The 144,179-nt window shown below is 40.2% G+C and overlaps 1 protein-coding gene and 1 non-coding gene across 6 annotated transcripts; both read left to right on the top strand.

Moving 5' to 3' along the window:
- Positions 1–49,119: 49,119 nt before the first annotated feature.
- LOC137751640 (U6 spliceosomal RNA) lies at positions 49,120–49,226 on the top strand. The gene has a single exon (XR_011070891.1). It is a non-coding gene; the product is annotated as a U6 spliceosomal RNA (small nuclear RNA).
- Positions 49,227–62,606: 13,380 nt separating this feature from the next.
- Positions 62,607–135,100, top strand: SYBU (syntabulin). 5 transcript variants are annotated; one of them, XM_068525464.1, is made up of 8 exons: positions 62,607–62,732; positions 64,468–64,672; positions 85,368–85,565; positions 88,045–88,104; positions 122,743–122,845; positions 129,647–129,850; positions 131,303–131,452; positions 133,350–135,100. In XM_068525464.1, exons 1-8 carry the CDS (start codon positions 62,709–62,711, stop codon positions 134,443–134,445), a joined length of 2,040 nt encoding a protein of 679 aa, XP_068381565.1. In that variant the 5' UTR covers positions 62,607–62,708; the 3' UTR covers positions 134,446–135,100. The 5 variants fall into 5 exon arrangements, with proteins under 5 accessions (XP_068381565.1, XP_068381566.1, XP_068381562.1 ...); XM_068525461.1 differs by having other exon boundaries at positions 62,646–62,732; positions 64,471–64,672; XM_068525465.1 differs by lacking the exon at positions 88,045–88,104.
- The last annotated feature ends 9,079 nt before the right edge of the window (positions 135,101–144,179 follow it).

Genomic DNA, 144,179 nt, shown 5'->3' with positions numbered 1-144,179 from the left:
AGTACATATCTTCAGCGTAAGACATATGGAAGAATATTATTTTACTATTCCTAATAGCCGGAAACTGGAAACAACTCAAAGTCCCTCAGCAGTAGAAAGGATAAATAAACTGAAGTGTATTCATACATAGGGATACTATGTAGCAATAAGAATGAACAAACTATTACTACTTCCAAAAACATGAGTGAATCTCACAAACTTAATGGTGAGCCGACGTAAGACACAAAAGGAGTATATTCTGTTATGATTCAATTTTATGAAATGCAGAAACAAGTAAAACACATCTATAGTGTCAGAAGTCAGATAGTGGTTATCCCTGGGGGAGAGAGTGACTGGGAGGGGGCATAAGAGGGGCTTCTGCAATGTTGGGAATATTTTGTTGTTTTTTTTTTTTTTATTTGGGGGCTGGTTATATGGGTTGGCTCACTTTTTGGAAATTCACACTTATGATCTTATATTTTTCTGCAGGTAGTCATACTTCAAAAACATTTTTTAAATTACTCCAAATAGTAAAAACAATAGTAATCCCTTATTATTAGACAGCATTTTATAATTTACAGGCTGTTTGCACACATGTTGTCTCATTCAATTCTCTCTTTAATTCACAGATTCACTCATTTTTTCACCAAAACTTAGTATAACTCCTATGTGTGAGGGACTGTGCTAGGTGACGCAGTAACATGAAGGTTACTAAGGCACAGTCAGTGGCCTCTAGGAGCTTACAGAACTGAAAATTTGAAGACAAATCTGTAGTGAAGCAGCACTAGCAGCGATAATTGATTGTCTCCTACCTGCCGGGCACTGAACATTACCAGCTTCCTCTCACAGTTAATACCTTCAGGAAAAGAAAGGTTCTCATATCATGTTTATTTTCTTCCTTAAACATTTAGTATTATATGAAGGAAAATATAATGAAATTTTCTAGGGAAAAATAAAAAAGGAAATTTGCTTCCAGAGTTGGTGTCTAGAAGGGCGAATGTAAAGTTGTAAAGAACAAGCATGCAGATCTGCTATGGCCAGTGATTTCACCAACTAGGTCAGAGGACCAGAGGATGAATTAAATTCATTTACAGGCACAGGAATATAATATCACTACAAATTCCATTTCCGTATTTGTTTGATTTGATTATTTCACACGGCAAGAACTAAGAGGGCCTGTGTACTGGTTTAAATGTACCTACTGAAAAATCGATAGCTAGTGGGAAGCAGCCACATAGCACAGGGAGATCAGCTCGGTGCTTTGTGACCACCTAGAGGGGTGGGATGGGGGAGGTGGGATAGGGAGGGTGGGAGGGAGACGCAAGAGAGAGGAGATATGGGGATATATGTATATGTATGGCTGATTCACTTTGTTATAAAGCAGAAGCTAACACACCATTGTAGAGCAATTATACTCCAATGAAGATGCTAAAAAATATAAATAAATAAATAAGTAAATGTATCTACTGAAACCCAAGAATTTCAACTTTTTAAATAAAATACCAGTCTGAAACAAATATGAGGAAAGCTTTAAAGCTTGACTGTAAGGATGATAAGATGGCATAAGTATTTCCAAGAAAAGTTTAATGCCTCCATTTAATAGAATGTGAGTTTTACAAAGAATCAATCTCCCATGAGCTAAGGTCCAAGAATATATGTGACCATTCACATCAGTTATACAGCATAATAAATAGCGTTTTCAAAAGCATATGAATGTGTTTTACAAGATTAATCCTGTATATCCCATGGAATTTTATAGATTCCTAATTCAGTAGCTTTAGCATGACATTAGAATGTTTCTATTTGTTCCATGGTAATATTTGATTGATTTTTAACCATGTTTAGTCCATTCTCAAAATATATATCTTTTACTGTTGGTTTAGTCCAACACCCTGAAACAGAATGGCAGCCAATAAACTTCACATGGAATTGTCTGCTGTAACTAAATCATTCACTCAACCTTTACAGTGTGATGATCCAGTGCTGTGTTCCAGGTACTGTGCTAGTCACAGATAGAGCAGCTAAATAACTATAGGCCACCTCTTCAGGGGCAGGGCAGCTTCAAGCTATCATACATTGAAGGAGCACTCCTAGGTCCTGTGAAGAGTGAACACAATTTTCCAGGCACTGTGTTTAGCACTGGGGTGTTACAAGATTGAATGAGACAAGGTCCCTGTCTCAGAGACGCTCACAGTCCTCGGAAGCAAGAGGTGTAAAAATGCATAAGCTGTAGCATAACTATATCGTAAAAGAGGTATGAACTGAATGCTATGAGCAGCGCGGGAGCCACAAGCTCTGTGTTATTAAAATCAGAAAGATTTCAAAGAAGCAATGCTTGAGCTGATGATGAATGCATAGAAGGCTATTCAAGGCTGGGGAAACCGCACATGACAAGTGTTGGTGAGGATGTGGAGAAAAGGGAACCCTCGGGCACGGTTAGTGGGTATATAAATTGGGGCAGTCATTATGGAAAACAGTATGAAGGTTCCTCATAAAATTAAAAATATAACTACCATATAATCCAGCAATTCCACTGCTGGATATGTATTCAAAGAAAATGAAAACACTAGTTCAAAAAGATACATGCAGGGCTTCCCTGGTGGTGCAGTGGTTAAGAATCCGCCTGCCAGTGCAGGGGACATGGGTTCGATCCCTGCTCCGGGAAGATTCCACATGCCATGGAGCAGCTAAGCCCATGCGCCACAACTACTGAGCCTGCACTCTAGAGCCCGCAAGCCACAACTACTGAAGCCCGCACGCCTGGAGCCCGTGCTCCTCAACAAGAGAAGCCATCGCAATGAAAAGCCCACGCACCGCAATGAAGAGTAACCCCCGCTCACCACAACTAGAGAAAGCCCATGCACAGCAACGAAGACCCAACACAGCCAAAAATAAATAAATAAAATAAATAAATTTAAAAAAACAAAAAACAAAAAACAAAAAGATATATGCACTCCTATGTTCATTGCAGCATTATTTACAATAGCCAAGATATGGAAGCAACCTAAGTGTCCATCAAAACATAAGTGGATAAAGAAGATGTGGTATGGAATACTTCTCAGTGGTAAAAAAAAAAGAATGAAATCTTGCTGTTTACCATGGATAGACCTAGAGGGTGTTATGTTACGTGAAATAAGTCAGATAGAGAAAGACAAATACCCAAATACCATATGACTTTACTTATATGTGAAATCTAAAAAAAAAAAAAAAAAAAATGTGCAAACATAACAAAGCAGAAACAGTTATAAATACAGAGAACAAACAGCTGGTTACCAGAAGGGAGGGGGATGAGGGGATGAAAAGAAAAAAGTAAAAGTTAACCATGTGAGGTAATGAATGTTAATTAGCTTGACTGTGGTGATCATTTCACAATGTATATTTATATGAAACCAGCATGTTGTACACCTTAAATATATACAATTTTTGTCAATTATACCTCAACAAAGCTGAGAGTCATCCACTCTCTCTTTCCAAGTTCCTATTTCAGACCATAAACAAGGGCTTCAATCCTCTCAGAGCTCTTGGGTCAATTCCTCTGGCTTCTCACTCATTATACCCTATTGCAACCATGGTTGATGGGATTGATGGGATTGGGGAGCATCTCATTAACATGTGAAGCCTCAGTTCATGTGCTCACTTCCTATAGTCAGCAAGAGTGCTCCTCCAAGATATGACGGCCCCAAGCTTCCCCTGCCCAAGTGGGAGGTCTGTAGTTATCTAGCTTCATCTGACCAGGTGGGTAAGGTCAGTTCAGGAGGACATTGGATCTAAGGTGCCTCTTCCAATTCCACTTTACTCATAATAAAGTTGATCCTATTGATCCTTACTTCTTATAACTCTTCCTCAATTGCTTCAGAATCTGGAAAGGAGAACTGATGTGCTCTTCATATGACCCTTGAATTCCAATACAAAGGCATTTTATTGTTTCAGAGTCTGTGTGTTACCAAAAAGGTGGGAAATTCAGCATGACTAATGTATAGAGGAAATGATGGGGAAGGTAGAATTGGAGAAGGAGTTAGAAAATGAATTGTGAGGGATATTTTATATCATAACAAGGAAAATTTACTCTTTCTTGATGGCAGTGAGGAGACTGTAGGAACCCTCCCGCAGGGTAATGAGATAATTGGATTTCTTTTGAACATATTAACTCTACTAGTAAAGTGATGGATTAAATAATAATTATAATATACTGTTTATAAGGACATATGATCAACGGGCTATAGTATGTCATATAGCACAATGTTTAAGCATAAAGAAGACTTGGATTTAAATTCTTACTCTGCAATTAGCTATGTAACCTTGGTCCAGTAACTTAACCTCTCTCAATTTAAGTTTAGTCATCCTCTACATGGATAGTACCTGGCTCATAGTGTTGACTTGAAGGTTAATTAAATGAGAAACTAGATGCAAACAGTTAGCAATGAATAATGTTGGCATTTGTTAGTCCTCTAACATTGGAGATACTCATTTTCATGTCTAATATATAACATTTAGGGTAATCATTAGTGCAGCAGTGCTGTTCAACTTCCACCCATGCTGTCCAACAAAATGAATCATGAAATTTCTGGAAATACATATGTCAAGGCTCCACCTCAAGATTCTGATTCAGAGGCTCTGTGGGGGGGGGCCCTAAGCATCTGCATTTACTTTAGGTTCCACAGATAATTCTGATGCACAATTAAGATACTTAATTAGCATGTGGGAGATTAAACACTACTTCTGATTCATTAGAGATATGTTTTGTTTATATACCATAAATAACATAGTAGTTGACTTAGACTTTATAAATCTCTTTGCCTCAGCTTCCATAGTCACAATGTGAGGAAATAGGAATAGTATTTTTGTTCAAAAGAAATAATATGTCAGAGGCAGACCTGTAGCTAAAGATAATAATGCATGCTTCTAAAACCGGGAAAGCTAAGGCATATTTGGAGGAAGGAATCTAGGTGAGGTGATGAAACAGCAGCTATACTGGTTAGTCCATAATTCAAAAGCACAAATGAGTCAGAGGTCAAGATGTTGCAGTCAGTCAGAAACCAAGAAGAAAAGGGGAAATCAATGCTGCATGGAAGGTCAGAGCAAACAGCAGGTGAGTGAGAGATAAGAAGGCATAAATGAACTGAAGATTCCCAAAGATGGAAGGCAAGGCAGGTGGTCAAAATCCCAGGCAGGTCAGCAGGAACCAGGTGGCCTACAAGTAAGATGAGCTGAACAGAGACCAGGTACCAGCAAAAAGGAGAGCTTGATTTCAGGGCAATCTTCAGTCTCTGGCAGGAAGCTTCTTATATACTTCCTGCTGCAGAAGGAACCAACGTAGGCCTGAATGTGGACGCAAGTAAATGCATGAACATGGAGGAGGTAAAGCTTATGGAAGCAGGAACAGCACAAAATCTCTGATGAATAATACCAGACAACTAGAAAGATGCAAAAATACTGAGAAATGATATTAATATTAAATACTACTAAAACAAATTTATATTCAAGAAACTATGACACATGACAAAAATATGTCAGAGGAAGGTTATTTAAAAAGAAAAATGGAGCACAGAGAGTAATTTCATTCATCCATCCATTCATTCAACCAAATAATACTTATTGAAAGCCTTCAATTGTCAAGCCCTGTGCTAAGCACTAGGTATATCAGGACAAAAACAGAGTCTCCAAGGATCTTATTGTCTAGCAGGAGCAACAAAGATGGAATTATCACCATGTGATATATTCAGTCCTATGATACAGTTAATATTAGGGTGCCAGAGAAGATTTCCCAATGTGAAGCTTTGAAGAACTCACAGGCATTAGTTAGGAAAGAATATAATCCACTGTGAATGAACAGCACATTCAAGAACAAGATGGCGAGGTGGGTGTGGCATGTTTGAGGATTTGGAAGTAATCCAGTATGGCTGCAGCATATGCTGTGAGGTTAGGAGGAATGGAAGGTTGAGGCTGGAGAGATGGACAGGGGACCTCTAATGAAAGTCCATGTTAAAATGTTTGGATTTTCTCCAAAATATAATTTTCTCTGACTTTGCCATTTTAAGTACTATATCCAAGGATCTGCAGCAGACAAGATGAAATGGAAAACCAAATAACACATAAGAATTCAGCCATGCAATTATTCATGCATGGTCAATTAATAATTCTGGTTAAAAATAAACTAGTTTAGACCCAGTCCTAAAAATACAGAGGAGCCCCTTTTGGGGGGCCAGATACAGCTCCAAATGCTTACATCAAATTAATTTTGTCCATTCCAGAATTTAGTGTTAAAAAACCATCTCAAGAAAGTCTACAAAGATCACACCCAGGGTTCTAGACAAATCTAACTTTATTCTGTATTAATTTTTTAAAATAAATATAAACTTTTACAATATCTTTGAAAATGAAGGAAGGAGAGAATAAACAGTTATTACACCAAACAAGAAGAATGTGTTGATTTAACTACAAAATGGTTAGAGGTCAGTGTTTTTTTGACAACCATACTCTCTCAACTACTTGAGGATGTGTCAGTTTAAGGAACAGTCTTAGTTAAGACTATAAGGAAATTATTTAGGAATTTTATCCCCTTTTCTAGCCGTATGTCCACCTAATCAATTGTTTTTCTTATTCTTAGGATGCTGGAAAAAAATCTACAACTGCATGGTTTCAAGACACTGCAAATTTAAGATCTGCATATTCAGCTGGGCTCCATGTCCTGACCAGCTTTTCTTAGTCAGCTCTTTTTCTCATTCCTCTCAGCAGCTTCGCCAAAAGCTCACCTCTTTCCCAAGTCTTGTGGCAAATTGCCTTGCTCTTACTCACTGGATGTAGGAACTGAGTATGAGAGATTACATACACAGTTGATTGTAAAGATTGTGGATATCCCTGGATATCCAAGGAAAACTCCCACATTTAAGGGGTAACTGGATGATGGGGAGCCGTTAGAGAAGACTGAAAAGAGGAAAATTAGGAGGCAATCAGAAATTACAGTATTACAAAACCCAAATAGAATCAAACGCCACTGAGAGATCAAATATGTAAGGGCCAAAGGGTCCACTGAATGTGGCAATATAATGATCATGGTAAGTAGTGACTTTATTTCTAATAATTTCAATGGAGTGATGAGAATAGAAACCAAGTTCTAGGTGACTGAACAGCAAATGAGAGAGAAAGGAAAAAGCAAATGCATGCTCCTCTTTCAAGAAGGTTGTCTTTGAAACAGAAAGATATCACAACTGATTTAAAGGCACAGAGGACTAAAGGAAGGTTTCACTGTGGATAAAGCAACGGTGGTGATGGTAAGTAGAGGTGATCAGGAGGTAGCAGAGGTGGTGGTGAAGATGGTAGGGTGAAGGGGCAGGGGATATAGTAGTAGTGGTCTTGGAGGTGATGAAAGGGGTGGTGATGAATATGGTGGAGGTGGCAGAGGTAGCAAAAGCGGTGGTGAAGATAGATGCTGTGGCAGTGGAGGTGGTGGTGTAAGTGATGATGGAGGTGGGGATGGTGGTTTTAGCTAAGATGGTGATGGTGGTGGTAGCAGTGATAGTAGAAATGGAAACAGTAGTTTAAAATGTAGAAAACACTTGAGCATGTTTATCTACTAAGGTGAAACAACCAGGAAGAGAGAGAATAAAGAAAAAAAGGATGGAGTCGGTCCCAAAGAAAAATAGACAAGGAGGTTAGAGCACAGGTAGAGGAACTAAATTGCAATACCATCTTCCAGAGTTAAAATTCCCATAATGAATTACCTGCAGGTCTCTGAATGTGTCATAAACCTCCATGCCTCTCAGCCTTTGCACTGGTGCTATTCCCGTAGCATAGAACACGCTTTCCCTCCCTCATCTTCTTCATATTACTTCTATTTTTTTCTTCAAAATAGAATTCTGAATCTATCTTTCAGGAAGCCTTTTCTAATCCCCTCCCCCCAGTTTCATAGGATGCCTATTTTCTGGGCTTCCATAATGTGTAGGAATTTTCATACTCTATTGTAATTGTTTTAATCTCCACTAGAATGTAAGATCCATGAAAGCAAATATAATATTTCATTAGATTTTCATTTTTAATTCAATAAAATTAATATACCACTACTATTACTCATAAAAATCTGTTGAGCACTTACCATATGCCAAGCAATAGCAGGCAAATTTCAACACATCCCCTGTTTTTGTAAATAAAGTTCTATTGGAACACAGTCACACCCATTCATTTTCACACTGTCTCTGGCTGCTTTCACACTCCACTGGCAAGTTGAGTAGTTGAAACAGAAGCTGTATGGTCCACAGATTCTAAAATGTTTTACTATCTGATCCTATATAGAAAAAGTTTGACAGCCCCTGCCTGGTTAAGCAACAGAGATGCAGTACTGAATCAGCCCTGTCTTACAGGAATCTATACTTCAGTTAGAGATACAGGCAATTACAGCACAATGTGATAATAAGTATTTTAATAGTGGGAATTAAGGACACTATGGGAGTACAAAAGAGAAACATTTAATCCAAAGCTTGGGAGATCAGGGATTCTGCATATCTAACATCTAACACTGGTTAGCATATTAGTAGTGGACCAATTTTTTTGAAGGGGAGAATTCACTTAGGACATGAAATACTCAAGTAAGATACTAAGGGATATGGTTGAGACACCATTCCAAAAGACTACTGTTATTTCCACCACAAGGGAACTAAATTAAGATCTCATTTAATTATTACATCCAGCTCATTGTAAAGTTCAATTATCCAAATCTCTCAGACTCATATCCTGTTCCAAAGAGGTAAGACTCCAGCTGGGGTCTCCCCAGCAATAAAATAGAAACTCTGGTTCAGGTTCCCTGGACTGAAAGGCTAACTATATAACACTTGCTGTCAGCTGGAAGACCTACGTAATCTTCATATTGTTCTTTCAATTCCTTTCAGAAAATTTTATTGTGATTTTTCAAAGCCTAGCCTACCCACACACACACATAAACACACACATTCCTATGTTATACTCAATATTATCTCACATATGATATATACTATATATATATATACACAATATACAATTGTATATATGTCTACATCCTTCTCTTATACAATATAATCTCATATCTTTAAGAAATATGTCCATAACTCAAATTTAATAATACAAACTTTTATATAGATTTATCCTACCTCAGAGATGGCGAACAGGTTCTACTGAAGGGCTGCCGTGGCACTGTGTTAAGAAAACTTGTGAGGTGCCTTTGAGCACATAAGAACTAGAGAACAATAATCCTTTAGTGATGTTGGCCTTGGATACCAGAGGTGAAATGGTGACCGTGGGTCAACTTATTTGCCATCCCTGTCCCTTAAGAATTTCATACTTTCATAAATTTCTTAAATGCAATCTTGCCCAAAGCTTACCACAGGTAAATGGGCAGTGATTGGCTCTCCTAAGAACTGAGGCAGGTAGAAAAGTTCTTAATGGGGACAACCTTGATGGAGAAGATAAGAACAATAACTTACACTTGCAAAGCACTTTATTGATTCTAAAGTATCTCCATGGATATTATCTCACTGAATCTCACAACTTCTTTTACTTTATAGATTTCAAAGTCGAGCTCAGCAGTGGTTCAACCATGGCCCATTTTGGCAGATATTAAATGCAGAGGGTTTGACTCCCAGTTTTGATACTTCCACAGACAAAAGCAGCGTCCTAGGTTATTGGGGGTAGCCCACTGTTCTGAGGTTAAGAGTGATTATGTGTAACCACACATCATTTTACCCATTCATGTAATCAACATTCATCAAGTTCCTACTGTATGCAAGGCACAATCACAGAGATTATGAGAAGTTGTTTGAAAAGTTGTTACAAGATGTTTTGAAGAAACATGTTACAGTATAAGGCAAGAACTTATTACAAGTATTTTTTAAAATGGTCAATGTAGTAAATATATAAATATCACCTCCCATGGGCCAGGCACTATGCTAGGTGCCAGAGATACATATAAGAAAAAAAGAAATCCCTAATGCTAAGGGAACTCACAGGCATTTTTTTCTCAATTCCTTAAATTAATTCCCTTAATTCCCAATCATTCTAATACTGATTTGATTTCCTGGGAAGTGTGTTAAACCTGAGAATTTGATTTATTTGGTTTAGAATGGGCTCCAGAAATCAAAATTTTTAAAGCCCCAAAATATCTCTGTTGCAGCTGGTACTGGTCTATGAACTTCACTATGAAAAACGTATTATTAACCCTGTCAAAGAGCCACACTGGTTGTATAAGATGTAGGAACCTGGTTTACTGGTTCCCAGTCTGCTAGTCTCCAAAAAAGTGAATACCTAGGGTGTTCTTCCATCCAGGCCTCCCTGATCAGTGCCAGTTTGAAATAGTCTGTAAACTGAAAACATTAATCCCATAAACCTCAACAATTTGGTGATGATGGTCTATATCTATACCTATATCTGTTCCTGTATCTATATCTACGTGTGTATATGTGTATAACCATACTGTGCAAAATACACGGGTGCTTCAATATTGTTCAATACCTTTTGAATAATCTTTATAACTATAACTGACCTACAATATAATGCCTTGGTCACACCCTTATGCTCACACATGCATAACCAACAATCTTGGGGCCTGCCCTAATCCTTTCATACCTATATCTTAGAAACTTGTTATTTTCCTACTTATTTTCCCCTTAACAATGACCTTGGTAGCCTTATTTTCTTGATTTATTTTGCATAAAATTGTTAAAGACACTCATTTTAATTTGATGTGAACCTCCCCCTTTGCATGAAAACATGGCACTGTACATGAGTATCTACATTTTAGCAGACAACTGCATAGTGCAGCCATATGATGTAATGTATGAAGTTCTGTGGAAAATCAAGTTGTAAAGTTTTAACAAAAAATACATATATTATACATATGTATATGCATAATACATACATTCAGGGGGCTTCCCTGGTGGCGCAGTGGTTGAGAATCTGCCTGCTAATGCAGGGAACACGGGTTCGAGCTCTGGTCTGGGAAGATCCCACATGCCACGGAGCAACTAGGCCCGTGAGCCACAACTACTGAGCCTGCACATCTGGAGCCTGTGCTCCACAACGAGAGAGGCCGCGATAGTGAGAGGCCCGTGTACCGCGATGAAGAGTGGCCCCCGCTTGCCACAACTAGAGAAAGCCCTTGCACAGAAACGAAGACCCAACACAGCCAAAAATAAATAAATTAATTAATTAATTAAAAAAAAAATATCTAGGCTTCCCAGTGAGGGAGAGAAGTTTAAAAAAAAAAACAAAAACATACATTCATTAAAAATGCAGGAAAATTTGGGACTTCCCTAGTGGTGGTTAAGAACGCATTATTCCCTGCCAATGCAGGAACATGGGTTCGAGCCCTGGTCCGGGAAGATCCCACATGCCGCAGAGCAGCTAAGCCCGTGCGCCACAACTACTGAGCCTATGCTCTAGAGCCCGCCAGCCACAACTACGGACCCCGCGCCACAACTACTGAAGCCCGTGCGCCTAGAGCCTGTGCTCGGCAACAAGAGAAGCCACCGCAATGAGAAGCCCGCGCACCGCAACAAAGAGTAGCCCCCGCTCGCTGCAACTAGAGAAAGCCTGTGCGCAGCAACGAAGACCCAACACAGCCAAAAAATAAATAAATTAATTTTTTTTAAAAAGAATAACTTTAAAAAAATGCAGGAAATTTTATAATAATGATTACCTCAGAGAATGTGATAGAAGTAATTTTATTTTTCTGGGTTTTTTTGCACTTACGTATTTTCTAAATTTTCTATAATGTATTTGTGATCAGAAAAAGGTATTATTTTAAAAGATAGTATATTCAGTATTTTTCATTTTATTTTAAAAGTTATATAAGAAGAATATACACATAAATGTTATTAGTATTTATCTTTGAGAGATTATGAATGATTTTTTTTTCTTCTGGGTGCTTTTCTATATTTTTAAATTTTCTATAATATGCTTGTGCATTTTTACTGTAAAAAATAAAACAGAACTACAAGGAAAATCCAATGTTGAACTAATAGAAATTATTCTCCAAAGGTAGAACAGTAAGTCATTGTGAAACCTGGGTATTTGGGGGCATTAGGGAGCCTTTTAGGTCACAGACTTCACTCTGAATACCTTAAGTCATTCAGGCCTAATCTCTGGCCTCATTATTTCTTCCTCTAAATTAAAAGAATTTTTATCTAAGAACAAATTCCTTTGGGCAAGATATAGCAACTGCTCCCAGAGTACTAAATAAAGATTATTGTGAAAACAGTGAAAAATAAATCTTTTAAAACACACAAAAATTAAAAGATACACAAAAACAGGCTCTCAAGATAATTTTGATAAGAAAATCTAAATTGAATGATGGCTTTACACAACTTTCTTAAATACAGAATTATGTCACCTAAGTTCAACTCAGAAGTTGGGGGTATAATGCATTAATGAAAACCCGTTTCTGCAAAGAGGTCAATAGTCCCTTCTCATCACAACAGTTATTGAATGGATTTGAGGTACACATTTGAGCCTTAATAAAAGGAATAACAGTGTGGTCATGAACACCTTCATTTTAAAATGGCGGACATGACTGAACCTCAAAATGAGAAAAGATTCCCCATCCCCTTCGAGAAGACACTGTTGCTATGGTGATGGTCTGCTAGCCTATAGCTGAACATCTTCAGGTGGCTTTGGTTTGTGGGGACAAGTTAAGACATGTTCGAACTACCCCACTTACACAGCAACCTGACCAAAGAAAACCCTTTACAGTTAAGAACAAATTACCCACTTTTTAAAAAACTCCGTGGCTTGGAAGCTGTCTATGTGATGAAAACTCTCAAATGTTTATCTCCAGCCTTTGAGCTTCAGACTTCCACAGCTTCCATAGCTCCATTTGGATGCCTGATTATTATTTGACATTTCACATGACCAAAACAGAACTAATCATTTCTCCCATTCTCATCCCAACCATCACAATCACATCTTGCCCCATCAAAGTAAAGTGCACCCTCATTCACTCAGTTGACCAAAAACCTTGGCATCATAACCACATTGTCTATTTTAACTTCTTTAAAACACTTATCAATGCCTGAAACGATTTGTTTGTTCATATATCTTTTATCTGACTCTATTAGAATATCAGACTTTGCACAGCAGAAATGAAAACTGTTTTGTTCACCACTACATTTGCAGCATCTAAAACAGTGCCTGATATATAGTAGGTACTCAAAAAATAGTTATTGACTGATTCTGCCTCGTCCGATGGTATCACTTTCTTATTTTAGAATTTTCAACAATATTCTTAAGAATGTGATGTGACTGTAGACTATTTATTTCCACTGAGCATTTGTTTCTTCATTTATAAGATGGAAGATATTAAATAACCTACACATTTTCCATTTATGCTAAAACTTCATTACTGTGATCAAAGCTTACATGAATTATAAAATATTCCTTTTCCACTCAGCTCACTATGTGATTTCCATTTAGCTCCTTTCTTGTTGTCATATACAAGAATGTATATGTAGTCATAGTTCTCAAAGCATTTTTGTTTCCATTATTTTGTTTGGCACCTCAGACTCCTGAAGCATTATACTTACTACTTCCATTTAACAGATGAAGAACTAGAGGCACAGAGAGGGTGTACAGTTTGTTTAAACTCACCATGCATCTCCTTTCACTAACACAGTCTGTTATGAATAAAAGTTGTTGGCTTGGCTAATACTTTAAATATTTTATAGTCACAGTGTAGATCTAGGAATTATAATACATAATTTTTCTTCCAAATATTTTAATAAATATTCATCATATGTGTGGTTTAAGGGAGTCTAACACAGTTTTCCAATCTTCCCAAGGATTTTGATTAGACTTTCTACAAGAAAAGACAAAGCTACTTGTCTTTCGTTTGAGTTGAGTGACATAAGTTGACCAAATCCACTCCCTGTCCATCCTTCAGTAGCATCTAATATTTCTCCCATTTGACTATTCCTTTGAATAAAGGCATTGCCTCCAGAAAGCCCCAGCAGTGAACAGGAATACAGAATAATCAGAAAGATTTGGGTTCAAATCCTCACTCCAACATTTACTAGCTTTATTATTGTAAACAAGTCATCGACCTCCTTTTCTTCATCAGTAAAGTGTGACAACTTCTTAAGGAAAATGTAATAATTAAATTAGATGATATGAATTGGTGCCTGGTACATAGTACATACTCAGCAAATATGAGTTTTTCCCCATTCTGGTAACTTAGAGGAGTAACATATCAATATAATAAAACTTAAATAAGCTTTATGGAAATGTAAAAAGGATGAGGAAAAACAAAATAGGTCTGGAATACGGTACTGAGTAAATGTTGCTGAATGAAATAAATTATAGACAGGTACTAGCTCTATATATTTTGATAAAAGCTGTGAAGAACAAAACTTCAAATATTCTTAGCACAAGACAATTACAGTTTAGCCCCAGAAAAGAAAAGCTGGTATTTCTTTGCAGTCACTTTAACTGAATGTGTTTTCCTTTAACTCTGGGTTTCTGAAAGGACCATGTGGCTTCTGTGCATCATTTGAACCTTCCCAACTTGTGAGCTGGTTATTTAACATTATTCTCAAGTCTAGAGAAACCAAACAAGAATTTTCTCTAGTCTAATTCAAATCTAGTATCTAGGAAGAAACAAGCAGGTAAGAGAGAAAGACTTTTTTAACCCAAGAACTGAGGAAGCATGATTGACACAACATCTCAAAGGCTGGACTAGTTAATCTTTTAAAGTCCCTTCTATTGCCAAGATTCTATAAACCCCCTGGTTTAACCCTTTCTTCTAAAATGAATTCTACAACAGTTTCTATAATTACACTGTATTTTTGTAATATGTCCAGGTAAGTTTGAATTCAGTGGCTTGTGCTTTGATATTCATCTAGAGATATTTAGTGTAACCTTAATTGCAGAAGGTCATCTTACAGAAGATGCATTGTGGAGGATTTATATTGACCATGAGTAAGAAAGTAAGCTCATGGGGACAAGTCCACCACCCCATTTGTTCCACAGCAGTCAGCACTGCACCCACTCTGATGAAAACCATTCCTATCAGGACTTTCCCCTCTCCTCTTCCCATCTTCTGGCCCACGTGACACTTCCCACTCAGAAAATCAGCATCAGTGCCATACCACCCTTCCCTCTCCCCCACTTTACCACCCCATACCCAACTGATCCCACCCCACTTCGAATGCACACACGCTCCCAGTGCTCTGAAGGCTTCAGAATAAAACTATGATGACATTTCCTTCCAAAAAGGTGGGAATCCCTCCTTTAAAGGAAGCTGTAAACTTGCAAGGGCATGAGACTCGTTATCATTATCTTACATTTCCATGGCACTCTAATATTAACTTTCTTTTTTTAGCTTCACAACAATCTTCTAAGAAACTAGGAGGGATTCAAAGGAAATAACCCAAGAATATGTGATGCAGAAGGCCTGGAATCCTGGATTATGCAGAGAAGGAAGAGAGAAAACCAAATTCCCAGGACACAGTCCCAAGAGACCACGAACTGGTGAAGAAAATGCTGATGCAGACAGCAGTTCTGACGAGGAGCCAAAGGGATGGACTGATCTCTGCTACAAAAAAGTCAAGAAAGGCTTCAACTCACTGGTGACCTTGAATGCAGGTGAAGAGAGAGGCGCAGTACAAGGTACATACTAAGATCTAGTAATGTCAAGATTTGTCAAAAGAAGAATTTTTGTTGTGAGGGAGTTCCATTATGTTATGAATCTGCATTTTTCATGGAGGAAGGGGTTTCCAAGACTTAGAAAACACCAGAGAGAAGAAATCTTAGAGTCTAAGCCTTTACGATCAGAGAGAAGTAGAAGGGATCACCAGAGGAAAAGGAGCTGAAACGACAGAATAAAATGTTTCATACATTTAACATGTGCCAAATTAAGTAATGTGAGACTGATGGGTTTCAATTGTATAAACTCTGCACTGCCAAGTTCTCACACACAGAAATAGAAGTCTGTTGTAAGTTGACTGTGTGGGCTAAGCTCTCCTGAACATGGTGAGGAGGGGAGCCAGGGAAAGGGGGGGGGGTGGGAGTCAGGGTAAGGACGGGAATGCTATTTTCCAGAAGCAGTCTTCTGTACAGAAAGCTCCCCTTAGGGGTAAAAACGAAGATTAATCTAAGAGTAAACAACTTACATAACAAGAAACTTACCTGGAAGAGCCTTTAGCCTGAAGGTGGTGACTGCCCTTTGACCCTTAGTTATGGCTGGCCAGAAGGACGAAACCAGTTCCATCGTGAAGCTCTTTAGTAAAGCTTAATGTTCTTGATGGGGTGACCGGGGGCTCTTGGCAAGTCTGAGAGAAGAGAGTACCTTCCCACCAATCTCTTCAAAAACCTACCTTCCCAGGAAAGCAGGCAGTGGGGCTAGTTTTGCATTTGGACTCACAAATTCGAACCCTTTTCTTCCCAGTGCCGAGGTTCCCCTCAGCCTTGCCTAAAATCAATGCAAATTATATCTATATTAAAGAAGTCTACGGTATTTTACCTTGTTTTTTAAGCGCAATTGCTATTTATGTCCTGAGAGTTAGAAAGTGAATGGCCACGTTTATCCCCAGGACCAGGAAATTCGGACAGAGACACTTTGTGTAGACGAGGCGCCCAAGGTCATTGGAGAAGTCGGAAAGAGCTCGTGGCTAAGTCTTCGCCCTGAGTTTTGGGCAGTGTTTCCTTCGCTGCCTCACACAGGCTGCGGTCGCCAGAGGAATTTTCCCGGGGAGAAAAGACACCTCAGGTCCACGCTGCGGTTTTCAGTGGTTTGCACGTCCTGCGCGGGGACAGGGCATTGGTTAACTGGGGTGAGTGAAGACCGCGAGACGCACTCCAGCCTCAGCGACCCGGGGGATCCGGGCGGGCGTGAGAGGGAGGTCACGCAACGCACACCTTCCCGCCCTTAGCCCGGGATCCCTCCGCTGGCTGGAGCCCGGAGCCTCTGCAGTGCGCCGCCCGCACCCGAGAGGCTTCGGGAAACCGAGCCTGCAGCGCAGGCGGCTGGGGCCCTGGCGACTGGGACTGCGCCTGCGGGTCGGGAATCCCCCGGAGCAGGAGCGCGTCGCCGCGCCGCCCTTACCGGTGCCGGCCCTCTGGTCCCCGCCCGTCTCCCCCGTCGGTTCGCAGCCCCGGCCGCGGCCCAGCGGCTACAGAGGCCGAGGGGCCGCCACCCGGATCCCAGCGCTCGGGCGGCGAAGGCACCACGTGTCCGGCCCGGGCTGGCGCGGGCGGAGCGGGCCGTGCCCGGCTCCCCGAGCCCGAGCGCACACCCGCGGAGGCGCCGGGTCCCATCCATACCCGACGCCGGCCCAGCCGGGCCCCGGCCTCCCTGGCGCGCGTGGACGCCTCTTCCTGGACGGCGCGATGGGGCCCTTCTGGGAGAACAAGGGTAAGAGCAGGCGTCTGTGCGGGCTCTGCGGACAGTGCCCACGGGCGCGGGAGGGCCACTGATCCTCTGTGGTCCAATGAGGGCCGGGATGGATGCTCCGGACCCCGGGACCGCTCCTTCCAGTGGTGGCGGCGGGCCGGGGGCGGTATCCAGGGTGCTGGGGACACACAGAAGAAGGTTGTGGAAAACGGGGACTCTGAGCAGAGGGAGGCTGAGGGGACAGTGTTCCTGTCCGGTTACTGAGCTGGTCGAGCTGGACTCCTGGTTGCAGCGGGCACGGTGGACCGGGCCGTCGGTTGGTGGGGGGATGTCTCCCTTTAGTAATTGTCCTCGGGAGTGAGAGTGGGGCTTGGAAATGGTGCCTTTTGATAATGAAGGTTCGGTAAGGAATTGATGGTATCCAGAAAGAAAGCTTTGGTAGATCTCTCCAACGACGTGGATGGTCCAGAGTCCCCAGAGGACACTTTTCAAGTTTCTGCTTCCTTGGGAATTTTTCACCAGATTATTTGTGGTGAGGAGGGAGGACCCATTTTTCATCAATATGTTAGAAGGGCTCAGCTGATGAGCTCAAAACATTCTCATGCTGGGTGAATTTAAAATAGGAGTGAATTGTAGAGAGGAAGAGATCTGTAAGGTTAAATTGGTGCATGGGAAGAGATTCTTAAAGCTTTAAATGGAAGGCGCCACTTGGAGTAAACTGCTTTCCTGTTGTTTTCCTCTTGTTCTCCGGTGTTGAGCAAGTAGTGACATCAAGGAAGGCAGGAAACTCCACTGCTAAGTTCCTGGCAGGTCCTCTGGTCCTGACCCCCGACCCTGGGCAGCAGAAGCAAAGAGCAGCTTCAGCGTCTGAATCTCCCTTCTCAGAAAAGGGCCAAATTCGAACCCCACAGTTCAAAATCTTCAACTTAAAGTTTCCACTGCAGCACTGCCAGCTCAGACGCTTGGCTGGGCACATATTAGAGATGTTTGCTTCTTCTTCCTCCAAAGGTGTCTTGGGGGCAAAGGAAGTCAGGTAATCACAGTGCCAAGTTTTCTCCACCTGTACATTTGGGAGAACAGCAGCACTTGTCCCCTTGAGAGATGGTTGAAATGATGTTTTTTACTTGCTTCAGATTTTTGAGCAGCAGTATAGTATCATAATGCAGCTCTTGGTTTCTTGAGTTATGTGACAATGACACTATTTTAATGCAGAAAACGTTTACAGCACACTGCTCAATCCTGGTTGATCTCCACATATTTAAATCAAATTTTATTAACTTGGTTTGCATGCAGTAGTCTTTAAAGTGGTATCATAATTGAGACCAAATAATCATATGAGTGCTTAAATGCTGGTGCCCTAAAAAAAAAAGTGCAAATCTTCATTTTTATAGACGAGCTACTGAGGCTGGCAGAGAGTAAGTAGCCCAAGAACATGAATTAGCCAGTGGCAAACTTAGAACCAGTCATCTCCTAACACCCAGTCCTGTGGTTTTCTCACATTTTAGTAAAAGTATGTAGGAGATAAGCATAAAAGAGTAATCTTACAATTGCCCTGATTGTCAGGGCTTAGAGATGGGGTTGAAAGGGTCTGTGACTATAAAAATGTAGCATGAGGGAGATCTTTGTCATGATGGAAAGGCTGTGTATCTTGATTATGATGATGGTTATATGAATCTACATATGGGGTAAAGTGTCATACAGCTATACACACACATTACACTAATGTCAGTCTCCTACTTTTGACATTGTACTATAGCTATGTAAGCTATAATCATTGGGGGGACGTATCTGTACTCTCTTTACAACTTCCTGTGAATCTATCATTATTTCAAAATAAAAACTTTTTTCAAAATTCATTTTGTAAGTACATCAAATTCCAAAGCATTTTTCTCCATGCGAGAAGGCACTATTTCCAGAACTTCAGTTACTCTAGTATCCTTGTCAATGTTTATCATCTCTAAATACAAATTATAATACTCTTTACTTAATACTCTCATTTAAATTGGCACACATTTTTTTTTTACTCAGCCTTCATCTAAGGAATAATATCCATGAAATACCAGGTTTTGAGGTTAGTTACATCTCCAAATATGTAAAAATAAAGATGTAACTTTGAAAGAGACTTATTCACCTACAATTATCCCAACACTGGGTGTGCTGTGTAATGGCAAGGCTTTGGGAGGTGATCCAGGAAGTGGTGAGGAAGGCAAGCCCAGCTCTGCAGAACAGCTTGTGACCAGTGGTACAACGGGAGAGAGAACTAGGTCACCGCACATCCCAGTTGCCATCTGAGAAATGACCTATCATTCCTTCTAGAAAAAGACAATTTTCATTAAGCTTTTTAAATTATAAAATATTCCTAAAATTACTTCAAGTCTTTATCAGAGTGGCGCATCTCAGCAGTATATTTAGCTCTGTAGAAGCTAGAAGCTATATTTGGCTTTTTATTCTATAATTTATGATAATGATTATTCAAGTTGTCTCCCAGGCTTAATCACCAAGTCATCCATATGTGGGCTTTTTCTGTCTCTCTTTTCAGAGCACATTAACTCATTTTGCTTAAACTATATGGCCTTTGGTTTGCTGTAGAGACCCCTTTGGGAAAAAAAGGGATGAGAAAACCTTGGCATTCTCAAAGTGAATTTTTAAAAACTGTATGAAAAAAAGATAGGTAGAGAAGTATAGAAGGACCATAACAACATTATTAAAATGCATTCTTTAAAAAATGCTTTTAAGAAACTTTAACTGATTGTGCCTCTGCTAGTTCTAAAATGAACTTTGATGACCAACAAACTTCAGTGAGAATGTTCACTCATCAGAAAGGGAAAAAAAAAAAAGAAAACATTTTCCTATAACAATATATGGCTTACAAAGGCATTCTTCAGGGCCATGAGTTTTTTTCTTTAAATAATCTATTTTCAAGCATAAAAATTATCTATTGCCTTGTTTTTAACTTTGCTTCTCAAGAAACGTAGGCATGTCTCTTGGACAACTGGGAAGTATCTTCCTAAACCTTCCAGCCAGCAAGATCCAGATTTGAGGGAAAAGAATATTGATTCTTTGACTGTGACTGAATCAATACAAGGAGAAATAAACTCCGTCACAACCTAACTCCCCCAGTTATTTCTGACCCTTCGGTATTTTTTTAATTTAAATTATCTACGAAATCAGATGGGATTATTTTGAATACATGGTAATTTTTTTAAATCATCTTTCTTATCCCTTCACCAATATGGATAGAAAAGCCCGAAATTGTACTAGAATAGATTCTTTCGTGGGTCTGTACTAGACTTCAGCATGTTTGCCACCTCGTTTTGGAATTAGTTCGCCACAGCATGATGGGATTTAAAAACAAAGGCAAGGCATTTTTCTTTCTATACTGATGTTGGAACAACCACTGCCAGTGTCAGATGATTTCATCCTCTTTTCTAATTTGTTTAGTTTGTGGAAAGCTGATCAAAGATAAGGTAGGGCATTTGGGCTGCTGAGTTACCAAAGTATTCAAAATGTTGGTGCCTGTGGAGTGTGACCGCTTATCCCAGCCTATACTAGTTGACTCTATATCCCATCTAGTTTAGCATGTTGCCCTAGCAGAATGGCAGGTGCATAATAAACATTTTAGGAAGAAAGTTTAAATGAATAAATAAAAGTACTAGCTAACAACACCCATTTATCACAGTGTCATGTGCTTTTCACCCAGAGTAACTCCATATCTTATGCTGAATACAGAGCAAAACTCCAGAATGAAGTTAGCACACAAAAATACACATTTGTAAAGTGCTCATATAACTTAATGTCCAAACAGGGCAAACATAGTATGTAAACTCCATAAGAGCAAAGATTTTTGTTCCTATGGCACTCTCAGCACCTAGAACAGTGCTTGGCAATAGTAGGATTTTAATAAATGTTTTCAAATAAATGAGTGACTGAAAGAAGACATGTATATACACAATAGTGTATTCACATTTATGAGAAAATATTGACATTAATTTCAAAATTCAGTTCCAGGTTATTTTCCCATATGGTCTTTTGAATTGCCAAATGGTGGTTAAGGTGAGTACTTCTAGCGTTAAGGGCTGCCCATGCCATCACTGGGAAGATCCAGTTTTCCTTATATTGAGATTAAATTTGAACTCATCTAATTGTAACGTCTGTACTGCCCGCTAGCCAGAAATTCTCAAGAATGATATGTGAAACCTTGTCACATGCCTCACCAAGGTCCATATGCTTTGCCACGTGTCCCAAGCTGGCAGCCTATGGGCCAGGTTCATTCTACAGATGTATTTTGTTTTGTTTTAAAATCAGGAGCATATTCATTAATAGAAAGTTGCAGTTAAGTTTTTAAAACTCACAATGATTCACATAAAAATCCCAGATTTCTGGCTTCCCTGGGAAAATAACATCATTTAGGCCATTCAGCTCCTTTGCGTTAATTGTCTCATCTAAGTAAACTTGTGCTTTTGTGACTTCTGTCCTGACCATTTCTCAGATTTACTAGTCTTTACCCTATCTGTAAAAAAAAAAAAAAAAAATGCTATGCTTGCTAAGTTATTCTTTGAAGACCAAGCTGATTTCTGAATATCATTTTTTTCTTTTTCAAGTACTCAGAAGCCATCTTTTTATTAATTTGTTTCAGAATATTGCCTAATATTTTATGTTGGCCTCACCAAACACTGTTTTAGAGACTCTTTCTTCTAATTTGTGAAAATCAAAACTATTTACTTCATTTCTAGATTTCTGTCCCCTTAGCATCTCTCCTCATCTCCAGGTTCTTCAGCGACATTAACAATCTTATAATCCTATTTGTAAAAGGTGAGATTATAAAGCCCAGGACATAAATTGTCAAATGAACTAAATGCCTAAAGAGAAGCTAGTAGCGTTAATTAGCCTGAGCTTTTGTATTCTCTACAAAGTTTTATTTTATGCCTTTTAGTTTGGAGATCATTTTACTTGATAGAGAAGCAAAAGAGTAGCTACAAACTTCTATCTTCTCTTAGCCATCCATCCATCAATATTAAATGAACCACAACAGGTAGTGAGTGTATACTTTTTTTCTCCTCTCCCTTCAAGCATAATTAAAGTGAATAGTTTTCTCACCCTTAATATTTTTGCAAGTCATAGTTCAAAATTGGATTCCAGTTTTCCTGACACTATGAACCAAAGTTTTGCTGTATCAAGTGTTCTTGGGAGCAGAATGTTGGATTTTTCAATTTTTCACATAATAATAATAGTATGTATTATAATATTTAGCTCAGATTTTAAATTGATTAAACACCATTATTTTGTCTGATACCTGGTGATGATGTGAGGGAGAGATTACAAAATAATATCCTGAGTGACCCTCTGAATTGAATCTGTAAGATGAATACAGGAAGGAAAGGAAGTGACAAGTTATCTAATTCTCTGAAACTGTGGAATAAAATATGAACTTACTCTCAGAAGTGCACATATTTTCTTATTCCCTGAAGGAAACTGCAAACCTTTGGTGACCCAACCACAGACAGTTACCTGAATTTAAAACCACAAAAATCAATTTAAGTTCAACTTACTAACACTGAGCATTTCCTTCCCAAGGGCAGAACTGACATCTTTTGTAGGACAAATGAAGAATGGGGTGGAAGGTAATATTAACCTGTCCTCTCCCTTCTTCCTTGGTTTAACCTGTGCCCAGGGAAACTCAATTCATAATTTCATCAATTTCACACCATTAGTACCCATTAAATTAACTTTAAAAGGTACGGTATAATAGTCTGAATGAGTAGGAGCCATTAAACCTAATGACACTTAAATGCATTTATCACAGTGATGCATGTCTTTAAAAGGGCCATTATGTTTTTCCATAAGGTAGAAGGGGTTTGAAAGTGTAAACTTTATATTATCCATCCACTGAACATTCTTTAGTATTTATTTTGTCCTAAAACATATTAAAATGGAAGATGGTTACCATAAAGTTATTTCTTACATTTCAGCCTGAGAGGAATGTTTCCTGTATCTCTCATAAGGCTGAGTGCTCTCAATGCTTTGTCCATGGTGCTGAAACTGGCTCTACCTCAGTGACCCCAGCACAGGAACAGACAGAAAGGAAAAAAAGATTGATGTTTCTTCCAGTTAACGACTTACAAGAATACAAATATTGACTTAGAAATGAATGCATTGTTCAACTTTATAATCAGCATAGCAAGAAAATTTGCACATATTATAAGTTTGTGTATTTGAGTAGTGTGCAAAATGGAGGCTAAATTGGCAAATATTTGTTTTTAACCTATCTGAAGTACAGCTTGGGAATTTTTATCATTTTGCTCCTACACTTCTTTTATTCGTTAAAGTACACCAGTAGCAATGATATTTAACTTTTGTCAATTTCTGTTTGTTTTTCAAAAACTCTTCATTTTGGATTTTCTTAAGCCCATAATAATGCTTTCTCTCTGATTTTTATTAGAATAAACACTTTGGGCATTCTTCATACAATTTCAAACCACAGGAAAAAGCTATATATCTTCAAATAATGGACCAACATTTGAATTACCTGTTATAAGTATAAAGAACATTTATTATCAGTTACAATTTAAGTCAATGAATATTTAATACATATAACTATAAGGATTACAGAGAATTTTGATATATGGCTCTTACCCCTGAAAAGCCTAAAACTGAATAATTATTACATGTACATGTAAAATAACACAAGCAGTATATATCATTAAAATTTAAGCTAATTGAGGGACTGGATCTGCTTGCCATTTTCACTGCTTTGTCTCTAGTATGTAACACAGTTCCTAACACATAGTTGACACTCAATAAATATTTGTTAAATGAATTAGAATATGAATGAATAAGTACAAAAGGAGCTAGAATTGGTGGCACCAATCAGATGTCACTGATTTACAGTTACTTTCTTTAGAGGAGGCATGCATGCTCCAGTTATCAAGCTATAGAAACTGATATACATTCATCTATTTTTCTCAATGCATTAAATTACCAAGAGCAAAAATAATGGCTAACATCATTTTAGTATGCATTAAATGTGAGGCATTTTTAAAGTGCTTATCTATGTCACTCCACTACAACTATTATAATTCCCTTTTTATAAATGAGGAGAGTTAAATGACTTTCTTAAGTAACCTAGTCAATAGTAATGCAGAACCAAAACTCAGAACTAAGTCTGAGCTCTTAGCCATTACTTTACCAAAATCCCAACCTATTTTTGAGCATTCAAGGGCCTTTGTAAATTCCATATCATCATATAAATTCTAGATCTTTGGAAATCTTTCTCTTGACCTGTTTATGAAAGGTTTCTTACCTTCACAACCTTCCTTTTCCAGCTTGTAGTGAAGAAGTCACTTTTCTCCCTCGTTATAGTGGCAAAAAGGAAAGGTTATTCACAGGGTAAAGCACAAAAGCCAAGATGCAGAGGAATCCTTTGGGTTTATATGGAAGTAGAGAAAGAAATGATGCAGTTGAAAAAGAATAGTTAGGCCTCTCTACCCTCTGCTCCCAGTTGAGAATGCTTTTCTTGGGGAGGGGGTGCTACAGAACAGTGATAATTTTCTGGCTGTTGGTCTGTTCTCTTTTACTTCTTTTTGTAGTGAAGTAGCTGTGGCATGGGGTTCAGCCAAAGTCTTGAGGAAAAATGTTCCAGGCAAAGAGACTTATTTATTTTTTTCCAGAAAGACCAATATCAAATTGGGGGTGTAGACCAATTCTTTTTTATACAATTATATTAAACTTATTTACTGGTTTCATTAAGAAATCTATTAGGTCATTTTCTCACACTACTTCCCAATCTGATATTTCTTGTATTTATGTTGCATTTTTGAGATCAAAACTTTTCAATCCAGCATTTATTATTTAGCTGTCACCACTTATCATCACTGAAGTTTGTCCAGAAAATTCATCAACCATCTTGAACTCAACTCAAAAGTCATAGTATTGATCACATGCCATAAAAGAGTACTAGGAAAATAGATGTAGTAGAGTAGTTGTATTAAATACATACAATTCTTACCATTCGTAAACTTGCATTCTGATATACAGCTAAGAAACTTAAAAATGAAAAGTAAATGAAACCCAGTAGTGCTAAAAACATTCCATGTCCTGGCAATACCTAAACATTCATTTTCCTCCTTGGAAAAGGCAAAAACAATCTGATTTTCCTTGCTGAAGTAATGATAAAGTTATGCAACAGATGAAGTGACTGATATATTATTGATGTGCTCATCGGTAAATATCTACAGAGACTTGAAAATTAAATATATGATGGCTTGATCACTTGCTCTAAAGAGTTTGGCCCCAGTTATTGAACTATGTAACCTGTTATCTAATTTTCATATATAAAGGGAGGAAAACAAACGTCATCAACTGTGTAGACAGTGACGAGATAACACAAGACATTTTAAAATTATTTTTAAAAAATTAAGATTAAATAGTAATCATCTGCTTTATATTCCTCCTGTATAATGAAAAACAGCATTAAAAATGATTTGATATTAAACTTCTCCTATACTTTAAAACATATGTTAACACATGAATAAATTACACTGTTAGGTTTTTTTTTCTCTTCATGGCCTTAACTTTTTCATTGCATTTTTCTTCCCATTATGCTATGCCTTGATCTATATTTCACTGCCTTAAGGAATTTCTTTTTCTTTTTACCTCCTGCTTTTATCTGCCAATGAAAATTTTGCACACTAGGGAGAAGAAAGAGGTGGGAAAAAAATTCAAAGGCACATTCTTGACTTCCTTAATGGGCATTCACAAGAAGTGGAAAATTTCTTTTCTCAATGTCTCTAATGTATCTTCCAAAGAAGATGAGATAGCATTAATGTGACCACAAATTTCCAACTGTTCAGATTGACACAGTCACTGTGCGGCTTGTTTTACTAGTACACAAGGGAGGTCCCATCTCTGGAACTTATTTTTTTCCCCATAAGGTATTTAAGCTGGAAGCTTTGTCAGACTGCATCCGTGTTTCCAGAGCTAGCAGGAATGCAAACTGTGCTTTTGGCATTAGCATTCTACTTAGAACAAAGGGAGGCGCCCAGAAGCACTACACACCAGTGCAGACTCCTCTGGTTTCCCCATAGAGGGTAGCCACAGCCATCTGACTCTTGAGTTCATTTAAACGCATCTCCAAACCTTGGCTCAAAAACTGAAGCCTCAGATAGCTCTTTATATTTGCCTGAGCCAGTGCTTTTTGATTACTTCTCCTTCCCAATAGGTAAGTTTGCTTGTGGTGATGAGGGAGGAATACTTGTTTTGCTAGGGAGTTATATTTTGGGTCAAGGATTTGTCATAAAAATATTAAGGAAGGTGTGGTTAGCTAAACCACATTTTATAAAATGTTGCTTATTTTTCCAGAGAAGCCAGTTGTTTTAGAGTTGTAAGAAATCTGTAGAAAATTTGTTTCCAAGTGAGAATTTAAACAATGAAGAATTTACACTGCCTGATTAATGATTCTTGCAAAGAAATTGCAAATCATGTCTTATGAAAATTAACCCTTATTTGTCACTTCGGTGACAGGCAGCTTTCTTTTTATCAAGTCATATAAAATTACTTCCTGTGTTCTTCACCGCGAGAATCTCTGATCTGGTTGACAAGGAGAGAACTGCTAACGAGAGTGGCATATAGCCATTCCTACAAGTGCCAACTAGATAGCAGTTGAGTGAGTCACTGAGTTTCAATGAATTTCTATCCAGAGTTTATTACAGACTTGATAATTTCATACTGCAGGCTTTGCTTTAGAATGTAACTGAGAAATAACGCTCTTGATCTAGAAGCTTTTTTTTTTTTTTTTTGAATTTTTGGCTGTGTTGGGTCTTCGTTGCTGCATGCAGGCTTTCTCTAGTTGTGGTGAGCGGAAGCTACTCTTCAATGCGGTGCGCGGGCTTCTCATTGTGGTGGCTTCTCTTGTTGCGGAGCACAGGCTCTAGGCGTGCGGGCTTCTGTAGTTGTGGCGCATGGGCTCAGTAGTTGTGGCTTGCGGACTCTAGAGTGCAGGCTCAGTAGTTGTGGCGCACAGGCTTAGTTGCTCCGTGGCATGTGGGATCTTCCCAGACCAGGGCTCGAACCCATGTCCCCTGCATTGGCAGGCAGAGTCTTAACCACTGCGCCACCAGGGATGCCCTAGAAGCATTTTAATTAAGTTAATTTGAGTGTGATATGTTAGTTGTTTTGAGATTGTACAAATTGAATGCTTCTGTAGCATATGAGAGTTTATACATGCTGTCCTGGTTGGGAGCTGTCAGATATTAGGGTTAAAGTGTCTTTCTGCTGTTAAGTAGAAGTGCTGTATTATTTGTTGCTAAACTATGTAGTATGCAAATTTTCAAAAATAACTACCATGAATTTAGTAATCTGATTTACAAGTTGATGGAGACTCTTGCAAGCGAAACTGGATTTAAATATAGCTGTTTTCCTACAGGCTCCAATACCAGTTGACATTAAGTGGATGTCAACTGAGCTCCCACCCCTGCAAGGGGGGAAGGGTTATTTCCGGCTGCCCTAAGGCAGCTTTCTCTCCAATAAGGCTTATACTGTTTTTGCAGAAGTTCAGAAATCTATCCCAAAGGGATGGTGATTATTGTTACTATTCGAGTTATCTCATTGCTTGTAACATAAAGAGCTGTCATACTTGTGCTGTCTCTAATTCTTCACACCCACTTGGTACCCCAAACCTCATCTTATTTGAAGTCACGTGGGTGCAATCGCAAAGCAACTGCAAAAGAATAGTGCCCGTGTTGTGGATGGAAACTAAGAGCCATGTTTTCCAACCTTAGCTGCATATTAGAATCACATGGTGTCCCCTGGGCATTAATTTTTTTTAAGTTTCCCAGGTAATTCTAAGATTTAGTCAAGGTTGAGAACCACTGCTTTATTACCTGCATAATTTTTTAAAGTCCTTTGAAAATGGTCTCCCATCTACCCCAGACAGCAATATCGGATACTAAAGTGATTTATCTATTTTTGAGGAGTTGCGGAGGGGGTTATCAAGTTTAACCCAACAATCTTCAGTTACAAGGCATGACAAATAAAATTCATAAGGGTGAAAATGTGTTTAGCTTTGAGAATGCAAAGTAAGATGTTTTATCTAAATGCTGGTGTTTCCAGAGTCAGATATGGAAAAGTAAAATAAAAAAGTGTTCAATTTTACTTTTCCGTGTCTCATATCTATAACTAAATATACAAAGTAGTGTTTTCAGTTATTCAGCAATGCTTATCACACTTCTATCCCCGAGACCCATTTCAGTCTGTAGTTTGGGAAACACCCAAACCACTTTCCTCATGTAGAACTAGTACTTTACTTAGAGGGCTACTGAAAGAATTAAAGAGGTAATAAGTATTAAAATGTCTAGTATGGTGCCTGACACACAGCAGATGATTAATCTAAATTAGTTTTCCCCTTCCTTTTTCAGATTATTTATTTTAACATTAAAATATACCAGATTAACCTTCAGGCAATAGGTATGGAAAAACTATTATGTCCCATATAGTATGTTAATTCCTCTTTTTTTTTTTTTTAAGTGGATTAATTCAGAGCTTTGCCTGGAATATGGTGTGTATTTCTTTTAATTCATTTCAGAATAATTAAAGGAATTCAGAGTAACTAAGAAATCATGCAGAAAATGCAAGGTTTATTAATTTGCCTAAATGTTATTAAAAGCAGGAAAAGGAAATGACTAAAATGCATCCTTCTTTTGGTAATAATGGCAAATATACTGCAGAAAGCATTTACAATTATGTGAGTGCTCTCATATTTTTTTTATTGAAAAGTTTCCAGGGATTAATATGTATATTTTGTTTTTAAAGTGTCTTCAGTTTTCTTAGTTTTGTGAACAACCCTTATTATTTATTGAGACAAGTTCTTTAAAAGGCTTCCAACTCAAATCTTAACTCATAGGTACACCACTTGCCTCTGTCCAACCGAGTACATATTTCTAGCTCCATTTTCCTTTATCTTCCTTAATAAAGAGGGGGAAAGAGAGAGAGGGAGAGAGAGAGAGAGAGACAGAGAGAGAGGGATTTTTCTACAACGCATATTCTGAGATCTTGGCCAGTGTAAATGTTGGTAACAACTGGCTGCTCCCAAAGCAATCCACTAAAGGCCAAACTGACGCGCTCTTAATTATACAGAAAATCTCATTCCCTCTTGGGTACCATGTACACAGCTCAATTTATTAAGAAAATATTTAAGTCATTTTTAATCATACAACTTCTGAACATCAAGCTATAAATCTTAATACAGAAATTACCTTACTTTTTCTATTTCAGTTGAATTCTCGAATTCATGTATCAAAAACCTGACCCTGTATTGTGAAATTGGAGTTAGACCACTGCTACTGATACTGAGACCCCAGAATCTAAGTTGCTCAACTACAGTTTATTAAATGCACAGCAACCTTGAACTGACAGACATGCTCGACATCCTTTCTCATTATGATAACCAACTACATGAGAACTTAATTTATTATGTCAGTAATTGTTATCCTGAGATAACAGCTAACTGAATCTATCTCAGATATAGACAGAAGTGCATACGAGAAGAGGTTACTTCTAAAATTTATTTTTGTTTCTTTGTTTTATTTTTAATATTTCATTCATGACTGATATTAAATAGATGGTTCAGGGGAAAAATACACTCTGATATTAAGGAAAAAAGTTTTCATTCCTATTCTTAAATTACATAGTACATTTTTAGCACTCAATTTATAAGTTTATTTTGACTTCATCAATGAGTTTTTCAAAAAGGTTTACACTAATAGGAGAGGAACACACTATTCTCATTTTAAAAATTAAATATTAATAAAGTACCCACAGCATCTTCAATGCATATTAACTCATAAGCCTAAATCAACTTCCTTATGCAAGAAACATAAATCCAGTTTATATAAGTAAATAAATAAGTGACATGAACCCTCCCTAAATTGAATTAGAGAAGCTTTTATTTTCATATTTCAGAAAATAATATTTCTGAAACACATAAACAAAACTAGTTTGAAACTTTTCAAATGCCGTAATTACTGTTCAGTTGTTTTAGGGTAAAGTGCTATTGGAATAGCGGTAAAGTAAACCACTTTTTACCAAGGTAAAGTGGAACTTGGTACCCTCTGGAGCATTACTATAAGAATATGTCTGAGGAAGGCCATCTGCCATCTTCATCGAGCTTCCCTCCAGCCCCCAGTGAAAGAGATTCTTTGAGGTTTAGGCTGAGTGTACTTCTCAGAGGACACATCTGAGAGAATGCTCTGTGTGTATATATTCCTTCTATCTCTAATGGTATGAATAATAAATAAGAAGCTTATGAAATATGCACTCACATAGCTTTCCTCTCTTTTTACGAAAACACTATGCCACACAAAAGGAATTATTATGAGGAGAAAAACCAGCATTATATTTGAAGTCAGGATTTTCATACTTAATTACTATGCTATAAATTGCAAAGGGCCAGTAGCATCATCTAGGAAATTTATAATTTGGGAGGTGTTATCTCGATCATTTCTTTTAAAAGAACCTGTAGATTCTGTTATCCCTTACAGCACAAATAGGAGAAATTCTATATTAAGATTCCTTTTGATAGCTACATAAAGTAAATTCTCTCTCACTCGCTCTCTCTTTTTAGAGAAAAATAGAAAATAATTGCTTTATACCCAAAATTATATTATATATGGAAGAAAACGAGGGAGGGAGGCAAAGGGAGAAAAGAAAGGAAGGAATCAGGGTTGTTTGCTATAAACTGATATCCTGGCAGAGATAAAGCAAATGTTCTTTAACTTAAAATTTTATTTAAAGATAGTCTATTTAAACACCGATGATAGAAGTGAACCACCATTTATGTCTTCATTCAATAGTAGTCACAAAACCAAAAAATAATTATATAATAGGCTCATTAAAAATAGTATTATAGGAACTTCCCTGGCAGTCCAGTGGTTAAGACTCTGTGCTTCCACTGCAGGGGGCACGGGTTCGATCCCTGGTCAGGGAACTAAGATCCCACAAGCCATATGCGGTGTGGCCAACAAATAAAAATAAATAAATAAATAAAATTAAATTTAAATTAAAATGTACATGTAAAAAATTTTTTTAAAATAGTATTATAGGAAAAACGTTATAGTAAGTGTTGAGGCATTTAGAAATGAGCTAGTATATGTGAAAATGATTTGTAAAACTAAAATATATAAGGTAATATTATTAAAGTTGTATTTTTCTGGAATTTTCGTTTTGTAAATATGAAAAGTCTGATTTTTAAAATTTCTTTAAAGTAGAATTTTACCTTTTTAATGTTCAGTTTTGATATTTTTATTGGTATATTGATGCATACATATAGATGTTGGTAATAGCCAATAACAGAAGTTAATTTCTACATCATGGAAATTTATTTATTTATTAGAGTTCTGTTCATAATTCTGTTACTATTACTAAGTTTTCTTTCATTTGGCCTAAGCTCACTAATCCCCTACATTTATACTGAAAATAAATGTACCTATGATGAGCATTCATCAACTATTAAATGATTAATTAAAGTGCTTTGACTGCATAAGCATGTATGGATTTCCCATGTTTTACATATGTAGCTAGGATCCAGGCTCAGTCAACAGAACTTACACAAAGACAGTTGTAATCAAGGCATAAGCAACTTATTTAAGCTAACAAATAAATGTTCTTCATATAGAAACTGTAAGATCAACGGATGTGTTCTTCTCTCTTATCAGTAATAGCCTCTGGCTGCCTTGCATTTTCTAGGACAGGTTGGGGAAGAGAACTGGGAAAAGGAAAGAATCAACCCAAAGAAGCTTTTCATTGGTAGAATCTCTAACTTGCACTCCAGAAATTAAAATATACGGTGTTTGAATAAAACCTCAAATAGTATTAAATCAGAAATGACAATGTTTTCACTTAGAATTCAACACATTGATGTTTTATATAATAATACTGCATAAATGTAATCTACTCAATCAGATTTTATGCCAGGGCCAATAAATATCTTCCATCTCATAGAACAGTTGCTTCATAGAGTAATGAAACAAGTCAAGGAAATAAGCCTGCATTTCCACTAACTGATAAAAATTTTGCTCCTTTCATAGGCAGTCAAATATTTGTCATGTGGATGAATTTCAGTCCATTTGTACCTAAAATCTAATGTAATTAAATTAAATACACGTATTGACTATTTTTCACAAAATACACATAATAAAAATTAAGGGGAATTTCAAGTTATAAGTTACTGGGCTTGAGTTATCAGCACAGTCTTCTTCACTGTGACTTTTTTGAAGGACTATCCAATTTGAAAATAAAACATTTACCATTCAGTGTTGCCCTAGCTCAGTCCGGGCTGGGCAATGAATTGCGTACATCTTGAGACTCTCTAAAATATATTCATTTTTGCCAGCAATGGTCCTAAAGAGCAGGGTACCCTTGCTATTTTAAATGATTCATGAAGTCTGTGTTTTTTGGCTTCACTTTTCTTGTTGGAAAATTGTGGAGTGACATCCCCCTCAAAACCATGCCTTATCCCCTATTCTCCTAGCACATAAACACAGGTACAAAGGTAGTAGAATCACACTATATGCTGGGTTGAGGTTTTGAAGAAAGCATGCAAAGTAAATAACAACAACAACAATAATAATAATAAAATTCAAATTATCTTGGAAAATTCTTTAAAATGGCCGTAAGTTCACCATTTAGCCAGTCTCCTTCTAACATCAGAACAGGTAATTTTTTGTTAGTTAAATAACAGATGGACTTCTTGGTTTATAATTAGAACCCTTGTATAAAAATATTTGTGTCTTTAAATACTAGAAACACACATGATTCAGTGAGATGTGAGAACTAAAGAAATAGCAAATTCACATCTCCCATTTCGCTTTAACTCCCAGGCCTAAGCTGGAAAATGCCTACCCTATTAAAAATCTCTCTCTCTCTTTCTCTCTCTCTCTCTCAAATTGAATAGTTGACTTTGATTGATTTAAATGAGAATATGAAAAGACTCCAGAGTTTTGCGAAAAAGTCCATTAGCCTCCTCGAATAACAGGGCTCCTGGTGTCAGGCCAGCTCTCTTTTTTTTTTTTTTTTGAATTTTTGAATTTTGTTTATTTTTTTATACAGCAGGTTCTTATTAGTCATCAATTTTATACACACCAGTGTATACATGTCAATCCCAATGGCCCAATTCATCACACCACCCCCCAAGCCGCTTTCCCCCCTTGGTGTCCATACATTTGTCCTCTACATCTGTGTCTCAATTTCTGCCCTGCAAACTGGTTCATCTGTACCATTTTTCTAGGTTCCACATACATGCGTTAATATACGATATTTGTTTTTCTCTTTCTGACTTACTTCACTCTGTATGACAGTCTCTAGATCCATCCACGTCTCAACAAATGACCCAATTTCATTCCTTTTTATGGCTGAGTAATATTCCATTGTATATATGTACCACATCTTCTTTGTCCATCAGTCTATCAATGGGCATTTAGGTTGCTTCCATGACCTGGCTATTGTAAATAGTGCTGCAATAAACATTGGGGTGCATGTGTCTTTTTGAATTATGGTTTTCTCTGGGTATATGCCCAGTAGTGGGATTGCTGGATCATATGGTAATTCTATTTTTAGTTTTTTAAGGAACCTCCATACTGTTCTCCATAGTGCCTGTATCAATTTACATTCCCACCAACAGTGCAAGAGGGTTCCCTTTTCTCCACACCCTCTCCAGCATTTGTTGTTTGTAGATTTTCTGATGATGCCCATTCTAACTGGGGTGAGGTGATACCTCATTGTAGTTTTGATTTGCATTTCTCTAATAATTAGTGATGTTGAGCAACTTTTCATGTGCTTCTTGGCCATCTGTATGTCTTCTTTGGAGAAATGTCTATTTAGCTCTTCTGCCCATTTTTGGATTGGGTTGCGTGTTTTTTTAATATTGAGCTGCATGAGCTGTTTATATATTTTGGAGATTAATCCTTTGTCCGTTGATTCGTTTGCAAATATTTTCTCCCATTCTGAGGGTTGTCTTTTCGTCTTGTTTATGGTTTCCTTTACTGGCCAAAAGCTTTGAAGTTTCATTAAGTCCCATTTGTTTATTTTTGTTTCTATTTCCATTACTGTAGAAGGTGGATCAAAAAAGACCTTGCTGTGATTTATGTCAAAGAGTGTTCTTCCTATGTTTTCCTCTAAGAGTTTCATAGTGTCCGGTCTTACATTTAGGTCTCTAATCCATTTTGAGTTTATTTTTGTGTATGGTGTTAGGGAGTGTTCTAATTTCATTCTTTTACATGTAGCTGTCCAGTTTTCCCAACACCACTTATTGAAGAGACTGTCTTTTCTCCATTGTGTATCCTTGCCTCCTTTGTCATAGATTAGTTGACCACAGGTTCATGGGTTTATCTCTGGGCTTTCTATCTTGTTCCATTGATCTATGTTTCTGTTTTTGTGCCAGTACCATATTGTCTTCATTACTATAGCTTTGTAGTATAGTCTGAAGTCAGGGAGTCTGATTCCTCCAGCTCCATTTTTTTCCATCAAGACTGCTTTGGCTATTCGGTGTCTTTTGTGTCTCCATACAAATTTTAAGATTTTTTGTTCTAGTTCCATAAAAAATGCCATTGGTAATTTGATAGGGATTGCATTGAATCTGTGGATTGCTTTGGGTATTATAGTCATTTTCACAATATTGATTCTTCCAATCCAAGAACATGGTATATCTCTCCATGTGTTGGTATCATCTTTAATTTCTTTCATCAGTGTCTTATAGTTGTCTGCATACAGGTCTTTTGTCTCCCTAGGTAGGTTTATTCCTAGGTATTTTATTCTTTTTGTTGCAATGGTAAATGGGAGTGTTTCCTTAATTTCTCTTTCAGATTTTTCATCATTAGTGTATAGGGATGCAAGAGATTTCTGTGCCTTAATTTGTATCCTGCAACTTTACCAAATTCATTGATTAGTTCTAGCCATTTTCTGGTGGCATCTTTAGGATTCTCTATGTATAGTATCATGTCATCTGGAAAGAGTGACAGTTTTACTTCTTCTTTTCCAATTTGTATTCCTTTTATTTCTTTTTCTTCTCTGATTGCCGTGGCTAGGACTTCCAAAACTAAGTTGAATAATAGTGGTGAGAGTGGACATCCTTGTCTTGTTCCTGATCTTAGAGGAAATGCTTTCAGTTTTTCACCATTGAGAATGATGTTTGCTGTGGGTTTGTCGTATATGGCCTTTATTATGTTGAGGTAGGTTCCTCTATGCCCACTTTCTGAAGAGTTTTTATCATAAATGGGTGTTGAATTTTGTCAAAAGCTTTTTCTGCATCTATTGAGACGATCATATGGTTTTTCTTCTTCAGTTTGTTAATATGGTGTATCACATTGATTGATTTGCGTATATTGAAGAATCCTTGCATTCCTGGGATAAATCCCACTTGATCATGGTGTATGATCCTTTTATTGTGTTGTTGGATTCTGTTTGCTAGTATTTTGTTGAGGATTGTTGCATGTATATTCATCAGTGATATTGATCTGTAATTTTCTTTTTTTGTAGTATCTTTGTGTGGTTTTGGTATCAGGGTGATGGTGGCCTCATAGAATGAGTTTGGGAGTGTTCCTTCCTCCGCAATTTTTTGGAAGACTTTGAGAAGGATGAGTGCTAGCTCTTCTCTAAATGTTTGATAGAATTCACCTGTGAAGCCATCTGGTCCTGGACTTTTGTTTGTTGGAAGATTTTTAATCACAGTTTCAATTTCATTACTTGTGATTGGTCTGTTCATATTTTCTATTTCTTCCTGGTTCAGTCTTGGAAGGTTATACCTTTCTAAGAATTTGTCCATTTCTTCCAGGTTGTCCATTTTATTGGCATAGAGTTGCTTATAGTAGTCTCTTAGGATGCTTTGTATTTCTGCGGTGTCTGTTGTGACTTCTTTTTCATTTCTAATTTTACTGATTTGAGTCCTCTCCCTCTTTTTCTTGATGAGTCTGGCTAATGGTTTATCAATTTTGTTTATCTTCTCAAAGAACCAGCTTTTAGTTTTATTGATCTTTGCTAGTTTCTATTTCATTTATTTCTGCTCTGATCTTTATGATTCCTTTCCTTCTGCTAACTTTGGGTTTTGTTTGTTCTTCTTTCTGTATTTCCTTTAGGTGTAAGGTTAGATTGTTTATTTGAGATTTTTCTTGTTTCTTTTTTTTTTTTCACACACACACACTGTATTTTATTTTTACAAGAGATAAATAGACTGACACCAAGCATTGTAAATGGATGACCACAACAAAAGCAACAATGATTGCAATTACCAAACACGAAACACTCATACTATGTCATAATATTGACATTCAGTCCAGTAATCCTCCACTGTAACAGCTCCTTTACTTTGCAGTGAAAATTGACTTGTATATTCTTTGCCTCTGAGTCCTTGTGGGATTTTTTTTTTTTAATTCAAACAGAAAGTCACAAAAATTATAATCATCCTCATCAGTTCACTCAGTCCCATGTAATTAATTTTTTTTTATCTTGATCTTTTGTTAGCACTTTTATGAGTTCATCAGTTTTTCATTAGAGTTCTGAAAATGCTTATTCATTCAGTTCAGCAGTACAGTTACCAGAAACCTGTACTTGTCAGAATCGTTTCTCTGAATTCCTTGAAGATGAAACCCTTTTATAGGAACATATTTGCAAAAGCATCAGAGTACACCCAGAACTGTCTGTAAATGACAAAAGACTTAAAAATGACCATGGTTAAAGATTTGATGAAAGTTCATAATAGTGCAATTGACAAGGAAATTTAGTTTTTTCTGAGATATACATTTTAAAGTAATAACTAGAATTATGACTTATAACATTATACCAGAACATATAAGATTTTTAGAAATTTCACGTAATGTCTGAAACATTTATATTAACATATTTCCATACAGATAACCCAATGAAAGTTTAGTATTAGTTGTTTTGTTTGTTTGATTTTTTATACTGCAGATTCTTATTAGTCATCAATTTTATACACATCAGTGTATACATGTCAATCCCAATCGCCCAATTCAGCACACCACCATCCCCACCCCACCGCAGTTTTCCCCCCTTGGTGTCCATATGTCTGTTCTTTACATCTGTGTCTCAACTTCTGCCCTGCAGACCGGCTCATCTGTACCATTTTTCTAGGTTCCACATACATGCGTTAATATACGATATTTGTTTTTCTCTTTCTGACTTACTTCAGTCTGTATTTTTCTTGTTTCTTGAGGTAGGCTTGTATAGCTATAAAATTCCCTCTTAGAACTGCTTTTGCTGCATCCCATAGGTTTTGGATCGTCGTGTTTTCATTGTCATTTGTCTCTAGGCATTTTTTGATTTCCTCTTTGATTTCTTCAGTGATCTCTTGGTTATTTAGTAACGTATTGTTTAGCCTCCACGTGTTTGTGTTCTTTACATTTTTTTCCCTGTAATTCATTTCTAATCTCATAGCATTGTGGTCAGAAAACATGCTTGATATGATTTCAATTTTCTTAAATTTACTGAGGCTTGATTTGTGACTCAAGATGTGATCTATCCTGGAGAATGTTCCGTGCGCACTTGAGAAGAAAGTGTAATCTGCTGTTTTTGGATGGAATGTCCTATAAATATCAATTAAATCTATCTGGTGTATTGTGTCATTTAAAGCTTGTGTTTCCTTATTAAATTTCTGTTTGGATGATCTGTTGATTGGTGTACATGCGGTGTTAAAGTCCCCCACTATTATTGTGTTACTGTCGATTTCCTCTTTGATAGCTGTTAGCAGTTGCCTTATGTATTGAGGTGCTCCTATGTTGGGTGCATATATATTTATAATTGTTATATCTTCTTCTTGGATTGATCCCTTGATCATTATGTAGTGTCCTTCCTTGTCTCTTGTAACATTCTTTATTTTAAAGTCTATTTTACCTGAAATGAGTATCGCTACTCCAGCTTTCTTTTGATTTCCATTTGCATGGAATATCTTTTTCCATCCCCTCACTTTCAGTATGTATCTGTCCCTAGGTCTGAAGTGGGTCTCTTGTAGACAGCATATAGATGGGTCTTTTTTTTTGTATCCATTCAGCAAACCTGTGTCTTTTGGTTGGAGCATTTAATCCATTCACGTTTAAGGTAATTATCGATATGTATGTTCCTATGACCATTTTCTTAATTGTTTTGGGTTTGTTTTTGTAGGTCCTTTTCTTTGCTTGTGTTTCCCACTTAGAGAAATTCCTTTAACATTTGTTGTAGAGCTGGTTTGGTGGTGCTGAATTCTCTTAGCTTTTGATTGTCTGTAAAGCTTTTGATTTCTCCATCGAATCTGAATGAGATCCTTGCTGGGTAGAGTAATCTTGGTTGTAGGTTCTTCCCTTTCATCACTTTAAGTATGTCATGCCACTTGCTTCTGGCTTGTAGAGTTTCTTCTGACAAATCAGCTGTTAACCTTATGGGAGTTCCCTTGTAGGTTATTTGTCATTTTTCCCTTGCTGCTTTCAATAATTTTTCTTTGTCTTTAATTTTTGCCAATTTGGTTACTATGTGTCTTGGTGTGTTTCTCCTTGGGTTTATCCTGTATGGGACTCTCTGCGCTTCCTGGACTTGGGTGTCTATGTCCTTTCCCATGTTAGGGAAGTTTTCGCCTATAATCTCTTCAAATATTTTCTCTGGTCCTTTCTCTCTCTCTTCTCCTTCTGAGACCCCTATAATGCGAATGTTGTTGCATTTAATGTTGTCCCAGAGGTCTCTTAGGCTGTCTTCATTTCTTTTCACCCTTTTTTCTTTATTCTGTTCCACAGCAGTGAATTCCACCATTCTGTCTTCCAGGTCACTTATCCATTCTTCTGCCTCAGTTACTCTGCTCTTGATTCCTTCTAGTGTAATTTTCATTTCAGTTATTGTATTGTTCATCTCTGTTTGTTTGTTCTTTAATTCTTCTAGTTCTTTGTTAAACATTTCTTGCATGTTCTCAATCTTTGCCTCCATTCTTTTTCCAAGGTCCTGGATCATCTTCACTATCATTATTCTGAATTCTTTTTCTGGAAGGTTGCCTATCTCCACTTCATTTAGTTGTTTTTCTGGGGTTTTATCTTGTTCCTTCATCTGGTACATAGCCCTTTGCCTTTTCATCTTGTCTATCTTTCTGTGAATGTGGTTTTTGTTCCACAGGCTGCAGGATTGTAGTTCTTCTTGCTTCTGCTGTCTGCCTTTGAGGCCAGCTCTCTTTAAGAGTTGCTCAGGAAGCGGTAACACACGCAATGAACTTGAGCCTTGGCATAAAAGATACGAATTTGAGTGCCATTTCTACCAGATAAATCAATTTGTACAAAATCTGTCAATACTTTGAGCTTCAGTTTTCTTAATTTTCAGGTATGAGTTATAATACCCACCTCAAGCAACTGTTTAGGGTTAAATGAGAGAATTTTCATTAAGTGTACTATAGTGTTTACCAACAAATATTAGGTATTGATATTACCAGTGATAAGAATAATGGTTCTTTAAGGCTTTTTTTCTTTTTTAAACTGTTACTTTTTTTTTTTAAACAAACCACCAGAGGGTAGTAGAGAACAAATAGTTTGTATACATTGTTCCAGGTGCTGCCTCTGTGACATTACCATGTTCTTGTCCTCATAATACATCTATCTACCTCTTCTGTCATTTCAGAATAAACATATAAGCTTAAAAACATAGAATAAGCTTTCACTATTCTTAAATATCCAAATTTTACATATGGCAGGGAATAGGCTCTACTAAGTATAAAATGCTTTATTACTGAACTGTCTTAAAGGAGAAAAAGAAATATAAATCTTGCTTTGAAGCATTTTATTCATACACAGTGTTTTATGTGGTTGAAAATGTTTCAGGTTCTATTTAAAACATGAATTACTGCGTCTTCTTTGTGGTACTACCAAAAGATACCAAGTTGATGGTAGTGAAGTTTTAGTCCCTTTCTTGTTTATTTAGGGAGTGCAGGTCATTACAAAAACAATTTCAATAAATACCCTGAAATATATCTAAGGGGTTTCAAGCTGCTACATCTTTTCACTCTCTATTGCATATAATGGTTGTGTATGAAAGTCTACATTATCATTATGATATATCAGTTCCCGGTAAAAATGATGTGGGATATTTAACTTTACATTAGAGAGCAAGCTAAAACAAGATCATTGAGATTGAAGAGGTGGGACACGAGAGATTATTATGTAAATCTAATCTATTTTGCAAAGGTTACACGCTCTTAGGAAAAGCAGAGACAGATAATAATGTTAATGGATTTGTACTCTGAAACTAGAGCTCATACTAATACTTGTAAATATACAATTTTCAGACTTTGAATAGAGTAGTAGTTCTCAATCAGGGGCAATTTTGTGCCCCAGGGGACATTTGGCAATGTCTGGAGATATTTTTGATTTGTCAAGACCTGTTTGAGGACAGATGGGGGGGTGATGCTACTGGAATCTAGTGAATAGAGGCTGGAGATGCTGCTCAACGTCGTACAATGACGGAACATTCCCCCCGCCCCCGACAACAAAGAATTATCAGGCCAAGTATATTAATAGCACTGCTGCTTAGAAACCCTGGAATAAAGCCGTGAACTTTCAAAGACTATGTTGTGTCGTTGGATATTTTCCTATTTCTATTCCTAGCCCACATTGGTGGTTTAGAGAAGAGCTCTCTACTAAGAAGCACAGCAGTTGCCTTGGCGTTCATCTTCCATTTTTAAAAGAGCAGATTTTCCAGGGCTTCCATTTAAAGAATGTGCCATATTCAGTCAGTTTCTGATGGGTATGAAATGTGCTTTTTTGGAAACTTACAAGCTCTCAGTAAAGACAATTTGTAGAAAACAAAAACAGGAGAGCAGGTGTCTAGCTTTTCCTCCCCACCCCCCACAAATGGCTTTAGTGCAATCAAAAATGGGAAGTGTGAATAAAACTGCTTTGTGTTTTAAGTAGGAACATTTGGAAGTATTGGTATAATGCCTTTGGGACATGAAATCTTCAGTTACACGATCACTTATTTAGAAATGTGATGAAGTGTGAAGAAACTGCACCAGCAGGAGGAATCATTTAAAATTTTTAAAAATCTGAAAAATAGTTTCATAGAGCATGTATGTGGCTACAAATCAACTGGCATATGTAGCAGAGCCTTCGTGTTTAACTTTCACAAATCTACTGACTTCTCTTAAATTATTAGTAGCTAAAAGAGAGCCATAAGAGAGCTAGAAGGTAATTTATTTCCATTAATAAGCTGATTTGGAGGGAAAATGGAAATTTTCATTTTTAATCTATAATTACACCTAATTTGCCTATTTCAAATCCAGCCAAAAAATAAAAACATAAATTTCAAAAACTGGTAAAGCAAATATGTCTTACCGATTTAATCTTCAAGAGTTTAAAACTTTCAATCATAATTAAAGTTACTGAAAAGCTATCCGAATTGACTGCTTTATCCAGCTAATTTATGCTAGTGTATAAACCTGTCCTGTCCAATATGGTAGTACTAGCCATGTGGTTATGATGGAGCCCTTGAAATGTCGCTAGGCTGAATTGAGATCTGTTACAATTGTAAAATACAAACTGGATTTTGAGGACTTGGCCAAAAGAGAAAAATTCCATTAACAATTTTTATATTGATGACATGTTTTTTGGGGTTTTTTGGCTGGGCCACATGGCTTGCTGGATCTTGGTTCCCCCACCAGGGGTTGAACCCAGGCCCCCTCCGCAGTGAAAGCACAGAGTCTTAACCACTGGACCACCAGGGAATTTCGACATGTTGATGTGATAACATTTTGGATATGTTGAGTTGAATAAAATATATTTTAAAATTAAGTTAATCTGTTTCTTTTTATTTTTAAAATGTTGCTGCTAGAAGGTTTAAAAGTACATTTGTAGCTGATTATTTTTATTGGACAGTGCTGGCCTAGACCATTCAAGTTTTAATTAAGTAATCACTTTCATGATCAAATGAGCATGTAAGAAATAATGATAATATGAGGGGGAAATGCATAAGAATACATAGTTTGCTAACCATTCTACTATGTAGTATCATTTTCGTAGTGTTAACACCCATTTCTGCCCTATAGGAACCTTCTGCTTCCCCCAGACAGGTTCTTCCAAACCTTCCTTCCTACGCCTAGTGCTCTTTCCTCTGTATTTTTCTGCTCACAGTGTTCCCTTTGCCTGAGATGCCTCCCCTGCCTCATCTTCACCACAGTCTTCAAGATCTAACTCAAAAACATTCCTTCTTCATAGTGGTTTTCCCCAACTGCAAATGGCCTCTTCCACTTCTGAACTCTCTAGCACCTAATCTGTACCGGCCTTTCTCGAAGTGTGCTTCTTCGACACTGGGACTGCCAGAGTTACATTTTCTAAGAAGAAAAGTTCCATGGTTAAATGAATTAGGGAAATACTGACTTAAAGTCAAATTGGTCTGTTTATTGCAGGACTTCTCAGGGCCCTTAATAGCTTAATCTGTATTGGGAATTTTTAAAGAGCCACTTGGTATATAGCATTTCCCAGTCCTTTTTGACAATGGAGTATATTTTTTTTCACCAAGCATTTTATAGGACTGAGTTACTGAGTAACACACTTTGAAAAATAATGCATGTAACACTAATCAGCACATATTCTACTGGGGCTTTTTTTTTCCTCTTGATTCCAGCCATTATATAAATCATATGCCTTTACTTAAATTTTCAAAATTTAGTTGTTGTTTCCTAACATATACTGTATGTGATTCATCGAAGCCAGAAATAATCTTAGTTAGTGCTTTGTAAAATTACTAAATTACCTGTTGATTTAGTTTAATGTATCAAGTGATCATACCTCATTTGTATTAATTAGTCCTGTTAATGGTAAGAGCGATACTAATTGGACATTCCAGTGGACTAAACCTTATAGTTCTTACTTGGCACAATACTTGCACAATACTTTCAAATTTAAACTATAATTAGTGGTAGAAGTGCAGGACATTCTAACCTGTTCAGTGTGGAAAAGCATTGGCAACACTAAACAAAGCCAAAAAATACCTCTGGTATTTCTTTGAGGTCAAAAGGGGTAAAATCTCTGGAGAATATGAGCTGGGAGTCAAATTGAAGACTAGAAAATGAGAGTAAAAAAGAGAACTGTAAGTAAAAAATGAACTAGGGAGAAGGAAAGCCAAAGATGAATAATAAAGTACCACCAGAAATATTTTAATTGTGATGTAAAAAGCACCTCCATCAGACACCAGTTTGCCATGTGTTAACGATCTCATTTTTTTTTCAAAAATATGCACTCAGTGGCCAAATTCAAAAGCCTAATTGATTCGTTACTATTATACACACATGCATTGACTAATCAAAATTAGAATATTTAAGCTAGTCATAAGGGTTAAACAGGATACCTAAGAAATGTCACGTTAGGTGTGACCCAGAGACTATTCTATCCCATTCTATCTTTTATTGTCCCTATCTCTGCCCTTTATGTCCTTGTTTTATTCATATATATTTATGAACTTGACCTCCCCACCCCCAGGTAGAATATGAATGAAGGAGACTGAGAAAAGACTCTGTTTTCTGCCTGTTTATGTTTCTAGTGCCTGGCATAATTCATTTATATTTGTGGACTCCCAGACAGTGGTGTTAAATATCATATTGAAGAAGAGAGTAGCTGTTTTCTTGATTTCCACCTAAAAAATCAAGAGTGTATCTCAGTATCCAAGTTTTCATTAATAACCCAAGATAAATGTCATCCATGACTTTTCTATACTGCATATGTTGTTTTTTTAAATTTATTTATTTATTTTTGGTTGCATTGCTGCGCATGGGCTTTCTCTATTTGCAGCGAGCGGGGGCTACTCTTTGTTGCAGTGTGCGGGCTCCTCATTGCGGTGGCTTCTCTTGTTGGAGCATGGGCTCTAGGCGCACGGGCTTCAGTAGTTGTGGCATGTGGGCTCAGTAGTTGTGGCATGTGGGCTCAGTAGTTGTGGCTCACGGGCTCTAGAGCGCAGGCTCAGTAGTTGTGGCGCACGGGCTTAAGTGGCTCCATGGCATGTGGGATCTTCCCGGACCAGGGCTCAAACCCGTGTCCCGTGCATTGGCAGGTGGAATCTTAACCACTGCCGCCACCAGGGAAGTCCCGATATTGCATATGTTTTAATCAACTGATCAATAAGTGTGTATTTACAATCTGTTTACTATGTTTGGGACCAGGTACTTTGGGAGGGTAAAAAGAAAGTAAAATACATACTTCTTTTGCCTTCAGGATTGAGAAGGAAAGACAAACAGATAATCAGAAAACAAATGGAGAATTGGTGCTAAATTCTGTGAAACACATACTTCAGAAAATGGGAAATGAAAGCAGGCTGGGATACAAAGGAAGTTTGCAAAGTAAAGCCAACTTTGAAGGCTATTGAAGCCAAGGGCATGGTTTACACAATGTCTGGTAGAGACCAGAGGGCCCAAGAAGATTTTTGAGGAGAGGATCTACAAGATGAATCCTATGCTAATGTGGTAATGAATCCTGTTCTAGAGTCGTATATAGATTAGATTCATATATAAATAGAGTTGGGGAGAGGCTGCGTAAGGAATACCACACCAGAGACTGTTGGCTTTAACCTAAATTGGAAGGGTGAGTGTCTCTCTAGGGCAGTGGCCAAGGAATTAGACCAGGAACAGCTTTTAAGAGGAGGACAGACAGGACTTGGTGACTGATGGGAAACAGGAGATTAAAAAATGTGGGTGGGATGGTCCAAAATGACCCCAGGGTTTTGAGCACAGATTAAAAAATAATAATAGCTAATGTTGTTGAACATTTGCTCTGTGCCAGACAGTGTTTTGTGTGGATTTTCCAGAGTTTCATGATGTGGGTATTGATGTAAGTACTAATGCTTCTCCCATTTTATAAATGAGGAAACAAAACTTCATTGAAAGAATGTAATTTGTCAAAAGTCACAGCTGAGCGGAAATTTTAACCCAGGCAGCCTAGATCCAAATACCATGCTCTTAACTTCTGTGCTCTTTTCTGTCTCACACCCTAAAGAAATGAGGGTGACAATGGTAAACTTGGGATGAGAAGCTAATTTGGATTTGGGACAACAGTATTTCCAAGTAGACATCTCCAGGTGAGATTTGGAGATGAAAGACCTCAGCTTGGGCAAACTGGAGATCTAAATTTTACAATAAGGATTACAGACAAATCAAAAGTTCTCAGGAGAAGAGCATACAGCCGAGGTACCAAAGATTGCAATTATTCCGTAGGTATTACTTCTTGGAGGTAATGACTTTTTAAGCAGGCATATTGGTATTTCATGTTATATGACACTAGATCAGTGGTCTGTCACACACCTCTATTATAACAAAACTTCTGAGCATATACCCTTGGTATGTGTAATTTATTCTCCATTGTTTTCGCTTAGTAAGGTAGCTGATGAAGAGTTCATACTGGAGGAAGAGGCAACTGTATGATTTTCTGGTTTGCTTCTCCTTGCACTACCAGCATGAACTTCAGGCTGCAGTTCTTTGGCAGAGGACTTTTAAAAGCCATTTCTCCATTCTGTTGAGTTAAAACTGTTCTATATTATCTGGGCTCATGTAAAACACACTCTGTTACAATGCACTGTGCATGAAAGAAGGGCACCACTGTCTAAACCCACATTATAGATCTCTCATTCTCACTGCATTTACATCAGTGGTACCAGACATTTGATTTAGGAGCTAAATTATGGCACTGGTTTCATTCCATATATTAAATATATTTTTATTTGCAAATAATAAATATTTGTAAATAATTTTTATTTACAAATAAATATTTGTAAATTTTTTTTAAAGAGGCTTGGCTTTATTTTTTTTAATTTATATTTTTATTTATTTATTTATTTATGGCTGTGTTGGGTCTTCGTTGCTGTGCGAGGGCTTTCTCTAGTTGCGGCAAGCGGGGGCCACTCTTCATCGCGGTGCGCGGGCCTCTCACTATCGCGGCCTCTCTTGTTGCGGAGCACAGGCTCCAGACGCGCAGGCTCAGTAGTTGTGGCTCACGGGCCTAGTTGCTCCGCGGCATGTGGGATCTTCCTAGACCAGGGCTCGAACCCTTGTCCCCTGCATTAGCAGGCAGATTCTCAACCACTGTGCCACCAGGGAAGCCCTTGTAAATATTTTTTAATGTACAAATTGTCACTTAAGCATTTCCTTTCCACACTCAGTAGTTTAACTGTTCTCTACCCCCACCAGGGAACTTCTCTGCCCTTCAAAGGCAGCTGACTTTGTCTTGACTTTCTCAGGAGTCAGGAGGTGCTTCCTCAATACTCATATTCCAGTATGTGCTGAGTGGACAAGTCTGAGATCACTGTGTCTGTACACTAGATGGTGTACACACTTCTGTCCAAAACCCACTCAGCCATTCCCTCTCTGGATTTGAATCCTTGTAGATTTAGTTTCCTCATGCAATGTCCTCACGCCTGTTGTACCATTTTAGGTTTCCTTTTTTTTTTTTTACTTTAGCTTCAACCTTCTCCTGTTTTTCTTATGGTTCTTGGGTTATGATATGGAGAATTTCATAGCATTTACAGAGTAAGCTACTTTCGATTTGTACGTGGACAGGTCTATGTTCTCTGTATGTTTCCAGAATTTCCTTTCTGTATATTTCTTAACAAAGGAGTTCATACCTTTCCAACCTCCACCCACTATGGAATGAGGACCTCCCTTTTATATGTCAAAAGTAAAAGTAGAATCTGAGTCAGAATATATACCCAATAAACATTTGCTTAGTGAGAAATAATTTGGAGATTAGAGTCAAATGGTAATGTCAAAAATATTTATAAATCCTTGTCAAGTGAGTAGAAAATAGTGGTAATTAATGTGTCTTATTTATATTTATTTAGGTTATTAATTAATTAATAACCTATATTAATTCCTATATTTTCCTGTTATTAATTCCTATATTTTCATGTTAAATCACTTTATTGTTTTCTTTAACCTTGAATTAAAGGTTTTCTTCTGTTTGAACAGATAATACTCTTACAAACAAACAAACTGGCCACACTAGACTTGGAAATATATTCTCATTTGAGCCATAGAAAATAAACCTTAACACTGAAAAATGGTGAGCGTGAATATTAAAATATCAGACAACAGCTGGGAACCCCAATTGGATTTTTTGAGATAAGACACGATACTAACAGAGTCAAGTACACAGTCCAGAAAGTTGGTGATACACTCATCTTTCCAACAGATATAAATAATGAGGTAGATGTTAAAATAACTTGTAACTTCTCACTATCATGCTGATGGAACTGATTCATTATAACTGTAAATGGGGGAAAAACATGAAAGAACTTACAGATAACTGTGAGCCAACTTCCTTCCTAGCCTAACAAGAAAAAAGGCTTTTACGTTTGGATTTGGAAACAAAAAATATGGTTCTGGTTTTATTTTAAATTTCAAATCAATGTGGAAAAATGTCTTTCTCTATATTTCTTATTAAATAAGTGAAGCCAAATGGATACTGCCAGAAGATGGTTCAGAATTCGGTATATTTTAGAGTCATTTCATGAGAACTATTTGGCTAATTGACTAATTGGCTGCTTGATTCATAAACATTCAGGCTGATATAGAAGCAAAATTATTTTTTTGTCCTTTTCCATGTAGCACTTATATTTTCACATGAAAAATGTACTTAGATCTTATCAATATAATTTTTAAAAAACTGACTTTGAGAAACAGCTTTGCTAAAACACCCACCTCTGTTTCTAAAGCTAATTAATAGTAAATATATATGTTCCCTTTCTCATACTGACAGGTCACGAGTAGGACCCACAGAAGATCTATAAGATTTAGAAGAGAGGGTAACTACTAAGTGAAAAACAGGAGTAGAAGGGAAGAGCAGAATGGCTCTTAGTGTGGGGAGGTTAAAAAATGGCAGGCAGAGGTGAAGAGCTCTTTGCATCTGGCGATGGGGTTGTGGTTGGTAAAACTTATTGTTCTCTGTGTACAAAGGAACAAATTCAAAATGGGCCACTGTGAGACACACTGCTGCCTTTGTTGACATTGTGGGCTCCTCACTGAAAAAGGACAATGTAAATAAACACGTAGGCAGTGAAATGCATCAAAGAGCTATCAGTTTTTAAAGTCTCTACCCCGTTACACTGGAGAACCTCAAACTGGCAATCACGACTAGAAGTCGTATCGGTGTTGGGACAAACAAAAGGCAGCAGATTGTCAAGTTGTTTGTTATTGCCTACACAACGGCCAAACTGGAAATTCCCTTGGCTAATTTTCTCTCATTGCCCAAATGGAAGTCCATCATTGAGTAGACTTGGGCAAGACTACTTTGCTGAAAGTACACATAAGGCTCACCCACGTCATTGAGAAAGTTGTCAAGCATGATCTAATGTTCACTGTTCGGCAAACCCAGTACTTTTCCATCCTTATTAACAGGTCTGAAAACACAAGTGCTTGGTGACCATGAAATGATGTATACATTCTATGTGGGTAAGACTCCTTTGCCAAATGTTAAGTTATTGAGTTTAAAAGAGACCAAGCAGGTGAATACAAGGTTTGAAGAAAATATAATTCTTAACACAGTCTCAGAGCTTGGAGTGGAGATGTAAATAACAAGCATATTGGTTTAATGGGTATTAACTCTACTCTCCAAATGGAGAAGTCCCTGACCTGCTCAAGCAGGAAATGCCCTTCTGAGTTTCAATACCTTCGTCTTAGTCACCATTTAGAGAGCTAGCAGCTTCGAACACCTGTAAAACACTGTCTTTGCTGACCCTTTTGCCACACTTACCTCTCTTTATAACTTATATCAAACAGCCCCCATTTGTCTTCGTGAATTAAAAACTTTAGCAGAGTGCTCGCTTCGGCAGCACATATACTAAAATCGGAACAATACAGAGAAGATTAGCATGGCCCCTGCACAAGGATGACACGCAAATTCGGGAAGCGTTCCATATTTTTGAGGCGATATGGGGATATATGCATATGTATAGCTGATTCACTTTGTTATAAAGCAGAAACTAACACACCATTGTAAAGCGCTTATACCCCAATAAAGATGTTAAAAAAAAAAAAACTTTAGCAGTTTTTGTGGAAGACTGCTTAACAACACTGAAGAAAGCAGATGGAATGCACTGGTTAGAGCATAAAAACAGGGCAGACACAGCCCTCCTTCATAGATACCCTGTGTGAGAGCCTCTGTTTAAAAGCATGGTCACTGAGAAAATCATAAGTTCAGGCCTACAAGTGAGAATCCAGTGCTACCTGAAGATGTTAACTAGCAAAATTTGTCCTACACCTCTACTCATCATTGAGATGTTAGACCTACTCTCCAAATGGCATTGTCTTCCACTCAGTGATTTAGTGGTGAATGCAGAAAGAAACCCCAAGCTAGTATCCTTCAGTAGGATCAGACAAAATGGGGGATAGTGTTGTGATGAAAAATTTTAGGGAAAGGGTCCTCATTTATAACAATGTTATTTAAAACTGTGTGTGTCACATTTTGGGGATATTCATAAAGAAGATGCATCCCAGTGTTTAAAATTATTGGATATAAATATAGGCCCAACCATGAGCATGCCTTAAAAGCATATGCAGTCAAAGAACTTGAAATGTTTATTAATCCTTTCGAAGGGCTGCTGCAGTAAAATCATGTGGCTGCTTCCCAGTTGGCCAGAGAATGGGACTGCTCACAGGTTTCAGGTTGAAAAGCCTCCCACAGCTCCCTAGGCAAGAAGTTTGGCAGTGGTGCTGAAAAACTACAAAGACATATTCCCCAATATTTATCATATGATTTGTATTCCGCAGTTATTTCCAGTTTCAATGGCAACAGTGGAAGGGAACGGATGAAGTCAGGTTACAGGAATAGAATGCTTGAGACAGGGCTTGAATATCTAATGCACATTTCTATGGAAGGCCCAATGCCAGGAGCATATAACTGCAGACGTGCTGTCTAACTTTTCTTATTAAAACTCACCAGAACAAACAAATTACCCTTTGGCAAAAGACCATCAGAAAACCTCAGTTTTGAAGGAGAACCATCTTCCTTCTGATAAAAAAGAAACAGCATTTTGTGCTCAAACCCCCTCTGTAAATCACCATTATCTCTGCCTATGTTTATAAAGTATGGTCAAGTGACTAGTCAGCAGTAAAGTGTAATAATAGAGCAAAATAAAATGAAGTGAGTACATTTCCTACCATTAAGCGTTGTTGTGTGTCCATTTAGTTTGTAATGTTTATAGAAATAGCAGCACTCTGTAGAAAAGGAATTCAAGGGATTCAACCAAGGGGAAAAAAAAGACTTGCTTGATTTTCACTTGACCATATTTCTTAATTATAAAGAAAAAAATACAGCATATGTCATATATTAATAAGTAGCATTCTTTTGTCATGTTTATTTTTCTGTGTTTTCATTCTTGCTTTCTTAAAATATAGCTTAAAGATAGAAATTGAAGTATTAATATTAAACAGATCATGTCATTATCCTGTAAGTGTTAAAATGATAATATTTTATTTTGTTATTTAAAAGCTGCCCAAAAGGATGCAGCATGGCTTAAATATTTGGGTGGAGTTCTTCATTCTACCTTTATTTTCCATGGCCATATAACAGTCTAAACCCTACTTAGGACCCCGTGCAAGGGCACAGAATGAAATTAAAAATCACACCTATTACTGCTACCAAGGCAAACTATTTAAATTTCTCCTAGTATTTACTGGAGTTCTTGGTACATAGCGAAGAAAGGCTCAGTGAATATTTGTTGAATAAATAAAATCACTTATTTATAAAACGTGTGGAATTCACAGGATAAGATTTACAGCCGTAAAAGTATAACTCTGTAAGGCAATTCTTAGGTGAAATTACAGAAACTGCCTAATTATTATTTGCTTTGGTTCCATTGTATTTAGTGATGAATAATTTTCTTATTTTAGAACAATATTTTTCAGATATCCATTATTGCATAATTAAAGGCCAAAATGAAAACTAGAAGGTTCTTAGGTCTATGTTTATTCTCCATTTGCAATATTTCAATATAGTCCTTTTCTATGGAAATACTTCTGAATTTAGAACTCTGTGGAGAGAAATACTGACATCAGCACAGGCAGGAAAAAATAGTAATTTATTTATTTATTTATTTATTTATTACAGGGACGGGGTTATTTTAATTTATTTATTTATTTTTGGCTGTGTTGGGTCTTCGTTTCTGTGCGAGGGCTTTCTCTAGTTGTGGCAAGCGGGGGCCACTCTTCATCGCGGTGCGAGGGCCTCTCACTATCGGGGCCTCTCTTGTTGCGGAGCGCAGGCTCCAGACGCGCAGGCTCAGTAATTGTGGCTCACGGGCCTAGTTGCTCCGTGGCATGTGGGATCTTCCCAAACCAGGGCTCGAACCCGTGTTCCCTGCATTAGCAGGCAGATTCTCAACCACTACGCCACCAGGGAAGCCCAAAAATAGTAATTTATATACAAAAAAAAAAAACAGTTGTTTACCATGGGAGACGTAAGCACACTGGTTTTAACAAATTCACACTTCTATATTTAATAACTGAAGCATTAGGAAATCAGCTGCTCTCAAGTGTATTTTAAAAGCATTTGTAATGTGGAGTTTTCTAATATTCTCTTCCCAAGTAACTATTATATTAAAAATCTTGCCGAGTTTCAAAATAGATCTGCTAAAATCTTATATTTATTTGAAAAGATTGCATTTTACTGAGTTTATTATTGTTTATTATAACAATAAAAATATAGCAACCATATGAATATTTAAAAATATAAACGCCACTGTCTTTTTAAAAAAATAAATCCTAATCTAGAATTGTTTTCTGTTTTAATAATAAAAGTCAAATAAGTGGTAGGGGAAAACAAGAGGTAAAACTATAAGAAAGAATCATGGGAGTACATTTGCAAAGAGAATTCTTTGAATTCTCACTTAAGAGAAGTGAGTTCATTAAAATAATGAAGCTAAGCCTAATATTTTATAATAAATAAGATGAAATGTATTTTCTATGTCAGAAGCTTTTCAAGTTATACCAGTTTGGAAGTCATTATTTCACTTGATCACTAAAAAATTCTTTTGAATTGCTCTTCAATTCATATAACAAACCCAAAAGCTAACACAGCTTCTATGTTTACCATATCTTTAATATGGCTTTATCTTGCCGTAATACTGTACACCCATATAGTTCCAGCAGAAAGCATTTCAAAACCAGAAATCATTCTCTTCTATTTCACACTCAAGGCTGGAGTAAATTGCATGCCTCTAACAAATCCGATTTTCCAGTGAATACATCTGGAGGGCAATAGAAACAGGATGGTGGTGGTGGGAGGTAGAGGTTTGAGATTGGGAAGTGTTGTAAACAGAAGGAAAACCATTGGTGAAAGTCAAAGTTAGAATGCAACGATTAGATCATGCGAGATCTTGTAAGCCATAAGTTAGCATATGAACTTTCTTGTAAGCCATAGGTTAGCGTATGAACTTTATCTTGAGGGCATGAGGGCAATAGTGAGCATAGAAGGGTTTCAACTGGGGCCGGGGTAGGGGATGATCAGATTTGCACTTTAAAGACATCATTCTGGCTATGGTTTAAAAATGTACCAAAGGGACAAGTCTGTGCACAGGGTTAGAAATCCAGGCAGCAAGAAATTGTAGAAAAATGAACACATTTTAAAGATAATTAAGAGGTAGAACAGATATGAGTTAGGTTCCAATTTGCTGTAAAGGTGACAGAGAGAGAAGAGTTGACAGTGTCACCCAGCTTCCTGAGTCTGCACGAGGATGGCATTTATTATAAGGAACACAAGAAAAAGATCAGCTTTTAGAGGAAGTATGATGAATTCAATTGGAATATAGTGAGTTTTGGACCCTGAGATATCCAGTTGGATTATGAGATAGTTATGGAATAAAGATTTATAGAATTTATGGAAGATCTGCATATAAACAGTAATTGAAACAATTGAAAAGAAAGATATTACCCAGGGAGGGAAGGTAGGATGAAAACATAAGAAGGTCAGGGCTAGGCTGAGGAACACCAACATTTAAGAAATGGCCTAAAAGGATACTGGGTCAGTGGGAAAACACAGGAGGGCTGTGTTACAGAAGGAAATTTGGTTTCAAAAATGTGGGAGTGTTTATCACGCCAAAGACTGATGAGAGATCAAGCTTAAGATAAAAACTATACATTAGATTTAACCACATGGAAGTAATTTTTACTTTGGGCAAGAGCTGTTTGGTAGAATGGTGGGTACAGGTGCATGAGTGGAGTGGGTTGGGTGAAGGAGCAGGGAATGTGAGACCCAGGAATACAGACTCTTTTTTAGAAGTTCGATGAGGAATGGGGAGAAGCAACTGGGTAGTACTAGAAAGACAGAAGAGTTCAGAGAGTAACTTATTTCCTTGGGAAAGGTTTCAGCATGTTTAAATGCTGATGTGAAGTGTCTGATAGAAAAGTAGGTTAAAGTTATCCGAAAAAAGTATAATAGCTAATAATAACAGCTAACGCTCACTGAATGCTCAATACATACTAGGCACTCTTCCAAGTTCTTCATGCTTAGTAACTCCTTTGATGCTCACAGGTAGGTACTGTGATTATTCCATTTTTCAGATAAGGAAATAGAAACCTGGGGAGTTCGAAGGACTAACTGATGGGATAACTTTGCTTAAGAGGTGGAAAAAAGTGGGATCCAAAGCCCAGATAAAGGAATTACCCCTGTACAGAAGAGGGACAGCTTCCATTCTACAGGACCGGACATGGAAAGGGTGGGATGGAGGTAGGTGAATTTATAGGTTTGGAGGCAGGAGACTGAGAGAATTCTCTTAACAGCCTCTATTTTGTCAGTCAGGAGAGAAGGGCTTCTGCACAGCCTGAGATGAGGTGGTAGGCTGGTAGGTTTGAAATACAAAGAAGGTGTTAAATAGACCCTATAAAGAATAAGAGAGAATTTATGTTAACTAGGGAGCATAAAATGATTGCAGGCAGCCCTGAGACCCCACTGCAGTTAGAGGGCCAGTGCTAGCCATGTCATTCATTTTCAGGGTTGTGTGGTTTCCCCATGCTCAGTTTCAGGCCAGAGGAGAGGTAGTGCTGTTAAGACTATCCAAGAAGGATCCAGAAGTCTTGGTGTTTAGTCAACCATGGAGATCTAGAAGACCTCGGAGGTAAACCAAATGGATCAGGGGTATGGGTAGGGCAGGGGAAGAGTAAGGCATATAGATCCGTTTGATAGGCACTTACTTGAACCTTCTTTAGAAGTAGAGTATAATCATACTTAATTAATCAGGTAGACAGGGAATGGATGGTACCCAAAGATAAAAAGTAAAAAAAGTAGGTCTTGGTGAAGGGGTATATGGGAACTCTGTACCTTCTGCTTAGTTTTTCTGTAAAGCTAAAACTGCTCAAAAAAATAATAATAAAGTCTATTAATTTCAAAAAATACACCTTGGAATATATAAGGTAGGGACTATCTGAATATGACTTTATCATATGACTGCATATGACTTATCTTGCTTGTCTACAGTGGCTTGGCAGGTAAAAAGAAGAAAGGAGCTTTGGACTATTGTCTTTCGGACCACAAAGCACATGCACATTATCCTATAGCCACTGAATATTGATGCTATTCATTGGTATTCAGTTCTGTGTAACCTTAAACTATGAAAGTTTTCTGAAAGTGCTGAAAGTTTCAATAAAGGCACTACTAAGGTTTGTTATGAAAACTTTGTTGCAAACCAAAGAAACTACCTGTCAGAAGAGAAATTTACTAATGAGCCAACAGGTGGCAGTATAACATGGTGTTCTTGAATTTTTTAATAATAGAGCTAATTAACAATTAGGGCAGCAGAAGTCTCTCAAAGTGGAAAGAAGGTGGAGGGAGAAGGAGGACAAGGTGAGGCAGGGGAAGGGAGCAGAAAGGAGAAGAGAGGAGAGATCAAGAGAAAGGGATTCTGAAGGAGCCAAAATTATAATAGTATCTATTCATCCCTCAACATTTATCTCAAAACTCATCCCTGGAAATCTCAGACTCCAGTCTGATTCAGATGCTGGCAAGTCATGGTGTTAACACAATGAATAGTGTAACAGCTGATGGCCATACCCATATCTCTATTAGACTGTGAGATTCTTGAGGACAGGAAACAGTATTCATCTTTGAATGCTCTCAAACCAGTATCTAAGCCAGTGTCTGACTCAGAATAGGAACAAAACAAACATCGATGGATGAATGAATGTATGAATGAATGAATGATAGGTATCTGGCCATTTTTCATGCCATCTACTGTAACCTTTTCCATCTACCTTTGGGAAGAAAAGTCCTGTCAACTTCTTTTCTAATGAGAAATCATTTCTCACATTATATCATAAGTCATCTGGGGAAAATTTATTGTTTCCCTTTAATGACAGTTAAAATAAAAATCTTGGGACTTCCCTGGTGGTGCAGTGGTTGAGAATCTGCCTGCCAATGCAAGGGACACGGGTTCGAGCCCTGGTCTGGGAGGATCCCACATGCCGCGGAGCGACTAGGCCCGTGAGCCACAATTGCTGAGCCTGCGCGTCTGGAGCCTGTGCTCCACAACAAAAGAGGCCGCGACAGTGAGAGGCCCGCGCACCGCGATGAAGAGTGGCCCCCGCTCGCCGCAACTGGAGAAAGCCCTCGCACAGAAACGAAGACCCAACACAGCCAAAAATAAATAAATAAATAAATTAATTAAAAATAAATAAATAAATAAAAAATAAAAATCTTTAGCATGAGGAGAATGCAAAACAAGCAAGCAGGTAGCAACCATAGTGGTTGGAATGGTTTGGTCCTGAGGGAGAGAGGATGTCTATTAAGCTCCAACCATGTGGCAGACATAAATGATAGACTTTACATGTATTCTTGTCTGATCTTAACAACAGTAGTATGAACTGATTACTGTTATTGGGCCCATTTTATATGTGAGAAAATGAGGATCAGAGAAGTTAATTTGCCCAGAGACATTAACTGGGGCAACCTGACCTTTCTTCGTTCCTTCCTGCCTCCCTTCCTTCTTTTTTTAACTAACATGTACTTATCACCTGCTGAGTCCTAGAGGGGCTAAACAACTTTTCTTCTAAGGTCACGCAGTCAGAAAGAGGCAAAGAAGGAGACAAATCTGGGCCTTCAGGACTTGAGAATCCATGTCCTTTATTAAACTACATTTTTCCATCACAGATCTCTTTGCAAACTTTGGGAACTTCATCTCACTTTCCTGCTCTCCCTTGAATTAACATCACATTATGGCGAGCCGGAAGCTGGGATTTTGAATAGAAAGAGACACAGTTGTTTTTCTATCAACTTCTGAATTGAGGTCATTTCTCCAGTCTGGAACTTGCTAATTCTCCCCCACCGGCAGCTCTTCCTGAAACTTTTGGCCAGTGCAGTTGACACCAGAGACCTGGGAAGCCATCCTTGTGCTCTGAGCTTCCAGCAGCAGCCCGAGCTGTTTGTCAACGAGCTGAGAGCCTCGTATCTCAGATTAGTGCCCAATCAGAAGACAAACAGAAGGTGAGTAACTTCATGGGAGAACAGTGGCTATGTATGCTAGCCATCCAGAAACAGCCAGATGAGATGGCATCAAAGGCCTAAAATGCCATATGTCACTTAGAATCGTATTCTCATTTTAATAGTGCTATTTTGATGCACAGTAGATAAGCCTGAAAGTAAATACACGAAAATGCTAACAGAAGGAATATGGATATTGATGTTAGGGCAATGAGATGATGAGTAATATTTTTCTTTTAATTGCCAAAATTTTGACGATGTGGTTTTAGTACCTTTAAAAAGAAAATATTAAAGTTATCTTATTTTAAAGCATTTTTTCTCTTTGATGAAACAGCGTTCTAGAAGTAACTAGAAAGGACACATGGGCAGATGAAACAACATAAGCCAGATTCCCAAATTCTGGATTTATCTTCCTACAGATTTTTCTGCTGTGGATTTGAGAGAGCTACAACTACATAGCAAGGGCTAAGTTTAATCAGTAGGTCACAAGATTTCTGGTAATAAAGGAAAATGGTTCATAGGAATGGCCTAGGAGGTGTAAATAAAGCAGAAATCAAAAGTCTCCTCAGCTCCACAACTGCAGAGGTAATACCTCCACCCGCCACCAGCAGTGCAGCTGTCTGGTGCTTCCAGGTTTCTCCTGGGCTTCTGTAGCTGCCATCATAGTAGTTGGCCCCTAGGGGCGCTCTGCCCCATTTTGCAATACTGCTCTTGTCCTTCCAGTAGACAATCTCAAAATCCTCCTTTCCCCCCAATCTTTTAGCAAAAACAAAGGCAGAATTATTGTTAAAAATTTGAAAGCATGTTTACTAGACAATTGAAGGGAAAAGAAATGCAAATTCATGGAAATAAATCATATAATGGAGAACAGATTCTTTTATCTTTATGTAACTCAAATCTTGCCGCAGATCTGCTTCCTGAGAACCCAGATTATAAATTTTGATCTGAGCCTAGACTTGTGGGATGCTAAATGAATCCCTCAGAGCCTCTAACCTGAGGTACCAGTTCTACCCCTGCCAAGTCTGAGGAGAATCTCAGCCTTCACTCCTCATCCCTCTAGGAGGCTAGCTACCCCACTGGGTTCAGGTAGCTTTCAAAGGCCCTGTCCTTCTCATACCTTCTGGTCTCTTGGTCTCCTGGGAAAAGAAGGTGTTTTCTCTCAGGTCCAGAATTCAGCCTCTGGATTTAGGCCTTCCTATGTTGACCTTACAGATAACTAACTTCCTTTGCCTTTTCTGCAAGTCTGTAGATCCACACATCTCCCTGTCTTGTCCCATCATTTGAATCATCTCATTAGATAAATGTCAAGGCTTGGTTTCTCCTATCTGGATGGCAACCTTTACACTCATACTTTCCAGAGCATCTTGATTTTAATCATTCCAATCAACTGTCCCAAGAAGTAAACACCGACTTGTCCATCCATGTTTCCCCAGTTTGCTCAATACAATCACCATACCTGTGTCTTTGGCTAATATCTTCCCCTATTCTCACAAATGGACAAAAGGCCACAAACAGCAGACGGCTTTGGGGAAGATTACCTCATGTCGGCTCCCCATTAGGCAAGCAGAAGACTGTATCCTTCCCATCCTTCAGAGACCCCAACCCCCAACCTCTACCTCCTCACCCGGACTCTCCCTTCATTCCTGTTCTTCGTCTGAGAGATATCTCTGACTGAAAACTCATTGGCAGAGCAGAGATAATTGACACACTCTGAACCCAACAAAGGTTCAAGCCCGCCTTGCCTCAGTTACCCACTCTCCTGTCTGCCTCAGGTACTCTCTGGACCCCCTCCTCAGGGAGTGATCCTGCAGAAGTCTACCCGTTACAGTTTTACAACATCAAAATCCCTTAACCGTAGAGTAACAACAGCACATACAATGAGAGGAGAGTGGATCACTCACACACGCTCTTACGGGAAAACGGGCAGCTCTCTCCCTGGTAAGAAAAATATGGGTCTCCACCCCACCACACACACACACAAAAAAATCCCAGGATGCCCCAGAATGCAGCTTCTTTTCTCCATGACGTGTTGTAAAGCACGTCAGCTGCTTCTTGTTGCTGTGAGGATCACCCAACATCGGGTCACTGAGACAGACGGCAGCCCTGGCTCGCACGGCTGATAGGATTAGGAGCTGGGGCTTTGTCAGCCCTGACTGAGTCTGGGAGAGACCCCAGCACACGCAGGTGAGCTGAGAGGAAGAGCGGATGTGGGGGACGGGGAGGTATCTTGGTTAAATGGTGCAGACCTTTTCTCTTCGGCAGTGCGTTTGTATTGTCTTTTCTGTGAAGTTTGCAGTCTAGGGGGTTCCTATCAAGAAAAACCTGTCCTTTATGACTTATCTGGTTTCAGGGATTGACAGCATATGCCTCCCAGGATTTTTGTGAGGCTCAAATAAGATTATACATGTGAAAGGGCTCTGAAAATATAGTTGTGTGCAAATGAAAGGTATGAATCACTTAATTACAAATTTCACATAGGCAAAGAATCGAATAATTTATCCCAAATTTGGGGCCATAATTACATAAAAACATCCCTTTTCTCCCAGCCTACAATACCTATCTTCCCAGGTCTGGGCAGGGATATTATTTATAATCTTGAAGGGTTCCAGCCTTCTGAATTAGTTATTTTCTTTAAAAAATCAGCATTACATTCATTTCTAGAGGAAAAGCCACAAAATTACAAAACCAGAGAATATTTTAAAGCAGATAAAAGATGACTATAATATACTGTATTAGATTATATCTCTTTGATGGTATAATGCAAACGATGTAAGACACTTAATGACGTGAGAAACACTTGAATGAAATTAAAGGCAAGATAGATATTAGCCTTTGTAAAACTTGCCTTTTAGAACAGCATAAAAACAGCCTTGGGTTCCAAAAGTACAGAGCTAAAGAGCGTTTGAACACTAAATCATCAGCCTTTCCCTCAGCAGGTTGCTATGGTGACAACAGGGCTAGCTACAGCACGGCCTCTCACTGCCTGCACTTCTGCAGTAAAGGCTTTCACTTAACACATGTTGGATTTTTTTAAGGCACACACCCCATCATCAAATACAAAGAAATATTGGAGGCAGCTTTATCTGAGTCATTTTCTAAACAGAAGTTGTGTCTATGTTCTTTATCCTGTACTGATGGGCCCCTTAGGGGGTTAGAAAATTCACTCATTCATGCATTCATTCATTTGACTATTATATATTGAGTGTCTACTGTGTCAGGACCTGTACTAGGCACTGCCTACATCCCTGGTGAAGACAGACAAATAAGTAGGGGATTCTGATACAAGATCATAACAGTTCTTCTGGGGTGAATTAAATACAGGTGTCCTGGAAGTATGTAAGGACTGATCTTCTTGGGGGATCAGGGGACGTTTCCGGGAAGAAGCTGTTTCTAAAATGAAACTTAATGTATCTTTAGGAGTTGAGGAGGATGCGTGGGTGGGGTGCAAGAAACGCTCTAGACAAAGGGACCAGAGTGTGCAACAGTCTAGAGGAAAAAGAGAACACGGTACCTCCTGAGAACTGCAATTGCTAGAGTTCAAGGGGTATCCATTTGTATGTGGAGGGAGAGTGGCAGGGGCGATGGATTGGGGGTGGGTAGGGGTGGTGAGGGAGGGAGGATCAGAGAAGGGCAGTGTCAAGAAATGAGATGGGAGAGATACACAAAGCCCTATCATGAAAGGCATTTGTGCCACATTAAGGAGTTTGAATATTACTTGGAGGACAACCGAGAAATCATTAATGAGTTTTAATGAAGAAGCATGGCTAGATTTGGCCTCGTGGAAAAATTGCAAAACTGGCGAGAAAGGAATAAGAGGCAAGAGTGGAAGCAAGACAACTTTAGTTAGACCGCTCTTGCAATAATCCAGGATGTTTGTGGTTTAGGCTCTAAGTGAAGATAATGCAGTCAAACAGAGGCCAGAAGTAATCCGATTCAAGACATTATTTCTTGGGTAGGGTGGAGATCATTCACGCTTTCTGCTATGCGGGGCCACATGAGGGAGAAGAAGTCAAGAATGACTCTGAGGTTCTGACTTGGACAGCTCCGTGGAGGGTGTTTCTGCTGTTAGGCCCCCAGATTTAATTCTCAGGAGGGACCTCAGAAGCACCTTAACAGTTTGATGTTAACAGTTCGAGCCTATCTCACAGTCTATGTCCTCAGGCTCATAATTTTGGAAATAATAGACTGTAGGAATCATCCTGGAACATCACTTTCCTGAAGTCCATATCGGAGACAGCTGTAGGTATACAAGTATGAATTAATCAGCTCTTCCCACAAAATAAAGGATCCTAAGATTATCAACTTCACTTAACAAATCTAAGTAGATTGAAAAGACATGAAGATGTGTGGAATAAAACTTATTTATGGGTATACAGGAGGCAAATTGCTTTCACTAATCCTCTGATTTCAGGCTCTCTCTAGACTCAAACTGTACATTCCTAGATTTGAATGTTGAGGACTCAGAAAAATGCTTTTCGGAGGGCAGACAAATGAGATGGTGGAGGTTCAGATACCATTTTCAAGGATCATAGTTCTTCCCTGTGGAACACTGGGTGTAACGATCGGGCTGTTCCCCATCCACATGGCTACTTAGAATATTCTCCAATTCTGAAATAAAGGGCATCTAAATTATTATACATGTAGAGTTGCATCATCAGATGAAACTTCAGTAATAAGCGTAATAAATCAAGGCCCATGACCCAAACGATGGATGATCCCTATTCCACGTCCTCAGCTGAACAGGTTTTTGAGCTATTTTGAACAAATCTGTCTGCCTCAAATGCTTTTCTGTCTGTCACGTAAGAGGATTCAGCAAATATTGAACGGAAGAGCTGGACGTGACTTTGCCCTTTGGAAAGTTCTCTTCAATCAGCTGGGTATAGCTGTTTTTTTTTGTTTTCCTCATCTAATCCTCCTAGCTATCCTTGACGTAGGTATTATTATTATTATCTCTCAAATTTAACGAGGATAAACTTGAAGTTCAGAGAGGTCAAGAACTTTAGGCACATAGGCACTTGGCTAGAAGGGAGTGGAGTACTGCCTTGAACCGGTTTTCTGAGTTCAAGTGCGGTGTCCCCAAAGCAGCGTGCCTGGTACTCATTCCCGGGCGTCTGTGGGCCAGAGCTGGAGAAAAAGGCTTTCTCGCCCTAAGCAGCCTGGCTTCCCAAGCCCGCGGGAACTGGCCTCTTCCTTCTGTCCCTGCGGTGCTGCGCTGCCATCGCCAGGCCCTTCGGATGCAAATCCCCCAAGGAGAATCGCAGCCTTTGAGATTCCGGAGCCCAGACGCTGTGTCAGTCGTGCAGCTTTCGCTTGGCTGGGGTCCGGGTGGAGGGGGACCACCCCGTCTCTCTCCTGCGAGGTAATTGTGTGGGGAGCTGTAAGTTGACTTAAAACCGAGAGGGCAGGGAGCAGCCGCGAGGCAAAAACTTTCCCTTTCTACAGTTTGGCTCTCAGCGATGTCACAGTTTTTCTGGGTTCTCCTCTGCGACGTGCACCCCATTCGAACCCGATACCAGGTGCCAAAAAGGGGGTGTTGGGCGTCACCCTGCTGGAGATGCTCGGAGCCTCCGCAAGCCCTCCCCGGGTCGGGCTCGGCAGACAAGGAGGGGCGCGCGGAACTGGTGGGCAGGGCCCGCGGCAAAGTCGGGCGGGCGGGGCGCGCCGAGGCGCCTCCCAGGGGGCAGGCAGGTGAGGGAGGTCGGGGGAGGCGGGGGCGGGAGCCGCGGTGGCACCACGTGTCCGGCCGGGGCGGGGCGGCCGGGCGTGCCCTCGGGGCCCTGCGCGAACTGCCGCAGCGGTGGCGGCGCGTTGGCCCCGCAGCAGCCGCGGGCCGCACAGCGCGCCGGCTCAGCGCAGTCTCCTCGCCCCGGTGCCCGCAGGTGCCTCCTCCTGGACGGCGGCAGCGGCGGCGCGAGGAGCCGGCGGGCGGCAGCGCGATGGGACCCCTTCGGGAGACCAAGGTAAGGAGGGCACGTCTTGCGGGCGCGGATGGCGGTGTCCGCGAGCGCCGGAGGGAGAGGAGTGGTGGGCACTGCGGGGAAGGAAGTCAGGTGAGGGCTGGAGGGGTGACGTTTAGAGTTGTGGTAAACGGTGACAAGGAGGTGGTGGGCACGATGAGAAGGCAGGGGACAGTTGCTCAGGTGATGAGACCTGGGAGATGGGGAGGTGACACTGTGTTTGGAGGGTTGACCCGAGGATTAAAAAGATTGACTCTGAATGGTTAATCCCATCCCCTGAAATTGGAGATTTGGGATCTAGCTCTCAGTCGACGTCCTCTGTGTGTGAAGCGGATAAAAAAGGATTTGATGTATTGGGGACTGAGAAATAAGGACGCCAGCATTGGTTCAGGGTCTGCCTTGTGCCGAGCGGCGTGGCTGACGGGTGATACCTGCTGAGTGACTGATGTGCAGAACGAACCCCGAGGCTGGGTGCGGCTTTCTGCCCTGGATAGGGTGGGTGCCTGAGCGACCGCGGGACTTACCGCGGCGGGGGCTTTCCCTTCCATTCCTGCACTGTGAGGGCCTCCCAGAGGTGTTTGCTTTGGCAGCGACCCTTCCTGGTAAGCCGCGTGGAAATGAGCAGGAGGTCATGTTTCCAAATAGTGTTCGTTACCTAATCCAAAGCCCTTTTTCAATTGCAGAGGTTGGAGTGAGCAGTGGGGTTTTTTTGCAAAGAGCTCCTCCTAGGAGTCCATTTTAATAAGGAAGGGTGGTGGTGACCCCGAAAAGCACTGGACTGACTGCAGGCCCGTTCTGCTTCTAGATGATGTGCAGCAGTTTGGCTAAGCATCCTTGCCTCTTTTAGCCTCAGTTTCCTCATCTGTAAATAGGGACACAAATTAGTGTCCTCCCTATGGCCTCGGTTGTAAATATTAAACAAGATAATGGTTGGGAAAGCACTTTAAAAATTGAAAAATTTTGCTAAAATACTGCTTTTTAGGCATTTTTAAAGCCAAGGAAGGCACAGCCCTCTGCATTTAATTCTGTGTTTTGAAGGAGAGAGAGAGAAAAATCTCTTCATATGGGTGACCTGTAAGGAAAACAAAAGCTAAACATGATGTAAAAGGTGGAGCCATCTTACCGGGTATTGGATTTTTGTTTGCTTTTCTGTTGGCAACAAGCCTTGTGTACCAGGATATTAATGAATAATTAAAATCCTGGCCGGAAGAGAGGGGATTTGAAAGATCAGGCTGCATGATCTATCAGGAAAGAATTGTTGCAGGTATAGGGGTCTACTTTGTGAGGAGACAGGAAAACAGAAGTGAAAGTATCACAGCTAATTCAGGGAAAGCAAAATGGAAGTCTGGAGGAAATCAAGTAATAAGCCAGAGTGTGCTGTGAGTTATAAAGAGCCTTTGAGAGAGCAGAAAGCTTAAATGTGATAGGAAAAGCCAGAATGGGAAGGTGAGTTAGGAACTGCATGAGAGAATGGAATAGCCTTTCTGCTAGCAGCTGGAAGTGTGTGTGTGTGTGTGTGTATGTACATCCCTGCTGGAGTGTGTGCACTTCAGTAAATTAGAAGGCTTAGCTGAGTAGAAGAGTTCTGGAGCTCATTTTAGCTACTGAAACAAGGACTACTCTGTGAAGATTCAATATTCAGAAATGTGGCTTCTTAGAAACTGAGCCCAGAAGCAGACTGGAGTTCAGAGGGGGCAACAAATGTTCTTTTGTTTTATTTCTGATGTCCAATTTGGAGAAGGAGCAGAGAGTGCAGCATCATGAGAAGGAGATTTCCCGAAGCCGGATTCCCCGTTTGATTCTTCGGCCCCATCTGCCTCGGCAACAACACCAAGTGTCCCCAGCCTCTGAGTCTCCCTTCTCGGAGGAAGAGAGCAGAGAGTTCAACCCCAGCGGCTCTGGGCGCTCAGCGAGGACCATTAGCAGCAACAGCTTCTGCTCAGGTACAGTACCCGCGGGAATGAAGGCAGGAGGTGTGTACATTGCCCGGCATTGTAAATGCGTCTGGAGCGGGCCCCTTAGAGTCTAGGACGGGACGTTAGTTATTAGGATGAATGATATGAGGTTGCATCTTTTTGGCTGTTTTGACCTACGAACACAGCAGGTTCAAGTGGTTCAACCTAATGAAATTTCATACCTGTTTTTATCTGTTATTCTAGTTGATAATTTACTATGTGAAATCTAACTCCTTGCTTCTATGACTGTTTGTAAAATGTATTCCTTCGTTAAATCTGGAAAAAGTAGCTTACATTTTATACTAGCAATCTTTGTAAGCCTGTGTACTTCTGCTAATGGAATCCTCAAAGATAAAGCAAGTCCTAATGAATGAGGTCAGGATCAAGGTGGTTTATTTCCCAGGACCAGCCTGACCTTGTATATTAGAGGGAAAGAGCACAGGCTTTGTAAACTTACAGGCCTGGGCTGGAATCCCTGGCCTTTCTACCCCTTACAAGCTGTGTGACCTTGGGCAAGTCGCTTAATCTCCTTAAGCCTCAGTAGTTACAGCCATAAAATGGGATGATAATACCTACCTTGTAGAGTAGCCTAGAGGTTGAGAGAGACCACGTACCTAAGTATATTCCTAGTGCGGGTCCTGGCCTGTAGAGGTGCTTAATAAATGACGTTTCTTAACACAAAGAACATATGTCAGTTTCGATACATGTTTGAGGAAGTTTCCTTAGAGTTGTGAGTATATTTGGTAAAGGCATAAATCTCTTCCTGGAGGTGCCACTGTTACCTCTTGACAGAGCCTACTATACAAATTGAAGCACATGACTTAGAAGGACTTGTATTCTTTGAGAAGTATTAGGAATTTGGGTAAAATTTAAAGGAGTGACTGTCTTATGATTCATGAAGAATGTTTCACAGAGGATAATTTTTAGAATTTATCTAGGGAAAATGTAATTTGAAGGTTAACACATGCATGAAAAGGGACATGAATCAAGGTTCTATGATTAATGCCCTAATTTAGCAGGATACAATATTCCATTGTATTTAGTATTGGTGATTACATTTTCAGGGATTTTAAAAGTGTAGCTTTAGATTTATTATATACTTTCACAAAATAATTCCACCCAATGCATAAGTTGTATATTAGAAATACTGTGCTGCTTATTTTTATATTTTTTTCTCTACAATGCTTCAGATTCTCTACTTGGTTTTGAAAAAATTCTATCAAAGTATTATATTTTAAAATGTGTTGCTGAATCCAGTGTAAAATGGAAACCCACTGATGGTTTGCTTGACACTCGCCCAGGAAGAAAAAAAAAAGGAAAACTGCTGGAGCAGTTAAGATTCCTAGAACCTGGAGTCGTATTTGCAGAATGTAATGCTGTTTACTTTCACTCCATTTTGGAGTTCAGGAATCACTCTGGTTGAATGTGGATGAACCCAGGGGAATATCATTTCACACTGACACGGATTTGTTTACATAACTCAATTCCATATTTATTCCTGAAATTCTCTCCACATAATCATTCTCTCTCTGACTGACTTCACGGTGAGCAGTGTTACCAGCAAAAAAGAAAAAGTTGGTCAAAACAAAATAAAAATCCCCAAATAGATCTTAGAAAATATATTTGGCAAACAAATAAAATTGTTAATTTTGGCCATGAATCATTCTTTCCAAGACCTATTTCCTGGATCAACCCTCCTTCCCAGGAGACCTGTCTCCCACTAAGGCCATAATGCTGTATGTGAAAATTGAAAGTAGATATTGATCCTTCTGCCATTAACTAGTTGAGAATTGAGTGGCAGAAGCATCTAATGATGGGTGTCTATAAACCTACCTTTCGATCTTTAGCCTTGAATCCTGCCTCCAGATAGGACTCCCTCTGTTCCTGGGTCTCATCTTCCTGCTTGGCTATTCCCCAAGGTTTGGGTTGATGCCTTTTCGTTCTTTGCTTTCCTTTCCTAAGAGCCCTGGTAAAGCCCCGTGACGGCTTTTGAGTGCTGTGCTGACTAAAATTGACAGGAGCAAGGTCTTTGGGGGGCATGTTAATGATGCTTTAGGAGGTCAGTTGGTGGATGGGAAATAAATGGGTTTAGTACTATGGGGAGTATTAAAGCTGCAGGCAGTGAGGTAGAGACTGTAAAACATGTCCAACCAGCAGGGGGAAATAGCTCGTTTTAGTCCAGCCACTTCAACACTGAAGCTGCAATACATGTTGGTTATCATGGCAGTTAGGTCAGAGACCAGGGTACATGCAAATCTTAAAACTACCATCCTCTGCTAGAATGAAACTCAGATAATTTAGAGATGTCTGTTGCTGCTGTAACTTCATAACCTTACTGTGATTGTTGTGCATTAGTTTGTTTTCTTTATAAATCATCACATTCACTAATGTGAAGGAGGGCATGAAGAGTTAGAGGGGTTCTTACAATCTGATAGTGAAATTAGAGGCAAAGATGTTACTCAAACACAGTGCAATTTAATTTGAAAATTACAGTTTTAAAACTGCAAACTGGAGTCTTTCCCTAAATCTGTATCAAAGGCTGCATTAATTGTGAAGAGCATCAAATGTCCTAAGATATTCAGTTTTTAAAAGAAGGATAATTCCTTGAGTTTACATAAAGTTAACTTTAATTATCATAAAGGACTATCCTTCATTTTGAGAGACTGGCTTTCCTATCATTTGTATTATAACAAAAAAATCCAAACAGTGGTTGGAGTTGTACTTCAGCAAAATAAATGACAACTCTATGTTGAAATGTCCTCCACCCTCACCCTCATGTTTTTCCTTTAATTTTTACTGGTCTGTGAAATTAAAAGCCCAGATGCTATTTTCAGAGTGACCTGTCTTTTTTTTTACCTCCTTTTCCTTCCCTCCCTCCACTGCCTTCTCCCTTTCCTTCCCACAGGAGCCTTGAGAGGAACATTTAATGATTTGATATTCTGTGTGCTAATTTGTATGTTGTCTCTATCTCATTTCAGAGGGAAGAAGCTGTATGTGACCTTTTGCAATTCGTTGAGGGCGTGTCCCCAGAGCTTTTCTTTTAATAGCTTCTTATTAGCAGAATTTCTCTGAAGAGATGCATGTGTTTTGTGCATTTCATCAGCACATGTCATTTTGCACTTGGACGTCATTCTCCTGTTAAAAGAGTCTATTCCTCACAACTTGTACTGGGTCTTAGTCACTATGACCTCAGGTGGGCACAGTTAAGCTTATATTGTATTAGAGACCAGGTCCTATTTTGTGTGCATGGCAAGGAAAGCATTGTACGTTCTTAATGAATGTTAACTAATGCTTTCTTAGAAAAAGAAAAAGAATACATAAGGAAGTACAGTTAATAGTAAGTTAATAGAAAAAGAACAAACAAACCCTGCTTTCATGTCCTCTCTTTTATTTTTAGTCAGTTTTTTTTTTTTAACCAATATTTTGGCATCAAATCACCCTATCTTTCTTCCCTCTCACTCCCCCTCCCCATGTTTCCTGTTTTAGCATGCCCACGAGAAGTGATAAAACCCCTATTTGTGATTTGTGTTCTGGGTGTGGCCCATTGAATCTAGGCCCCTGTGCATTTTTCTCCCCATTTTTTGTTGGAAGTGCATTGTGTTTGTGTGTTTGTCGTTGTGCCACAACTCCAGCCTCTATTAGAAAAGCTAATGACCTGGGCAAGTCAGTCACATACAGCAGTCGCCTGACGTGGTTAGCAGCATGACATACATTTCTCTTTGCTCAGATGAGGCAATAATTACCCCTTAGAACTAAGAGGCAGATGGATTGCTGGGTTTCAGGCTAGTTCTCCTTGGGGTGCCTTGTAAACATGGCAGGTGGGGGAAATGGTGCGTATAGTGCACTGATGGTTTTATGGGAGACCAGTGATTTCCCTGAGCTATATCCATGTTTCTAATGTGCACGCACATGCACAGTCAAGTTTATGACTTAACCCATTAAGAAACATGTACCAGATCAATCAACTGAACAGACAGAATCCAAGATTCTTCGCAGTCTAATCCTGAGTAGGGTGTTTGCAGAAAGTACTTTGGTGGTTACAGTGGCCGAGGAGGAATCCTTCTTTGAGTGCCAGTGACCTAGAGGTAATCATTGTTGCTGTTTGTGGGAAGAACAATTAACTGCAAATTATAACCTGACTAGTGCCCTGCCGCGGCATGATAATGCCTCCAAAAATTTGCCTGGCCTTGCCAAACAGAAATATTTCTGCTATGCTTTTGTCCAGTTGAGGAAACTTGGCATCTGGATAGAGTAAGCCTTTGAACGTAACGATCAGAATTGAGATGAACTGATTGGAGTGAGCTGCAATACTGAATTACACTATAAGGGAATGACTGCCAACATGCTGTGAAGAAAAAAACAAAAACCCTAAGAATTTAGTATCATTTTAATGAGCGTGGGACCTAGGCACTGTTGCATAATATATATTTCAAGCGCTTAGCTGCCTCAGTGTCAGAAATAAGTACCCAATGAAATAGGTTACAAATGAAGGGCACACGGACAGTGTTTCTTTGAGGATGTGGTAACTGCAATCAGGGGGACAAGAGCAAAATTTTTGACATTTAATAAAAAAATTACTTAGCAATGGGAACAGTAAAAGATAATCATGTTGGAATTGGACCATGCCTGAGAGCAAATCATGGTACTTAACGTGAAAATCTTTTATGTTGTACAATACTCATGTTTATGACATTGTTTCTCAATTTCCGAGAAATTTTGTTTGTCTGCTTTTGAATCCCCAGGAAAACTTGTTTAAAATGCAGATGCCTTGGCACCACCCAAACCTATTATCTCAGGATGGGAGGGCCCAGGAATCCGTATCTTATAGGCTTTCTGGATGACTCTTATGCCTGCTGAAGTCTGAGCCTCATGCTTTGTGTTCTGTATGTGTCTGGGGATTTTTGTATGAGGGATGGGAGGGGTATGCCCCAGTGGCATCCCAGGATGAACAAGGATCAAAGATGGCAGAAGTGGTGGCCAGCCAAGCTGTTTAAACCCATAGCATGAGGCAAGGAAAATGCTTCCACATTCCCTGGAAATTATAGCTTCTCACTCTATATTTACAATTCCCATGTCATTAGTCTTAGCAATAATATTATTTATGTCTACATAATGGGTTTAACTTGTGTTCAAGTGGTAGAAAAGCAAAAGGGAGAAGAAAGCATTTCCTTCCTTTATTTTCCTATGGAATCCTCTCTCTGGATTTACTATCTCTAGCCATACTTCTAATTCTTTTTCATTTAGTTACTTTGGTATGAGGATTATCTGGGGTACACTGAAAGCAGGTGTCCTGGGTACAACATGAATGTACCCTGAACACCCAGTAGGTATACTGAGAGAGATGGAAAAAAGAGAAACTGAGGCCTGGGAGTAGCAGGACATTCAGCTTCTTGCAAATGTCCACAAAAATGTATTACCCAATAAGCATCTATTCAGTGCCTGCTAAGGATCAGGCTAAGGCTACAAAGATGAATAAAACACAGGGATTGGAAAAATCCATTATTTTACTGCCTTAACCCTGACACCAACATAAATGGGATGACACATATTTGGATGTGTTTCCCACACAACTGACTTTATCTCACTGATTTTGTGTCTGGTCCCTTTTACCCACACCCACTCCACACATACTCCTTCCTTGTCACTTGAGTTTGTTGCTCCATTTATTATCTGCATTGGCCTCTCACATTTCATAAGCCCAAGGGTTCAAAGAAGTAGCATTCATTAGTGTGGTGTAGTAGATAAACATGAGCCTTGGCATCAGCAGACCTGAGTTAAAAGCATGAAATAAGATCAGAAAGGTGGGCAGGGCCAGGTCAGGAACGGCTTTGTTTGCTGTGTGAAAAACTTGACCCCTGAGATCCAGGGTCTATACAGGAACTGGACCAGTAACGTAAAGAGTGAGGCCACCTGGATAGATGACAATAGAATTAGAGTCTAGAACCGGACAGTGTGTGCCCCTTCTAACAATATTCAGAATTTTTAGAATTCAGCTTTTTTTTTTCTTACTATCTGGGCCAAATAGCACGCATAAGTAGTTGGATATGGCTCACGGGCTGCCATTCTGCAATTGCTAAACATCTTCCAGAACCAGTGAAGGGTTTTCAGCAGGGAAGGGTTGTCTGGTTTATGACTAGATTTATAATTTAGAAAAATCTTTCTAATTACATGTTGGAGAGCGGATAGGAGGAAACAGGGAATGACGGGGTGGAGCCTGCCTGGTCTGAAGGCCATTGTGGTGACAGTCGAAGTGAAAAATGATAAAATAATATGTGTGAGGGTTGGCCCCAGAACATACGTGTCTGAATCTCCAATTACAAGTGGAATGGTGTCTAAATTTCCACTGGATGAACCCAAATGGAGGAGCAGGACTGGGGAGAAGGATGAGTCTGGTGAATGAGCTCAGATTAGGCTTTGTTGCATTTGAGATAAAGGTCTGGAGCTGTGAAGAGGAGTCAGAGATGTTGGTAGCTGAAGTGAAGGGACTTGATGATACAGGTTGCCCCCCACTATCTTAAAATAGAACATCCTAGGAAACCTTTTGTAAGCAGAAATGGCACAGAGCAAAGAAGCAGTCACCTTAGGACACGTCTTGCTAACGGATGCCCAAAATAAGGTAAAGCACAGACGCAACAGACACAGTTCAAAGCTCTGGGAGCTTGATGCTGAGTTGCAGAGTGTAGTTCCTGGAGGACCAGCTCTGTGGCCATGCTCACTGCTCGGGCTGCACGCTACCTCTACAACAGATCAATACAAAACAGATGCTGAATGCTATTTCCGATATTTGCGTTTTTTCATAAAAGCAAACATTCTCTTCAGATTTCTTTCGGTTATCGAAAACAATGCGAATGTAGGTCTTTCCTGAAAGTGTAAAGCAAACTTTTTTTGTAAAGCAAACTTTCTAAATATGGGGGATGGCTGTTATTACCAAAGGGGAAAACATGGAGGAAGAAGGTTAGAGGACCCTGGCTAGAACTCTGAGATAAAACGAGAGGACGCAGAAAAAGGACACCGAGGCATCTGAGAACAAGCAATAGAGGGGGAGGAGGTGAGCCAGGAGTGACCGTGTCTCCAATCCCAAAGGACAAGTGCGTTCCCAGAAGAAAGCAGCCAACAGGTTCAGATGTCGGTCGCAGCAAGAGTAAGTAAGGTGTGTATGTAAAAGTGCTCAAGGATGAGACCACTAGGTTATCAGGGATCTTAGGCAGAAACAGTCCCAGAAAACTGTGGGGATGGACTCCAGATTGCACCAGGCTGAGATGTGAATGGGAGGTACAAAATAGTGTGTAAACAACCTTTTTTAAAAGCTTAACAGGGATGGGAAAGAGAAAATAGAATAAAAACAAGTGTTGCATTTAAAGATAGGGTGTTTATCGAATCACAGACATTTTGATAAAGTTTTTAGGCTGAGGGAAAATAGACAAGAAGAAAGAGAGAGAGAGATTGAAAATAGTAGAGAAGTGATAACTTTGTAATAAGACCAAGGTAGACCAAGAAAGACACATATGGGAAGAAGAGAAAGGCCTGAGTCACGTGAATATAGGTAAGTTTATTCATAGGTCAGGGTAGGTAGCTGAAGGATACATTTCACAGTCTAGGTTAGGTGCTTCTTCTTTATGCTTCCTCTATCAGACCACGTGACCTGGTTTGAAATTTTCATATTTAGTTACCTGACTCTCCAGTAGACTGTAAGCTCCATGAAGGCAGGAACACTATAGTTCCTTGCACTATACCTGACACACAGCGGTTTTTAATGAGTATTTATTGGAATTTGGTAGAAGGTATAATTAGGAGAACAGGACAAGTGAAATATTTTCATTCAGTTAATGCATCGAGAGCAGGATACTTAGTTGCTGGGGAAGTAAAACAACTAGAACGGTACCCAGTACTCAATGTAATAGGTTTATTCAGTGAAGGAAACATTCCTGTCCAGAGGAGTTCAGCGTCTCTAAATGTCAAAGAGTCATTTGTGTAACAGGACCACGCCTCCAGTGCTCTGTGGTAGCTAGAAGAGAGCTCTCTTGCTAAGAAAATCAGAAAATGCCCCACTCAAGAGTTGGTACTCGGAAGCCAGGAGAAAAACAGAAGCCCGGTTTATTTTTTAACTTTTTTGTGTGTATATGTAAGTGTGAGATGTGTGTGTGTGATTGGTGTGTGTGTGGATATGAAATGAGTGATATACATATGTATGAGTGTATATGAGTGTGTGAGGTGTGCACACGCTTTGTGTGTCTGGTAGTGGGAGAACTGGAAGGTTTGGGTATCAGCAAAGCTTTCTGGAGGAAGTGATGCCCGAGCTCTGTTTATTCAACTGCAATCAGGCTTTCCTCCTCCTATTCCACTGAAGTGCCCTCCACCAAATCTTACGGTGGATTCTTTGTCTTCACCTCTTCATCCCCCCCAAATTCCCATCTCAGTAAATGGCACCCGCTTCATCTAGATAACAGCAGCCCAGTTTAGAGTCAAGAAGGAATTCAGCACAAAGCCACATACCCACGTTTCCCAGGACTCAACTTGACCCTGGCCACCACCCCGCCCCACCGCCCAGGTGGATTTTACTCCGAGAAAGCCCAGGGGAGATGCGTGCACTTGGGGTCCACAAGGCTGCTGGGCGTGCCTGTATTGTAAGGTGGCTTCGCTGGTGCCTGCTCACAGTAACCGCCCTAAACCTCCGCTGCTGTCGGGCTTGGACTGTGGCATCTCCTGCTTTGGAGACCCAGTCCAGCCCCTCGTCTGCCAGAGCCGAGATCCTGCCCAGCTGCTCTGCGCATTGCTGGATGGTCGTGGCGCCCGCCCTCCACTCGCTGCCCGGGTTACCCTGCTCTGGCTCCAGGAAGCCAGTCGTGTTGGGCTGACTGCTCCCTCTTTTGAGGGAACCCAAACCAAACTTCCCAGGACCCATCATGGGGGCTTGCCCAGCACTCACCCCCATCCCCTAGAAACCCATCCTTCAACTTTTCCCTGCTCCGTGTGAATTTTCACAGGACGCCTCCTCTTTCCTGGCTGGCTCCGTCTTATTCTCTCCTCTTTAGTGTGGGGGTCCCTGAAGGTAGGATTCATCTTAGACGCCGACCCAATTCTCAGAATTCTTGAGACCCTGTGGACCTTAACCTGCCCTTCTATTTATTCTGAGGTGTTTGTGAGGATTATCTTTTCCTTAGTGCTAATTATTATATGTTTTCAACTCAAAACTAATAACCATGTGCAAACACATATGTCAGAGTGGATGTAATCACATTTATAGGATTTATCTTGTTTTGCTTTTTGCCGAAGTGAGATCATGCTGTACTGACCCGTGACCCTTTCTGTTTATTGAAGTAAATATTTACTGAACGCCTGTTGTGGGCAAGGTGCTATCCTAGGAGCTGAACTAGACGGATGAAGAGCCCTGACAGGACTCCTGACCTCCAGGAGTGTGCATTCCGGGCAGTCCCTGCACCTGTCACTGCTTGTCAGTACATAGAAGTGCCCCCATTCATTGTAATGACAGCTCGTATTCCACTGTTTGGAGGGCCTTCATTTATTCAGCCATTCTTCTGTGGATGGACCTTTCATCTCTGAGGCTAACTTTCAAAATTCAGAATTTCATTTTGTGAATGTCACTGGAACTAACTTGTTCCTGAGCATATTTCTTTCTCTCTCCCTTTTCTTTCTTTGTACCTTTTCTTTAAAGTGAAGTAAATACCATGCTTCACATATATTCCCTAAAGCAATTTCTTTTTTTCCAAATAGAAAAAAATTGACATGTAGCAATTACACAAACTGTATAATAAGCATTGTTTTTTCCTTAATGTTCTTTAACATTTCTCCATTTTTATGCCTTACTCCATCTTGACAAGCACTATCTTCAAATTCTCAATGTGAGAAAAAATAGAAGGAAGGGGGAAAGGATTTACATTGCTGCAAAAGAGCTCACTGTAATTCAGGTGTCCTAAGAGTGGTTTGCAGTTTCCTTCTTACAAGGTTCTCAAGAGATCAAGAGATAGCTTCTTAGTGTCTGTCTCTGTGTCTCTATTCTTTCCTTCCTACCTTCCAGCTCACCTCCCTCCCTCTCCGCTTCTCCCTCTCTGCTATCTTCTCCCAACGAGGAACCTTAAAAAAAAACAAATCTTTATAAAGGTATGGCTTAGAAACTGCAAATAAACTCATATTACTAAGAAGAGGGAAGATCAGAAGTATTAGTAACATCCCTGTTTTGGAAAGATCATAACCCTGTGAAAGAAAGAACAGGAGAAATAAAAGCTTGTGAGTCAGAAGAATTCCCCACCCCCCTGCTGGGGCTCACCTGTCTCCTGGCAGTGACTGAGCCACCCTGGTTCCCAGTTTCAGCATCGGCTGCTCCCTCACCAAAACTCCTAGATAATGTGTCATTATACTACATTGACTATTTGGACCAAGATATTTACCCCTCCAAATTCCTCCTGTGGTTGCTCATACAAATCAGACAACTTGGCGCTTGGTAGAAAACCAAGTAGAGGCCCTTGTTTGAGAGAAAGCACGAGTCCTGTGAAGAAGTGGACTTGCCTCACCTCACTTCACTTCATGTGCTCCTTTGCTGCCGAGTGCTGCACCAGAATGACTTTTATGGGAGCACTCAAGGCTCCAAAATAGCTCAGAAATCCCGGGAATGTTTATATGGGAAATGATTATTTTGTCTCCAAGAAACCAGGGAAACGTTCATTAAATAATTTCTCAGTTCTCCACTTGGTTTTTATAGACGTAGGTTGTTGCATGTCTTCGTGGAGGTGCTTCATTCCAATTACTTTAACAAGCTCACCTCCATCGGCACACACATACGCTCACGTTTACACATCCTTCAGAGGAATTAAGTTCCCTTTGGCCCCTCATCACCTTGCACCTGCCATCTTATTTCCCCACTCCTCTTCACAAGCAAAACTTCTCCAAAATCCTATCTCCGTAATTTGCCCTTGTCAAGCACGTGAGTGACCACGTTGGCGAATCTGACATCCTCTTGTCTGTCCTCATTTTCCTTGATTTCCCAGCAGCGCTCAACACGGTTGAACAAGCTTCTTTCTTAGGAAAGATTTTCCTCCTTGGCTCCTGAGGTCCCACCCCCTGAGAGTCTTTGTTAGCTCCAGCCCATCCCTTCGCCCCTTACAGGGTCAGGTGCCTCAGTCTTCAGCCCTCCTCTCTTCCTGCCCTCCCTAAGGGCTCAAATCTTTAAATTCCTCACTTGTAGGATGGTGATGATACCCTACCCGACCTCTCCTCTGAGCTTTAGGCTCACATATCCAACTGCCTACTTGATATCTCCAGCGTCCTGGTTAATTTGTGTCTCAGATTTAACATATCAAAACCAGAATTCTTAATTTCACCCCCCACAAACTCATAAACCCATTTTTCTCCAAACTCAGAAGTGACCACCATATTCTCCATTGCTTAAGCAAAGAACCTAGAAGGTATTCTTGACCCCTTCCTACTTTTCATTGTAATATCTTAATGCTTCCAATTATGTTTCCAAAATGTATCCCAAATCCATCTCCTTTTCTCAATTTTTACTACTACCACCCCAAACCACTGTCATCTCTCATTTCTACTATGACAGAGGTCTTCACGTGGGTTTATTGCTTCTAAGCCTTCATTCCTAAAAGGGCCACACAGCATAGGGGTTAAGAAGGAGCCTCTGCAGTTAGCCTCTTTGGATTCATATCCACGGCTTACTGTAGCCTCAGGGAGGTGGCTTAAACTCTAGTGCTGGTTTTGTATGCCTATCTTATTAGTGCCTGTCTCAAAGAGATTAAGTTAATTAAACACATTAAGTGTTTAGTATTCTAAACATACCTGGTACTTAGTAGGCACTCAATAAATATTAGCAAGACATAACATCACTAATTCAGTCTGTTCTCCACAGACCAATCATGGTCATCTCCTGCTTAATGCACACGATGGCTTCCATTGCACTGGAGATTAATGTAGGTTTCCTGCCTATAATCCTGCACATGCTCGGACTTCCACCTGCCTTCAGCCTCATCATCAATTCTTCTCTGCCCTCAGCTTTCCGGGCCTCTTCTCAGTTTCCTCAGTGCACCAAACTCCTTGTTCCCTCTTCCTGGACTTTTCTCTTCCCTGCCTTTTCCAGGAATGGTTCCTTCTCATTTTTTTTTTGGTCTCAATTCAAATTATCTCTTCAGGACCTTCCATGACAACTTGTCTAATGAAGTACCTTCCGACCTCCCACCTAGCTAGTCTCTATAATATCACCCAGTTTGTTTCATTAACAGTACATCACAATCAAAATTTCTTCTCTCTGTGTTTTTTTACTTCTTCATTAACTGTCTCCACCACTAGAATGTGAACTCCTTGAGGACAAGGATCTTAGAGTCTTGGTCATCATTACATTTCTAATATCTTGAAGACTATCTGGCACACAATAGGAAATCAGTAATCATGTGTGGGAAGGAAGGATGGATGGATGGATGAATGAGATTCTTACACTTCAGCATTGGCAATTGTGTAGTGTCACATTGTATAATACTGAAGCAAAATTAGTGTGGAGACTTGTAGGCTTGTGAATTCTCACTCCGAAAAGATGCTAAAATTAGGTGAAGGAATAGAAGTTCAAATTTTGCTACTGAAAGCCTAGAATGCAAAATTATCTGAACGGCATGCATTAAATGGTTACTGTGTTGAAGCAAAAACTGGAAACAACTAGAGTTTTTTGCCTCAAATTTTGTGGTCTGTTTATGATGGGATGGCTTCTTTCTAACAGCTTCCTTTGTCTGTTTTTAATTTGAGCATTCCCAGAATTTCTGCTGTCTCCTCTTGGAGCAAACATAGGTAGGAAAATTTAGAAAACAGTTAGCTTGTGGTGGTGAGAAAAACAAGGACTTTACAGTCAGACAAACCTGAGTTTGAATCTTTGGGTCCATACCTTAGTAGCTGTGTGGCTGGATTTGTTAACCTCTCTGAGCCTCAGTTTTTCCACCTATAAAAATGAGATATTATTAAAATTATATGATAAAAATTAGTATCCTTGCCACATGATAGCTACTTAATAAATGTTACTTTTCTTACCTACCTACATCCTTTCAGAGCATTGAATGGTTTGTAGTAAGAATTTCACAGGGTTCAGATTAACCATGAGTTTAAGCTATGACATTTTATCTGTCTCCATTGGACTATCTTAAAAAATGTCAGTGTCTGGAGCAGTAAGACTAGTAACACCTATAACAGTGTCTGGCACGTAGTAGATACTCAGTAAATATTTGTTGAATGGATGAATAGTCTGTAAACACTTTTGTCATTCATGAGAATCAACTAGATTTCTATATAGTTTAAAGTAATGTTTCCTTAAAATAGAAATGATTCTTCCTCCAAATTATGCAACTGAACATTGAACAGCATCAAACCGTAACTGAATGTTTCAAGACATTATGGCACAAAACCACGTTTTCTTCCGCCTGATGTTATTTTTAAGTATGTCTTTTGAAATTGTTTAGTTCAGCATTTTGGAAAACAAATGAGCTCTGAGATCTAAATTCAGAAGTGAACCAGAAGTTCTAGAGATGTTTCTTGGACTTTGAAGAAATATTTTATATGTAATCTTTAGGTTACAAGGAAGTTGAAGTAGGAACTTGGTCATCATAATTGCCACCAAATGTGTTGGATGGCACTGGTTGTTAGACACTTTAATTAAGTATCAGGAAATTATATGACACACACACACACTTTGGGCAATCCTAATATTTTAAAATGTGGATTAAAAAAATATATATATACAAATGTATATATGTGTGTGTATATATATGTTCACTTTGCAAAAAATATTCATTGCTTTCAAAACTTTATCAGAAAAGCATTTCAAAGTAATATGGAAAGGATAAATTTCCTAAAAATTAAGAAAATAATAATAATAGTACAGTTAACATCTAACCTTACACTGCATTTTAAAATGAATTCCAGATGGATTTGATATAATAAAAAACTGAAATTATAAAAATCTAGAAGAAAGTGTAGGTAATAGTGAATTGATCTTGGAGTGAATAAGAAGGACATTCTAAGCATTAAAGCATTGGAAGACATCACAAAGGAAAATATGGAGAGATTTGACAACTAGAAATTAGAAAAGGTTGGTTGTCAAAAACATTAGAAACTAAAAGCAAACAAACTTGGTGAAATATGCCAAAGGGCTATGCCTTTCATATATAAGGATTTCTTACAGATCAATAAGAATTCCTTAACACCTTAATAGAAAAGTTGTCAGAGGACATGAACAATACATAGGATAAGTGTAAAAATAAAAGGCCAGCAAACATATGAAGGACATTAAGCCTCACTGATAATTAAATACATGCAAGCTAAAACATCAGAAATACACTTTGCATTATTAACTTGGCAAAAATGCAAACAAACTAGTATTCATTATTGGCAGGAATTTAATAAGTGGGATACTCTCATACAATATAATAGGAATATAAATTGCCTCAGATTTCTCGGAAGTCTTAGTAATCCATTTTTAGAGATATGTTCTATGAGATAATAAAAATTTTGACAAGAGATTTATCTGTAAAATGTGGTGTTAAAGCAATTTCAATAATAGTGAGAAAATTGGAAACATCCTAAAATACCCTACAAGAAGGAACTGATTTTTTAGAAACACTGTGTTCCTATTTTAAATAGTTACTTATTTAAAATAATGTTTTTGAGAAATTAAACATTTTGACACTTTTTAAAACATACCCAAAGAAGAGATAATACTACAATGAACACCAATAAGCTGCTTGCCCAATTTATCCAGATTAATAGCAAGATGCTGTCATATTTGCTACATCTCTCCCTTTTTCTCTTTTCTCTTTTACTTTGCTGAAGCATTTTAAAGCATATATCCAGACATATGTTATTTCATGTCTACCTACATACCTCAGCATGCTTTCTTAAAAAAAATGGACATTTTCTTACATAATCACAGTGCCATTTTCATTACTAACATAATTTAACAAGGAATTTAACATAATACCTTGGTACGCTAGAGAACACTGAAACTACTTGCCCTAGTTGTCTCAAAAGTGCCTGTTTGCTTCCTCATGGTGTCATTTAACCCAGGGGTTAGCAAACTTTTTCTGAAAAGGACCAGATAGGAAATATTTTCAGCTTTGCTGGCCAGATGATCTCTGTTGTAATTATTCACCTTTGTGCTTGAAAGCCACAGTTGACACTATGTAAAGTATTGGGCTGTGTTCCAATAACATTTGATTTACAAAAGCAGGCAGCAGACAGGATTTGGCCTGCAGGCTGCAGTTTGCCAACCCCTGATTTAACCCATTACTGTTCTCCATCTAGTTTATAAGGTGGACATTAGCTTTAAAGCTTGGTTAGATTCAGGGACAGTTTTTTTGTGGCAAGAATGTGGAGAATGCCGTGTGCTTCATCTCACATCCCATCAGAAGGTATATAACGTCTGGTACCCCACTGTCAGCGACGCTAAGAATACTCAGTTGGTACAAATGGGTGAGGCTTGATCCCTCTACTGCAGACTCTCCATCAGCCTTTTGTCTGATGGTTTCATCCATTATGTTTGGTGCCTAAATCAAGTATTTCATTATAAATAATTGCAGAATACAGTCGACCCTTGAACAACATGCATTTAAAGTGTGTGGGCCCATTTATACTCAGATTTTTTAAAATAGCGATATACCATAGTCCTACATGATCCACTGTTTGTTGAATCCTTGGGTATGGAACCACCTATGTGGTGGGCCACTGCCAAGTTACACGTGGGTTTTCGACTGCATGGAGGTTGGCACCCCTAACCCGCATGTTCAAGGGTCAACTGTACTAATTTTCTGCTATTCCATCTACTTTCATTAACCAGAACGCTTCTGTAAGGGAGAACTTCCCAATATCAATGAGCGATTTAAGTTATCCTGAAATACAGTTTGTCCAGTAACATTTTCTACAATCAGGATACATGTTAATTCTTTCTTTCCTTTTAATCGCCAAATTTCAATATAAAGAATTGGCCCCTGGGTCACTTCCAAAGATTTTCAGTGGGTTGGGATTTTGGGGGAGTTGAAAGGGCCTTTCTTCTTTAGTTTTATTTTGTATTACTTTGAACTAACTCATAGATCTTTAAAGTATATCCAATGATTATCAGTCATTTGCATTTATTATTCTTTTTGATGCTCAAATTATTCCATCTTTGGCCAGTGAGGACCCTTTGTGTTGGCTACTGTTAGTCTTAATAGCTTCTTTCTTTCTAGCCTGACAAATTCCAGGGAGAAATTTTCGATAACAGAGTGATGAAACTATAATGTATGTTGAAATTTTAACAAAACGAAGAGCAAGCAAGCAAGTAAATCATATGTATAAAAAATCAGTAAGTATGCCGAATAGTTACATATTTTTTCTGGGCAGTACAATTATAGGAAAATATTATCCCCCCCTCCTTTTTTTTTTTTTTTTTTTACTTCTTTGTACGTTTCTGTACTCTACATCTTCTGCATTAAAGATTATTACTTTTATAATTAAAAAATCTGTTAAAATTTTAACAACCCAACAGAAGATTTTCTTTAATTTAGCAAGTTTCTTTAGTCATTTAAAATAAGATACAAATTATTTTAAAAGATACTTATACACACTTTTTTCAGAATTATAAGTAGAGTCATTTTACAATTATTAACTATATCCTATATTCTCAAAAAGCTTGTAATGTAAAGGGAGAGGAAAATAGATTAAAAATCATTTTTTAACAACCTCCAGACTACAAAATTATATTAGATGTCTGCTTCTCTCATCTGTCTTTATAGACCTTAAAATTTTTTTCCCTTAAAACCAATTTGGAAACTAGTTAGTAGTATATTTCTTACAGCACTTGAGGTGGGCCACAACTTCTGGAGGTTCCTGGATCTGTAAATATTCTTCACTTATCCTTAATCCTGTGGGTTGATGTATTCAAAGCAAACAAACAAGAACAAATCAGCGAAAGAACTTATTCCTCAGTATAAATAAAACAGGGCATGTAAATTAGTCTCCTTCAGTGCAGATGGTGATCATTTAGATTTGGCCTCCATGTGGGTCACTTTTACCTGAGATCCACCAGGGGCCATCCCAGACCCAAGTAAATGGGGTTTTAAATTGTTGACCCTGGAAGGAAATCATCTCATATGGATCCATCCCAAATGGATCACACTGTGTAAAACATGGAAAGTGGTCCTATTGCGTGTATATTTTTTTTAATGAAGTTATACTTACCATGAATAGTAGAGAAAGAAATGTAAAAACTCAACTATGTAAGAGCTGGTGTGGGTGTGTGTTTAAGTGTGTTTTAAAAGAAAAACTCATTTCTCTCCAGTAGAACTGACAGTCTCCTACACTCTCTTCCTAAAGCCTTGGAGGAAAGCTTCCGTTATGCTAAAACCAGGCTGAAATGTTCTTACTTTTCTCCATTCTGGAAATCTGAAACAACCCACACTTTTCTGGGTAAATCATTCAGGATTTCTGCCATTTCCTGCCCAGAAACAGTTTCTTCATGGTGTCGTATTAGAAATTTTTCTCATTGATAATTTCTTTATACTAACATAACTAATAAAAGCTATAATTCTACAAGACAAATTCAACAGTCAAGGTAGCAGCAAGGAACAGAAGGCACACACAAAGTGTTTAACTGAAGCAGGTTTAATAAATAAATCTCTTTAATATGTGCTGGATCCGCATGTAGTTTGGCACATAGTAAGATGAGACATGAACAAGCAAAGAACATCAACTTGGCTCCCTATTCTTAGAATCTTGGAGTAAATGTGAACTAAGAATATTTTGCATTGCATTTTGGAAAGGAATATTATCTTCATCTGGACTGGTGGTCTGCTTCCAGCTCTGATCATGAAGTTAAAAAGGAGGAGGAAAAGGAAGAGGAGGGAAGGGGAGGGGGAGGAGGGAAGGGGCCCTAAACAAGACTTGTTGAAAAAATAACCAATTCTTCAGTGCTGCACAGAGGAAAATACCTCAGGTGCCACAGGTGACCAGATGACTCTCTGGTACTGAAACTCTGTTGCTTTTGCTCGGGGCTTAGTTTGCATAACTTAAAGTGTGGTCTCTGTAGTAGGGAAATTAATGGCCCTGCCCTTTCCAAAACCAGATTCCTTTGTTAGTGTTGGTCCCATTAGACAAAACAGGCAAATGCCCCAAGCTTCTCTGATAACTCAGTTTTTCTTGGGTATGGATTTGCCTTAACAGATTTAGCAGTTTACAGGAACTATGCGCTGGAAGTGATATTTACCAACCCCTTTTACTTACTTATAAGCTCCATCAGTATGGGGGCTGGGTACAGTGCCTGTGGCTGGTTCAGTGCCAGGACTTGATACATATTTGTTTAATGAAAGACGATGTCTCATATCCCCCTCGTTTTCCCCTCAATGTGAAGTGCAATACCAGACAGTTAAGAGGTGATAAATGAACAGTTGTTTACTAGGTAATGATTCAAATGCTGTATGAGGTACCTGAAGTTAAAGATTTATTTAGGTATTCACCTTCTCAATCCTTGCCCCTGGAGTTATTGGCTGTAAATATTGATGACAGGTGAGGCATACATGCCAGGTGAAAAATTGCTACTGCCTTCCCTAAACTGCCACCATCCTGAATAACTTCAGTCCCCAATTTTTAATCAGACCCTAGTACTTAATCCTTGAAATGACTAGTACTGAAAACATGGCATATCCACATTCCTTCTTATTTAACTCTGGCAAAATGATAGTAGAACCAAACAAAACACATTCGTTTTCTGTTTACTTAAATTACAATTTCAACAGTGTTTCTCAATACTGGAAATTGTTTAATTTTGTCCCTTTGAGTCTGAGAGTTCTCAAGAAAAATTACCTTTTAGGGTAGAGAATCTGAAGCATGGATTTTTGTTAATTTGGGCCATCTCTCTTTTAAAAGAAGTAATTTATGGAACTGACTCACAGGGAAATACTTTTTAAAAACAATAGGTAATTTTGGATGATTGGACCTCAGTCATTTGAGCTTCTCTGCTTTGGGATAGGAATCAGGAACCAGGCTCTCCCAAGGCCATGTGCAGACCTGTTGAACCTTGTAAAAGTGCTGGAATCTGTCTGAGTAATTAGCAACTTTGCACTCAGATTTCTTTGGATTGAAAGGAGCTCAGATTTCTTTGGATTGAAGCATGGGACATGCAAATGTAGGAGAAAGCCAGGGACAATAGCGAAGCAGTAGCAGCCAAGAGGATTCTCATCACAGTGATTCAGGGCCAAAGTTTCTTCAATTCAGGAAGAACATAGCACGTTTAAAAGAGCAACAAAGACAGAAGGTATGAACCGTGCACTAAAAACCATTTACTTCCAGAAACAGACCATTGAGGTCCTATATAGACTAATATGTCCAAAAGTCAAAAAAGATCAAGGGAAATACTTCATTTTACTAGTGCCAAGTTCACTTTGTTCTAGGAACTTAGATATTTCATAATAAAAATTGAAGTAAAGGCCAAAAATGAAGCAAAGGCAATTACTTTTTAGATGGATTCTAGTCATCTTAATTCAGGCAACCAGTATATTTTATTCAGAACTACTTCTGTTTCTGTCTTCATTCAAGCTATGAAGTTTTAAGATAGCCTTTGCTAGATGGCAAATTATTTTAGTTCCTTTAATATTTATAAAAGTGTAATAGTCCTAAAAGTTATTAGTACTAAATGTCCTTATTCATTTTTTGCCCACTTAGTTACTAAAGTAACTCTGACATCAAAATATTTCCATATAATAAAGAATTATTTAGCAGTGAAGATTTACCACTAATTGATTAGTTTGAGTAGACATACTGTTAAGTAATGTTGATTGGCTTTAAATTCCCATACAGTTCTCACCACAGTATAAATGAATTAACCAACCATTATAAATATTTAATAGATATGGAAAGCATTTATAGGAGTCAGCAATGCGACTTTCCTGTTTGCTTAATAAGCATCTACACAGGTCACTTCATATCATGCATATTAACTTATAGTAATGACCATGGTAGTAATATATAACTTGAAAGTTAAGGGAATATTTTTAATTTGAATATCATTTTTATTTTACCCATTTACCCCAGGCAGCAAGATATCTGACTGATGTGTTTTTGGTTGAGTGCATTTGATAATAAAACAGGATCACTGCCTTCTGCTTCCTTGAACTCCTAAAGCCAGCTCTCGCCTCTATCAAACTCTGTTAACCACTTGATAGGCCCAGTAATCAAAAACTGGGTGTGGTCAATAATATTCAAGTAACTTTTTCCTAACACCGACAACCCCGAAGACTTTATATTAATAATCCTGAATTGCTCTGGCAAATGTTTTATTACCTACCCCATCAAAAATTTATGGACGATTATGACCTAAAAGTATACTACCTCAAGTGTCAAAACAAACTAATTTAGGTTTTGACAATAAGAATGTTACAGAAATATTTGTGATGCAAAATCTTGTCAGGTTTTGCCTTAAAATGTGTTTTATAATAGCTGTTATTTCCTTTGTTAACATGATTGGCCAGAATATGGAAAATAAAAGGCAAGTCACCCACAGGAGTCAACCCGGGCCTCTTGAGCAGAGTACGTGTGTGTGAGCGTGAGCGCGCATGGGCATGGCTCTCCGAGCTGGGGGGAGGGCATGCCTGCCCTCCCTTTGCCATCATTGATTTCCTCCCTCCTCATTAAACACTCATCGATTCTTGTCTTCCAGATGACACAGGCTGTCCTAGTAGTCAGTCAGTATCTCCCGTGAAAACGCCCTCGGATGCTGGGAGCAGCCCTGTTGGCTTTTGCCCTGGAAGTGATGAAGACTTTACCAGAAAGAAATGCACAGTTGGAATGGTTGGTGAGGGAAGCATCCAGTCAGCTCGACATAAGAAGGAACCAAAGTCAGGCCTTGTAAAGCCAGGTGAGTGTACGTAAACTCTTCATGTTCTTACTGGAGCAATATGACTAGAGGGATTTCAGATGAAATTTGAAATGAAACACCTGAATATCAAGGTAGGGAACACTAATGCTGTACCTAGCACCCAGAAACATCTTTTTTTTTTTTTTTTTAGTAAAGGAGGTAGAGCATAGAGTGGAATATTTTCTGTACTAGTTTTTAATAATTGAGAATGCATAGTGACATATGTGTCCGTTATAAAGACATGTAAAAAAGGGAGGAAATTTGAAGTAATGTTAACTGAATGGTCTAACAGACATTTAAACTATATAATTAAGTCTAGCATAAATTATACTAGGAAATTACTTGGTACCATTTAAAGTGTGCACAAATTGTGAAAAGAACAGGTTATCTTGATGCACATCTGTAGGGCTGGGCATACTTGCTGACCTAGTTATTTTATTTGCTTTTAAAAATTTAAATATGAATATGATGCTATATATTCAATATGTATATACATAGAATGTTCAATAATTACAAAATAGTAAAAGCTATGAGATGAAATGGAGATTATTATTACAGTGAATGAGATGCCATGAACCTCAGAAAAGGTCAGTTCTCAGAATTTGCAATATATAAATAAATATTTTCCATCTCAGAAATATATACAGTATATGAACAAATATAGTTTTAGTGAAATGAAAGTTATAACTTGAAAATAAAAGGACCTGAATATTGGCATTGAGAGACAACCCCTATATTGCATTATTTTCTTCAGTATCACCAGTTGTACTATACATATTAATGAGCCTGAAAAGACACATTAATGGCTTGCATGAGCCCCATTCCTTACATTTGTCTTCTAATTTTTGTTTGGTGATATCATTATTGTGCAAGGAGCTATAGACGGCTTTATTTCAATGGAGCCAAAGCTTGGTCCTGTGTACGCTTCCATTGGAAGGTCCTGTGTCCTCTTCCATCTCTCTCTGCTTTTGTTCTTAATTGACATGCATAGCATATCTTAATGACATATTAATTAATATGCATATTAATTGATATGCATAGCATATCTTAATGGATTATTCTTCGTCTTGCTTTTGGTCAACCAAAGAGAATGTTGTTTAGTCTGAGAGCAAAACTTAAACTGTGTGAAGAAGAAATCCCCTGTTTCCTAATAGTTCCTGGTAAATGTTCGTCATGATGAATTTGTTAACAGTCCTTTGCTTCAGAAAAATATAAAAAAGAAAGAGAATGATACACAATGGAGAAGATAGCATATAAAAGAGAAAGATGGACATTGTGAAAAAGGTGTTGGGTACCCCCAATATTTAAGACAGAGACAATGAATTAAAGAGTGTCCTGTAATTATAGCCAAGAAATAAACCATTACCTTGTGTACTCAAGAACCAGAACTGCCTTCCTCCCACCCCCAGCTCAGTTCTCCTTTTTTTAAATTAAGAAATAATTCATATACCATAAAATTCACCCTCTTAAAGTGTACCTTTCAGTGGTATTTAGTATATTCAAAAGATCATACAAACATCACCACTGTCCAATTTCAGGACATTTTTTTCTCCCCCAAAAGAAACCTCATACCCATGGGCAGTCACCGTCCTCTTTTCCTTTCTTCCAGCCCTTGGCAACCACCAACCTACCCTCTGTCTGATTTGCCTGTTCTGGACATCTCGTATAAAGGAATCATACAATATGTGGCCTTTTGTGTTCGGCTTCTTTCACTTAGCATAATGTTTTCAAGGTTCACGTATTAGTACTTCATTCTTTTTATGGCTCAATAATATTCTATTGTATGGATATACCACATTTTAAAATAGACTTCTTTTTGAGCAATTTTGGGTTTACAGAAAACTTGAGCAGACAGTAACAGAGTTCTTATATCCACCCCCCCTCACTACCACTACTTCTGGTTTCCCCCATTATTAACATCTTGCCTTAGTGTGGTGACAGACCACATTTTGCTTATCCATTCACAGTTGATGGACATTTGGATTGTTTCCACTTTGGGGCTGTCAAGAATAATGGTGCCATGAACATCCATGTACAGGTTTTTGTGCATGCTTTCAGTTCTCTTGGGTATATAGCTAGGAATGAAATTGCTGAATCATATGACAACTCTCTGTTTAACCCTTTGAGGAATTGCCAAACTGTATTCCCAAGTGGCTGCACCACTTTACAAACCAGCAGCAATGTATAAGGGTTTCAATTTCTCCACATCCTTACCAACAGTTGTTATTGTCTATCTTTTTTGATTATACCCACTCTAGTGAGTGTGAAGTGGTATTTCATTGTGCTTTTGATTTACATTTCCCTGGTGGCTAAAGATGATGAGCATCTTTTCATGTGCTTATTGGCTATTGGTATGTCTTCCTTTGAGAAATGTTCTCAGTTTTAACCTGGGAGCAGTCACCAATGGAGTCTGCTTCTGTAGCATACAGGATGTGAGTTTAAGAGCAGAAGCCCTGTCACCCTCTTTTTGTATTCCTAGCACACAGGGTCCGGTGTGTATCGAGGGCACAATCAACATTGGTTGACCTCAACAGCAAAGGTAGGCTATGGGATTGAGAATATGAAATGCTGCAGGAAAGAATGTCTGCTTCATGGATTGTGAAGAAAAAGTAGATTTTTATTGTGAAGGTATTGTAGGACTTGAATGCAACCTGAAATTATTTCATTTTTGTTATTCACCAACCCTCCACCCCCTGGCCCCATTCCAAAAACATTTTACAGTGGTGACAATAAAAAGAAACAGTGAAAAAAGAGAAAAGTGTGGTGCAGCAAAAACAACCTAAGTTTAAATGGCAGTTAAGATTATCCTTGCCCTTCCTTGTTTCAATAACCATAATAAGAATAATCATATCTTAACGAAAGATTTAAAACCCTATGTGTATGTACAGAATCCACCCTGAGCAAGTCTGGTTCCTACAGAAGATACTCACTTGCTAAAGATCAGCTACTTGTCTTGCCGAGAATGTTTAAGCCTTATGCTTTCATGAAGAAAATGCAGACAAAAAGAATAAAAAGGAGGGGGGAGGGAGGGGAGAAGGGAGGAAAGAAAACAAGAGTTGTTCTTCATGCTGTTTTGATAATGGATCATTTGAGAATAGTGAAGGCCACAGACCCATACTCCAGAAAAACACGCACAAAATATCACATACTATTTCTGAGGTTTCATGGGTCTCCTTTATTAGGATTTATGACTCCTAGTTTAATGACCCTTGCCCAGAGGCAGAGCCTGAAACAGCGCCTTTGTCAACTGCTTCTGATTTAATTGCTCAGAGGCAAACATATCACCTGCGCAGTGCTGACCTCGTGATTTTTTTATTTATTTGCATTTTATCAAGGTCACGGGGGTCCCTAAAGGTTATTTCTTAGTTGCCTGAAATTCCTAATGTCATCACTAAAAACCATTGCTCGAGCTTTTGACTGGGCCCCAATTCTGGACAGTAAGCTCTTTGTATTTAGAACAGTCTGCACCGTGACCTATAGTTCTCTGAACTTTCAGCAGAATAAATCTGTCATTCTCATAAATAGGAAGAGAGGAAATCCTGGAACCGAGGCCCCTGGGTGACTCCAAAATTTATAAAATGCAGAGACATAATCCGTTAAACCACAAGAAGATACCGCTCTCCGGTTAAAATGTTCCACCTCCTCCGTCCCCAGGTGACCATCTCCCCTCAGCCTAAACTCATCTTCCGCTCTTGATGTGTGCTCTACTTTTTTAAAATAAATCGACTCATTAGAACCAATACCAGTTTATTAAAATAGCAAGCAATTAGTGTCTCTTATACAGATGCTCAAGGGCCCTTTAACATTAACCTGGGCCCATTTTATTTTAGGTCCATTGTTCTAGATTCTGGAAACTGCTGTTCATCTCAGAAAAGAGTTATTGAAATGCCCCTTTGGTCATTCAGATAAAGAGCTAATAATATTTACTGAGTATCTAATGCAGAAGGAGAAGAGAACTGTGTCACAGGATGCCAGGAAGGCCTGTGAAAGGTGAGCTGAGCACGCCAGCCCTCTCCAGCAGGGTACTGTGGCATGCGCACAGCATGAAAGCCCTGCCTTCCTCCAGGCAGGACTCGTGTTGGAACTTCTTGGAGGCAGTGAGCCTTCTGTCATTTTGGCTTCTATCACTTAATGCCTATGCAGATTTAATTAAAAATTACCACCAAAGAGTGAAAGAAAACATCCCTGCAGTTCAGTTGAATAATGGCTTTGCCTTTTTCATGTCAACTCAGCACACATTTAAGACTGAATCTCCAGAGTGTAATACAATGTCTGTCGTCAGGTAGGTGTTGAGTAAATACTTCTTTGAGAACGGAGTGTACGAGGAATCATGTGTAGTGTGGGAGGAGCATGGGAAAGATAAGCAAAGATGACCTCAACATCATCCCTGCTCTTAGGGACCTTATCATTTAAGGCAGAAAACTACAATAAATCTGGGCTGCAGTACAGATTAAAAGGAAGGGAATGAAGGCATTCTGATTGGGAACTTTTTTTTTAATAATTAATTTTTATTGGAGTATAGTTGATTTACAATGTTGTGTTAGTTTCCGCTGTACAGCAAAGTGAATCAGTTATACATACACATATATGCACTCTTTTTTAGATTCTTTTCCCATATAGGTCATTACAAATTATTGAGTAGAGTTCCCTGTGTTATACAGTAGGTCCTTATTAGTTATCTATTTTATATATAGTAGTGTGTATACGTTAATCCCAATACTTTTTGAAGGATCTGCGGTGCTACCATTCCTTCTCCCAGGTGCTTTTCCTATATGTAGTTCACAGTCAGTTTTCCTGATGAGATTTTTCTCACCTAGAAAGGAAAGGCCTAATTGGATTTCTGTGCTAGGACATTAAATGACATTCCTGGATGTCCTTCAATGCTTGATTTTCTACTTGGGGAGCATCTTAACCCAAAGGAGAAAAAGACCCAGTGTCATTGTTCTACAAATGCAAGTACTAAATCCTTCCTACACAAGGCTTGTGGGAGAGCTGGGGAAAGAATTACACAATTTAAACAAATATGTAGAAAATGTGAAAGGGAGAAAAAACACCTCCCAGTTAAGGAGATAGGTCAAGAGCAAATGGTTAGGGTCACTATAATTGAAAAGAAACCCACATTTAGAAACTGAAATGTTGAAATCTGCATTTGAAAGATGTCACCTCTGCCATCAGCATTCAGACTAAGTTAGTATTCCCTTGTCATCAGACACCACCCAGGCTATTGAAATCAGAGACCTGGCCAGATGAACTGTAATAACCTCACAACAATAACGGAGGATGGGTTACTTTAAGAAGATGATTTCCCACATTCAGAGGCATTTGCTGGAAAACTCTGAAGGCACCAACTGGGTTAATGATTAATCAACACTGGTTCCCTTAGTAGATTGAGGCTCTTTCACACACAGCCCATAGCCTGCAGCTGTTCCTGTGCTTATCACAAGCATTGTCCCTTTCACTTCAAAGTTAGTTCTGTGAAATAAAAGAGACAATTTACAGGATGGGGTGCGGGTGGGACATACATTCTTATAATAACTTGAGCTACAAAGAGGAGACTCACAGCTTACCCAGTTTGTTTCTTCAGAAAAAAAGTGGGGGGAGGGCAGGGCTGGGGGGACACTTTCTAACCACCAGACTCAGGAGCCCAACATACTAGGTTCACAGTTCCATACCACCTCTTTATAACTGTGCACTCTTCAGCTACTTGTTATCCTCCGGAAACTTGGTATTCGGCATCTGTAAAATGGGTTATTGTGACAATTAAACAGATTAAAGAATGTAAAATGCCCAACATTGGACCTAGCACAAAGTAATTCCTTAGTAAATGTTAAGAATGGTCATTTGTTGCTCTTAAAATAGATATCAGAAATTCCTTGCACTTTGTTTACAGGAAAACCCTTAAAACTATCCCACAGAACTTATATGTTTATTTAAAACAAAATTCTAGCAGGTCATGTCTCCCAATTCACATAAAATGGGGGGAGTGTTTGCTATAGGAGGGCACTGAAAAGAGCATTAATTGACAGCTGATGGCTTGACAATGAAGAAAGAGATGGGAAGATATGAAAAAGCAGACAAAAGACCACTGAAAAGCATAGTGACCTTCTAAGTGTTTCAGGCTTTAAGTGTTTTGTAGCACTTAATGCAATAATTGATGTTCCAGAAACAGACTGAGTCAGTGTGATGGTGGAGTTGGCAGAAAATAATGTGTATGAGGGCAGGAAAATGTCTTGAACATTTTAGAAATATTTTCATAGAGTGGAAAAATTAAAATTTTAGTGCTAAAAGAGATTTTGGTTAAATGGAAACGTGCTGCATTCTTTGGCAAGGGGCAATACTTTTCTAATAGCTTACAGTTTCAATCAAAGTTCTTCCAGCAGCAAAGCCCAGCCTCAAATAAAGGCTTAAGTGTATTTCAGATACTGAAGATATCTGGAAGAATATATTAAATGTAATTGTGGGATTGCATGACTCTGAAGTTTGATTAAAAATTGTTTTAGCTAATATTTATTGAGCCCTGACTGTCCCAGGCAAAATTCCAAGGACTTTACTCATTCAATCCTAATATCAGTGTGAGAAAGTGATATCATTATCCCCTATTTTACAGATGGAGAAACTGTGGCATAGAGAGGTTAATTCATGCAAGGTCACACAGTTTGTAAATGGATTTTAAACAGGGTAGTCTTGCTTCTAACTCTTAACTACTGCACTGCGTCTAAGGTCTGACTTCAAAGGAATAATTTTAATTATTCCTAATTAATAGGAGAGTGTGACAATTGAGAAAGATGTATTGATATAAGACAGGGATTTTTAAAAAATATCTGTAGAGCCCTATAGATTAGCTGATACGGTCCATATATAGATCATGCTGGCTGTTGCTGATAACGGAATCAATGAACCTCAGTGTAACTTCAATGAAATACAGAAAGTTAAACACAGGAGGCTGTTTGGATGCAGATCAGTAAAATAAACCCTGAGGATGTCAACATCAAAGAAATGTTAAGGTCTTCAGGATTTTCTACTTAATCATGAACTAGCCCTTTCTGTACTTGTCACAATGTTTTATGTGCTGCCCTGCATGTCGTTAATACTTTGGCAAACAAAGATCATTAGGCTTTGTCAACTTAAACAAGAGCTTTTGCATTGATACCGAAATCGATCTCTGAAACTTTCTTTCACTCTGAGAGAAACAACATTCCCCCAGGATACAGCAGAGAATGTTTTATGGTGAACTGTTGTATAGTCTATCCCTTCCCCCCAGCAGAGACCAGAAGCTTAAATGTGATGAGGAGACCTGAGTATTTATCTTTATGGCAGGATTACTTACATATTTACTCTCATGCCTTTCTCCCATCTGTGCTTTTGATGAGGCACCCAATCAATGTAACGGTGCCAAATGGTCTGCTAATGGTTTTTCCCTAAGAATTAGTGAATTATAATCTTCTTCCCAGAGGCCCTGCCATCCAGATCCCAGGTCTACTAGGATTTATTGCATGTACAGTGTTCTAGCTACCGATGTGAGAGCCTGCCAGATGCTAAGTGCTCTAATGTGTTGAGAACGAAGCACTATGGGTCTCTCATACGTAGCAGACACTCCAGCAGACCACACACCCACCATTAAAGATATTTATCAACTACCAGCATAAGAGAAATAAACCTGGAAACTTCTTTTACACACAAACCTATAAACTAAGAGTTATAAATCATGCAGATACATGCTTTAGGTTGGGCTTTTCTTTTTTTTTTTTTTTTTTTTTGTCCTAATTGAGAAGAGTTTATTGAAGAGACTGCATACACAGGAATGGGCCTGATTAAGGAAATCCAACAAGTATGGCGATGGCAATGGTTGGAGCCCTTCCCCCATCCTGAAGAGGCCAGAGGCCAGAGGAAGGTCGAGATACCCAAGACCCAGAGGGAGAGAATTCCCAGGCTACATGTGAGGGAACCGTGTACTTTGGTAGAGGAACAAAGCACCTGACAAGAAAGGAGGCAGAGGGATAAGTACTCTGACCTCTCTGTCTTCTTCGCCTGTATAATTTGTTGTGTGGCATTTGGGTAGACTGTAAGGTTATTGACAAAAGTTACGTATTAAGTCATGTAAGTTCATTTGGGTAATTCAATGAATTAAGATCTTCTACCACCTGAACCTGTATCTGAGAGCAGCCAAGGGACAGCAGCAAGCTACGTGAATGCAGCCCATGGTTAAGTGAGGTAAGCTTCAGGAAGCTGGCTGCAATGGGCTTACATTCCAAGATGCAGGGACTAGAATGTGGCATTGCAGGAAGGTGATCGCTGCGTAGGAGCCTGAAGGACGGCAACCCTCACTTCACCACGTGTAAGGTTTCTGCTAAACCTCAGTTTGAATCCTGCCTGTACATTGATTGACCAGCTTTCCTTCATTCACTCAGCAAGTGTTTATTAAGCATTTACTCTGTGCTGACACCACTGTTCCAGGCATTCGGGATAGAGGAGTGGAAAAAACAGAAAAGATGCCTGTTCTCTTGGAGCCTGCCTTTAACATGGGGAGATGGCTGATACACACACAAGCAGACAAACAAGATAAGTTCAGATAGTGACAAGTAAAACAAGGTAATGCTATAGACAGTCATGGGCATGGGGCAGGGAGTGTCTGGGGAGATGACAGTTGAGCTGAGAACTTAGTCATATTCCTTCACATTTAGGGAGGGTTTGGGGGGCAGTGGGCAGAGCAGTGACCTAGGAAGGGAGAAGAGTTGTCGCAGGTGAGGTCTGTGTCGTTAGAGCAATGGGAACCTCTGGCCAGTTTTAAGAGAGACGATTTAATGTATATGTTCAAGATCTTTTTGGCTGCTCTGTGGAACTTAGATTATCAAGAGATGAAACTGGAAGCAGGTACATTAATGAGAAGGCAGTGAAGATAGCAAAGTGTAGGGAAACAGTTATATGACAGAATATAAGGCCCTGCGTTTTCCTAATGAGGTTAAAAATGTTTTATTTTATTTGCGAACTCGAGTAAACCTTTAGAGATGGATGAAATAGTCAATATCCGATAGGTTTTTTAAATTTATTTTTTTAGTTAAACATACCAATTTATACTCTTATTAATTTAGTAACATTGATCTGTTATTCATAGTTAATATAAAAAATGTATTGTCTCGTTCATTGTTCGAGCTACCTTTCAACTCAGCCGTCTTTTCCAGAGCAAATTATCTTCACTTCTGCCCAATTTGTTTAATATAAAGCAGTTTCGAAGTCATGTCTGGTGCTTTTATTGAGTATTGTTTTCAAGCCTACAAGTACTGTGAGGGTATGAGTTAAGTTAATGTAAAAAGAAGGCCCAAAATCCAGAGGTTAAAATTAGACAGAAGTTGATCTGTCTCATAAAACAGTACATAAGTGTTTGGTTGACCGAGGCTGGCAGGCAGCTGTGTCAGGTCAGCTGTCCTATACCAGGCAGAAGGAAGGGGGAGAGGGACCAGGGGACACTCACCCAGTCATTTTAAGGTCAGGGCACAGAAGTGACACATGTCATTTCCAATTATATCCGAGGACATCTTAGTCACCTGGGCACCTATTATTATGGAAGAAGGGGAGAATGAGGTGAACATTGGAGGGCAGCGAGCAGGCTGTCACAGCATCCATGGATAGCACGGGACAGCTGGTTTGTCTGTTTTCCTGTAGATGCAACAATGTAAGTATCCGTCACTACCCAAAGCTATTCAGTTAATATAACTGAATATAACTGAGTTCAGTTAGCAAAGAATATGTTTTTCAGTCTCTACAACTTAACCATTGACTAGTGCTATTTAAATTGATCTTTAAAAGGTTGGAGGAGTCATATGACAGGAATAATTACAAAATCTGGTTTTGAATTTCTTGGCCTTCTTCATTTTAAACAATCCCATCAGTTGATCTCTGAAGGCAGCCCAAACTAGCACCGACTGAGGTCAATTCAGACTGATGTATCTTTTTCAGATGACACTTTTTGTTCAAAGAAGGTAATTATAAGAGAGAGCTCTGTAATAAGAGGCTTTGGAACAACTTTAATATAAGGAGGAAGGTACCTCACCTTGTATTTAGACATTGAATAGGGTGGACCAGGTCACCTGCTGAGCAGTGAGGGGAGGGGGAGTCAGTGGGCAGGAGAGTTTCTTTTGTAAACGTAAGGAAATGTTTTCTCTTTTTTTATAATATGGAGGAACAATTAATACTTATCTTTCTCAGGTTGCTGTGAGAATCGTAAAATATATAAGTATATTAAGTTAAGTATGTTAAGTATACTTACAAGTATGTATAAGTAAGTTAAGTATGTTAAGTATATAACAGAGTACAGGCCTACCTTAGAGATATTGTGGGTTGGTTCCAGACCACTGCAATGCAATAAGGTGAATATTGTGATAAAGTGAGTCACATGAATTTTCTGGTTTCCCGGAGTATATAAGTTATATTTACACTATACTGTAGTCTAGTAAATGTGCAATAGCATTATGTCTAGAAAATATACTTATCTTAATTTAAAAATACTTTATGCTATCAAATGCAAATCATCATCTGACAACTCAGGGTTACCATATGCCTTCAGTTTGTAAAAAAACACAATGTCTGCAAAGTGCAATAAAGCAAAGCGCAATAAAATGAGATATGCCGGTATATGCATAGAGTAAATACTGCACAGCACTAAGAAGTAAACATGCACATCCTGTATCTTTGCAAAGATCAGAGTCCACATCTGGTAAGAAGTTGTGTTTCTAGTTACAGTATTTGCCTAGTCTACAGTATGTGCTCAATAAATGATCATTACCATTATTAAATGAGAAATGAAGAGAGTTTACAAATAGCACAACTTTAAGGCATTTGAATGTTCACTCACCATCTTGTCTGCATTGGCCCTACTTTATCATGGATGCCTTCTTAGTTAGAATTATTCTGATACAATGGAGGGCTTTGCTGGAAGGTTGATAAACGTGCTTACTCTAAGCAAACTCCTGTTTGGAAGCACTATGCCAACAGTTGTCCTAGGGAGCCCTCGACTCCATTCTCCCCCATCAGAACAATGGATGTCTCCTGTTCCTCTCTCCTGGGAAGCACTGTGAAGTGCCTTGCATATTTAAATAGCTGGAATTCACGAAGTACACCAAGTATTTTCCTCAAAGCCTCACATGCTTGCCGTTAAATTTAGGACTGTGTGGGGTTTTGATGTAATTTCTTCCTTGATCTTTGGGATATAATCATTGTAGAAAGACTCACAGTGTTGCTCCGTAATTGTCAGAGGATTAGCCTTGACTGTTGTGTACGCATTTACTTCTGTTTGACAATTTGATGTTTCCTTAAATGCTTTGTGTTCATTCATGAGGGCCATGGTTTCATTTGAAATGCTGCAGTCACCAGGGAGAAGCTCCTGTGCTCTTCCCTGATTGGCCAACCTCCCCTCTGCCTCCTGTTGCTATGGTGCCCAGCGGAGTAACTTCCTTGCCCTGCACAAGTAGGAGGCTTGGTCTCCATGGATACCCCACTCTGAGACTGTACTCCACGGAGAGCTGAGCTGAGCTGCACACACTGTATTTCTGCACAAGACATAGCCCAGCCTGTGGTGGGAGGCTGTTTGCAGAGGCAGTGTTTGCCATGAAAGTCTACGGAGCTTACCTTCTAAGTAAGTCATATTAGTCACAGTAAGTAAATAATTATATTGGATCCCAGAGCATATGCTCTTTGTGTATATGTGTGTGTCAAGTTAGTTGTGGTAGGCTAAAAGTGTAGTCTAAAAACAAATTTTCCACTCGCCTTTCAGATATTCTGAATGCAGAATCTGGAACTAAACTTTTAAAAATACACACATATATTGTTTTAAATACCCCTTGTCATTTGTGAGTCTGCCATTCGAAGCCAAAGGGAAAAAGATTGACCATGGACGATTACATTTTAGAATGCTCTTCTAACTCTGAGCATTGCATGATGCATTTGTAAATGCAGAGCTTGGCCTTACCCAGCGACGTGCTATGGGAATAGATGAGCACAGCCACAGTTAATGCTAATTGGCACTGCACAGAGTTTGCAGTGGGCCTCTGTGTAAACTGAAACTCGATGTGTTTATTTTCAAGAGAGATCTTGCTCATGGGCTCATATCTGCCAGTTCACCGTGGAAATTATTCAGAGACCACCTCTCTAACCAGTTTTAGTTTACTTTTCTCATGTAGCATCCAGTAGAAATTCTAAAACTTCATGTCCGTGGAATTGGGATGTGGAAGAATTTTCTTTTTATTAACTGATTTGCTCTAATACTTCCTCTTTACTGTACATTCCAAGAGCATAAGGGTTGGGTTTGCAATGTTGTAAAACACATGAGTCATCTTAAAGCAATTTTCATGTGCTGGGCAAATGATTAATGCCTGTGGTGTTAAAATTAATTAGTGGAAACAAAAGACTGTGTGTATGGTAACACCAAGTCTAGTTCAATAACTTTAAAATTGTGTAAAATTAGATTTTCAGGCTGTCCACAGAAGATAGCTGGCATCTAGCAGCTCTAAACAAAAAGCAGAACATGTACTGTATTGGTATAAAGAGAGATTCATTTTTAATCGTATAAAAGAGGGAGCACAGAGTATTACACTAGATTGTAAATGTCTCTTATTTTCTGTACTCATGACTGACCATTCATGCAAAGGACAACCAGTGAAATGTCATCTCTTCCAACTGTTAGTCATGGCTCAATTTTAATTGCCCCAAATGGTGAAAAGGTACCACCCTTTGAGGATGTGAACGTACTGGTGGCTCCTCTGGCTCTGACTTTGTCACTGAGGTTGAGCTTTAGGTCATTGCCTTAATATTTTATAAATATAATTTCCACCTATCAAAGGGGCAGCAGACAAATAAAGGTGCATGATGAACTCTGTAATGATCATGGTTTTGGAGACCTGGAAACAATGTCGATGACACTTTCTCCAAAGTTTTTCACCTCATGAGTATTATAAGGCTCCATTTCCCTTTTTCAATGTGTCTGTGATAAATTCTCCTGACCATATCTGAAAACCAGCGTTGTATGAGATTTTTTTCAACCTCAAAATATCGGAATTTCCTCTCTGTTTCCTAATCTGTATAATAGAATAATAATAGTACCTATGACACAAGGCTGCTTTGAAAATTCAATGACATCATCAATGGCACATGACATACACTAAATAGTCACTGCTGTTGTATTATGATTACTGTAAACATCATCATCATCATTTTCACAATGCCTTGTAGTTAAGGGAGGCTGTAGCGAATAACTTGAACAATTCTTTGGTTTGATTCCATTTAGCCTATCAAATTTCCTAGCAAATACTTACTAAGAACCTAACTGTGTGCTTGGCTTTCTGATGGGAATTATGACATTCAATGTACTTGAAAATGTAGACAACAGAACAAAACATGAAATATGCAGTCGGTTTCTCTTTACAAATGTGTGGCTTTCTGTTTTCGTTAAATGGCTATATCTATATCTACATAATAAAATGTTTGCCAATTCGTTTTGCTGCCACTGATGGATATGTAGGATTCCACAATGGCTATGTAAGCTAAAAGGGGCTGGGCCATAGCATAAGTCTAGTTAATATTTATAACTTGAATTAAAAATGTGACATTTAAAAACCCAGGTTCAAATTCTAAGCCCACTTCCTTTCCTGAAAGTATTTGCGTTCAGAGTGCTGTAAATGACATATTTTGAATGAGAGCAGTTTCATTAAGTTGAAAGTTTGGGGGATGATGGGAAAGGAAGAGATGCAAAATGATTGATTAATCTGTATAAAAATAGGTTCCATGCTGTGATTTTTCCTTTTGCACTAATCCTGTGTGACATCTGAACCAAAAAAGTATAAAACCAATGCCATATGTGCAGAGCCTGCTGGTGCTGATTTTAAAACGTATGAAGAGTTGACCCAGATAATATTTTGCAGCTTTATTTTCATTGTAATGTCATTTTCAGTTTCCATTTCTTCTTTCTGGCATGTTCTCTTCCTTCCATCTGTTTGCCCTGGAAAGAATGTGGCAAGTGGAACAAGGGCTATACCAATTTGCTTGAATGGAAAAAAAGGGGAGGACATTTGTAGGATGCAATTTAAAATGAGGTCTCTAGATGTTGGGAACTTGGGACTCACTGTATGTCCAAACATAGAGCTAAATATATTTTGCTAAACACGATTTCAGCTGCAATATCACTCAGATAATCAAGCTAGAATAAGCCTTCTCTTGCAATGTTTCAAGGCAAAAATTAAATCCATAGCAATATCCCCACTAGCACGGTGACCTTTTATCTATATGATACTGGTCCGTGACCAAAATAATGGCCCACTTCCTTTTCCATTGTTATTAATCAGACAGGCACATGCTCTGACGGTGCACAATTTGTCAAGTGTTTGTTAGGTGCTTGGTGCTGCTGTCATGAGCTGGGGACCACATCCTTTTGTTGACATCTGAGGAGCATTCTGAGGTCTCAGTTGACAGTTCTATTTGCCGAGTCCTTTTGCATCTGAGGGAGTTTGTGGCAGTTTCAGAGGGAAGGATGTTCCCTTGTCTTGTGTGGCAGCAACATTATTCAGAGAAACTGGATCTTCCCGCATCTTTGGCTTCTTGTGCTCACCCCTATGGCTGAGATATGCAGGCTCTGCAAGCCTCTGCCAGGAAGATCTCATTTCTGCCCAGGCGACTGGCAGGCCTGACTGTTCTTGAGAGATGGAGGCTGTGCCTGAACCTGATACTGGGTTACTGCCTGACATCCAATGTTTTTCCCCTTAGTGTTTGTGGAAGAAGCGAAGGGTCCAAGCTGAGAAACCTTAGTGCCTAGAGAGCAATGGTTCAGGATCTGCGGGTGGTGCTGTGGTCTTCTACACTGCCGAGCCCAGCTCATCAGGGACGATGAAGGGGTTTTGTCTGTGCAAAGCTGGGGCGTTCTTGAGTCTTGGATGGGATTCTCCAGCTTAGCATTTCCACCCTTCCTTTTCTCTTTAGTCTCAGCCACCACTTAACAGACCTGAACCCAGTAATGCTACTCATTTGTTTTGTCTTGTTTTTTAACATCTTTATTGGAGTATAATTGCTTTACATTGTTGTGTTAGTTGCTGCTGTATAACAAAGTGAATCAGCTATATGTATACATATATCCCCATATCCCCTCCCTCTGTGTCTCACTCCCACCCTCCCTATCCCACCACTCTAGGTGGTCACAAAGCACCGAGCTGATCTCCCTGTGCTATGCAGCTGCTTCCCACTAGCTATCTATTTTACATTTGGTAGTGTATATGTCGATGCTACTCTCTCACTTCGTCCCAGCTTACCCTTCCCCCTCCCCATGTCCTCAAGTCCATTCTCTACATCTGCGTCTTTATTCCTGTCCTGCCCCTAGGTTCTTCAGAACCATTTTTTTTTTTTTTTAGATTCCATATATATGTGTTAGCAAACGGTATTTGTTTTTGTCTTTCTAACTTACTTCACTCTGTATGACAGACTCTAGGTCCATCCACCTCACTACAAATAGATCAATTTCGTTTCTTTTTATGGCTGAGTAATATTCCATTGTATATATGTGCCACATCTTCTATATCCATTCATCTGTTGATGGACACTTAGGTTGCTTCCATGTCCTGGCTACTGTAAATAGAGCTGCAATGAACATTGTGGTACATGACTCTTTTTGAATTATGGTTTTCTCAGGGTATATGACCAGTAGTGGGATTGCTGGGTCATATGGTAGTTCTATTTTTAGTTTTGTAAGGAACCTCCATACTGTTCTCCATAGTGGCTGTATCAATTGACATTCCCACCAACAGTGCAAGAGGGTTCCCTTTTCTCCACACCCTCTCCAGCATTTATTGTTTGTAGATTTTTTGATGATGGCCATTCTGACCGGTGTGAGGTGATACCTCATTTTAGTTTTGATTTGCATTTCTCTAATGATTAGTAATGTTGAGCATCCTTTCATGTGTTTGTTGGCAATCTGTATATCTTCTTTGGAGAATTGTCTATTTAGGTCTTCTGCCCATTTTTGGATTGGGTTGTTTTTTTGATATTGAGCTGCATGAGTTGCTTGTATGTTTTGGAGATTAATCCTTTGTCAGTTGCTTCTACTCATTTGTTTTTTCAGCAACTATTGATGTGCCAGCCAGTGAGCCAGGCACCGAAATACAACAGTAAACCAAGGGCTCCATGTACATGTGTGATGTGATATGTTTCTGGGGGAAGTACCAGGTCCCATGAGTACACAGAGGAGGGCCATGGAGCCCAGACTTTGGAGTTCTGAAAAGAGTCCCAGGGGAAGTAATGCTATATTGACACTTATAAAGGGTAAAACTGGGTTTTAAGTGCAAAGACACTTGGGGATCTGAATTTTACATGCCATTGCTGTTAACTTTAGTACTGTGTACTTCCTTAGAGTTTTAAAAAAATTCTATTTTCATGGTTACCATGTTGTATTTAATACTTATTTTTTAGATGGCTCTTTCCTCTACTAGGATGTGAGCCTCTTTAGGACATGGACCATGTTTGTTTCTGTCCTTCCTTCCTTCCCTCTTCCCTTCCTTCCTTCCTTCCTTCCTCCCTTCCTTCCTTCCTTTCTTCCTTCTTCCACCCCCCAATTTTATTTTTTATTTAAAATTTATTTATGCTGCATTATTTCTTTTAAAGTATTATGTATATAATATGACATAGATAAAGAACAGATATAACATACATGTAAGCTATGCAGTATAACAATAAAAAGCAAACACTGTGACCCACCTTTCACTTCAAGAATTACCATCACCAAAGCTGCCTGCGTGCTCTCCCAGATCCCATTCTGTGCCTTTCCCCAGAGGTAACTACTGTCTTCAAATGTGTGTTTTATCAATTCCTTGCATTTTAAAAATAATTTCTACCACCTTAGGTATGTGTCCCTAAAAATATGTTGGAGCACAGGGGTAAAATTTAAACATGGAGCCATTTGCCTTTGTGCTCTCCATAATTAGCACAGTGCCTAAAACTTAGTAGGTCCTTACTAGATATTTGTGAACAGATGGATATGCCCTGCTAGAGCCTAGAAGATATTTTTGTGATGCTATACACCAAGGAGATATTGGAATTCAGTTTTAGTGGGTTTGTTCCTTTTGAGCCTTGTTGGTTTTGTCTCTTTGGGGTGCTTATAGAAGCAGCCCACAGGAATGAGTTACGTACTGTTTAATTGTTTGGGGATACTTCCAAACTACCATTTCCTACTTACCCTCCTCATTTTATCACCATACAAACACTCTCCAGTGGTCCTAAAGAGAGTGGCCTTAATATTTTTGTAATAATCAGCTTTGCTTTTCCATTCCATTTTGGCTTTTCTTAGAACATTGTGGGGTGGGGAGGAGAGAGGTGGAGAGACTAGAGAACACTGAGTACACTTGAATTAAAAGTTGAGTTGTGTCGGGGGGGTGGGGCAGAGGACCTGGGCCAGCCAAGGGTTGGCCGGGGAACGCGTGCTCCATGCCAGACGTCATTTTGAGTTGAGATCCTAGGGAAGGTTCCATTAAACAAATCCGTGGAAATGCAGAGCATAATTTGTGTGCAGAGTACAATCTGACCACGAGAGAGCTTCATTCTTTTTAAATGCTACGCAGCACACAAAAATCAGCAGAGAATGTTTTCAGAGGGACCTTCCAAAACATTTCGTTCAGAAGCTCAAGAGTTTAAATAGTTTTCATTGGGTTAAACAATGGGGTGAGGTGACCGTTGGAGCTTGCTGCTGGAAGCTCAGCTGGTTCGCAGAATGCCTTGCCTCTGCCCAGCGAGCACCCAGCTCTGAAGGCACAGTGGGAGTGCGGCGTCTGGGTGAAGTCCCCTCCCTGGGAGGTGCCAGGCTCCGCTGGCCTTGCTTAGGTGTCCCAGGGCAAGAGTGCGGGAGCTGGTCCACCTGCCTCGCACCTGCTTTCTTCCAAGCCCGTCCCTCCCCTCATCCAGAAATCCTCTCTGTTGTTGCCAGGCCTTCTTCTGGAAACATTTCCAGGTGACTTCATTTTTCCCTGCCTCCCCAATTCTCACTTTAGTTCCTTGAACACATGTCTGAATTAAAACAAACCCCACGAGGCCTTCCATTGCTCCGTTCGCTTTTGTTCTAACACTCTGTACAGATGCCAGAAATTGCCAGAATTTACCCAGCTTGTTTATTTTTATTTTATTGACATTTGTGCTTGCAAATAAAAAATATTTGCATTAAAGATTGATTACACAATGGTAAATGTAGCATTGATCTTGGAGCCGCTCAATCCATTCTGATTAGATTATCCAGTTTTTCACATAGTCCTCGGGCCATACAAGAGACATTTTTTCCTTTCATTTGACTGAGATAATTCCTGTTTTGTGTTTTGGCTCTTTGGTTGTACAGAAAATGTACATATCGCCCTTCAATTGTTCTTTTATGTGGGTAGAACTGCAGTCAAGTGTGTAACATAAGATGAGGTGTCTCTTAATGTTTAACTTACTTTATGCTTTTCCTGTTTTAAAATTTTTTTTTTTAATTTATTTATTTTATTTATGTATTTTTGGCTGTGTTGGGTCTTCGTTGCTGCACACGGGCTTTCTCTAGTTGTGGCTTGCGGGCTCTACAGCGCCAGCTCAGCAGTTGTGACGCACGGGCCCAGCCGCTCCGCGGCATGTGGGATCCTCCCGGACCAGGGCCCGAACCCGTGTCCCCTGCATTGGCAGGCGGATTCCCAACCACTGCGCCATCAGGGAAGTCCCTGCTTTTCCTGTTTTAAATCCTTTAGTTCACCTGGGGTTTTAAATGATTCTGAACCTATGTGGTTAATTTTGTGAACCTAAGAGCTATGTGGAGAGGGACCCTGTAGTCAGGACTCTTTCCCCCTTCCCTTACGGCCCAGTTTCTAACTGTGATAGTCACCTGCCTTGCCTTCCGGCCTGCAGTCGCTCCTCCAGATATTACTGCTGCAAGATCTCTATAAAGCATCACTCTGTTCATGTGAACACCCTGTTCAAAACTCGCCATGGCTCCCTCTTGCCTTCAGAGTAAAGGCCCTTAGCATAGCTTTACATTCTTCAGCTCTCTACAACTCACCCTTTTGGCCGCGTTTTCTCATCTGATCACTGTACTCCAGCCAAAGAAGGGGTTCAGTATATTCTAAATATGCCCTGTGTTTTCCTTCCTCTGGGTTTCAGTTCATGCCACCCCCGTTCACTAAAGGTCTGCTCCCTTCTGCACCCCCAACAGTTGGTTGTGTTCCCCGGGCTGCTCAAGGCCCATCTCAAGTGGTATCTCTTCCCTGACATAGTCCCTGCCCTCTTCCACTCACCCTGTCTGAGAGTATTTCTTCCTCCTCTGTGGTGCCTTCGTGCCCTCTCTCTGTACTGCACTCAGCATGTCCTCTCGTATCCTAGTTGCTTGTCTCTATAGCTTGTCTCCTGAAAGGAGCCTTGAGCACTGGGACTGTACTTCTCCATGTTTCCCCCTCCCAGTGCCTTAGCCTGTGCACAGCTCAACACGTATCTGAAATGGACTGAATTGAATGCTATCATCTTGGTTTCCAGTTCTTAGATCTTTGTGAATTCTGATGACGAGGTCCCATGCAGAGTGGATAAAGAAGAAAGCCAACTCTGGAGTCAGAAGGGCTAGCTCTGCTGTTACTAGCTTTGTGACCTGGGCAAGGCTCATCACCACTCAGCACCTCAGTTTCCTCTTCTACACCCTGTATGTCTTTAGAACATATGTCTTTAGATTCAAGAAAATAGCAGAGATAGAGTTCTTGATGAAGTAGGCTTTTAGTACACAACGGCTAGTAATGTTACTGTCTGCCTCTGTCATCTGTTGTTTTAGTTATCCCTTCAAGGTTTGTGTAATCTCTAGTCTGCCGTCAGCACCAGGCCGTCCGTGTTTTCATTTGTGTCATTAATAAAGCATGTTAAAGTAGGATAAGGGCAAGGACGGAGCCAGGTGACACGTTACTGGAGATTTCCCTTGAGGTTGGCAGACAGTCCATTAGTCAACATCCTCTGGGTCCTGAACTGTGCTGTCATCCAGTGCATATGTCACCCTTGTTCATAAGACTTTCCTAAGTGTTGTGACTAAATGCCTACTGAATTCCAGGTAGCTGATTTATGTGGCAGCCCCAAAGCATAACTCTTGTCAGGAAAGGAAGTGAGAATTGTTTTTTTATATCTGTAGGTTCTTAGTGAACTTTTGCTGGCTTCTATTTGCGTTATTAAGGGACGGATCTTTTCTACAATTTTACTGGAGATAAACACCAAACTAAGCAGTTTATGATTTCCAGAATTTGTTTTTTCCTCTGCTTTGATAATCTGTGTACTTTTTGTCCATCTCCAACTGGCTATCTCTCTTGCTTTGTGATTTCTCAAAAACTGGTAGTATTTCCACAACTATTTCTGTAAGTTCTTTTAGTACCTTTCTTCCTTCATTCAATAAATATTCTTCTGCGTCTGTTCTGTACCAGGCACTGTGCTTGGTGTGGGCGATACAATGATGGACAAGACAGAGGTCTTCCCAGACTGCATGGTTTTTGCATGCTAAATTTTGGGCTGAAAACTTGAATTTTAAGGGATTTGGGCATATGGGATGTAGGTAGGATTGGAGGGGATATTTATCCTAACTGTAAATAACACCAGGCTGTCAACCCAACCTAGAAGGAGAGAAAGAGGAAGGTAACTCAGTAGAGAGCCTTTCCAGGAGCCATTGCTAAATACTGAGTATGGAGGAACTTTTGATGTTGTGAAATCTTTCAAGGCCACAGCAGCTACTGTGTGTTAAATGCTGCATTAGACACTGGGATGCAATAATGGACGAGTCCTCAAGGAGCTGACAGTGTGCTGGGAAATTGCAGAGGTTGCAGTACAATGAGATAAATGCTCGTTAAAATTCTGGGTGGGGTGAGAGCATAAAGGAAGGGCTTCTAATCTCTTTCCGGAAGGAGTTAAAGATCAAGGCTAACCTGAGACCTGAAGAACAGGTAGTAGTTAGCCAGTCCCAGAGGGACAGGAAAATAATCCAGGTATGGGGGACTTGTATGGACACTCCATGCTATGGAGTTTGGACTTTATCTTAAAGGACACGGGCACCATTAAAGGGTTTCAACAGGGGAATCACCTAATGAGATTTATGCTCTGGAGCAGCGTGGAAGATGGAATGCTTGGAGCCACACAGAGCAGCTGGGACACAGTGTGTGGCTGTGTCATGATTCCAGCAAGAAATGATCATGGCCTGGGGTGGAGCGTTCAGGACGCAAAGAAACAGACGGATCATGGAGTTACTACAGACCGATTTGAGTAGGTGGCTGCAATCTGTAATTAAATATTGAAAACCAGGGCCATTTACCGTAGTGGTTCTCAAACTTTAGTGTCGTAAAAGATCACCTGGGCATTTGTAAAAACGTGTATTGCAGGAATGACTTGAGGAAATGTCAGTGGGCAGATCTGGGATATGAGTCAAGAATCTATTTTCAGCAAGTATCCAGGTGACACTGATGCAGATGGGCCTCAGACCACACCATCAAAACCCCCTATCTATTCGATGTTTTAAAATGGCAATCTTTTAAGTGTGTTCACAGTATATTAACTTCTCATTTTTAAATGAGAATGAAGACTCAATCCTATTATTTTTGTTGAAAATAGGTGAATGGCTCAGCCCCATGGGTTCATGTGCTAAAAAAAAAAAAAGAGCTGCGTCCTGGCTAGTGCGGTCTGTGTTCGCTAATTGTCTGCTCTCTGGTAAGGGATGCAGAGCAGAGAGTGATAATCTTATTAAGACCCCTGCTGCAGATGGTTTGTAAATGAATTTTCAAAGGTTTCAACAAGCCCTTTACAAGAGCAAGCAAACAAGCACTTACAGGGAAGATAAAATTTCCCCAAATCTTGAGGTTTTGTGCAGGTGTGCATTCTTAGTGTTCAGGGCATATTTTGATGCATTTACTATTGTGGTATTTCTCAAGCCTAAATGCCCACCTTCAAATCCCAGCTTCACTATATACAAGCTGTTTAACCTTGAGCAAATTACCTGTTCTCTTCTTCTGTCATCTGTAAAATGGGAATAAAACTACCTGTTTCGTAGGCTTGATGTGAGGATTAAATGAGAATACATGTAAAGCACATTGAATAGTGTGTGAACATAATAAGCCATTTTTGACCATTACTGAGAGAAGCCAGGTGACCTGTAATAAACTCATCATTGTATGAAGAGTTTAGTCATGTAATAAAGTCTTCACCTTCTTATTTAAGTCATGGTACAGCAAGTCCTGTACATACGAACCTTCAAGTTATGAACTTTCAAAGATGCGAACGTGCGTTCCATCAACGTCAGGCATGAGTGAAATTGCAGCTTGCCCTCCATCTCCTATTACTGATGATCCTTCAGCTCTACCATCTCCCACCTCCTCTCCCTCCTCCAGTCAGTAACTCTTCTTGCCTGTTCACTCAATGCCAGCCCCTGCATGCCAGCTGTTGTACTGTACTACTGTACTTTTCAAGGTACCGTACTGTTAGATTAAAAATATTTTCTTTATTTTTTGTGTTTCTTTGTTTTTTATGTATTATTTGTGTGAAGAGTATTATAAACCCGTTACAGTACAGTACTATATAGCCAATTGTGTTAGTTGGGTACCTAGGCTAACCTTGTTGGACTTATGAACAAATTGGACTTACGAACTCACTCTTGGAACGGAACTTGTTCGTATGTAGGGGACTTACTGTACTTAAAAATATATATATTTATGGTGCCCATATGCAGGAATGCTTAGAGAAACTTAGTGTTTAGCAACACATACCAAACATAGGGGTAAGCAGGCCAATAATAATAATGCGGAATATTAATGTGCACTTACAGCGGTCCCCATTATGTCACTGAATCCTCACAATGGTCCCATGCGATAGGCATGGAATCCCTTTTTAGAGTGAGTAGACTGAGGGGTGGAGAGGTTAATCGATTGCCAAGGCTACACTGTCATTAACTGAAAGATCAGATATTTTCTCTTGGAACCCACCAATGCTAGAATCTGCTTTTAACCACAGCTGTTAAATGTGTATTGTCAGTTTCATGAAACATGGTTAGTAACACTCAGTATTGTGCCAAGCAAAGTAAGAAACTGACTCATTTTGAATGTGAAATATGTAAAACTGATTCCCAAAATGTATGCTGTGGTGCACAGCTATATTTTATTTTATTTTATTTATTTATTTTTACTATTCTTTTTTTTAATAAATTTATTTATTTAATTTTTGGCTGCACTGGGTCTTCGCTCCTGCACGCGGGTTTTCTCTAGTTGCTGAGAGCGGGGACTACTCTTCGTTGCAGTGCGCGGGCTTCTCATTGCGGTGGCTTCTCTTGTTGCAGAGCATGGGCTCTAGGCATGCGGGCTTCAGTAGTTGTGGCACGCGGGCTCAGTAGTTGTGGTGCACGGGCTTAGTTGCTCCGCGGCATGTGGGATCTTCCCGGACCAGCGCTCGAACCCATGTCCCCTGTATTGGCAGGCGGATTCTTAACCACTGTGCCACCAGGGAAGTCCCCACAGATGTATTTTAAATCACAGTCAAGCCAGCTGCTCTATTTCTCAGAGGCAGCCATTCAGGAAGCCGATATATGAGTGATCTCAGTCAGAGGGTGCGTTAGAATAGGGGTTCTCAAACTTCAGTGTTGAGTCGCTGACTCTGTAGGTCTGGGGTGGGATCTGAGAGTCTGCATTACTGATAAGTTCCCAGGTGATGCCGATGCTGTTGGGAGCACACTTTGAGAACCACTGTCTAGAGGAATGGGAGGATGATTGGCGACTATAGGGCAGAGGCTGGTTTAAAGTCTACCCTATAATTACCAGACCTGCTCCACAGACCTAGTTATTTAAATTCACAAAGATGTTTTGAAGCGACACAACATCAGCTCTACCATGTAGAGGCTTAGATGCAAAAGAAGATGGACATCTTTGCTTTGCCTTTAACATTTCTAAACCAAGCCAGTTGCTTTCTAACATAGAGACATTTATACAGTAGCTCCCCCTTCTCTAACACAGTGGGGCCTGGTTTAAGACTCAGAAACGTCCCTCACCTGGAACTCAAACCCAGCATTTGGTCTTAGAACTAGGTACTTAACTAACTTCTGGGCTGCGTTAAGCCGCCACGTGTCCCCCTTCCTCCACTCTATGAGGGACAAGGGTTTTCTCCCTCAGTGAGGTTATACGCAAGGTCCAGTAACTCTGGGTCAGCTTCTCATGTTCATGGACTGGTCTCATTGCCAAAGCTAAGGGGCTAGGTCATGGAGTGACCTAAGCCAAACCCAGTAGGACATCAGGTAATTCTTGAAATTATAGGGTTTCCAGGTCAGAAAGACGCTAGGACAAAGGGTCACCTTGAGCATGTTGGGTCCTAAAATTGGGTTAGGGTAATGCAGAGTATAGTTTTACATTTAACTCTTGATTCTCCGTAACAATGAGAGGGAAAGGGATATAAAGACAAATGTGTAAAAGCAAATGATCCACAGAGCATTTATTTTTGTCCATGGAATATATTACATAAAAGTAGATTTACTCTTTTTAGATTTTTTTTCTTTGGAAGACTTGAGCCTCTGGAAATGCAAGTAGATGTTTACCAGAATGGAAAACCTAGCTAGATGAGTAGCTGGAATTAACCCAACTCATCTTCTCATCATCAGAAGGATTAAGACATAAATTACGGTGTAGGTCATAGAGTGGACTATTATATAGCAGTCAAATGAATGTACTACAACTATATGGAGAATTTTAGCAACATAATTTTGAGTGAAAATCATCCCCAGTATTATTCATATCATGATAACCTGTTTATTAAAAAGTAAAAAATAGACAAAACCAGAAAAAAATCTGCCTTATAGGAATACAAATAGATGTGATTGTTCTTTGTAAAAATGAAAGCAGGAAGTGGTGAACAGACAATAGGATGAGGAAGTAGATGTAAGTTGGTGTCTACATTCTAGTTTTTATGATGGGGCTGGTTCCTTCATTTATTATAATATTAAGTGTGAAGAAATAAACAAAAACAAAAATAGATAAACAAACCAGTCAGTAAGTAAAAATATAGTCTCACATGAGCTAATGAGTGTGTGTCAAGAACCGAGGAATTTGATTAATCCAGTTCTGTGCTTCTGAAACGAATATTTAAACATGGGGGGCAAGTGGGAAAATATCTCTCTGGGTTGCAGAGAAAATAATGCAATGCTGCTCTCTAGGTCCATGCTTGGGCTCCACACAGCACTATGTGACCTGAAGTCTTGGCCACTTCCTCCACTCTCTTGTCTCAGTTGGTACAGCTTACAAATGGAAATCACTAAGGAGGGGGGGATGGGTATCAGCAGATCATCAAAGATTGTCAGTAGAGTGACTTCAGACAAAACCAAGGTTTTAGTATCCCTGGAGTAGGAAAAACATGTATGCTTCCTTTTCTTTTATATCCACCTGTCTGAGAAAGGTCACATGTTTACATGTTTTCTCAGAGAAGCAAAGGTAGGAATTTTAGAAATTAAAGAGATCTATGTGTCCAATAAAACTTTGGGGCCTGTGTCTTAGAAGGATTTTAAACTAGCCTGCTTCTAAATTGCGTTTATCCCCTCGTTCCCGCTGTTGCTTCACCTCCCTCCAGGGCTGTCTCCACATGCTGTTGCCTTCACCCCGGACGCCCATCTCTGTGACTCCTCCTACTACAGTCTCGGATTGTCGTGAATAGTTTCAAAAGCTAGCTAGTTCACTGGGCATCTCCATGGAATCTTAATCCTTCCAATAGGGAATAGTATTTTCCTTTGTTGGCCTCTTTTAGCACCTAATTTATATCCCTCCTAAGACGTTTGCCTCTTTCTGAAGACGGGGTCAGCATCTCAACTTGATATTTGCTAGGTGTGCAAAGAGCTGTGGGATGTGCAGATATGAACTGATGAAATCTTGCCCTTGTGGAGATGTTGTCTCCTGAGTGCGTTATTTGTGACCCCCCCAGACCCTACGAGAAGGTTCGATGATTAACTCTCTATTGTTTAGTGTGCTTGAGGCTTTCCTGTGAAATTGGAGAGTTTAGTCAATACAGCCCAAGTCTGAGGATTTACTCATTGATTTATAATCTAAAGGGATGAGGAAGAATCTTTACCACACTCCTGTCAGAATGTTTTTCTGTTTGTTTCTTTTCTTGCTTGTTTTGAATCCTTGCTCACCACTCACACCCCACACCAGCCTCACCTCACTCCTGGCCTCTGCTCCAAGTCCTCCCTGATTTTGGCCTTTCATGTGTTGGGACCCAGATGTGATTCAGAGAGGGAGATCGTGAGAAGAAAAATAAAAATAATAGCAATATTTTAAAATGCTTACCGAGTGCTAGGCACTACTTTTTACATGCTTTTACATATATTAGTTTACATAATCCTTACAACAACTCTGTAAGAAGGATAGTGTTATCATTCTCCTTCCATAGAAGAAGGTGAGGCACAGAGAGGCTAAGTGCCTTCCCCAAGGTCACACAGCTAGTAACGGAGGCTACTAAACTATATTACCTCATAAAAAGTGAAGAGAAACAACTTCATGGGGATTGAAAATGTGAGAGAGAAAGAGAAAGGATAGATTATTTAGGAACCAAGGTGAAAGGATGTCAAGATATTAGAAGTGGAGCACGGCCAAGTGCTGACAAGGTCCACTGATGTAACTCCACTGGTGGACTGTTTAAATGGAGCAAAGGGCAAGGTCAGTGCTGCTGCAAAAGTCAAGGGAGTGAGGCCTTGTGAGATGCGGCTTCAGTGTGGGAGGTGGGTGGTGGCCCCCCAGGAGCCTGTGAGCGGAGAGCAGACCTTGAATGGTGTGCCCTGCAGGCCGTCACATAGCCGTGACGGTGACGAGGACGAGGGGAGGCTGTCAAGGCTGTTAGGTCTTGGAGTCAATTTTAAAAACTGTGCTTAAAGACAGAGTGAGGTTTTAAAAAAAAAAAAAGAAAGAAATGCTGTTTTAGAACCCTGTTGCATGTCTCTGCAGCAAATTATAAGTTATGTCATCTTCTTCCTAGCAAGTGGGTGATTCTGTTCCATTCATGGTCTCAAACTGCTTTCAGACAGCACTGTCTCAGCCTTACTAAGGGTGGAAAATGAGGGGACTTGGAAAAAGATCCATCCTTTCCTTCTCCCTTACACTCTGGACTTAGAGTCCCAGACACAAATCCCAGCCCTGCTCCGACTTTGTAGTGCTAGTGGCATGTCAGTCCCCAGTTCTCTCTCCCACCCCTTCACCACCTCCTTCCTCCCCTGTCAACTGTCCCCACGATGACACCCGTGCTCCGAACCCACCACTGCCACCTCGAGTGCTACTTTTCCCTGATTTAGGTTTTGCTGCCAGACGCGGAGGGCAGGCACCTCATTTTGGTAAACACTGGATAAACACTTCTCCTTAAATAGAAGTGGCAGGCTCACCAGCTGGCTTTTTTTTAAGTGGGAGAAATTCAGTTGAGTAAATTCGACAAATCAAAGATGAGGAAAATGTAAGAGGGAAAACTTCTTCAAGGAGGATTTGCTCTTGCTATTACCAGGCCCCCAAGATAATCAGTATAGATGAAGTTCATGGCCACTGTGGATGCAACCCTTCCCAGACCCATTTAGTGGGGGAGAGGGTTGCCCCTCAAGCCCACCTTCTTAAGGGCCTGTGCCCAATGCTTGTTCAGTGTGGGAGGCTCCGCATGCCTGTGTGGTTCCTTTGGTGCCACTCAGCCTGTCAGCCAGGGACGCCTCGACCACACCAGAGGCAGCAGGTTAGGGCTGATGGGATGACCCAGAGGAGAGCTGGCTGGATTGTGAGGTGTTTCTCTCTGCTGAATGATGTTTGACACCCCCAAGTCCAAACTGTTCGGTCCTTCCTCTTTAAAACAGGATTATGAGGACTTCAAACCATGGACCAGCTGCTAAGTATCCTACTAGCTTTACAAACGAACATGTGTGCACTTGAGTTTGGCTGGAACTGGTACCTTCTGTATGTCCCCCCCTTCCCTTCCAATTCTCTGAAAATGCATTTAGCCCAGGAAGGTGCTTCTGGAGAGCTGTGAGGGAACAGATCACTCTGTAAGTTAAACTCTTCTCTCCTGTGTACCTTGCCCTTGAATGAATGATCTCGTGTTGGCAGCCTGGCCACCTTAACTTCTGCTCACTCACCTCACCTTCCACTTCCCATCGAAGAAAGCTCTTGCAGTTTGGCTGGACTGGAGAGAGATTCCCTGTGCTCTTTATCTTTGGAGCGCCCCTCCTCTCAGTATGTCCATGACCATCTGCTGCAAAATCATCTATCGTAATTATGTAAAATGCAGATTCCTGGGTTCCCCCGGCCTTCTGAAGTGGAATTTCTGTGAGTGTTGCCCAGAAATCTGCACTATTATTCAACTTCCCAGGTGACCCTTATGCATAGTAAGGTTTAGAAATCATTGCATTATTAATAATAATTATAAGATTAATATTTATGAGCATGTCAAGCACTTTCCATGCATTTCACTTCCCATTCATTTCAACTTCACAACAAATCAACAAGGTAGGAATCACCCACCTAGAGCAGGGCCTGACACATGGCACATGGCAGATGCTCAATAAATTTTTGTTAAACAATAAATTAACCTTAATATATATATATATATATATATATATGTATATACATAAATAAGGAAACTAAGGGTTAGAGAGGTTAAAAACACTTGGCCAAGAACACATGGCTAGTGAGAGGGGTAGCCAGCCTTTGTAGAGCCTTCTTTGGGTAGAGCTTGTTGGTGTGTGAACTTGCAGGCTGGCGCCCCCTTCTGGTGATGCTGGGTTGTGCCTGGCAGCAGTGCTGGAGGACCCCAGAAGCATCTGATTGGCCTTGGGTTGAATTGATTGATCTCTTCTCTAGCGTTCCCCTCTTGGCCATCTCTGGTGAATTGACACGGTCGCTTATTTGTTTATTACTAATGACGAGTGCAGGCCCAGGGAAGCTGGGTGGTCATTCTTGAAGCCAAACAGCACCCATTCTCCTTTCCTGTACTCTACTGAGGTTGGCCAGTGCAGTCTTAATTTTCCTGGAGAGTGAGGCAGAAGGAGACTAGTTAGATCCTGAGTCCCTGAGGGAGATTAATAGGCTTTTTGCCTTGCTCAGAAACATTCGCTTCCTTCCCTCTTGAAGTTTCTTTACACCCTCTTTGCTTATCAGTTCTTTCATCTACTTTTCTTGGTCAGCAGGTAGACTGTATTTCTGCCAGGGACAGGGGCTGAGCCAGGCCAAGATAAAGGAGTGACGGTGATGGAGCTGTCTTTGACCTTTTGGCCCTTTTGTGCCTCCTCTTCCATGCTCCCTCCCTCCCTTTCTCCGGGGACTGGCCTCTGTCAAGACTTGAGCTGCAAACCTGTGTGCATTAACCCAGGGGAAACTCGAGAGATATTTGGAGGTGTCCATGGGGAGTTTGTTTTAGGACCATGGATCTTTATACATACTCTATTGTGTACACACACACGGTTAAAAATAGAAACATGCTCTCCACTGAGGGAAGACCACTTTTGTAAAGAGTGACTATAAAAATGCCTGACTTGAGTGAGATAAGGCATTTCCTATTGTGGGGCTTTTTAAGGGAAAGATGTTTGAAAAGCCCTCTTCTGGACCTCAAGCCACTGTACCAGTAATTCTAGTTAGAAATAATAAAAGCTAACATATATTGAGTGCTTGCTATGTGCCAGACACTGTTCTAATTTCTTTGTATGTTTTGCCTAATCCCCACAATCCCTTAGCAATACCCACTATTAATATCTTCACCCCTATTTTACAGATGAAGAAACTGAGGCAGGGAGAGGGTAAACAACTTGCTCAAAGCTCCAGAGAGTTAGTAGAAGAGCCATGATTCAAACTCAAGTGGCTTGACTGTAAAGCCCTCTTAATACCGCACTATATGATGTGATTACTTTTATTTTTATTTTTTTAATTTATTTATTTTTGGCTGCGTTGGGTCTTCGTTGCTGCACATGGGCTTTCTCTAGTTGTGGCGAGGAGGGGCTACTCTTTGTTGTGGCACACAGGCTTCTCATTGTGGTGGCTTCTTTTGTTGCAGAGCACGGGCTCTAGGCGCATAGGCTTCAGTAGTTGTGGCGCACGGGCTTAGTTGCTCCGCGGCAAGTGGAATCTTCCCAGACCAGGGATCAAACCTGTGTCCCCTGCATTGGCAGGCGGATTCTTAACCACTGCACCACCAGGGAAGTCCATGATTACTTTTATTATATAATGATTTTCCTTTAAAAATTTTAGATTTTTTTAAGGAAAAAAGAAAAAAAATCAATTGTCCATAATTGCACTGTACCCCTATTTATAATTTTTATAACAAGGGTAACATAAGCACATGGTTAGAAAAGCCAAATGGCTCAGGAAGTTATAAAATGAAAATAAGAGTCTCTTTATATCCTCACTGTCCTATTTTCAAGGGAAACCATTATTAACAAATCTCTATTTTGTCCCTCAAGAAAAATGTTCTATGCATGTAGCAAGTTATATATTCTTTAAAGAATTGTTTACACAGAAGAAAGCATGCCACACCCACTCTTATGCATCTCGTTTTTCTTGTCTAATAACAGGTCTTCCGGATCTTTTCACTTCAGCGCACACAGGTTCATGTCACCCCTTTTCATGATTGCAGAGTATCCTCTTAGGTTGCTGTACCACCTGACTTAACCAGTCAGTATTGAAGGACAATTTACTTGTCTTTCTGAATGCATATGTGCAGGATAAGTTCCTAGCGGTATAGTTTTCTTTTTTATGTACATTGCACCAATTCACACTCTCGTTAAATCTTATCAGTGTTTTGCCCCAAACCCTTAACAGACCAGTGTTATCAAACTTTGATTTTCTTTTTTTGCCAATCTGATGAAAAAAATCTTTTTTTCATTTACATTTTTAATTTTATAAGTGAGATTGTATGGCTTTTCAGGTATATTGGTTGTCTATTTTTCTTTCTTTGCCATCTGCCTGTTCATGTCCTTTGCCCATTTTTCTGTGTTGGTTTTTTTTTTTTGCTGATTTAATATGATTTCGGGTGGCCTGGGCCTGCAGCAGCTTGAAGCAGGGTTTCGGTTCCCAGCCAGTGATTGAGGTCGGGTTGCAGTGGTGAGAGCACCGAATCCTGGCCACTAGAGCAGTGGTGAGTGAGAAGGCCCTGGCCCTACGGCTTTGCAGAAAAAGAATTCCCACAAAGACAGAAAGTAGTGACACAAGTAAAGTATTTATTAGGAGAAAAAAGAAGTACAGTATGTGTGGATAGACACACAGGCGGGCTCAGAGAGAGAGTCATGCCCTCATGGCAGTTTGAATTACTTTTATGGGGCATTTCTTCCGGGTTTCCTTTGGCCAATCATTTTGATCTGCCTGGTTCAAAGTCCGTATTTGGTATATCTCAGGAGTTTCCCATGTGTTTGCGTGCATCTCTTAGCCAAGATGGATTCTACCGAAGAGGTCTATGGGTAGGTTGGCATCCCTCCCCTTTTGACCTCCAAGGAGCCTTTCTGCACATGTGTAGTCGGGGAGGTCTCCTGACTTTGAAAATGAGGACTGTGTGGTCTCTTATCTTCTATCTGGGCAGGGCCCAGCCTCCTGTCTCAATTGTCCTCTTATTCCCACCTTGGAGTATCGGTCCACAAGAAACGAACTCAAAACATTTGCCCTGGGGTCCCATCTGTCTCCTGCCTCAGTTTGAGCTTTTGGTAAATTAAGGAAATTAGCCCTTTGTCTATAAATATGTTATAAATATTTTCTTTCAGTTTGTTATTTGTCTTTGACTGCTATTTTATTTTTATGTGGTTAGATTTATGTTTATAGTTATATAGTTAGATTTATCAGTACAAAATTATTCACTTCTACATACTTTAAATTTGAACTTCTGTTTTTATTTATTTATTTACTTATTTAAACAACCACCACCACCTGGTGAGGGCTGAGCTTTTTTTTTTTTTTTAATATTTATTTATTTACTTGGCTGCTCCAGGTCTTAGTTGCAGCTCGTGGGATCTTCGTTGAAGCACGCGGGATCTTTAGTTACGGCATGTGGGATCTATGTAGTTCCCTGACCAGGGATGGAACCCAGGCCCCCCTGCATTGGGAGTGTGGAGTCTTAACCACTGGACCACCAGGGAAGTCCCTGAACGTCTGTTTTTAAATGTTTACATATATGCTTTTAACTGTATGGCGGCTCCATATGAACATCAATCAGAATGAAGATAAATCTTTTCTGAAATTATGATAAAATGGAAATGGTATTTACAATTTTTCAGGAAGACATGTTCTGATATGCAAGAAAACATATATATATATATATATATATATATATATATATATATATATATATATATATGTTTTTTTCTGAGATAAACAGCTATGGGGGTTCTGGGAATAGTTTGCTAAAACAAAAATCCTCTTAGGCTGTGAAGCATTTTTTGGATTCCTTGGCTGGGCCCCCAAAGCTAAGAGTCAGTACTACTGAATATACTTGGAGCAGCTGCTTCTGTAATTACATGTGTCCACTGCTCCAGCTGCTTCTTAATAGTGCTGCTTGGTTTCAGTGAAAATGGCCTCTCTCTCCTCCCTAGAGCCCTTTAAATAAGAGATCTGTGTATCTGTGTGGGGGGACGGGGGATGGGAGGATGAATTGATGGGGGACTGTTTTTTGTTTTTTTTTAATTTGCTGCTTCTATTGGAGGTGGGGCTATAGGTGGCCAGCCTGAATTAATTTGATAGCTTTGTGAGGACAAAGGATAAAGGAAGGTTTGGGGCTGCTTAAAGCAGTGGTTTAGGATGGCTTAATACAGCTTCGTAGACGTCAGGATGGCTCTCTTCTCAGAGGCCTGTGATGTTCTGATGTATGAGGAATCCACAGTCTCCTGAAAGGAGGCAAAAATAATAACGTCCTAAGAGACTGAATCACAGGCAGTGTTTTTAAAAAAATGCATCTAGTTATCAGTTTTTGCCCATAGTCTTTTTGTTTCCATTTACCCTTCCTTCTCTAATTCCCGGCCTTACCATCACATGCACAGAATGCTTATTACCCTAAGGTTCTGAATAAAAGTAAAGCCTCTCAAGAGGATCCAGCAGTACTACTGAACAAAAAACATAGCTCCCTGATAGCTGGAAAGCCCGCTGCAGGGTGTGTAGTCACCAGGACATCGGCATCACAACTATCTTCAAGGTCATCAAGTGCATCCTCCCTGTTTAGTCCTGGAACCCTGCTCCGCCAGCCCCAGCAGCTGATCGGAGACAGTATCGATGAGGACGACTTGGATATGAATATTTTTAAATCCCCTTCAGCTTTTCAAGCACAGCTCTTCAAGGGCCAAATACTGTTTCCTGTGCTTTGTCGAAGTATTCCCTGTGGCATCAGAGATTTACCAATCAGGTGTCTACACACGGGCAGATGGGGGCAAACACTTCCTTGTCCACCAAAACTGCTTTCGGCTAATGCCATCCAAAAAAATCCCTATGGAATATATACTAAAAGTCTTAAAATGAGTATATACTATGGCTTAAATATTCTACTTTTAGGAATTTATACTAAGGAAGTAATCAAACAAGGATGTAAATTTGTATGCCCAAGGATAGCCATTAAGCCCGTGTTTAAGAGCATGGACCCTGGGCTTCCCTGGTGGCGCAGTGGTTAAGAATCCGCCTGCCAATGCAGGGGACACGGGTTCGAGCCCTGGTCCGGGAAGATCCCACATGCCGAGGAGCAACTAAGCCCGTGCGCCACAACTACTGAAGCCCGTGCGCCTAGAGCCTGTGCTCCACAACAAGAGAAGCCACTGCAATGAGAAGCCTGCGCACCGCAACGAAGACCCAATGCAGCCAAAACTAAATTAATTAATTAACTTAAAATAAAAGATATAATTTAAAAAAAAAAAAAGAGCATGGACCCTGGGGTCAGACGGCCTGGTTTCCCTCTTGGCTCTACTTCTCATTAGTTGTGTCACCTGGTGAGCATCACAACTTCTCTGCCTTAGCTGTCCCTGCCTCATAGGGTCTGTCCTGTCATGAGAAATAAATGAATTAATATGTAAAAGATGCTCAGGATGGTTTCTGGCACATAGTTTTTGCTTCTAATGATAGAAAAATTGGACATAGCCTACATATTCATTGATTTAATAAAGCAAAATGTGCCATGTTTTAAAGATATTCACATATTAAAAGAAAAACAATTAGGTTACATAGTAATGTATTAAGTATGAATGCTGAATAGTTACATGCCGAAAGGTTATTTTTTTGGTGATGGAATTATAGGCTATATTTTTCCCTCTGCATCGTTGCTATTTTCTAAATTTTCCACAAAGGAGATGTATAGTATAATAAAAGTTGTCTTTTTAACCCCTGCAGAATCATAATAACAGCTAACATTTATTGAGAGCTTACAACAGATCAGGTGTTCTTCTAAGATGGCAGATAGATATTCATTGCTTACAATAACCCTATGAGGCAGGTGCTATGATCATCAATCTCCATTTCACAGATTAAGAAATTGAGGCAGAGAGAGGTGAAGTAATGTGCCTACGTCTTCCATCTAGCAAGCAGTAGAGGTGGGATTTGAACCTGGGCTGTCTGACTCAGGGCCTATGTTTTTAGGTTAGAAACTCTCTTTGCATGATTCTAGTAACCCGAAAGAGCACTGAACTACATACAGCACCCATGACAATCACCTAGTTGCATACACTGTGTAAAGGAAATGCATTAAGGAGTGCCTCTCCTTCCCGGTGTCTTTGTTGCCAGATAATAGATAAATACGAGGTTTTCAGGCCTCCAGCCTTCTTCTGGGTTTTCTTAGTAAATGGGGAGAATATATTCAGATCACACAGTAAAACTGACTTTTCTGTGTATCCCTTAAAAAGAGTGCATGGACTTTACATGGCAATAAGCAAACTGGAAATAGTTTATATTTTTAAAAATCATAAACAGAAATAGTTAAGTAGCATATACAGTTTTCACTATCACAGTACTCAAACAGTAAAGAGTCAATGTATTGAGTGCCAGGAGCAATAAAGTTAAGAACAAAGTTGTCCCTTCAGTTCAGGGTACATAATTACTGCAGGTCAGAGGCATCGTGAGGTAACAATGGATTTTCAGCAATTGTCTGTTTCTGTTCTAGAATTTCCGTTTTTATGCAGGCAGTTAAATTGTAATTGATAGATTTTTGCATACCTTTTAAAGAGTGAAAACTGGGTGTTTCGGAGGAATAATTTTACATTAGAAAATAGTATCTTACACCTGGTGGCTGCAACCATAGGATCTATTTTTGAAAACTGTCCACTTTTATCATTTAATAACCAACCTGGTAATGTACTAGCAGACAAGGCTGGTTGAATTAGGCTGTCAGGACTAGTATGTTCCTGGATAGCACTACCAATCATGAGTCCTTGAGACTGTTAAATACTACAGGTTAGCCAACACATTACTCAGAGGCAACTAATTAGGTTCAGGGAGCTTCTGGGAGTTCATTACATCATTAGACAAAGTCTCTGAAATCCAGAAGGAATAGCCAGTCCCAGTTCTGATAAATTGCTACCTTAATCCTCCCAGAATTCTGCGGGAGTTGGGATTCACTGCTGTCATCTGCACTAAGGGGTCCTTCTTGATCTATTTCCCCGAAGAGGCTGACCTTCCTTAGAGGTCCTAGAAACCAGGGAAGGGATTTTTCTCTCTCTTTGCCTTGCTGTCATTGACGTTCCCCTCCAGCAACACTAAAACACCCCATTAGTGACAGCACCTGTCCACCAGTGGGCTGGTCTGGCTGCATCTTGTCCCTGTGGCTCATCTTGACTGTGGGGGAGATGGCAGTTTATGGAGGAACCTCTCCTGCCCCTGCTTCTAACCACTGCCTTCCTGAGGACATGTTATCACAGGGGTATTATGGGATTTGGTCCTGGACAGGATTCATCACCCACAAGTCTTGGACAAATAAATCAGCTTTGGTTTCCTCAATAGTAGAAGAGTGAGATTAATATCTGCCTTACAAAGCTGTCAAGATGAACAGATACAAAGTATAGAAAGAATTTTGAACAGGGCCTGGAACCTAGTATGCGCTCAATAAAGACTTGTGATCATCGATAAATGATGATTGCTGATCGCTGCTTGTTAGAAATGCAAGGGATTTAGATTATTCCTATTTTCCTCAACTCGGAAATGTGATCTGGCTCTGGGTTTTGGACCAGAAGAGTCTCAAATTGTGGCATAGGAGTTGAGAAACAAGGTCAAATAAAATTGTGTACCTATCAGATTGATTTTTCCAAAAACATCTGGAATTTCTTCTTTAAAAAAAAAAAAATCCTGGTTCTCTTCTTCCTGTTGTTCTGTTACCTCTTCCATGCCCCTGCACTTCCCCAGGCAATCCATGGAATGTTTTCATTATTACTATTTCAGAACTATGTATTTTTTTGTTAAAAATGAATTTATATTAGTTATTCTACCACACAGCATGTTTCCACTTACACACTGAACTCTAGTCTGCTCAAATGTAACGTGATCTTTGCAAACTAATAAACCCCTCCACTCACCCCCAGAACTATTCAAATTTCAATTTCATTCACAGCTTCTGTCACTGTCACTGTGAACTTTTTTCACTCTCTTTGGAAATGTTCAGTTCCTGCTATTTGTTAAGGTTCTGTTCTTCATAGAAAAACTGCAGCTGCAGCCAGAGAAGGTGGATAATCAGATAGTGCCGGCTGGAGCAGTTATCTGGAGCCCAGGCTTTCCCCATGACAGCTTCTAGACGGTTGCTTATCTCCAGACCCTAACGTGCCAAAGTCAAGTACGGCTAGACGACTACAAAGCCTAAAGATAAACTCTCTGGGAAAAACTTCTTTGGGGGTGACGAGCAGGCTTTTCATTCTGCTGAACGTTGGGGCCGGCACGTTGATGTTCCCGGGGGTGCTGGCGCCCAGGGAGAGGCGGGCACTGGGGCCGGACCCGGGTCACCGCTGCTCCTCTGCAGGAAGCCGGCATCTATGAAACCTGCCTCACTGTGCTCCCAAGCTGTGCTTATGAAACGACGCCCTCATGCCTGCGCCTTCTCTCGTCTGCTTTGCGGAAAACGCTGGGAGCCTGGGAGCGCTGGAACCCGGCCACTTGCTGAGTCCGTGTGCAAACGCGGGGAGCCAGGGACGTCGGAGGGCAGGGAACTGGCCGGCGTGTTCTCGGGTTTCATTTCCTTCATGCTTCTCTCCCCCTTTGTTTTGCAGGTAGCGAAGCCGATTTCAGCTCCTCGAGCAGCACCGGCAGCTTCTCGGCTCCTGAGGTCCACATGTCTGCTGCGGGAAGCAAGCGGTCCTCTTTCTCACGCAAGTAGGCCCGCCTCCTGCCTCCTGCTCTGTAATTGTTAAGACGCGTTACACGGGCGACTTACCTGTACTTTATGTTTCTCTAGAACCACCTGGATTACTGTGCGTTCCGATTTTATGCTTATTCAGTGAGTGCTTTCTGTTTGGTTGGTTTTTACAGTGATTCACAGTTGGTACTTTTCCCAACCTCACCCACCTTGGTCACGACGTGGTTGCCCTGTGTTCCTCCGCCCGCGACGCCCTCTCATGCAGCCCTGGCGCCTTCCCTCCCTGCTCTCTCCTTCCCTCACCCACCTGTGTGCCCACCTGAGGATAAGGCTAGTCGTCTCCCACTTCCCACCCTGCCGCCCCTACATGAATCTGTCCTCTTAGCTGTAGAGCCTCTGACTTCACCCTTTCTTTCCTCTAGCTGAGCTTCCTTTTTTATCTTTGTGAAAGAAGCATAGTGACCCTCTGGCCACCTCCAACGTTCACTTGGGGAAGGGGTGAAGAAAGTATGGAGTTCATAGGCCTGGGTGCCCCCTACCCACCGAAAGAGGCAGTAGAACAGAATAGCGAAGTGTGAGGGCTCTGGAGCCAGGCTACCTTGGTTTGAATGCCAGCTCCAGCATCTACAGGCTGTGTGGCTCTGAGCAAGTTGCTCAACTTCTCCACGCCTCAGTTTTCTCACCTGGAAAACAGGGCTACAGTCATACCCACCTGGTAGGGTTTATTGTTAGGGTTAAATTAGTTAATTCAGGTAAAGTGTGAGGTCACTGCTTGAAGCATAGTAACCATCAGCAGGCGTTCGCCATTGGTGCTGTTTGGACTGGGGGAGAGAAGGACTTTGAGGGAAATGGGAGCCACTGTTCACGTTTGGCGACAGCTTGTCAGCCCCAGGATTCTCTGCTGCCGTCAGTGGCTTCATTTATTCATTCAATACGTATTTATCGAGCATCTACTGTGAGGCAGTTTCTAGAGATATGGCAGTAAACAAAACTTATGAAAAACTATTTTCATTCTAGTAGAGAAAGGATAATAAATGCATATAAATAATATATTTTTTTTAAAATACAGGGAAAGGATATAGAGGGTAATAGGATGTTTGGTATAGTCTAGATAGGCTGGTTGCTGGAGACTCTGTGATGAGGTGAGCTCTGGGCAGGGACCTGAACAAAGCGATGGAGTGAGCCACATGACACCAGGGGTGACTGTCACTTGACTGTCCTCGGCCACAGTGTCCAAGTGTGTAAAAAGGAGATTGGACCACATGATTTTTAAGGTTCCTTGCTGAAGAAAAGCTGTTTAGTTTCTAAAAGCTTGCATTTCCAGGACTGAGCAAGCCAATGTTTCCCACTTCTCTTAGGTGAGCAGAAGATATGGCTGATGTTTATAAAGGGACCTGAGAGCCCCAGTGCAGAGTTTTATTGTTAAAGCTGAAGCCAAACAAACTTGTAACTAAAGAGTGAAGTCCACAGTGAAGAAGCACAATTGTTCTTCAAAATAGATAAATACCATTTATTTTGGAAATAAAGTGCCTCTGGGATCACAGGATGTAACTATAAACATTCTCTATACAAATCAGACGTGGCTTGCTCTGAGAATAAGCCATTTATCTCACCCATTCAAGAAATTAGCACATACTCATGGTGCAAGGCATCAAAGAACAGAGAGGCAAAAGAAAAAAGAAATGGCCTGAAGAGCAAGCCAATTTTGTTAAGCATTTCAAAGGAATTTGTGTTTGTGGTTAAATTCCAAGGTAAAGTCAGTTATACTGAGTGACTTGGAGAAAATATTCTAGTCTGGAATCCATGAATTCTCTCAGTGATGAAAAATTGATGTGTTAAACATAAAGTAGTTAAATATAATTATGTGGAAATCAGATATATGCTTAATAGACAGGAAATTGAAATAGGCAAATGTTCTATCCATTATGTTCACTTTTTTTTATCTGACCCAGGCACAGAACACCATCAGTAGATATCTGGGATGGAACATCTCAGGTGTTTCACGTAATCTGTGTGTTCTACAGGACCATGCATTGAGGATAGCTCCTCTAGATGGGCCGGGTATCCATGCAAAACTTTAAAATAGCTTATGATTCTTTTAATTGGCTGGTTCCTCCTGTAATAAATGAATTTACTTTGTGGAGAATTAGATCCTGGGAGGAAGGCTAGCGGGAACATTTGGTGAAGGGGTGGGGGAAATGAAGGACAGGGGTAGTTGGAAAGAATGTTTTTGACAGGCAATTTTAAAAACAAAACTTAAAAGATTTACAAACCATCTCTTCTTAGAGAAGGCCAACTCTGCTGATATTTCTGAGGAATTCTCTTTTGTAAACTAGAACCCTAGGGCTTCCCTGGTGGCGCAGTGGTTAAAATCCGCCTGCCAATGCAGGGGACGCGGGTTCGAGCCCTGGTCCTGGACGATGCCACGTGCCGCGGAGCAACTAAGCCCATGTGCCACAACTGCTGAGCGTGCGCTCTAGAGTCCGCGTGCCACAACTACTGAAACCTGCACACCTAGAGCCCTTGCTCTGGAACAAGAGAAGCCACCGCAATGAGAGGCCCGCACACCACAACAAAGAGTAGCCCCCACTCGCCGCAACTAGAGAAAGCCTGTGCACAGCAACAAAGACCCAATGCAGCCAAAAATAAATTAATTAAAAAAAACAACAACAACAAAGCTAAAATTCTAATCTTATCAGAGGCAGAGAGAAGTAAGAAGAAGAAAAAAAAAAAAAGCTCAGGATTTGGAGTCAGATGGACCTGGGCTTGGGTTCAGCGTCCATTGCTTATTAGGTGCAAGACCCAGGGCCCCGAGCCTCAGTTTCCTGTTCTGGAAAATGGGGTAATAATGGCATCTACCTCAGTGATTTAAATGAACTGATAGATATGAGTGCTTAACACGGTGCCCAGAACTCAGGAAAAGAGTCATTACATGCTTGTTTTCGTCAATAGTGTTAAAAGTAATACTAATGGGCAAGATGCCGCCGCTGCTGCCACTGATGGTGGTGGTGAATATGATCGTATGAGTTTGCTCAGGCTGTTGTAACAAAATACCGTAGACTGGGGGACTTAACCAACAGAAATGTACTTTCTCACAATTCTGGAAGCTAGAGGTCCAAGATCAAGGTGTCAGCAGGACTGGCTTCTGTGGAGGCCTTGCTCCTTGGCTTGTAGATGGCTGTCTTGTCCCTGTTTCCTCACCTAGTCTTTTCTCTGTGCCTGTCTGTGTCCAGATTTCCTCTTCCTGTCAGGGCACTGGTCAAATTGGGATTAGGGCCCACCCTAAGGGCCTCATTTTAGCATAAATACCTTTTTTAAAGCCCCGTTTCCAAATACAGTCACATTCTTAGGTACTGGGGGTTAGGGCTTCAACCTGCGAATTTGGGGAGGACACCATTCAGCCCATAACAATGATGATGAGCATGGTGGTGGTGATGGTGGTGGTGACGGTGACGGTGACGGTGAGGGTGAGGATGTTACCTGAAGGAAAGGGCAATGCCTGGAGAATAGAGAGTCACCTGGGTGCCTGCTGAGGATCCCTTCTTCACTTCTCCCTTTCTCTCACTTTCCAGTTACTGGTTCAGATTTGCAGGAAGGGGGCGGGGTACTAGAATTCTATCTCCTCTCTGTGGGCTGCATTCTTTTTGTCCATCAGACCAAGGGATGTGGGGAGGGTTAGGAAGGTAGCGTCAGATTTGTCAAGGCCTGTGCACGGCCTTGACAAACATGGAATCCTGTCCTCTCCATTGCAAATGTTTTTTATTATCATCCACAGTGAGTTTGTACCCACACATGTTAGCATTTGAACTAAACTAAATGTAAGGAACAGAACTGATAATTTAAAGCATGTAGTTTCTTTTTTAAAAGTTAGCTATTACAAACAGCCTAATAACTCATTTCCTGAAATATATTTCAAGACTCAATTATACCTTAGTAATGTTTGATAGTTTGAAGAGTTTTTGCTCTATTCTGTATAGCAGATGAGTTCTTACAAAATCCTCATCTCATTTAATTTGTACGCCACTAATCGTGCATCTTAGTGCGTGCATCAAACTAAAGAAGTCGGTGGTAAATTCTTCAGGTAATAACCACATACCTAGCCAGTACTTAATGTACCTGTTTACAAGACCCAAACAACATATTCCATTTGTATAAAGCTGGAGACATTTCTGTAGACTTGAGACCTGGATTTAAATCCCAGTTGAGCTGTGAGTTCTTGAACCAGTTTTTTTTTTCCCCCTGAGCCTCAGTTATTTCACATAACTGAGTACTGCCTGTACTTCACATAATATAAAAGGGAAATGATCATTGTACCAGTCTTATTGCCATAAGCCTTATTGCCATGATGGTCAAAATTAAGTGAAACAACGTTCATAGAGCACCTGCAACAAGGCGTGGGTCACAGAAGGTTCTCAGCAAAGGTTAACTCAGAATAGAATTCCCCAGGTCCACATGAGGGATAGCTCTTTACTCTTTCTCCTAACTTGTAATGGCTGACTCTCCATGTTTCTCATAGCCACATTAAGAAATAGTCAGGCCAACAGAAGTGAAGCATAGAGAGGCACATCCAAGCCAGAGTACATGTTCTTTTCTGCCCCACGCCCACCAAAGAACTGCTGAAGTTGGTTTGTCACAAAGCCACCAGCCCATCTGTTCCATATAAAATGTCCTCTTCTCACAAAAAAGGAGGCAGAGTCCATGTGGATGATTTCAAAAGGAAAGAACTTTTTAACTTTAGAACTTGGTGATGTTTCATTTATATGTGATTTACTGAGTTGACCGCTAGTTCAAATTGTATTCGATCTTAAGTAAGTAATTGTGATTTTGGAGCCAAGTAGACCCACACACACACACACTCATACTCACATTCACTCATGTTTCTCAGTGAGATGTGTCCGTTGGATACAGTTGTAATCAAAATTGCAAAGAGGGATTGACAAAAATAAGTCCTGCTATATGAAAAGTATCTTGTTCCCTTTTGTTTCCTTGTAATGTCAGCAAGATATATTCCTGACATAGACGTGCTACCCTATTTAAGTAATTTCAACATTCTCTAGATGCTTCCTTACACTCCGGGGTATCAAATTTAATGGAACTAGGTTAACAGGGAAGTTCAAACAGTTTATCCAGAAACAGTACCCTGCAGTTGAATTGCCCTTAACAGCTTGTCCAATGTACTCAACATCCATTCTTTGATTTATTTGCACATCAGCTCTGTGAAAGTTATCATATATCCCCAATATTAAGTGGCTTACTTGCCTAAGTTCCTAGTAAGTGGCAGTGCCAGGACTTCAACCCGGTTTATTCACTTAGCAGTCATTTAGGAAGAACCTAGCATGTGTCAGGAGGTAGTGGGGATGTAAAAGCACAGGCTGTGTTTCTGCCCTCGGGATGCCCTGGTCTAGTGGAAAAGACAGACAGACGTGCGTGGTGATGCACTGTGATAAGTTCCCCGGTGAAGTCTGCACAGGGTGTTGGGAAGCACCAGCGAACAGCACCTACACTGGCCTCGGGTATGAAGGGTCCAGAGAAGGCTGCTTGGAGGAGGTTCCCATCAGTCTTGAAGTAGGAGGTACCCAGAGGCTCAGGGTAGGAGCAGAAGAACATTCTAGGCAGAGAAAATAATAAGTTCAAAACTAAAAAGAGGACGGAGAGCATGGACCATCAGGAGACTGTACATCGTCTGGAATGCAGGGGGAGGAAGAGCAGAGGATGGGTTGGATAGGGTGGTGGGATCAGACCTTGTGAGCCGTATTAAGGGGTCTGGCCTTTATTCTGGAGGCTGTGGGGTATCATTGAATGGCTTTGAGGAGGCCAGTGATACTCAAATTCCATATTAGAAAAGCCACTCTCACCACAGGGACAGCCTCCTTGCTGGAGGGGCAAGACAAGAGGCAGGGGAAAAAAGGGGGCTAACATTTAAGCAGTTAAATGATAAAGGTTGTGCTATGTCATTGGGGATGGAAAGAAAAAGAAAAAAAATAGATGGTTAAAATTATAGGCGAGGGCTTCCCTGGTGGCGCAGTGGTTAGGAATCCGCCTGCCAATGCAGGGGATACGGGTTTGTGCCCCGGTCCGGGAAGATCCCGCATGCCGCGGAGCGGCTAGGCCCGTGAGCCACAACTACTGAGCCTGCGCGTCTGGAGCCTGTGCTCCCCAACAGGAGAGGCCGCGATAGTGAGAGGCCCGCGCACCGCGATGAAAAGTGGCCCCCGCTCGCCGCAACTGGAGAAAGCTCTCACACAGAAACAAAGACCCCACACAGCCAAAAATAATAAATAAATAAATAAATATACTAAAAAAAAAAATTATAGGCGATACATTTATGTGGGTTATATTTATCTATCCTGTTTTTTCCTTCTTCTTTACGGGCAAACCCCTTCTCCCCCATCCTCCAAATGAAACACCCTAATTTTCTTACCCAACATGAGCCAAACCTGGATATTTTAACGCAGAGACAGGTATACTGGAACAAAAGCCACATCTTCAAAATGGCCTCTGGAACGAAACTAAACCAAATCGATATTTTACATGGTTTGTGTTCTCAGCAGGCAGCTGGGTTTAATCTATGGTCAGAAACTACTTGAAAGAATAGAAGAGGGAGAGGTTGCCTGTGCTGGTGACACAGGAGAGAAAATATCGGGCAGGTGGGAAGAAGGCCACTCACAAAGCCAAATTGCTGGAATAATTATGTGGCCCTTTTCAACCCTATAGATTGGATTTCCTCAGTGGTGACTAGCTTTAAGAAGGAACAAAGCGTTCGCATTTGGGTATCTACAGCCCCAAGGATTCTAACATTCTTCATGCTTCTCTCCCAGTCGAGGTCCCCACGGGCGGAGCAGTGGCGCTTCATCGTACAAGGCTGGCAACAGCCCACCCTCCCCACGGGAGAAGGACCTTCTGTCCATGCTGTGCAGGAATCAGCTGAGTCCCGTTAACATCCACCCCAGTTATGCGCCTTCTTCCCCCAGTAGCAGCAACTCCGGCTCCTACAAGGGAAGTGACTGCAGCCCCGTCATGAGGTGAGTGCCGTCTATCTCCCAATTCATGACTCTTAGTTTGTCCTACTTGGTAAGCTTCTCTTTAAAAAAAAAATTTGAAAAATGATATAACTCTTGATCCCCTGCCTTATTCTGTAATACGACACTTCTCCTTCCTTTCCCACACTCAGCTGATCCTTCAAGGGCTGCTGCAGAAAGGGCACGAGCCACAATTTCATTTCTAATAAGGTTCCGCAGTCCCAGGAGTTCCTGGCTAGACAGAAAAAATGGCACAGCGGCAGTAGGAGGGTCCTATGCATTTCCCTCCGAACAGAGAAGAGCCATTCGTGTGTTTGCTCATTCATTCAAACACCAGATGTTTATTGAGTACCACGTTGTGCCCAGTACTGTGTAAAGCACTGGGAATAGAGGAGTAAACAACCGAGATGGTCCCTCTGCTGACTGCCCAGAGGAGAAGAAAAATATTAGCTATCTAATGACAGAAACACATTAGGATTATTCTGCAAGTACCTGTTGTTATATGTGTATGTAAAAGGTGGGGACGGGCTCCAACTCGGGCTGGAGGGGTCAGAGGAGGCTTCTGAAAAAGTGAAATTGAAATGAGATCTGACGGTCAAGCAAGGAATGAATTAGTTCCCGGGAGGCATGAGGGTGCAGAAAAAAAGGAACTGCACATCCAAACAGGCCCCAACAGGAGAGTTAGGAACTGGACGCTGGACTCGGGCCACTTTGGATGGAGCACAGGCTCAGGGGGAACAGGGCTAGTGCAGCGGCTTGGATGCGGTCCCGAGTCGGGGAAGAAGCTGCCAGCCCTCCTCCTTCGGTCTTCCTCCTCCTGGGCATCCCGGTCTCATTAGTCAGCTCTTACAGCAGGGATACCCAACTCTTGGCCAGGCCAAGATTCCAGCAAGGGAAGTTTTGTAGAGCAGTGGGCGCCTCTCTTACAAAACCTATCTGGTGAGACTGGACTAGCCTTTTTCCCTGCAGAAGAAGGAAAGCTTCCACCAAGTCAGCACACTCACACTGATGTCAGAACAATCTGAATTCAACTAACAACAATCAGGATCTTTAGGCAAGTGGCACATTGTGTGGAAGCGAGGTCATCTCGCTCCCTTCCTGCCCTCCCACCTGCCCCTACTCATTGTCCTTTAACAGAATAGCCTGTTAACTCTGAACTGCCAGGCAGGCCTGTGGACAATTGTGCATTATTTTATATGAGATCATCCCTAGGCCACAGAAAATCTCCCTCTCCCCTGTCCCCGCCCCCTCCACAAACACCCCGCCCCCAATCTTCCCAGTTTGAACAGTCCTAAGATGGGCAGGTGGATTATTGTCCCCCTTCTGAAGTGAGGTCACACGCTGCTGGAGTTTAAGGTCCCAGCAAACGGCTGCCATTTCTTCTCAGCCTGTTAGCTGTGCCTTAACTTTTCTTTTTATAGAAAAAGTAACATTTCGTTACTTCGATTGTTTCAGGCGATCTGGAAGGTACATGTCCTGTGGTGAAAATCATGGTGTCAAACCCCCAAATCCAGAGCAGTACTTGACTCCTCTGCAGCAGAAAGAGGTTACAGTGAGACACCTGAAGACCAGGCTCAAGGAGTCTGAGCGCCGACTGCATGAGAGGTGAATCCACGTTCCTTGCACACTGTGGTTTAGGACATTTTCTTTTTCCATAAAATGAAATATGAACCCACACAAGAAAAGAAGACAAATGACTTCATTTAATTTTTGTCAGATTTCTTAAATCAGTCTCTCAAAAGAGCTGTTTTATAATCCTGCGTGATTTGGCTGTTTCAGGGGTCCAGGGAACCCTCCTGGGTTGGAAGGGATCCTCTGCTTTTTCTGGGTGTGTCCAGCTTTGATGTGAAAAATCGGGTGTGTGTGTGTGACTATTTTTAAATGGTGGGAACACTTGGAGGAACAATCCCATACTTCCAGCAGAATGGGTCACACACAGTTGGCCCCTGTGAAGCCCTGTTTATCTCTGTGAGAGAGTGGATGGCCTTGTCCATTGTGATTCCTACAAGCTATTTCTGTGCTGAAGGAAGAGGTTCATTATTCTAGGCCAAGTATTACGGTAATTAAAAAAAAAAAATACAGACCCAGCTTAAGAGATCTTATCCCAGAGAGAAGAGACCTCTGACATCTTGGGACAGGCCAGATTTTCTGCTTGATGGTTTTTCCCTGTCATTTTGCAGTTGACAAGCCGAGCTCTGACCAGAGTGGCTGTGAACTCAGGGTAAGGGTGACATGAGTCAGACCCTACTTTGTGGAAGTCTTTGGTTTATGATTTGAGGAATCTATGGGAGGGTTTGAATAGTCATGGGAGGGAGGTATGGGAAGGCAGTGAAACTGGAGAAGAGTCAAGCCTAAACTTAAAGAAGCAATACTTACAGCATCTGTTCAAATATGTCAGGATCCTGACTACCTGGTCTTCATAAACACTGAGAATATGAGGACATATATTTACACAGACTATGAAGAAATTATATGTAAGGAAGAATTTTTTGACAAATATCTGGAAATAGGGTCCTGTGAAGGATCTAAAAAAAAAATAGAATAGATTCCCTTCAGTGTAGGATGGATCCAGTGTCATCTTGCCTGAGAGGAGATAGAATGATCAACATTTCGCAAAGTCCTTGCAACATGTAGCTTTTTATGATTTAAATAAATTTTTAAGAAATTATCATTGGTATATGATCAGAACTGTTTTGCACTGCTAAAGCTTATCAGTCTGCCTTCTGCCTTTGATAGGTAATTAAAAGTGATATGGACTTTCCTTCCACAAATTGTTTTGTGGACATAGGAAAGAGTAGACTATGGAGATAAAAGCAAGCTAAGAGACGCTAATGTGTTCTAATAAAACCATTTCCAATATTAAATACAGGACTACCTCAGAGATATTGCAGGTTCGGTTCCAGACCACTGCAATAAAGCAAATATTGCAATAAAGTGAGTCATACGAATTTTTTCACTTCTCAGCACATATAAAAGTTATTTCACCACACTAGAGTCTACTAAGGGTGCAATAGCATTATATCTAAAAACAATGCACAAACCTTAATTTTAAAACACCTTAATTGCTAAAAAATGCTAACCAGCGTCTGACAAAGCAGGTTTGCCACAAACCTTCAATTTGTAAAAAAAAAAAAAAAGACACAATATCTGCGAAGCACCATAAAGCAAAGTGCAGTAAAATGAGGTCTGTCTGTATTGAATAGAGGATAATGCCTGAAAAGTACTTAGTGAAATATCAGACATATGGTGGGCACTCAAAAAGAAAAAAAACCCCCAATAATAGCATTTTTTATTCTGATTCTAGTTACTGTTATTATTTTAGCTATTTTACAGTTAAGGGGGCAGTTCAGGGCTAATACCTGCGAAAGAAGAAAATTTCAAAACTGATTTAACCTGTATGTTTCCGGTGGGAGAGCGTGGGCTGGGCCGGGTGCCAGAACTGCTTGCTGCCTGCTTCACAGTTGGCCTTTTTCTGAGCAGGGCTTGTCTCCTCTGGCCCTAGGGAGAGTGAGATCGTGGAGCTGAAGTCCCAGCTGGCCCGAATGCGGGACGACTGGATTGAGGAAGAGTGCCACCGGGTGGAGGCCCAGCTGGCCCTCAAGGAAGCCCGGAAGGAGATTCAGCAGCTCAAACAGGTCATCGAAACGATGAGGAGCAGCTTGGCCGATAAGGACAAGGGCATTCAGAAATATTTTGTGGACATAAACATTCAAAACAAGAAGCTGGAGTCTCTACTTCAGAGCATGGAGATGGCGCACAATGGCTCTCTGAGGGACGAGCTGTGTCTCGACTTTCCGTGTGATTCCCCGGAGAAGGGCTTAGCCCTCGGCACGGCTTTCGGCCCGACGGCCGATGCGCTGACCCCGGAGGAGCCGGCCGTGGAGGCGGGGGCCAGCAGCGAGCTGCTGGGGGAACACAGCGCGGGCCACGGCACAGGTGTGTTCGATGAGCTGGTGACAGCCACCACCACGGAGGCCGGCGACCTAGAGCTGCTTCGTGCCAGCCCTGGGGCAAAGGCCCTCGAGTTGGAGGGTCAGGAAGAGGGCAGCGCGGTGGCGGAGCAGGCCGTGCAGACCGACGTGGTGCCCTACAGCCCTGCCGTCTCCGAGCTCATCCGGCACGTGCTCAAGCTCCAGGACCCCTGTCCCTCCAGCTCCACGTCCCCTGAGGATGAGTCTGGGGCCGACTCGATGGAAAGCTTCCTGGAGTCCATCTCTGCCATCGTGGTCGATTTAACTCCAAGAAATCCAAACTCTGCCATCCTTTTGTCTCCCGTGGAGACCCCGTCCGCCGAGGTGGGTCCGGAGGCACGTGGGAACCACCTCATGAGAGAGCTGGATTTTGCAGGCTCCGCGGAGGAAAGGCTGGACGGCCTGGTCCCGCTGTCCGGCGGGGGCGTCGTGGGGCGGTACTGGAGCAGCAGTTTCCTGGTGGATCTCCTGGCCGTGGCGGCCCCCGTGGTCCCCACCTTGCTGTGGGCGTTCAGTACGCAGAGGGGGGGAACGGATCCCATCTACAACATCGGGGCCTTGCTGCGGGGCTGCTGCACGGTGGCGCTGCACTCGCTCCGCCGCACCGCCTGTCGTATCAAACCCTAAAGAGAAGATGTCACTTCCATGTGCCAGTCTGTGCCGTGTGGCCTGCTGCCAGGTGGAGAAGCAGCGGGTCGGCCTGTGGCGGTCTCTGTTCTGTCGTTTTTGCTCCTCGGTGTTTGATTTGCACTATACTTAGCTGAAGCCTGTTCACTGTTTAAAACGGGAGGTATCTTCGAAGGCATGGAGACCTGGTTCCAGTACATGTCCCGCCAGTGTGATACAGAAAGCATGCTCATGATCCTGCCGTGTCGTCTGAGGTGCCCGTACTTATCCTAGTGGTTCAGGTAGAGAAAATGCAAAGTTTGCACTCTCAAGACAGCTTCTATAAGGCTGGCATGTTATCTCCTTGCTTTGCTTTTTGCCGTTTTAAAATGTGTAATTGTTACAGCATTCCAGTGGTCTTGTGCATAGCAGGGGACCGTAACCAAAAAGAAAAATGTATTTGTGTCATTGGTTTGAAGAAGCCTTGATAGCTCTTTAGTGTCTTACTTGGGGTTGATAAGGTTTGAGTGTTTGCAGTTTTCTACTAGATGTAGCTCCAAAGTCTTAAATGGCTCGTCTGTTCTTAAACCTGTTAATTGATGAAACTATATGTAAGGTTTACAGTGTATTAACTTATTTTTTGCTTATTATATATAGTGTTTTATTGAAAATCGTTTGTAACCACACACTTCAGCATGAAGAAAATAAAGATTAGTGTTTCCATTTAAATAAACGTTCTATCCTCCTATAAAATAATTATCTCTGTGATTTTACTTTTACGTATGATAAGACAGACTAAATGGATAGCAGATCCTTCTGTCTTTAACAGTAGGGATCTGTAAAAATGGAATTAAATGATAAAGAGGGAAAAATAATTATTAAAGAAAGGTGAGGACCTCCTACTCTGTCTTTTAAAAAGCATTGTGTCTGAAGACAAGTAGCTTTGATTGTTTGTTTGCTCTGAAATTATCCATACACTTGTTAGTCCACATATTTATTCAGTAAGGATATATTGAGCATTTTCACGAAAGTTGGGCTGATTTTGTTTTAAAGCATGCTAGGGGTTCAGAGAGGGAGAAAATGCTGCACCGTATGTCTCCTCCCCTTGGAATAATAGGGTGAGAGTGGGTGGCTGGGAAGGGTCACACCAATCTTGTGATATGGGTATTACTCTACTTTACAGATAAGGGAGCTGAGCCTTAAAGAGGTAGATTGCTCAGGATCTCATCTTTCATCTCTAGAAGCCAAGATTTCAAGGGTCTGCAAAACAAATGACTTTTCCACTTTACACACAAATGGAAGAGACTGGGGAATATTCTAAGTTTTCACCCAGAAACTCTTCTTCCACCGCACTTATCACCTTTAAACGTACTGTATTGTCACTTAACTATGTCTTGCTTATTGCCCATCACCCCCACTAAAATGCTAGGTCTCTGAGGGCAGAGATCTGTGTTCTGTTTCGTTCACAGAAAAATGTCAAGAACTTAGAACAGCAGGTGGCATTTTGTAGGGGTTCTAAAAATAGCTGTTGAATGAATTCATCCAACAAATACTTATTGGGTGCTCACACCTTAGGCACTTCGCTAGGCCTGTCATCAATAGCCAAGGAGACAGACAAGGCTTCTGCCTTCAGGGAACTTACATTCTGTCTGTGAAAGACACAGAACATGCCAACAAATGAACAAATTAATTCTGGAGAGTGGTAAATCCTTCCAAGGGAATAAGGTGCTTTGACCAAGACTGATGGGGACAAAGGCAAGGAACACCTGTCTGAAGAAGTAACATTAGTGCTAATGGATGATAAAGAGCCAGCTGTGGGAAGATATGGGAGGTAAAATTTTGCAGAAAGAACAGAGGCAAAGGCCCTGAGGCAGAAAAGGGCTTGACATGTTAGAGGGGCATCAAGGAGACCAGTGTAGAAGCCAAGATTTCAAGGGTCTGCAATGAGGGCTAGAGCCGAATGAGGGGTAAGGGGGTGGTTGGAGAAGTGGAAGAGAAGGTAGTTCATATGGGACCACGTAAACCACGGTAGGGTTGGTTTGAATTTATTCCCAGCGCAATGAGAAATATTAACAGACTTTATACAGGACAATGATACAATCTGGGTTTTTTTCTTTCTTTCTTTCTTTTTTTTTTTCTTTTTTTGACTCTGTGGCTGTTATGTGCAAGATGTATTGTACGGAGGCAGGAGTGGCAACAGGAAGACCATTGTAATAGTCCAGATGAGTGACGACAATTTGGAGGTGGAAGTGGATATAGAGATGAAGTTGAATAACTAAAGATAGATCTTGAAAATAGTACTGATGCAATTTGCTGATAGATGGGATGTGGGGAGGAGATGAGGTAGGGTTTAAGGAAGAGAGAAATTTAGGATCACTCAGGTTTTGACTTGAGCATCTGGGTCAATAGTGGTGTCATTTACTGAGAATGGAAAAGTTCAAGAGAAACTAGTTTGGGACAATAAATTTGACAAGTCCGTTAAATATGTGGAAATGTCAAGTGAGTAATTGAATGTATGAATGTGAAAATCACAGGAGTCATCAGGGCTAGGGTTATAAAATAGGGGTTCTTCAGCATTTACATACTGTTTAAAACCATGGGACGGATGAAATCATCCAGGGAGAGTGTAAAGAGGAAAAGAAGGCCAGGGACTGAGTCCAAGGGCACTTCTACATCTAGATAGAGGTAGAAGATGTAGAACCAACAAAACAGCCTGAGAGAGGCAGCCCAAATGCAGGAGGAAAACTAGGTAACTGCAATATTCTGAAAACCAAAAGCAGAGAATGGTCAATTGTGTTGAAATCCTATTAGGAAGTTAAGTAACATGAGAACAGATAGATGTCCACTGGCTTTGACAACAAAGTCTTAGTGACTGTCAAGATCATTTTATTTGCAAAAATGGGGATGGAAGCCAGATTGGAGTGGGTTAGAGAATGAATGGAAGAGAGAAAGCAGAAATCAATGTGTGCAGCTAATTTTTTTTGAAGTTTTACCGTGAATGGGGAGTAGGGCAGTGGGTAGTAGTTACAAGGGAATATGCGTTGCAAGGATCTGCTTTATTTTTCAATATTGAGAGGAGATAATGTTTGTAGGCTTTTATGATTGAGCCAATGAAGAGAAAGAAACTGATGATCTAGGAGAGAAAGAATTAATTGAAGGAGGGAAGTCCTTGAGAAGACAAGAAGGGATAGGATGGAGTTGTGGAGCGAGGTGGGCTGTCTCAGATAGGCTGTTTCTTCCGTGGGATACACACGTGCCTCAGGCACACACATGGGCTCTTACACAGCACACGCTCAGTAGCAGAGGGACTTGGCTGAAATGGAAGGGAAGCTGTTTCTGGAAGTGAATAATCAGAAGCTTCCCAAACTAATGAGCCATGCTGACATAGGTCCCTTCCTGTAGTCTAGCCCAGACCAACACCTAGATACTGCTATCTTCCTTACAATCCCTCCTTGTGTTTATTTTTCATCATTGCTAAATTAAGCATTTTTAAGAAAAATTACAAGCGTGTTTTTGGTATCCGTTTGTTGCTACAGAAACGAATAGAACCACATAAACTCAGAACTGTTCTTCATCAGTTCAAGATGGATGGCAAGATGGGCTCTGGTGAAGAAGAATTCTCCATGAACTGCAAATGATTATGTTGATTATCACACTGGAGGCAGCTGATCCCAAACAGCAACTTGCTTTGTTGTCTTAATGACCTGTAGCTTTTCTTTTATGCAAACCAGAAGACTCAAAGAAAGTTAACTCATTTGAAACAGTGGACACAGTGTAACTTGTTATACACATGGAAACAAATCTGTGCAAAGGTAAAACAGGAGACCCTGGCAGTGGTTATTCTGTTTTTCTTTTTCTCCCTGCCTCCTTCCCCCACCTTTTCCTCCTCCTCCTTCCCCAGGGTTTCAATATGTATAGTGTCTGTGGAAAATTACTGCTTTTATTCAGAACAAAGTCTGTCACAAATGAATCCCTCAGAGTAAATAAAAGATGGATCATAGCTTGCATTTCGGAAGCCCAAGGCGTTGGCTGGTTTTGTGGACAGGATGATCTGATCCCATAGAAAGAACTGCCTCAAAGTTGCTTTCCGTAATTTGGGTGCCTGTGATGTACAAACAGGCAGGAAAATGGAAAAAGAAGAACAATTCTACTCTATTGAACAAACTGCTGTCCCATCAAAGCAAATGTTGAACATTTCCTACAGTTATGTGTGCAAACATTCCAATTTACAAGAAAAGATTTTTCCCAAAGGGATAGGCTGACCTTTCCAAGTTGAGCTGTTCAGAGAGGGGAAAAAATGCAATACACTCAGATGCCAAGTGTTTCTGACATTTGTGGCAGGAGAAAAAGGAAGTCTGTGATTTGCATTTGTCATAGGCCCTGCCTAAGTAGTGGTTGGGTCCAATATGTTTTTCTCTTGAGGATTTTTCATTTTAAAAGTTTGGGGGTAGTTTCTGACTTCCATTTTGGCTCAGTGAGCACTTTTACAAAATTCACTTATTCCCAGTCTTACCAGGCAAAATGTGTACAATGAAGCAGTAACCTAGGCAATTAAAAATAGCAGTTTACACATATCAAATCTTGAAAGAATGTCAACAAATTCCCAACGGTCCTGGGGAAAAAAAACAATTGGAAAGTCCAAATAGAATATAAACAACATGTTTATATCAGGTAATTATTTTCAAACCACTGGAAGACATTCTCTGCTGTGACTACTGATTCTCCCTCAATCACGATGACTGTGGTAACTAATGGTTGTAACAATGATTCCAAAGAATTTTAAAATTAAAAAAGGTTTAAATGCTACTCAAAAGTTTGTGTTAAAAGACTGGAATATTTCAGCAGCATTTAAGTTTTGTAAAAGGTGTGTCTCTCTCAAAAATAAATTTTCAACATAAAAAAACCCAATACATAAAACACATAAAAGTGCAGTGTTTGGAACAGGGCACCAGGCCTGGAGACCTCCCATTTGCCTCCCTCTCATCTCCTGCAGTGGTTCCAGTGTCACCTCTGCGAACAGTTTAAAAACCAGTTCACTATATACCAGGTTATTTGAAAACCGCCAGTTCATGTAAGATCTCCTGGGTGGTAACTCTCAGTTCATTGGAAGAGTAAGTACCCTGGATAATGCTGAAGGACTCGATCTTCTACTGTCCTAAACAAATTAATGCTTAATAGAGATGTTTTCTAACCTTTTCTCACAAAACTGTTTGCCACTGCTCTGTTGATTTGAGTGGGAAGAGAGTCTCTCACTCCATCTCCAGAGGCAATGGAAGCATCTGGGATTATGGATGTGAAATGATGATGTAAAGCCCACAGTCCAGGCTTTCTAGTGAATGCTGTTAAAGGCAGGCATCAGAGCTCTCCTCCTCGTGGCTCTAGAGTTCCTCCCCATGGTAATCTTATCTGGCCCACCTTCAGAGATATTTTCACCCTTGTTCCTTGAAAGTATCATTTCTGATCAAAGCTATTTGAATAACTGAAAAATTAAATTTTTGCTAGACTATAGCTTTAATGGACTGGAATATGAAAACTATTAACAACTGCAATATTTCTCTAATTTGATGGTGCAGTAAGATCCTTCCTCTCCTTCCTTGCAATCAAATAGCTCACAGTGTTTGAAATGGTTTGCCAGCCTCACTTTCTTCAGTAAACAATAGGTGCTGGCATTTTAAACTGACCTTTAATTCTTCTGAACCAGCACATTATTTCTGGCTTGTATGGAGAAAATGAAAAACTTGAAAGCAGTCTTAATAATTTTCACACTGAAAGCAGTACATGGAAAAAAGTTTTAAAGATGATCACCCATGTACCACCCTACTCCACAAGGGCTCCTTCGAATCAAGACAGATAGGCAATTAAGAGGTCTGGATGCACTGCAGAGCTTCAAAAAGGAATCAAAATCACTTGTGTGCTTTAAACTTAAATAGGACACACTTCATATCTCTATTCTTATGCACAGCTTACTTTATTGAACACTACAATAAAATACCGAGTAAAAAAATTTTTTTTAATTTATTTCAAGGGCCAGTATATCTAATGATGATGTCACTTTTCTCCATAAAATAGGTAACCACTCATTTTACCCAGGAATAGTCAACAGGTTTGGAAACTGCATTGCTGTATAAATTAAGAATTCAAATTAAGGTCTGAATATTTTAACAAATGAAACCAATTACCAGAAGACATTAATATCTTATAATGAGCCAAAATTGACCCAAGAATAAGAAACCATAGCAATTTCTCTCAACATACCACCAACTCAGACTATGTCCTTTGAATTTCCCGTTCATGGGGATGATTTTTTTTTGTGCCAATCACTCTCTGAACCAGATCCTGAAGACACGTGTTAGGAAGATACCTGGACAAGGTCAGGGACACAATTTGTAGCAGGAAGGTCTCTGGGTGCAGTACTGGTCTGCACATGTATGAAACCTGTGACCTTGGCCTCATTTGAAATGTGACCCAATCAAGTGAGCTAATTGGCCTATGCAAATGTGTGAATATAAACCACACTTCATTTTGCCTTGATTATAACATCTGACCCAAGTGACCTGGGAATACATAATTATATGGCATTGACATTCAACCACAGTTGTTATTTAAATGAAAATAAAAGCCAAGCTAATTTCTTTCATGTTTATTAAATACATTCTTAGAAACACAAACGGGTATTATCTACTATCATTTGTGACATCACTGAGCTGTTTAAGAACCAGAGAGGAATTACTAAAAGCTCACTCTTTGGCAGCTCATAGTTTCATCAAGTGAAGAGAGGCCTTGGAAACCATAGTCCACTTAGAATGCTGATTAAACACTAATGTAACTGCTCTCAAAGCTTGCTATTTTCCTTTCCATTAAGCTGGCACACAATTGTCTTTCTAAGCTTTGGTTTCCTTACACGTCAAGTGGGGATAATGTTCACCTCAATGGATTATGAGGAGTCACTGATAGTTAAAATTCTCAGATGGTGCCGAGCCACAGAGTAAATATTGATTCTCTTTCTTATTAAACTTGCAGTTCAACTTACAGGTGTGTAAAAATTAATTTTGTAGGATCAGTCAACTTCTCCCACTCTCCTCAGGGAAGGGGCTGCAACATCAGTGTGTGGTGAGATGTGGGAGGTGTGCACAGGATCCCAGGAGAAAGTGTGTGCAGGGACTCATAAGGAAGTGCGTGCAGCGGCTCACAACTACCGTTGTTGAGCGCTTGTATATGTGCCAGGCACTATACTGAACCCTCAGTCCTGGTTAACCCTTAAAACCACCACCACCATTAAAAAGATTTGCAATCACAGGTGACTTGTTTAATACTGCCCCACCTCTGCAGCAGCTGGAGAACTCTGAGAAGCTCTCAAAATTGATGTGATCAGAGCAGTATACAGGCAAAGTCCCTGCAAAAATAGCCATGGAAGTTCCCTGAAGGGAAAGGCTGAGATTGTCTTGGGTGGCCAAAGACTTTTGGTGAGTTTCGCTGTAACACTCCTGATTGCGGATTAGCGGTTGCAACAGCAGATATGCAAGGGTAGAAATCTGTCGTATGGGGTGGAGGACGAGGGGGCTTCTAGAATAGTGTCTCTTTCCAGCTTAGGAGATTGAGGCTTCTGGTGAAAAAGCATATTACTACTCTCAAAACTTACTCTGGTTACTGAGCAGTCCAACGGCCATGACTGAGGGACACTGAAAATAAAAGACAGAAAGCAAAGTAGGGACTTCCCTGGTGGCACAGTGGTTAAGAGTCTGCCTGCCAGTGCAGGGGACACGGGTTCGAGCCCTGGTCCGGGAAGATCCCACATGCCGCAGAGCAACTAAGCCCGTGCGCCACAACTACTGAGCCGGGGCTCTAGGGCCCATGCGCCTAGAGCCCCTGCTCTGCAACAAGAGAAGCCACGGCAATGAGAAGACTGCGCACAGCAACAAAGACCCAACGCAGCCAAAAATAAAATAAATGAATACATAAATTTAAGAAAAAAAAAAAAAAAAAAGAAAGCAAAGTAAAAGAGGGACTTCCCTGGAGGTCCAGTGGATAAGACTCCATGCTCCCAGTGCAGGGGGCCTGGGTTCGATCCCTGGTCGCGGAACTAGATCTCGCATGCATGCTGCAACTGAAGAAGTCCATATGCCGCAACTAAGAAGTCCACATGCCGAAACTAAAGATCCCACAGGCTGCAAGGAAGATTCCACATGCCGCAACTAAGACCTGGAGCAGCCAAAATAAAAAATAAATAAATAGCAATTTTTTAAAAAAGAAAGCAAAGTGAAAGAAAGTTACTAGCTGTTGATGTAACCTTGAAACAGCCTTGGTTGTATTAAAGAAAATGGAAGTAAATTACACAAAGAAAAAAAAAAGCTGTCTTTGATACTAGGAGAGAGCAACTTAAATTTTAAAAATCTGTACAATGGGGAAAACAAGTTATTAGCTACTAAAATAAGCTCTTAATGGATCCACCATCTTCTTCAGCCCTCCATTCACCTGTAAGAGAGGGGAGAAGCTCCTTGCCCTGCAACCAGCTGCAGGCCCTAGAGCACCCCAACCGCCCAATTTGACTTCAGCCAGAAGCACCCACCTTGTTAACTGCTGTATTCGCCGACACACTTATGAAAGATTTCCTTTGAACAAGGGGCTAACGAGTGTGAAAATCGTTTCAGTAGGTTACCTCAAAGCTGAACTACAAAGGACTGAAGAAAATGTAAATGTTAGCTCTATGTGGCCCAGAGCATGCCTTTAGTAAATACCTCATCCAGATGAGCGCAATAAAGCAAATATTGCAACAAACCAAGTCACAGGAATTTTTTGGTTTCCCAGTGCATAGAAAAGTTACATTTATACTATACTGTAGTCTATTAAGTGTGCAATAGCATTATGTCAAAAAAATTTACATACCTAAACTTAAAAATACTTTATTGCTAAATATGCTAACCATCATCTGAGCCAGGCATTGATTTCTCTATAAATATTTAAGTCCTAGATGGCAACTTCTTCCAATGTAAACCTGTTTCACCTACATTGGAAATCTGTTGTTTACTGCAGCCATCTTCATTAATAATCTTAGCTAGATCTTCTGGATGACATTCTGCAACTTCTACATTACCACTTGCTGCTTAACCTTGCACATTTGTTAGCGAAATGACTTCTTCTTCCTTAAACCTCATGGACAAATCTCTGCTAGCTTCAAACTTTTCTTCTACTGCTGCATCACCTCTCGGCCCTCACAGAATTGAAGAGAGTTAGGGCCTTGCTCTGGATAAGGCTTCTGGATTAAAGGAATGTTATGGGTAGTTTGATCTTCTATCCAGACCACTAAAACTTTCTCCATGTTAGCAATAAAGCTTTCTTATCTGTATGTTCCCTGGAGTAGCACTTTAAATTTCCTTCAAGAACTTTTCCTTTACATTCACAACTTGGCTAACTGTTAGGCGCAAGAGGCCTAGTTTGGGCCTATCTCAGCTTTCAACATGCGTTCCTCACGACTTAATCATTTCTAGCTTTTTGATTTAAAGTAAGAGATGTATGACACTTCCTTTCTTTTGAACACGTAGAGGCCATCGTTGGGTTTTAAATTTGCCTAGTTTCAATACTGCTGTGTCTCAGGGAATAGGGAGGTGGGAGGAGAGGGACACAGACGGGGGAAGGGCTAGTTGGTGAAGCAGGCAGAACACATACAACATTTATCGATTAAGTTCACTGTCGTATCTTATATGGGCATGGTTCACACACCAAAAACAATTACAATAGTAAATTAAAAATCACTGATC

This window comes from Eschrichtius robustus, chromosome 17 (genome assembly GCF_028021215.1).
Source record: "Eschrichtius robustus isolate mEscRob2 chromosome 17, mEscRob2.pri, whole genome shotgun sequence".
Lineage (NCBI taxonomy): Eukaryota > Metazoa > Chordata > Mammalia > Artiodactyla > Eschrichtiidae > Eschrichtius > Eschrichtius robustus.
Note: the sequence above shows the minus strand (reverse complement) of the source record. Positions and strands in the feature narration are given on the sequence as shown.

Bases quoted from the DNA above. Each gene is read 5' to 3' on its own strand.
- SYBU (XM_068525464.1), top strand. From the start codon at position 62,709: ATGGGACCCCTTCGGGAGACCAAG. The intron at 85,566-88,044 runs GTGAGTGTACGT...TTGTATTCCTAG, and splicing joins GTCAGGCCTTGTAAAGCCAG to CACACAGGGTCCGGTGTGTA. The intron at 88,105-122,742 runs GTAGGCTATGGG...TTTGTTTTGCAG, and splicing joins GGTTGACCTCAACAGCAAAG to GTAGCGAAGCCGATTTCAGC.